The sequence below is a fragment of the Polyodon spathula genome, chromosome 24 (assembly GCF_017654505.1).
Source record: "Polyodon spathula isolate WHYD16114869_AA chromosome 24, ASM1765450v1, whole genome shotgun sequence".
Lineage (NCBI taxonomy): Eukaryota > Metazoa > Chordata > Actinopteri > Acipenseriformes > Polyodontidae > Polyodon > Polyodon spathula.
This window is the reverse complement of record NC_054557.1, coordinates 17221075-17348589: the sequence shown is the minus strand read 5'-3', so window position 1 is coordinate 17348589 and position 127515 is coordinate 17221075. Positions and strand designations below refer to the sequence as shown.

The 127515-nt window shown below is 45.5% G+C and overlaps 3 protein-coding genes across 10 annotated transcripts in view; 2 read left to right on the top strand and 1 right to left on the bottom strand.

Moving 5' to 3' along the window:
* Nucleotides 1-9032: 9032 nt before the first annotated feature.
* On the top strand, nt 9033-41037 carry LOC121299034 (kelch-like protein 25). 4 transcript variants are annotated; one of them, XM_041226497.1, is made up of 4 exons: nt 9033-9133; nt 9325-10643; nt 12709-14564; nt 19915-21162. In XM_041226497.1, the coding sequence occupies exon 3, from the start codon at nt 12752-12754 to the stop codon at nt 14519-14521; it is 1770 nt and encodes a 589-aa protein (XP_041082431.1). In that variant the 5' UTR covers nt 9033-9133; nt 9325-10643; nt 12709-12751; the 3' UTR covers nt 14522-14564; nt 19915-21162. The 4 variants fall into 4 exon arrangements, with proteins under 4 accessions (XP_041082431.1, XP_041082430.1, XP_041082432.1 ...); XM_041226496.1 differs by lacking the exon at nt 9325-10643; XM_041226498.1 differs by lacking the exons at nt 9033-9133; nt 9325-10643 and adding an exon at nt 10973-11054.
* Nucleotides 33979-109415, bottom strand: LOC121299033 (A-kinase anchor protein 13-like). Of its 4 annotated transcripts, XM_041226490.1 has the most exons (38): nt 109155-109415; nt 91232-91275; nt 86663-86816; nt 84464-84763; nt 79865-80048; nt 78887-79082; nt 75128-78347; nt 73388-73449; nt 65385-65472; nt 62766-62905; nt 59848-60113; nt 57939-57989; nt 57277-57339; nt 55250-55424; nt 55053-55152; nt 53080-53122; nt 52777-52900; nt 51209-51371; nt 45990-46057; nt 45597-45672; nt 45228-45375; nt 44732-44844; nt 44151-44297; nt 43400-43662; nt 43025-43150; nt 42792-42909; nt 42362-42610; nt 42172-42248; nt 40991-41172; nt 40637-40722; nt 40174-40362; nt 38918-39079; nt 38591-38661; nt 37933-37977; nt 37744-37794; nt 36994-37431; nt 36431-36740; nt 33979-36181 (listed from the first exon to the last, which is right to left on the bottom strand). In XM_041226490.1, the coding sequence occupies exons 2-38, from the start codon at nt 91262-91264 to the stop codon at nt 36120-36122; spliced, it is 8343 nt and encodes a 2780-aa protein (XP_041082424.1). In that variant the 5' UTR covers nt 91265-91275; nt 109155-109415; the 3' UTR covers nt 33979-36119. The 4 variants fall into 4 exon arrangements, with proteins under 4 accessions (XP_041082424.1, XP_041082425.1, XP_041082426.1 ...); XM_041226491.1 differs by lacking the exon at nt 57277-57339; XM_041226492.1 differs by lacking the exons at nt 57277-57339; nt 57939-57989.
* A 4422-nt stretch (nt 109416-113837) lies between these two features.
* Nucleotides 113838-127515, top strand: part of LOC121299357 (synaptic vesicle glycoprotein 2B-like) — a 38392-nt gene continuing 24714 nt past the window's right edge. Inside the window, exon 1 of one of the 2 annotated variants that reach the window (XM_041227071.1) lies at nt 113838-114040. The gene's annotated coding sequence lies outside the window, so the exon portion shown is untranslated. Of the gene's footprint in view, nt 114041-121661; nt 121903-127515 lie in introns of those variants that run through there. The other variant, XM_041227070.1, reaches the window with a different exon arrangement.

Genomic DNA, 127515 nt, shown 5'->3' with positions numbered 1-127515 from the left:
AGTTACAGGCTTGCTCCTTGTGCTTCAGACCTCCAATCCCAGCTCAGTTACAGGCTTGCTCAGTGTGCTTCAGACCTCCAATCCCAGCTCAGTTACAGGCTTGCTCCTTGTGCTTCAGACCTCCAATCCCAGCTCAGTTACAGGCTTGCTCCTTGTGCTTCAGACCTCCAATCCCAGCTCAGTTACAGGCTTGCTCCTTGTGCTTCAGACCTCCAATCCCAGCTCAGTTACAGGCTTGCTCCTTGTGCTTCAGACCTCCAATCCCAGCTCAGTTACAGGCTTGCTCCTTGTGCTTCAGACCTCCAATCCCAGCTCAGTTACAGGCTTGCTCATTGTGCTTCAGACCTCCAATCCCAGCTCAGTTACAGGCTTGCTCCTTGTGCTTCAGACCTCCAATCCCAGCTCAGTTACAGGCTTGCTCAGTGTGCTTCAGACCTCCAATCCCAGCTCAGTTACAGGCTTGCTCCTTGTGCTTCAGACCTCCAATCCCAGCTCAGTTACAGGCTTGCTCCTTGTGCTTCAGACCTCCAACACTTACAACGTGCTTCAGACCTCCAACACTTACAACGCTTCAACGTGGGGAGGAATAACAGTTAACACCATGGGGCATTTTATTTGAGCTTTCTAGCAAAGGGAGATTAATTCGAAGAAAACAAGAACCTCCACTAATGAACGGTTATTTTTGTAAAAGATCGATAGTGACACTCCATTAACAGGTTTTTTTATTAACTGCAGGGATGTATGTCTGCTATTAAATACACAGTTAGTGTCTGCAAGCAGAGGAAATGCAAGAGGCAGTGCAGAGAGCATGTGTAATTGCATTGAAGCCTTTGCACTTTGATACCAAGGTCATGAATGTATACATTTATTTGTACAGATTTTTGCACATTTGTTTCCTGCAATAGACTTCCATTCATTTTAAATGGCTGTATTGTCCAGTTACAGGCATGTATTACATTTTCTATGCCTTGCTGTTTTACTTCTCTAAGCAAGACCTTCAGAAACGCTTCCCTTTATTTTAACCGTCACATTAGCCTTGCTAACTCCAAACAGCTTGGTGATGCCCTGAGGCTACAAACACCAAATACATGTTTTCAGTACTTTATAACCAACGGAAAGCTTGTTGTTTTTTTAATGTATTTCTTTGTCTGAAAGCAGTTAACCAAGCTTTGATCCAGACCTTAATTATCAAAGATTCAAGCTCATTCTTTCTTTGGGTGAAAGAGCCAGCGCTGTGCATGCCAGCTGTGAAATCTTCACATTGTGTGTGAGTGCTGTGAGATGACCTGGAAACTCGGGAGTCTTGATTATTAACCTTACTCAAGTATCTCCTACACGGCTCCTGTATGTGTGTGTGTGTGTGTGTGTTGAAATAAACACATCTATGCCACGATCACCACTATGCAATGGGTAAGGTGTGGGTTACAATCGCCTGAAAAAACACAGCTAATCCCTCCAGAGCTGCTGGCCCAAAGCTGAAACAGAAGGCCCTCTTCTGAATGCAACGCAGCTGTGTTGACAGTCGTCTCATGATGCCGCACTGTGGATTTAGCGCAGTCAGAGCTGCCTCTGTGTAGGATGGAGACGCAAGACAGGAGAGGCTGCTGGGATGACAGACAGGGATCACACAGCTGACCCACGCAGCACCCACTTCTATCAACTGTCTTCCTTGGGTTTCAATCGTAAGCCTTTCAGCCCTGCAAAGATGTGAGAATGCAGGAGAGAGTGGAGAGAGCAGCGTTCCTGGGGAACCTGAGCCTGGCTAGAAGTGCCGGCGGAGACCTGCTCATTTTCCACTGTAGAATACAACCCTGCAAGTGGAGCAGCAGGCATGTCTGTCATCCGGGGCTGTAACTGGAGCTGTCAGTTTAGCAAAGGGCTTGGCGTGCTGGGGATGGCTGAAATAGCATTTTCCATAAGCCCCGGGGAGAGACCCATGAGAACAAGACTCTCGCTCTGCAGACAACCCCCACCGCCTCCAGTGCGGTTCAGACACAGAGCTCCGGCTCTCCTGCAGTTACAGAATGCCCTCCTGCTGCTGCTGCTGCTGCTGCTTGAGAGGAAGAGTCCAGTGCCTTTGTGCGGAGATACGGCAGTTAGATTCGGAAGGGCTCAGTCAGTGTATGGGGTGCATTTGTTATATCCTCAGATTGAAATACTGCTGTGTGTATGTATAGTATCTGTGCCCATCTTGAAGGTTTTCAGATGGTCTTTTAAGGTGGCAAATAATCAGTATTTCCCAAGTAGTTTTTTAAGTGTACAAAATAATGAACCCAGATCTCTATGATCTTGTATAAAATATTGCCTTATGATTCAGCAGCGGATTGACATGGATGCCCTTTGAACTGGGACTCTGACAGGACCCACTGTGAGTTTGATAAACGCACCGGTGCCTCTGATGGAGGACGTGACATGTCAAGCACCCTCGTGTAAACTGCACACAGCACACAGCACACTGCACACTGCACACTACGCACTGCACACAGCACACTGCACACAGCACACAGCACACTGCACACTACACACTGCACACTGCACACAGCACACAGCACACAGCACACTGCACACAGCACACACTGCACACTGCACACAGCACACTGCACACTGCACACTGCACACAGCACACTGCACACTGCACACTGCACACTGCACACTGCACACTGCACACTGCACACTGCACACAGCACACAGCACACTGCACACAGCACACAGCACACAGCACACTGCACACTGCACACAGCACACTGCACACAGCACACAGCACACTGCACACTGCACACAGCACACTGCACACAGAGCACTGCACACAGCATACAGCACACTGCACACTGCACATTGCACACTGCACACAGCACACAGCACACAGCACACTGCACACAGCACACTGCACACTGCACACAGCACACTGCACACAGCAGGATCAGTGTGTGTGCTTGTTTTACTGAACACACAGCATATTGTACCAGGTGCTGCCGCAGCTTATCTAATACCAGACTGCTGCTTTGATACAATTGATAAAAAATGACTAAAGTCCTCATTATTCCAATCCATGAAAAATGACATTGAAAAGTATTTAGTATTTTAGTGAGTTGTCACCTCCACCTAGTGGCCGAGGTGGCTGGTAAACCATTTCCACAGCCAGGGAAATCTTACAGAGTTCTGTTCTGTGAAATGACCAGTACTGCGCTGATAGCTAATTAAACTAATGACATCCTGAACCTGAAACAAACCAGTATTTTACTGACAAACCGCGTTTATTCAAACAATTTGTACTAAATACAGGGCATTTTATTATAATATTAATATTAACCAAAAACTAAACTGTTGATTGTAGTCCCTGCTGTCAGTACACTTTAGGGATACTATTCTCCAAACTCTAAACCACTTTTAAAATACCTTCCATGCATTAGATTAGTATGACTATAAATACGTACTATTTGGGAGATCGCATTTCCCTAGCCCTGTCATCAAGTGTATTAGTTGTATTATTGACATACTTTCCAGTTTCATAGCAACACTAGGTATATAGAAGAGATCACTGTGAGGTCAAGAACTCAGGCTGTGTGACCTTATTAAACTTGAACTTCATTACAAGCGAGAGATAAACTACCCTCCCTGCATGGAAACCAGGAGATAGTACCTCCTGGACAAATGAATCACCAAAGCATGTGTGCTTGTCTGTATGTGTATAATAAGCATGTGCCTGCTGACAGACTGACTGACTGACTGACTCGCGCACACTCACACTCACACTCACACTCACACTCACACGCACACTCACACGCACACTATGTTTGGATTAGGTGTATTTGTACTGCTGTTCAGCTGTTTTATATGATGATATTGTTTCAGTTTTACATCTGGACTGGATAAGCAAAAGCTCTGTATGTGCTGCGCCGGCCATCTTTGTCAACACACCCCTGAAACAGTGAGTATCTGGAAAGTGCTTCTGATCAAATAAAGACATGGAGACTTGACATTTATTCTATTATACATGGCATTGCTGAAATCCTCCCCATTCTCCAGGAGTGCCATGTCTAATAGAATCCTCCCCAATTCAGGAATGTCATGTCTAATAGAATCCTCCCCAATTCAGGAATGTCATGTCTAATAGAATCCTTCCCAATTCAGGAATGTCATGTCTAATAGAATCCTCCTCAATTCAGGAATGTCATGTCTAATAGAATCCTTCCCAATTCAGGAATGTCATGTCTAATAGAATCCTCCCCAATTCAGGAATGTCATGTCTAATAGAATCCTCCCCAATTCAGGAATGTCATGTCTAATAGAATCCTCCCCAATTCAGGAATGCCATGTCTAATAGAATCCTCCACAATTCAGGAATGTCATGTCTAATAGAATCCTCCTCAATTCAGGGATGTCATGTCTAATAGAATCCTCCTCAATTCAGGAATGCCATATCTAATAGAATCCTCCTCAATTCAGGAATGCCATGTCTAACAGAATCCTCCTCAATTCAGGAATGCCATGTCTAATAGAATCCTCCTCAATTCAGGAATGCCATGTCTAATAGAATCCTCCTCAATTCAGGAATGTCATGTCTAATAGAATCCTCCTCAATTCAGGAATGCCATGTCTAATAGAATCCTCCTCAATTCAGGAATGCCATGTCTAACAGAATCCTCCTCAATTCAGGAATGCCATGTCTAATAGAATCCTCCTCAATTCAGGAATGCCATGTCTAATAGAATCCTCCTCAATTCAGGAATGCCATGTCTAATAGAATCCTCCCCAATTCAGGAATGTCATGTCTAATAGAATCCTCCTCAATTCAGGAATGTCATGTCTAATAGAATCCTCCTCAATTCAGGAATGCCATGTCTAATAGAATCCTCCCCAATTCAGGAATGTCATGTCTAATAGAATCCTCCTCAATTCAGGAATGCCATGTCTAATAGAATCCTCCTCAATTCAGGAATGTCATGTCTAATAGAATCCTCCTCAATTCAGGAATGTCATGTCTAATAGAATCCTCCTCAATTCAGGAATGTCATGTCTAATAGAATCCTCCTCAATTCAGGAATGCCATGTCTAATAGAATCCTTCTCAATTCAGGAATGTCATGTCTAATAGAATCCTCCTCAATTCAGGAATGCCATGTCTAATAGAATCCTTCTCAATTCAGGAATGCCATGTCTAATAGAATCCTCCTCAATTCAGGAATGTCATGTCTAATAGAATCCTCCTCAATTCAGGAATGCCATGTCTAATAGAATCCTCCTCAATTCAGGAATGTCATGTCTAATAGAATCCTCCTCAATTCAGGAATGCCATGTCTAATAGAATCCTTCCCATTCTCAGGCTGCACTTACAACTGATTCTAACAACCCTACCAAGGGAGGGAAGGGCATTGCAAGAATAACCACATTACCACACATTGTCCATCATTGTATTCATATCTATAGAGACACATTTTCACATCACTGTATTCATATATATATATATATATATATATATATATATATATATATATATATATATATATAGAGAGAGAGAGAGAGAGAGAGAGAGAGAGAGAGAGAGAGAGAGAGAGAGAGAGAGAGAGAGAGAGAGAGATTTTCACATCATTGCATTCATATACTGTATATATATATAGAGAGAGACACATTTTCACATCATTGTATCATCTCAATAATCAGGTAACGCTGAAGCATATTAGAATTACCATCAATGAGTGGCTACACAGTACATGTGTTTTGCACATAGATGCATGGTCAAGATTCACTGCTCAATTTCAAATCTTTTTTTTTTTCCACTGGTGGATGCCATCTTTGTGAAACTGACTACTCAATTCTCCTAAGAATCCCTTTCACCACCTCAGCTCTCCCCTTCTTTAATGGATTATATGACAGGTGGTTTGATACTCAATACAAGCTGCAATTCAAGCTCCCTTTTGCAACATCCACAAACCACACACGCCACGTTCTCCTGCATTCAGAGTTGGTAAGAATGTTGTCTCTCTTTGGAACAGCTTCCAATGCAGTAATGAATCTCCCCCTAAAGGCTGATGAGTGAATAACAGTGACATCAGTGTAAAACACTCACAGTGCGTCCTTCTCCACTACAGAGCTGGCTGTCCAGTTGAATGACAAGAAGCTGGTTTTTGAAGCATATGGTTTGCGATTGCCATTCAGCCCTTGCCTCTCGATTCAGTTGAATGGGCCGAGATGCCAGCTCATTACATTGTGATGAAGCAGAAGTGCACTATATCTGCACAAAGCAGTGCAGAGTCATTATCCTGGGATTGTATGCAAAGTGTTCATCATGGAAACGGACTGTGCTCTGTTGATGAGGTCTGAGGCAGGCTATCAGGGAGTGGGAACAGTTTATTTTGAAATGGACTGTGCTCTGTTGATGAGGTCTGAGGCAGGCTGTCAGGGAGTGGGAACACTTTATTTAGAAATGGACTGTGCTCTGTTGATGAGGTCTGTTGATGAGGTCTGAGAGGTCTGAGGCAGGCTGTCAGGGAGTGGGAACACTTTATTTTGAAATGGACTGTGCTCTGTTGATGAGGTCTGAGGCAGGCTGTCAGGGAGTGGGAACACTTTATTCAGCCAGCAGCTTGCAAGTGCTCCAGCCATTGACATAACATTAAAAGGATCTTAAAATCATGCAATCAATGAAGCTGCCACCTGTCTGCGAGTCTCCATGTGTATTTAAAGCCCCTCTTTCATATGAGAGGCTCTCAGAATGGCGCCAAGCTAGCTTGAATCACTGCCTGCCCTCAACACATTATTTAATTTCATTGCTTGGGATCAACGTTTCTAAATCTAGGACGGAAAAGCACAGTTTGTGCCGGCCAGCCGTGCATCTACACTATTTATCTTTTATCTTCGCTGTGAAGTATTCTTAGTCAGCATCTCTGAGATAACCCAATCCCTGCTCAGGGAACTGTGTAAGAGATACTCGTCTGGGTCAAATGTGACCCACACTGGGGTTTGAGCCCAGGCAGGGAGTGAGTGGCTTTGACTTGGGATCAAAGTTAGTATGTGGGTGATATGAGATCTGGTACCATTATACATGAACAAAAGCATACCTTACTCATGTAATCTGATATCATTGCACTGCCTTGGTCCTGTCATCTGGAAAGAAACCCCTCAACAGTCTCAGCACCTTTTCTTTCCTGTAATTAGCCAATCATCTGCTTCCTCTAAGGACTGACATGCTTTGCAATCAGAAGGCATTGCTGGTGTGAACAGACTACCTAGAAGCACTTTTTTTAAAGTAAATAAAACATGTGCTTCATTCAAAAGTGTCAATTTGAGTCCACATAGCAATACTTATAGTTTATGGAACTATTTCAATAGCTAGATCTACCTTAAGTAGAAGTGATTTCAGCCAAGTCACTTATTAAAGGCCAACTGCTTTATGCATTTACAGCTAGCTGACCAAACAACACTCACACTTTTTAAAAGGCTGCTGCTGCTGCCGGTGATTACCATGCGTTACAAACCTTCTCTGGTTTCTTTACCGCAAAACATGCAGCAACAGAGAAGCACGGCAAGATAACCCTCCTCTGCCCTCTAGTGGATCACTAAGGAATATTCAGCTGGTCTGGAGAATCTCTCCCCAGCAGGTCCGTCACACACATCAAAAGAAACCACGTATCCAAGTTATAGAACTTGCTTCAGACATTCTTCAGCACAGTTATTGAGAGCATCAGTATATGGAAGATTCATATATGAAGGTACCTGTCCACTACTGATTCCTGCTTCTCTTCTGTACTATGTGGATCCATTGTGAACATGCAGTACAGCCTGGTGGCAACAGATCGGAATAGCAGGGTCTGTAGGCTATGACATACAGTCTATTATGCTGTGCTTGCTGGAGTTCCTCCCAGTATAATACATTTTAAAAGCCATGCTACTGTATTAGACACAGCACTCATATGACATATCAAAATCATGCTACTGTATTAGACACAGCACTCTCAAGCTGCCACTTCAGACTCCAGTACTGTGCACCGAACCGCTGTGTTTGCGTTGTGCAGTGATTGTGAGTGCGGCGGCAGTACAGCGCTGTTCTGCGGGACTGGGGATGGGCCCCGGCTCCCGGTATAGAATACCTTGATAACCTTACTATCACAGTAGATTCACTACTCTTTTAAAAACTTTTTTTAATTCAATCAAAATTTTTAAACTTCAAAGAACCCTAAAGCTGTACAACATGTTTAAGATTCTTTTTTCTTTGCTAGGAGATTTTAAATTAAGTACTTGCAATCAGTTTAGGCTGAGTACTGGGTATTTTACGCTGAAAGGAAAATCTGTTAGTACAATTTACGAAATGCAATTAAACCAGCGGTGAGCGATTACGAAATTTGTCACGTCTGTTTCAAATAAAGATTAAGCGAAACAGAATCAGGCTCAGTGAAGATATGAAGGTAAAACAAGTGACGTTGTTTTTTTTAGTTAACAGCTTTTTCTGGTTTCAATTAGGAAACAGAATCGGCTTAAAGGGACGTTATGTGATCAAAACTAAAACCGAAAACGCAAGCATACCTGTAAATCATTTTCTGACCACTACGGGGCAGCAAGCACTCATAAAGTCAACGTTAAACTACTTGCACACTGCAATGCAAAAAGCGTATATTTGCTGTATATATATAAAAATACACTTTTTATTGACACGTCTTAATGAAAGCAAGATTCAGCTACCAAGGTAATGACTTTACATTGTTTTAAAGGCAGAACCCGGATGTGTGGCATTTCTCGTTACATCGTACCGTACTTTCTTAACTAACTGTCCAGCCCAATCTAGGCGTTTGCTTTGTTTCCATCATTCATAAAAAAAGAACACACTAGAATCACCATCTCACGCTCTGATTGGTGTGCTCGTTTCAAACAAACTCTCTGCCCTACGTCAGGAACTCGATTTCCATTGGTCACATTTAAACGTAACACGAAAAGATGTGTTTCGGTTGGTTCACGACAGTGCCACAACCCTAGCCCCGCCCCGACAGTATTTTCGCTGTGTGGCAGCTGACGCGCAACTCAATTGGGTTGAGATAGAAAGTAAAGCGACAAGCAAAGAAAGTCAAAAGTAAGCGATGAAGCGCCCTGCGGTCCAGGGGCTGTTATCGACTGCGCTGTGTGTGTAGCGCCGGCTTTGCTCTGTAAGTATGCTGAACGTAGTCTTGCAGCGTGTTTACTTCATGAGTTTAGTGTAGCTATTTCGGTTTTAATTAGGAAAGTTGTTGCAAGAGTTATGCACGTTAAGATGTAGTTTAGAAGCATGAAAAACTTACAACCTATGAAGTTATTTTTGTGTGTGTTCTTCTAGTTTGTTTTTGTTTTGATTTTTAAGGATTTGTGTGAACTGTAGTACATCACAGACTGGGACGGGAGTTATAACGTACAGATGAAAGAGGAGGTTCTGTCGAACCAGTGGACTCGTGTATTGTATTTTAATTTGCACTTTTTTGTCTTTCTTTCGTACACTGACTTATTTTGGCACAGTAGCTACCATAATAGTTTGAAGTATTCCAGTATTATATTGACAGTGTAGCACTCAGTGAACCGTGCCTCGTATATCTCAATGTTGCCCGCCTTACACACTCTCAGATGCAGTACAGGGTGCCGTGAGTACAGCTAGCAAACGGGAGCATTTCAAGAGCCTTTGATACCGGTCTCCTGTGGGGGTTTAGACAAGAAAACACGCCTGTAAATCGTATTCGAGTCTGCAGTTCACGTTCTTCAGGTCAGCAACATATCCTTACTTGATTACCTTCGTTTTAGGGGAAGGGGTAGGGGTTGTAATAGCAGGTGACTTTTAAAATGTATTTTCAAGGTAATTTCAAAGATTCTTAATTTCTCAAAGCCTAGGCTAGCTCTTGGAGATTAATCTAATGCAGTGGGTCCATTAACTGCTCCAGCTGTTTGTGTTCCTGTCGTTGAAGTGGGGAAGCAGCGTTGTATTTCACGTTTACTGTAATCAGAATTGGGTACAATTGAAGCGAGTATCGTCCGGAGCATTTTATCATCTAGAAACTGAAGCACGATGACGTGGCCTCATTGTAGAAAACACAGTGTGTTATTGTGGGTGCAGCCTGGTGTGTGACTTTTATTGTGATTTTAGTCTTTTGCTTCTGGTGATGTTATCCAGTACCCAATAGCTTACTGTTGTGTGTTTTGATAAAATGCTTTACGTTTCTGCTTTATTTCTACATGCTGGAGGCTTGCTTGGATCTAGAATGACTAGCGTGCCAGGTGGTAACATGGTGAAGTTCAAAGCCAGGCATAACCTTTAGGGTTAGAAGCAGGTTCTTGTCTGTGGCACCCACCCCCTCACACGATGATCTGTGAACTCTTGCTAGACTTGCACCCCTCTTCCCATTGACAGCCAGCCAGCTTGTTTAACACTTGTGTAAAGTGGCTGAGTCAAGCCCTCTGTCGCAAAGACACCTCCAGCACCCGCTTGCCAGTCCGCTACTTCCAGGAGATTGAGGGAAGCACTTATTTATTCAGCCAGATGGTGATTCGTTCAGCACCACAAACTGGTAGAAAGCGGCCAGTGTTCTTCGTCAGTCCTGGAGAAGAAGGGATGAAAAGCTGAACGCTGGAGGAAGGACTCGCAAGAATACCAATACCTCTCATGAAAGGAGGTTTCTCAGCTGCTCTGGAAAGGTGAGACAAGGTGTTTACTCAAAATAAGACAGAGAGCTGAAGTAACTTAAACGACCATTGCCTCAGTGTTACTGAGAAACTGCAATTAATAAATAGGTGTCATCAGAGTGCACATAAAAGAAGGAAGATTTTGGTATGCTGTGTGCATGCATGCCTGTTTGTGCACTGCTGGCAAGCAATACAGTTGTCTGGTTCTATCCAGAGGCAGAAGCTGAACACTTTTTTGCCAGTAAATTTTGTTTTTGTCATTCATAAAAAAAGAACACACTAGACTCACCATCTCACGCTCTGATTGGTGTGCTCGTTTCAAACAAACTCTGCCCTATGAGGTGGCAGGACGGGAGCAGATGCAGGCTCCCCCACAGCTCTTCACTGTCAACGCCTGCCCCTGGGTCAGCAGTTTCTGCCGACGTAAGTGATGCAGGGTATTCATTTCCCCAATCCCAACCTGCCTTTACCATCACAATATACCTTTTGTGCTGGATCCCTGCATTGTAACCCCTGAGCAATGTTTGCCCTCTGTCATTCTTCCTGCTGACGGTTTGCACGCCAGCCTCCCACATTGCAATCCCAAACTAAAATGCATTGAGCTACTCTAACTGAAGGGCACATGAAGTTCAGCACAAATCCAATGGCTTCTGCAAAGTAAAGTCTTGTCTGCTGTCTTGCTGCTAAAGGCTTTACTCAAAACCATATATCATTCATATTCAAATCTAGCATTCTGTGTTATCCTTGTACACTTAAGTACTTGCACCTCACCCAGCCCCCTTCATTTGTGTTCTCCAGGCTCGATTCCCACACCCTGCATGCATCACCAAGTGTCTTTTTCTGTGTTTGGCATGATTCAGTGCAGTTCAGTTTATGGTGTGCTGCTTTGTTGCAAACTGTCAGTATTTTTAACAGCCAGCAATGTGCCAACAAGGCTAATGCGCTGCGGTTATTGTAGGCAAGCAGGGCCACAAATTGCCAGGAATACTGATTTTATAGCAGGCTGTTCCTCTTCTAAGAAAAAAATCACTAATTAAACATTACAGTAGTGCAAGGCATGCAAAGGCTCTGTAGTATAATACAGGAAAGCAAATGCAGCCTACAGAGCAGAGAATCTCCATGTGTTTGTGAAAGCACAGGAAGAGGATACGTGCATAAAAATTGCTTTACAAAGTATCAACCAGGGCTAGAGTGCATGGCAACACTACCCATGCAAACTGCTTTATAAAGTATCGACCAGGGCTAAAGTGCATGGCAACACTACCCATGCAAACTGCTTTATAAAGTATCGACCAGGGCTAAAGTGCATGGCAACACTACCCATGCAAACTGCTTTATAAAGTATCGACCAGGGCTAGAGTGCATGGCAATGCTTAAGCATTTTGCATTTGTTTATGTGTTTTTCAGCGTAAGCAATATTGCATTTGAACTTTTAAAATCAGTGTTTCAACATTTGTAAGCTTAGCGGTAATCATCTATGAGAGAGATCTGATTGGCTCTGATCATTGCTGTTTTAACCCGGTCCCCCAGTTGGAGCACCGTGAATGATGTTTGAGAGTCACGGTTCAGCCCCACAGTGGATTGGACTGTATAAGCAATGGTGTGCTTCTTTTTGAGACACTCTTTCTCTTGTGCAGCAAACGGCTGTTCAACCTGAGATTACTTGTTTCCATTTAAAGGTCTTTGTTCTGCAGTGTGATATCAGGCCTGCTATCAAGCTGCACTGGGCAGTACTCTGCTGACTCATTATTTGATTGAACTGAAGTAATTGTTTTCACCTGTGTTCTCCTGGGTGTTTGTATAGATCTGCCCAAATGCATTTGAACAGTAAATGTGGGGCAGAGAGGCACCAACTGCTCTTAAATTAAAGAGAAAAAAGTCCTTAATGGAAAAGAGAGTGGAATCAATTTATATCTGTTTGGCGTTTTGTGTTTTTTTTTTTTTCCCTTCAGTTTGAGGCTTAAGCAGATCTATGTCTACAAAATCTCAGTATAATAAAAATCCTTGGATTGGAAAATATTGGGTTCAAAGAAACTAAAATATATTTTAATTCTTTTTTTCTTCTTTTTTTTTTCAGTTAGTCAGATAGAGAATAGGCAGTCCACGGAGGGACTGGAACCATGTCTGTCAGTGTGCACGAGAACCGCAAGTCCCGCTCCAGCACGGGCTCTATGAACATCTCCCTGTTCCACAAGCCCTCGCACCCGGACAGCGTGCTCACCCACCTCAACACCCTGCGCAAGCAGTGCATGTTCACTGACGTCACCCTGTGGGCGGGCGAGCGCTCCTTCTCCTGCCACCGCGCCGTGCTGGCTGCCTGCAGCCGCTACTTCGAGGCCATGTTCAGCGGGGGCCTGCGCGAGAGCCTGGACAGCGAGGTGAACTTCCACGACAGCGTGCACCCCGAGGTGCTGGAGCTGCTGCTGGACTTCGCCTACTCCTCGCGGGTCGTCATCAACGAGGAGAATGCAGAGTCCCTGCTGGAGGCTGGGGACATGCTCCAGTTCCACGACATCCGGGACGCAGCGGCCGAGTTCCTGGAGAAGAACCTGCACTCCTCCAACTGCCTTGGCATGTTGCTGCTCTCGGATGCCCACCAGTGCAAGCGCCTCTATGAGCTCTCCTGGAGGATGTGCCTTGTAAACTTCGAGGCTGTGAAGGACACAGAGGACTTCTATGGACTCTCCAAGGACAAGCTGTTGGATCTTATCCTCAGTGACGAGCTGGCGATCGAGGATGAGCAGATAGTCTACCATGCCATCATCCGCTGGGTCCGCTGCGACTTGGACAGCAGGAAGAACCACCTCCCAGAACTCCTTAGTGGGATCCGCCTGGCCCTGCTGCCTTCTGAGTACCTGATCGAGACGGTGGCCTGCGAGGAGCTGGTGCTGTCAGACAAGAGGAGCCGGCAGATTGTAGAGGAGGCTGTCCAGTGCAAGAAGAAGATCCTTCAGAACGATGGAGTGGTCACCAGCACCTGCGCCCGCCCCCGCATGGCTGGACACACCCTGCTCATCCTGGGGGGCCAGACCTTCATGTGCGACAAGATCTACCAGGTGGACCACAAGGCCAAGGAGATCATCCCCAAGTCAGACCTGCCCAGCCCCAGGAAGGAGTTCAGTGCCTGTGCCATTGGGTGCAAAGTGTACATAACAGGAGGGCGGGGGTCTGAGAATGGCGTCTCCAAGGATGTTTGGGTTTATGACACAATTCATGAAGAGTGGTCTAAAGGCGCCCCTATGTTGATCGCTCGCTTTGGCCACGGCTCTGCTGAACTGGAGAACTGCTTGTACGTCGTTGGTGGACACACAGCCATAGCGGGTGTATTCCCTGCCTCCCCTTCCGTCTCTCTAAAGCAGGTGGAGAGGTACGACCCCCTCACCAATAAATGGATAATGATGGCGCCCCTGAGGGACGGAGTGAGCAACGCGGCCGTGGTCAGCGCTAAACTGAAACTGTTTGTCTTCGGCGGCACCACCATCCACCGGGACAAAGCCTCCAAGGTCCAGTGCTACGACCCTGTGGAAAACCGCTGGGCCATTGCAGCCGAGTGCCCCCAGCCCTGGCGATACACAGCCGCTGCGGTCTTAGGCAGCCAGATCTTCATCATGGGCGGCGACACCGAATTTACTGCCGTCTCTGCCTACCGCTTCGACTGTGAGACCAATCAGTGGACACGAGTCGGGGACATGACCTCCAAACGCATGAGCTGCCACGCTGTGGCTTCCGGCAACAAGCTCTACGTGGTGGGAGGCTACTTTGGCACCCAGCGCTGTAAGACGTTAGACTGCTACGACCCTACCTCTGACAGCTGGAATAGTATAACCACTGTGCCTTACTCCCTCATTCCTACTGCGTTTGTCAGCACCTGGAAGCACCTGCCTGCCTGAGACGGGAGCTTCACCAAGGAGCTCAACATTCAACCAAATTAAGGTAAATTCAGTTTGTCTTACGTCAGTTACTGTTATTTATTTATTGATTGTATTTCAAAAAGTATATCATGCATTTATATGAACGTACTAACTTAATATCATTTATATTTTATTCAATACAGTATATTCTATTATCTACACTTTCCACTATTTTAATTCTATAATAACATTGATTTTCACTGAGTCCACTGAATTTCCTGTCTATGCGTCCCTTTTGAAGCTGAAGCTTGTAATGCTCCATGCTTCATTAATAATGCAATGCTGTAATGTTTGCATACGATTATCAGGAGATCCCTGAGTGGTTATAAAAACATGGTCCATTTTAGGTTAATGCCTGCTACAGGATGACAACATTGTTTTTGTCTTTTGGGATATAGCTGTGGTGCTCGGTTACACCCCCCAGGAACCACAGACACGCTGCTTGTTAGGCACTGTGGATCCAGACAGGATGACATGTTGAGGGATTGTTGTGTGGTCATTAGGACTGTGGCAGACCTGATGCTTCGCAGTACCCTCAGCCAGGAATCATTATTGACAGGGCTAGACATTGATTAGCAATCTGCGTTACAGGGGTTTTCACCTGGTTTAGCTATTAGCTGGCAAGCTGAGTAGCACTGGGCAGTCATGTTTCATACAGACCCAGTTTGTTACACAGGGGGTCTGATGTGAACATACTGCTGGCTTCTGTCCTGCTCTCGGCTACTGTAGATAAGAATATACAGAGCTTTAAGAAGACTTGCTTATGTTTCACTGTCGAGAAAGTATTCTGCTCTGTTTCTCAATTACTCCCTAGAGATCCGCCCACAAAGTTCTTGTATTTCATACTGATTATATGTGCTTCTCATGAACAGTCAGTCAGCAGAGGCAGGTTGTTAACATCAGGAAACCCTAGTGAGGATCAGACTCCTTGCAGAAACTGATACCATCTCATCGTTCCAATTAAGACTGACAGTTTCGCAGTGCAGCAGGTGGCTGAGCCAGTCTCTGGGTTATAATGAACCCCCAAGGACAGGTACAGTCTCAGAGTTGATTAGGGCTGCTTGGTGTAGACTGGCATCAGTTATTACAATTGAGAACAGCTTAGCTGCCCTTGGAGAAACCAGATCCAGAAGCTGCAGCTGAGGACAGAGTGCTGCATTAATCTGTCTGGTCTTGAAACAGTGCATTAGGAGAATCTGCTGCAGTATTTCCATAGCCTGGGTGATACAGGTTACACACACACACACACACACACACACACACACACACACACACATGCTGAATTCTACACACAGGTGCAAGCTACAGAAAAGGAAACAAACAAGCAAAACAAAAAAAGTGCATGTTTGTTTTAAAGCTTAGCAGAGAACAGGCGAGAGAGGTTTTAACAAAAAGCACAGAGGCTTTAATGAACCCTGAACCTTTGTCTAGTTTTGTAATATTAACAACAGATTGCCGTAAAAAAAAAAATATATATGCAAAATTACGTTCAACCATAACCTTCCAGTTCGGGCACTTTGTTTATACGTTACCCTGCCCCCCAGCACCACACCTGTCAGCTTTTCTGTACGTATGAACTTTCTCAAAGCAATCAAACACAGGGTTTTGTCCCCAGCTGACTCCTGTTTTTCGCTGTTTGTTGAAAACAGCATTGCGGAGTCCAGGTTCTGGTAGAGCGATTCTGCTGGCATGGAGTTCTGTTGCCTTGGCAGTAAAGCTGTGCAGTTGGAAGACTGACAGACACAGTAACTTGTCCCAACTCTGCTTGCTGCACGCACTCTCTCGCTTCATGATCATGACATTTCAGCTCGTATCATTGCATTACTCAGAGACGCTGGACACAGGAGTCATTGGCTTAGTCCTGCTGTTTGGGAAACTTTTGTTTGTGCTCATGCAGACTTGGCAGCACTGGAGGCCAGAGTCCTCTCTGAGTTCACCCTGGTACACGGCTGCTATCAGGGACACAGTGAAAGACAGCTTGCTCTGGAGGGATCATGTTTATGGGGGCAAATTTTTTTGTGAGGTTTTGTGACTTGCCATTTCAGTGGTGAGCCAAGTTAGAATTAAAATGCAGATACTGCCTCCAGAGGTGCAAGGCGATTGCATTAAAGGAGTGTTAACCAAAGTTTTAAAATCCACTTGCATTATGACTATCTCGCAGGCTGCTTCTGAGCAGTGATGTAGACTCCCGTAGACTTTTCCGCATGCTGTTCTGGGGTTAATTCTCTTCTTGCACAGCCATGAATTGGGCTGTTCCATTGCACTAATCCTGCTAATCATCTACCTTTGATTTGGGCTTCTAATTCCAGACATACATTTCCAGAAATGATACAAAGTGGTCTGGCATTGTGCGCAATTGAGCCAGGCAATTTGGTCCCAGAATGAACTGTAAATAGCTTGCAATGCTGTGCTCTTATTGATATTTGTAAATAACTTGCAATGCTGTGCTCATATAGTGATCTTTGTAAATAGCTTGCAATGCTGTGCTCGTATAGTGATCTTTGTAAAAAGCTTGCAATGCTGTGCTCGTATAGTGATCTTTGTAAATAGCTTGCAATGCTGTGCTCGTATAGTGATCTTTGTAAATAGTTTGCAATGCTGTGCTCGTATAGTGATATTTGTAAATAACTTGCAATGCTGTGCTCTTATTGATCTTTGTAAATAGCTTGCAATGCTGTGCTCGTATAGTGATCTTTGTAAATAGCTTGCAATGCTGTGCTCGTATAGTGATCTTTGTAAATAGCTTGCAATGCTGTGCTCGTATAGTGATCTTTGTAAATAGTTTGCAATGCTGTGCTCTTATTGATATTTGTAAATAACTTGCAATGCTGTGCTCATATAGTGATCTTTGTAAATAGCTTGCAATGCTATGCTCGTATAGTGATCTTTGTAAATAGCTTGCAATGCTGTGCTCGTACAGTGATCTTTGTAAATAGCTTGCAATGCTGTGCTCGTACAGTGATCTTTGTAAATAGCTTGCAATGCTGTGCTCGTACAGTGATCTTTGTAAATAGCTTGCAATGCTGTGCTCGTACAGTGATCTTTGTAAATAGCTTGCAATGCTGTGCTCTTATTGATCTTTGTAAATAGCTTGCAATGCTGTGCTCGTATAGTGATCTTTGTAAATAGCTTGCAATGCTGTGCTCGTATAGTGATCTTTGTAAATAGCTTGCAATGCTGTGCTCGTACAGTGATCTTTGTAAATAGCTTGCAATGCTGTGCTCGTACAGTGATATTTGTAAATAGCTTGCAATGCTGTGCTCTTATTGATCTTTGTAAATAGCTTGCAATGCTGTGCTCGTATAGTGATCTTTGTAAATAGCTTGCAATGCTGTGCTCGTATAGTGATCTTTGTAAATAGCTTGCAATGCTGTGCTCGTATAGTGATCTTTGTAAATAGTTTGCAATGCTGTGCTCGTATAGTGATATTTGTAAATAACTTGCAATGCTGTGCTCTTATAGTGATCTTTGTAAATAGCTTGCAATGCTATGCTCGTATAGTGATCTTTGTAAATAGCTTGCAATGCTGTGCTCGTACAGTGATCTTTGTAAATAGCTTGCAATGCTGTGCTCGTACAGTGATCTTTGTAAATAGCTTGCAATGCTGTGCTCGTACAGTGATCTTTGTAAATAGCTTGCAATGCTGTGCTCGTACAGTGATCTTTGTAAATAACTTGCAATGCTGTGCTCTTATTGATCTTTGTAAATAGCTTGCAATGCTGTGCTCGTACAGTGATCTTTGTAAATAGCTTGCAATGCTGTGCTCGTATAGTGATCTTTGTAAATAGCTTACAATGCTGTGCTTGTACAGTGATCTTTGTAAATAGCTTCCAATGCTGTGATCTTAATGATCTTTGTAAATAGCTTGCAATGCTGTGCTCGTATAGTGATCTTTGTAAATAGCTTCCAATGCTGTGCTTGTACAGTGATCTTTGTAAATAGCTTGCAATGCTGTGCTTGTACAGTGATCTTTGTAAATAGCTTGCAATGCTGTGCTTGTACAGTGATCTTTGTAAATAGCTTCCAATGCTGTGCTCTTAGTGATCTTTGTAAATAGCTTGCAATGCTGTGCTCGTACAGTGATCTTGGCTATGTGCTCCACTCAGTTCTTGTTAATTGTACCCTGTCAAACATGCCCTGTATGCTATAGCTGTTTGGAATTAGGAGCAATCCCCTGTATACTGTAGCTGTCTGGAATTAGGAGCATGTTGCTTGATTGGTATTTGTTGCTTTAGCTCTTCAAGGAGTTTAGCTGCGCACTATTTCTAGTACAGTAAACTGTCATCTAAATGATTGCTAGTACAATTGTACTGCACTTTCAGATCAGTTTGTCATATGGGCGCCATTCCATGAAAATCTGTAAGATCATCAATATCAATCTACTTGCTGGCAATACCAAGACTTACTGTTTTTTTATTCTGAAACTTATGTGCATTAGCATAGACTCCTCGCCTCAAAAAACTCATCTATTATACATTTCAATTAATGTATACATTCAAGCTGTATCAGTGCATAAGAAACCCTAGAGCACCTCTGCATGCTTCTGGTCGTGAATGCTCAAGACACACACGCGCCTGTGTCATATTGTTCAGAAAGCAGTCTGACCACTTTCCCGTCATCATCCCTCAAAGAACTGCTCCCCCACCTAGTCACCTGAAACTGTCATTACTGCTCTAGCACACAAGAGCCATTGTGTGCCACTTGCTGCAGAATAACTGTTTACTGAGACAAATAATACAGTGCATGGAATACCTGAGCTTTTAATACAGTGACAAATTATACAGTGCATGGCATGCCTGAGCTTTTAATACAGTGACAAATAATACAGTGCATGGAATACCTGAGCTTTTAATACAGTGTCAAATAATACAGTGCATGGAATACCTGAACTTTTGAAAAACATGTGAAGTTCAGACAAAGAAGAGAGTAAAAGGCAGGCTGGTGCTGATCTATAAAGCCTGATCACAGTAACCAGCGCTGATCCATAAAGCCTTGATCACAGTAATCAGCCCTGATCTATAAAGCCCTGATCACAGTAACTAGCTGTACACTGCACAGGGTTTGTACTCTGTGCCAGCCTGCTAGTAAGCCTCTAATTTGTTTTATAGCTGTTGTGTAATCCTTTGGTAATTACGCCTGTGTTGGGTCTTATTGATTAAGTAATAAGAAGGTGTAATTCCAGTTGCTGACTTGGTTCAGCTCTCTCATACTGTACCTTGAGATTTTGGGTTACATGTTTACTGCCTGGTGCTTTTAATTGTCCAGTTTGCTGGGAGTTTATTCGATGAGAAACGGCAGAGAGAAGCCTGATGGAAATAGCGAGACACCAATTCTTGACAATGCACTGAGATGTTGTTCTGTTCCATTCGCAGGTGCCATGGTTTTGCTCACAGCATCCTTCCAACCCCAGGGCTGGGATAGGAACTCCTGATTGGGTGACTGGGCAGTGGCTGGACAGTCTGTTTTTTTTTTTTTAAACAGCCTTCTGATTACCTGACAGGAGTGGAGCAGAACTGGAGGAAGTCTGGTCTCCATGGCAACAATGGAAGAGGCTCCTGGGATTGTCTCCGTCCCCTGATTTCTGTGGAGGCTCTTTAGCCACATTGCTGATGAGCTGGTATACTAACCGAGATGCATTTGTTTCTCAAACTTTTAACACGTTCTGTTTTTTACAGACTAGACTAGATTAACATAAACAAATGCCACAACCCAAACCTGGAACACATTGAATTGACATCTTTGTCCTCCTTTCTTCACAGATTCTGTCAGGGCTTGGAATTATTTAAAAATGTTGGTTCAAATGTTGGTTCCTTTCGCTTCCAGAAGGTCATGTGATTTTACCAAGGTCAGTGCCCAAGACCCACGGCCGGGTCGACGGGGCTTCATGCAAGCACTGACCCGGCCGGGTCGATGGGACTCGACACAAGCGCTGACCAGGGTCGACAGGACTCAACTCAACTTCGTACACTGTTTAGAGCAGCATTATTAACTCCTATATGAATGGGTTGCTTCTGCACATTGGCATCAGCTGAATCTGGTCCTTTTCAAAAGACTGTATTGCCTTTTTGTAGGTGTTGATTTGCTGGTTCCCAATCAGTAGACGGCACAGTTTGCTGTGTACATATTTGAATAATGTCTTCCAGATAAACTCAAAATAACACAGCTGTGAAAACCTATTATTGATCCAGATTCATAAAGTGCATGGATTAACTACATGACATGGCTCCTTTTATGGTTAGAGGGATAGAAATATTATCTAGCCTGTGATAACCGGTCCTGTACAGTACGCTTGCTGGTAGAGACATGGGCTCCTCGGAACTCAAATTCTGAGCAGCCGTCTCTCCTGCTGTAATGAACTGGATTCTATTGCGTTGTTTTTAGAAACTTCAGTACTGGACATGATGCGATGAACGAGTTTCTTTGATAAAACCTGCACTGGATGAAGCCTCTTCTGTTTCAAGGAAGTCGCCTCAGGGCTTCAGAAAAGGTTACTGAGGTACTAAGTAAAATTTAGATTTTAATTTTCCAGGAGACACACTACTGTACATCAGAGGTAGAAACTAGAAAGTCTGTTTGATTACAGTTTTTAAAACATGCACACTAGTTATCAAAAACCAATGGGAAGGGGGGGGGGGGGGGTAAGGGCTATGAGATATTTTATTAAAAACTGCCTGTTCGTTTGAAGATTTGTTTCCAGTCTATTTCTTTTTATTTCACATTCAGAAACAAGTGTGTGGAGTGATAGAGTAATATCCATTTGATACTGGTGCACGGTAAGAAATAAAAAGATACGTTTCTATATTGATATCCAATAGTAGAAGTCTAAGCGCTTTGTGGTCCACTATGAAAGGCACTATATAAAATAGATTGATTAATTGATAAATGTAACATGCAGTAAAACACTTTTCTGGTGAGCAAGAAATAAACCAGACTATGCATGAGCAGCATTGCTCCTCAGTGTGGCCCTGAGCTCAGACTATGCATGAGCAGCATTGATCCTCAGTGTAGCCCTGAGCTCAGACTATGCATGAGCAGCATTGCTCCTCAGTGTAGCCCTGAGCTCAGACTATGCATGAGCAGCATTGCTCCTCAGTGTAGCCCTGAGCTCAGACTATGCATCAGCAGCATTGATCCTCAGTGTAGCCCTGAGCTCAGACTATGCATGAGCAGCATTGCTCCTCAGTGTAGCCCTGAGCTCAGACTATGCATGAGCAGCATTGCTCCTCAGTGTAGCCCTGAGCTCAGACTATGCATGAGCAGCATTGCTCCTCAGTGTAGCCCTGAGCTCAGACTATGCAGAGCAGCATTGCTCCTCAGTGTAGCCCTGAGCTCAGACTATGCATGAGCAGCATTGCTCCTCAGTGTAGCCCTGAGCTCAGACTATGCATGAGCAGCATTGATCCTCAGTGTAGCCCTGAGCTCAGACTATGCATGAGCAGCATTGATCCTCAGTGTAGCCCTGAGCTCAGACTATGCATGAGCAGCATTGCTCCTCAGTGTAGCCCTGAGCTCAGACTATGCAGAGCAGCATTGATCCTCAGTGTAGCCCTGAGCTCAGACTATGCAGAGCAGCATTGCTCCTCAGTGTAGCCCTGAGCTCAGACTATGCAGAGCAGCATTGCTCCTCAGTGTAGCCCTGAGCTCAGACTATGCAGAGCAGCATTGCTCCTCAGTGTAGCCCTGAGCTCAGACTATGCAGAGCAGCATTGCTCCTCAGTGTAGGCCCTGAGCTCAGACTATGCATGAGCAGCATTGCTCCTCAGTGTAGCCCTGAGCTCAGACTATGCATGAGCAGCATTGCTCCTCAGTGTAGCCCTGAGCTCAGACTATGCAGAGCAGCATTGATCCTCAGTGTAGCCCTGAGCTCAGACTATGCAGAGCAGCATTGCTCCTCAGTGTAGCCCTGAGCTCAGACTATGCATGAGCAGCATTGCTCCTCAGTGTAGCCCTGAGCTCAGACTATGCATGAGCAGCACTGCTCCTCAGTGTAGCCCTGAGCTCAGACTATGCATGAGCAGCATTGCTCCTCAGTGTAGGCCTGAGCTCAGACTATGCATGAGCAGCACTGCTCCTCAGTGGAGCCCTGAGCTCAGACTATGCAGAGCAGCATTGCAGTCCGTTGTAGTTGTCAATGTCCTCCCAAGGCAAGCCATTGAGCATTAGGAAACATGGTGAAGAAAAGATGCAGTTTTTTTTCCATGTACTTTCACTCTCAGTTTGTTGTACCTTCGCATCATAGCAGAGCTGCTGCGCATGACTGATTTAACGTTTTGTACTGGACCAAGTGGAACTGCATCTCTGACGTTGTATCCCTCCAGACCAATTTAAAAATTGTGCAGAGCGGTGGCCTGCACCCTATTGACTCTGTCTATTCTCCTGTCACTACACTACGTGCAGGAGAGGGGGTGCCACAAGCAGTATATTAATTTCGTTTGTCACAGAAGCAAGCTGTTTCTATTATGATTATTCATTTTACTGTTTTGAAAATGACAGCATGCAAGATAGAAAGCACATCCATAAAAATAACTCTTTAATCGACCTTTTTTTCATAGTTAAAAAACAAGTATGTTTAGTTTACTCTAACAGTAATGTTTAAAATGCCAGATAACACATTCTGTGTTCTGTTAGGTTAAAGATGAATCTAAGATCCAAAGCCTTTATCTGGGAGTCTGAGCTGTTGTTGGTGATTACAGTGCAGTGCAATCCAGTTAATGGCTAGGTGCCATAAGGAGTTTAATATTTTGTCTACCCTGATGAGTCAGTTAACAGTTCAGCTGAACTTGTGTGTGTTGAATTTTTACTCAACCTTAGCTGTGATATGGGAACTGTTTGGTTTTTGTTGCACTTGTATTGTTACATTTAGCAGCCGTTATTGTGCTACTCTTCCAGTGAATCGCAGCATTATAATCTGGCAGTGCAGCAGCTCTGTTCGACTTCAGAAAGAATTTTAATAAAAGGACTTAAAAGTACAACCAAGTCTGTACCGACTGGCAGCTTGCCAAAAAAAAAAAAAAAACAGTCAAAGACAAACACGCTTGGAACAATGTCAGGGGATAGATTGGCAGCTCTCCACCAACTGTCATCCATCAGGTGTGTTTTTCCATACTGGACTTCAAGTAATCTGCACTTGCGAATGCAATTTGTAATTATTTTAGTTGTGATTCTGCTGTCGTTCCCCCACCCCCCCCCCCCCTTATCTGGTGTGCCATGGCAGCCTGCCAAGAAACGGCAAAGGAGGGAGATGGGAGACGGACAACGATGGGCTGGCTGAAACTTCCTAACAGGAGGGTCCGAGAAGGATTCATGTGGGACTGTTAGGAATATAATAAATAGGTAGACAGATAGACAGCAGGTGGGGTTGACTTGACAACATCCATAATTATACTATCAATTGGTTCCTTTTATACTGTCTACAAATAAAATGATATTAATGCAAATTTTAACGCCATGAAATGAGGAAATTGCAGTACAGCACACTCATGTTGTGATGCCCTCTATACTACATGGTAGTTTCCAGCAAGCTTCAGCTTTATTTCAGCTGTAAAATGAGGCTGAAATAAAACCAGGACAGGTACACGTGACCCTTTGTGCACCCGAAAATGAGGTCATTTTACCAGAGCAATAACAGAGCACTGTTGAATGAATACCGTCTCTGTTTAACATCCAAAATCAAACGAAGCTCTTGTTTTATTTAAAGTTAAGCAGAACTCTGCTTCTGAGCTCATGGCCATGTTCATGCAAGTGAGTTCTTCAGCTCAAGTGCTGTTTCTGAATATTTCTTAGTGGACTAATTGTCTGTGAAGTATTTGCTTAGTGGATTATTAGAGGTTAGTAGAGTCCCCAGTGCTTCACAAATCCAATGTGCATGAAGAGTAAAATAAACGCAGGCCGATGACAATGCTGTAAAGTGGGCTGGGAACACGAACCTCAGTCCTGCAGTGCACTTCGTTTCAGGGTCAGGATCTAGTGTTGAGGAGAGAGATCTGCCATTCAATTCAATTAAATGTCTGACAGCAGACGTGGTTCTATTATTAAATAGCCGTGGTGTCGGTAGCTGAGTCCCTATTTAAAAGGGTCGTTAACAAAGAGACTTTATTGAATGTAGTGCAAATGGATTCCCCAGAGCCTAATTCAATTTCCTCATGTAACTTCACGTTCTGACCGGCTAATTGAATCCTAACACTAATTGCAGTCTGCACGCAGTCTGCACTTATTTGGTAATTGGGCTTCTTTCAACCCTGACCCTGTACTTCCAAACTCCTTGTATCACTCCTTCCTTGTATTACATTGTCCTGCTTTATTCAGCTGAGAGAGTTCCAACGCCTCCACCAGTGAGGCAGGTATGTTTACTTGTCATATTATCTGTCCCTTTTTACATACATTGCCTGCGCATTTATGTAGACTAGACGAGATTGAGTTCCATAGAACTCCTGTAGAGTCATCGGAGGATGGGAGGAAACATTGTTGAATGATGTTGGAACAGTTTAAGAAAATGTTATCCTTATCCCTATAAGTACTGTATTAAAAACAAACTACAGCATGGAGACGCTGATCAAGGCTTTCTCCTTCTTAGCACTTGCATTTACCTGTCAGACGGGCCACCATTGTGCTCAAGGAAAGAAAATGAAATGTCCCATGAAAAGCAGTGCAGTATCCTCCAATCCTATTGTACCAGGACATCCATAACTATAAAACCTTCAACAGGGATCGATTTATAAGTACTGTAAATCAGTTGGAAACGGTATTGAGTGCATTAGTATTTCTATACTGGTTAACTGTACAGCGGGGTGTAAGAGTGAGTGCAGTTTTCTGTGGGATTGTGATAGTTGTTCTAGGTATAGAAGAAAGGTAATGTGTGGGGGTAAAAGTTTCACTGAGTTTTTCAGGTGGCAATGTGTCTATAACTTCAAGCAGAGGATACTTCACCTCTTGCCAGAACCTCCACAGAGTGCTGTGTGGATGAGGGGTTTTATTGCTTCCAAGTCAATCCAGGGTTACAGTATTGAGATCTCGTACTGTATTGTTGTGAGGAGCGTGATTTCATTGTAGTTGCTGTAGAGCGGGATGCCGTTATGGAATATGGAATCAATGGAATGCCCTGGGAAGACATTGTAAATTACAGTCATCATAAATAATGGATCCTATAAAATATTAACAAAGCATAGCACAGTTCTATAGTAAGAGTTAATGCAGTTGCAATCCCTGCTGATTTTATTGAAGCACATAAAGAATGAGGTACAGTTTTTTTTGTGTATTTGCTTCAGGTCAAGAGGATGCCCTGCGTTAGTAAGAAATGAAATAAAAAATAAATAAACCAATTAAAGGAAGTGTCCCCACAGACAGGTAAGACTTTTTGGCTACTTTTGTAATGAAAATTCAAACCTGTACGAAAAGGCACTGAAAGCTTGGTGCTGATCCAGGGCAGGCTCGCAGTTTAAGATCATATTGAAATGCAAACCAGATTCTTGCTTGTTTGAAGCTGTTATCGATGACACAGTCATGTTGTCAACCAGAAAGTCTTCTGGATAGCCAGGCTTTAGCATATAGTAAGTCGGTTATTAACTTTAGCATGCAATCCTAAAGCAGGAGTGTCTTTTGGTATTTTGGGACCACTGGAATACATCTGCCTGAAATTAATTTGCTCGACAGACTTCCAGGGGATCCAGGCTTAACAATACAATTTAAAGTCTGTCTCAAAGCCGCAAGTCTGGGCTTGAAAGTGCACAGCTCGTGTAGATCTCTGATATTAATGTGAGAGATGTTTCCATCTGCAACGACCACCTGCCTCAAAATAATAATCCATTCTTCTCATCTCATCCCTGTCATTATCCAGTCCCACGTCTGTAGCTTTACTGCAGGCACATGTATCTTTCTAAACAACACAATCGCGTTCCTTCGTTGAGCACACCCTCACTCTAAAGTCCATAAGCACAACATAGCTTTGCAAAGTAGGTAGAAAAATAACTGGATAAAAAAAAATGCAATGACTTGCTCATGAACATAGGTTTGCTATGGGAAAAAGACGGTAAGCTGTCAGTACAGTATGACAAGCAATACATAAAACCGATAATCCTGGGAGTAACATTTCTCATGTATTTTTGAAATTGCCTGTTTCGAAATACACCAGCCCCAAGAATTGGAAACCGAGTGTGCTGAGAGGCAGCGTGTTCCCAGGGAGATAGGGACAGAATGAGTTCAGACTAGTCTGGCTTTCAGCCACAGGGCAGATAAGCAGGACAAGAAAGTCTGAAATAAGACAGCCTTGCTCTGAAATGTACTTCCCCTTGAGCGGCCTTTTATCTACTGAGTGCCTTGTCTTTACAACACACACTGCCGTGGAACAAACCTGCAGGGAAACCCATTACTTTGCCTCTGAAAGCAGAACAAAAATAATCAATGACATGTTGCAAAGAGCTTCCGGCAGCTGAAAATCGACAGTTTATTTCATAGTTATTCATTGTTTTTGGGGGTCACAGGACTAAATCCCTGGGACTGTTTTAAGAAGGAGCTGGAGAAGATGCAGGTCACTTCTGTAAATGTGGCTTGGTGGTTTTCTGAATGCTGAACCAGTTCTTTGAAAAAAAGATTCCAGCCTCATTTACTGAATTATCACACTTGCACCACTTGGCTTCATGCGAGAGTCTAGCATTGCATATGAGATCTTATATCAGCCTCTTTCTGTTATTATTATTTGTATGTAAGACCAGTGTGACACCTTGTACTGTTTTGTAAAACCGAGACTTAAAAAGGTCAAAGTCTTTGAAAATGAAAGGAAAACACGTGCCCCTAACATGCTCTACCAACAGAGCTAGCCAGCCACTCTCTGGTTACATGAAATACATTATAAAATGTAATGTTGTAAACCTGGGGCTAAGTTGATATTTTCAACTTGGTTCCATTTGTGAATTGAACTAGATTTAAAGCCAAACCTTATCGGTCTAATGTGTCTAATGTTTTTGAAAATAAGGATTCAAGCTGTTACTTAATAATAGCTTTAAATCTGTGTAATGAATACTGTAAGTTGCTGATCAAGAGGCATCTTTCTAACCCTGCCACCTTTGCAATCTGGTTTTTAATAGAGGCCCTGGATCATGAAGCTAAAGCCCTTCATTTATCCTGGGGCAGCAATCAATCAATCAATCAGTCCCACCCCCGTCCCTCTATAGTGTAGAAACGAAGCGCGTCGTGCAGAGCTCTGCTAAATACTTCATTAGGGACAGGCACTTTGCATCTTTGCCTTGTCGTGATTAATTGTCATCCTTCCTTTTAAAGTGACTGTTCTTACAGTAGATTAGTCTTTGGCTCTGTAGCAGGACTCTTGTGCGTCAAAGCTGTTGAAAATCTAGCAGTGTAGCCTTCTTCGAGGAGAGAAACTGAATCGAGCCCGGGTACTGAAGTTTGTGCTGAAGCTGTGATAGAACCCGAATCGAGCCCGGGTACTGAAGTGTGTGCTGAAGCTGTGATAGAACCCGAATCGAGCCCGGGTGCTGAAGCTGTGATAGAACCCGAATCGAGCCCAGGTGCTGAAGTGTGTGCTGAAGCTGTGATAGAACCCGAATCGAGCCCGGGTGCTGAAGTTTGTGCTGAAGCTGTGATAGAACCCGAATCGAGCCCGGGTGCTGAAGTGTGTGCTGAAGCTGTGATAGAACCCGAATCGAGCCCGGGTGCTGAAGTGTGTGCTGAAGCTGTGATAGAACCCGAATCGAGCCCGGGTACTGAAGTGTGTGCTGAAGGTGTAATAGAAGCATGATAGAAAGGGAGAAGCATGGCAAGTAGAAAGGAATTGAGTTAAGAAGAGGTACTAGACAGCGTGAAAGAAAGAGACCAAGGGCTGCAGGAGGGCTGTTTCTTCAGTCAGTTGAAGGCTCCCAATTCTAACAGTGCAGTGCAGTGGAGGGGCTGTTCACTGCTGCTTCTCTCTGGGCTGTCTGTCCCCAGGCCAGGTGCTCTACAGATCTGAAGGCTGCTCCCCTCTGATGTAATGTTTACCAGAGACTCTGTGCCAGCAGGAGATAGGAACTATGTTAAAAATGTTGCCTTTCATTTGAGGTGGCCCAGTGGAGCTCTGCTGGAACATGCATTTCTTGCCATGTAAAAGCCTGGGTTATGATCACAGCAAGGCTTGTTGGACTGCTTGCTTTTAGTAGTATAAAAACATGTTCACATTACTGGAGAATCCATCCCCCATTTTATTCTACAATCATTTTTTTAAATACAGAATTTTATTATTCCACATTTTTGAAAACATACTAATATATGATTGCTATAGAAGCAGCTTAGATATGTTTATGCATTTAATTTCAAAATATTTGATTATTTCAAAAGCAACAATCTCATAATTACTAACCCAGTATCAAGGCTAATTACATAAACTGGTGCGTAATCTTTGCAGGAGATATGAGTCAAGCTACATTAGATTACAGATCAGAAGATGTAGATTAAAAGGGCAGAATTACTCAGAACTCTGTCTGCATACCTGACTTGTGAACCGGCACACATGATATCAGTTGTCTGAAGCCAGGTAGAGTCGGGCAGTCTAGCAGATCAGGGGAAGAGACTTTGCAGTGCACCCTGAACAAAGCGAACCACAGCCTGGTCAGGAAGGAGAGTTGTAGCCCTGGCCCAAACGAGCTTCAGACTAGAAGTGGTGTTGTAACAGTGTACAGTGTTATTGTGAAGACACTGTACCGATGATACTGTTAAAAAATCTTTATTTATGGCTTGGTTAGGTACTTTTGTGAAAGTATGTGCCATGAGACTTCAAACACACACGAGTCCTGCTGCACCTGGTTCTGAGTCTCAGAACTGCCCTCAGTTAGGTCAGGACTGATCCTGGGTCTTATAACTACTGCAGTGTAGTCACAGATTGAAGTGCTATTATAATACAATTTAATCTGCAGTACTACTGCACTGTAGCCACAGTTCACTCAAACTGCACATTGCTGTCGTTGACTATTTACTTTGTTATAAACAGGCAATAGCGCCTAAGAACAGACAACCATGGGAGCAAAGTGTAAATACGGCACAGTTTCTATTTCAAAGGGCTGTTCTGTGCCTCTCTAGAATTCCATGCAATAATTAAAATCAAACGGCCGCAGTAGACTGTAAAAATCAGGATGAAAGCGTTTCAGGAAAAACACCTGCACGCTGTCTGCCAAACCCCTGCAATCCCAGACACTGCCCTGCTCCACATCACCCCTGCAATGTAAGCATTGAGTGTTTCTGCAACAGTTATTAGCAGAAAGAAAGAAAGGGAGGAGGGGGGTTGAGTCACACATGACAAGCATGCAGCCCCTTGTGTGGAGGAGTGGAGTCCGGAATGTGTAAACAGCAGAGGCACTTTGTTCCATTCCGCTTGCTAGGCACTGGAGTGTAAATAGAACATTGCAGCTCCCAGCTGAAAGGAAAACAAAGAACAAGCGGAGCGGGGCAGGAGCTGCAGCCAGTAGTCATGGAAACACGCCTCAGTGGAACAGTGTTTCATTAAGTTAGAGAAACATAGTGGTGGGTTCTTTGGTTGGGTTTATTGTCCTTCATTGTTTCTCTGTAAGGTTTTTTGTTCCTGTTTTCTCTCTTATCCTCCATTGAGATCACTGAAGCAACACCCGCTCGGATTGAATGGGTGGGTGCAGGTGAGCTCAAAAGAGAATTATTGGGGCTCTTTCATAGTTGTGTATGCATGGCCTTTGAAGAGTTTACCAGAGAAAAGGGTCAGAGTTGAGGTAGTAAAGCACAGTGAAAACAAGTATAGGTAAGCATTGTAAAGCCCAGAGAGGTATGGTTATTATAAGTTATGCAAGCCACGGTACATTGTGGTATTTTGTCATTAGAGACCCCTGTGCTCCACACAAGTTCTCAGCGCCCCTTCAGACAGGCCTGATAGCAGCCAGGGACACTAACAGCAAAGGAGCAAACATTGTTCTTTTGAAAGTCAATTTGATAAAATGACCTGATTGATGGTTTCTGTTAGGACAAGCTGGGGATTAATGGACAGTTGCAAGTCGCTTTGGGGAAACGACACTGTGAGAGAGAAGGGACATCAGATGATTTATCTTGATCAAACAGAAGATCATCATGTCATCTGAGCCTAATTTGCGTTCTGCAGATTGCATGGTTTAGCACTTGGCTGTAAAGGCTTAGAGAGAGGGAAGTGTGTGTTTGTGTTAGTATGGGTCTGAGTCTGTGTTTTTTATCTGTATGTTTGTGTTGTGTCAGTGTTTTAGTTTTGTGTCTGTGTCTGTTTTATGTTTGTGTCAGTGTGTGTTTGTTTTGTGTCCTGTTGCACATAAAAGTATTTCTGTAACTGTAACTCATCCTGGGTAAGGCCGTCTGCTAGAAATAAATAATAACAACAACAATAATCATAATAATAATAATAAAGGATCAGACAATTGTGGGATAGCCCAAGAAATTCATCACCTCAGGAAAGTGGATAATGGGTCAGGTTGTGTGGTGTACCAGTTCTTTAATGCAAATGCAAATGGGACAGCACTGTAATCACAGCTGAGGTGGTGTGAGTCCGTGGGTTCACACTGTGGTTTAACCAGCAGACACACTCCACTGAGATGCATTAACCAGGGCACTCACTGCAGTGCATTCAGCTGATCAGAATACAGCAGGGATGTGAACCAGGACTCTCAGAGCTTTGTAATGATAGGACTGATCTACTCTGCATCTGGCCTTGCTTTGAGACACTTTGAAGGTTTTGCTTGTTTGACTCTCCCCATCAGGTAATAATTAATTGAGTCTGGCATAAGTTTGAATTGCTGATCCTAAAGCTGCTTTTCATGACATGTTAAGCTCTCCAGGGGTTAAACCGAGATCTGTCCCCAAACGTGGCACATTCCTGTCAGAAATGTGAAAGGGCTGCACAGACCCGACCCCTTGAAGCGCATTGATTAAAGCTGCTGGGGTTTAAAATGATATGAAGATCTCGCAACATCAGAACAGAATCAAGCCAGATCCATGCCTGTTCCTTTCAGGCACATGATCCACTAACACTTCAACACTGGGCCTTTTCAAAGAGGCTTTAAAGAGCTGCCAGCCCCTGTGCAGATCTGAGTCGGTGCTTTCTATGCACAGCCCAATTCTCACAAACATTAGCATCTGAAAAGAGGTGTGGGGCTGAGCCCTGGAAATGGAAGGGACCGTCGGGGGAGGCTGGTGAGAAGAAGAGTTTGAATTCACAGCCAAACTATTATCTTTGCAGTGCCTTGGAGGGGCTCTGAAAAGGGCTCTTTGTCAAGCCTGCTTCACAGTGCCATCCCCAGTGATCCAAGACCTGCCTTCCACAACCCAATAGCTTATTTTCAATCTTAGTTTACTTGGGTATTTTTTGCAATTTGAAACTGGATTTTTTTCAGTCAGACCGTAGACCAAATTTAAAAAAAACCCACCAAACTTTGAATATAGCGTAATAAATAAACAGCACAGTCCATAATCATGTATTTTGCTAACGACAGGATCAAGTTGAAGGGTATTAAGAAGCCGAAAGTGATTTGTTCGGAAGCGTCAAAAGTTATGCTCCAGTTAGAACTTAACTGCATTTGGCATCTTTTTACCATTGTTGTAGTTGCTGCTGTTGTGTTTTTTAAACAGCATTGATTAAAATTTCTGCTTAGTCACCAGCTGCTGACAAGTTTCTATACAGTGCCAGCAGGCCTGGATCAAATGAAACTGCATGGAATCAGCGGAGAACTTTCCACAGCTGTGAAGGGCCGCTGGGCTCCAGGCACACTGAAGGGCTGCTGTTGACAGCAGTAACAGCAAAACTATTTCATTCCACTGACTGCGGGTGGGTCCGTGAAGCGGGATACATAGTGCACAGCACTCCTGCTTCCTGGAATCAAACAGAAAGGGCTCCAGGTTGGGTTTACAGTGTCTGCAGTACGCAGGAGGAAACCTGGGTTCAGCTTCCCTGTACTCTGGAGTGTTAGTACAGCACTTTGAAAAGCAGCACAGCGTTTACAGTTAGAGATAGCCACAGCACAGCACTTTGAAAATGAGCAGTGTTTACAGTTAAATAGCCACAGCACTTTGAAAAGGAGCACAATGTTTAAAAAGTTAGACATAGCCACAGCACTGTACAGCACAGCACTTTAACTTTAAACACTGTGCTCATTTTCAGAGACAGCCATGAGGTGCACTTGGTGGGAAAATAACCTTCCCAGACAGAATTTAAAGAGCAGCTCCTGTTAGGGTTACAACTCTATTTAAAACGTACAAGAAGCATCACTCTTCTTGTGAACAGGACAGTGAAATCCAGCTCAGGTATGAAGGTCCTGGAGCAGACACTGAGACCATGCATTTTCCCCTTCATTGAAATCGTACAGACCCCACAGTTCTCACTCCACACCATGGAAGAGTAACTCTACCATTATCATCAATCTGGAAAAGAAAAGCTGCCATGACTAAGAGCTGCTAATCCCTGCTTCCTTTACCTCTCCGTGGAGATCGATAAACCTTAATGTGATGATTTGTGAGGAACAGTAAGGATCTCATACTGCCTCATTCAGCAGGACAGAGAAGCAGAGAGAGGGCATCAGCTAAGATGAAAACAAGCTGAAAGAAACACGCTAATCAGATTGCAGCAGTGAGTGTGAGTGTGCTTGACAAGGGGAGGTGAAATACCCCAGGCAGAGCAAGGAGATCACAAGGGACAGCGAGGCTGAATTCTGGATCCGAGTGGCTGCCTCATCCCCAAGTCCCCAGGGCCCATATCGACCATCCTGTATCCCGGAGCCTAATGGAAATGAAAAATACTTCCCTATGGATCACCGTGTGTTCAATATCTCAGGGCAGTGATTGAATTCATAATGCATGAAGGTGACGGGGTAATAGAAAACAAACAGCTTTCTCTACACAGCACCCAGGGGCCTCACTGGAGAGCTCTGGTGTTGACTTGTATTATTCTTCACATTGTTTTAGCTGTGGAAACCTCTTTAATAATACAACAGCTATGCAAGACTTGCCTGACATGTGGCTCTACCCAATATGTGTTAGAAATCTAAAAAAAGTCTGTACTGCTTCACAGGGATCTGTATCGTGGTACTGTACTGTAAACGTGTCTGCTCATACGGTGGGGAATATAGAATCGCTTAAAGGGGATTCTCTGATGGGTGGGACACTGCAAGCACATTGCAAACACCTGAAAACATTTCAGTGATCACAAACTGATCAATTGATTCAACCTGTTCCATTTAATAACTTGTGTGGAAAGTGTGTCTGAGCCTTTTTGTCTGTCTCGCATCAAGGGTACTAACCCTCAAAGTAAATCTATAGACTTGAATGCAAGAGGCTTCTTGCAGTCGGAGGGTGTTACTCCTAGTCTAAAGTGCAATGTTATTGATCTGGGTATGGGCTCTCATAGGGATACCATTGACCAAGAGACAGAAAACCTGCCCAGTCTCAATCTTAATAACAGAAAGAAAATGCTCTTACAATAACAGTTATTTATTATGAGAAACAAGTTGAATTTCCATCTTTTTATACACCATAAAAATGCAGATAAATACTCATTACAAAAAGCTGAACTGATTCACGAAACAAAATGATGCAGACTTTTACATTTTTACATTAATTACATTTACATAAGTTGTCTTTTGCCCTTTTTTATTTTACAGAATTCAGCAAGAAAAATATAACTGTACCTGAAGTACAAGCAATTGTTTGTTTTCGTTCAGATCAGAGGTGTGACACTTGTTATGAAAGCCCCTGAGAAGATGTTTGAGAATACGCTGGTGCAATTCATCATTAGCACAAGAGTCTCCACGAAGCTAAACGTCAGCTGGGCTCGCTTTCACCCCCCCATCCGAGCTTTATACTCTAGCAGGTGAAAGGGACAGGGATGGGTGGACAGCAAGGAAAGATCCCTGGGGTTGTGGGGAATGCTGCTGGACAAAAAGCAGATCAGAATTCATCATTTTTGTGCAAAGATGGGATTCATTTTTTCTATTGTATTTGTTTGGCTTTTTTTGCATGCTTAAGAAGCACAAGTCAATCTGGTGGACTGAATGCATACTACGCCCTCTGGTGAACTAAATTAGGTGGTGCAGCCTGTTCCTAATACACATTGCGCCCTCTGGTGAATTCAATAAGGTACTGCAGCCCTATTGGCTGAAGTGCTGCACACCTTTAACTTCCTTCTGGGCAGCATTACATAAAACAGGCAGTTTGCTCGATCTGACGATCACACCAGTGTCAGCTTTGTGCTTGTGGACAAGGGAGCTGGCTGTCAACACCCAGGTCATCAGACATTGTACAGCATCTACAGCAAGTGCAAAGAGAATGAAATGAAACGTCCCTGTCGTTTGTGCGGCGCGCTCAGGGCCCTTCCTGTTGGTTAACGTTGCAAACGCTTGTTTAGTTACCAGTACTTTTCAATGTTGTTCTTTATTAACTGCGCAAAATCCAAAAACCTGACCAGCAGGTCATTTGTTTTGTTTGTTTTTTTTCTTCTCTGAGTTTTGATTAGCATAGAATGTTACCTATTGTTTTTAGCCCCTCAGTGGGAAAACAAATAAGCGTGAAAAGGCAGGAAGAACCAAAAATAAATGTTTTTTAAAAAAAAAAAATCTATAAAATTGCAAGCTTGGGGGATGGGAGGTTGTGGAATACAGTACTGAACTTTCAGATTATTCTAGTACCATATTGTGATTGGGGACTCGACTAATTGACACTGCAGTCTCTACACTCTAACATTCACAATTCAGACACACTGGAATGAACAGAAAGCAATACATTGAAGTACGCAGGCTCCCTCCAGTGGTACATGCGCTGTATTACAGTAGACAGCTGGCAGCACCCTGGCGATTGCTTACAGTACTGCTTGGCAAACCCTAGTGAACGTGATCAAATACAAGTCCACTCTCCTGGTCTTTAAAAGTCGGTCCTAAAAAAGAAGTAATAAAAAAATAAAAACGAAGAGATCTGATTGTCCTTTTATGTTTTAAAGCAAGTAGTAGCTTACCTTGTAATAGAGTGTCATTTTAAAGTGCTCTGCGGCATCAAACCATGTTAAATTTGATTGAGATGATTGCTAAAAAAACAAGAAACTTAAACTTTGTATGTGTTACTACACAAGTTAACCTGCAAGTACAACTCCACGGTTCTCTGCCCTCAGAGACTTAGTTTTCAATTCCTGTGCTTTTTTTTTTTTTTTTAAATTGCACACCAAAAGAAACCACATGGCTTTATATTAGAATTATAAAACAGAACAAAAGTAAATAAGCAACATCTCAAGTTGTCCGGTATCTGCCTCGTGCGAGACGCAAGGCATGCTTTCAAGTTTCTAATTGCACTTACTGCACTGCACAGTGACACCTGTTTTCAAATCTTAAACATGTGGAAAAACAGCCCTGATTAAAAGATGCATCGGTGCCCTTTCTGAACTACGGGATCGTCTCTGTGGTTTCTCCAGTGTGGTGTACGGTTGGGAAGCTGGCACAGTTGTATCATGCTGGAGAGAGTGTCCTGTGAGACTGGCAGGAGGGCCGAGCTGCTTTGGCTGGCAGAGGCCCTGGATGTGCAGACAACCTGAAGAGAAGAGCACCATGGGATAGTGGAGGACAAAGTGCCATCAGCAGAAGTAGATCTCCTCTCCCTCAGCCGGAGCTTCGGAGACGGGAGGGTGCTGGGGAGCTAGAGAGACAGAGAGAGAGTCACTTGACAATCCTTATCTGTTTTATGTAACTCCAAGCAATAAGGAGCAGTAATGACCCATCTGTCTACCTATTCACACACTTTTCTTATGTCTGATCTATCTTTCCAGTATATTATCACCTGCATATACACTGTACTCCATTTTGCCATTGCTCCCCAAACGTTTAAACTGGCCTCATTAGGGAGTGTGGTTTCAGATGCAGTTTAAAAGAGCGTGTTTGTCTGTACCTGCCAGCTGGCTGGGCTGCCCTTTGCCACCCTTCTTTTTCTTCTCCTTCTTCTCCTTGCACTTGGCGAGCTGTAGCAAGCGATTGGGGATCTGGTTCTGCCCGTCACCCCCTTGTGATTTGTGACTCTGGTTAAAGGTAAAGGGGTTCAAGCTCTTCCCTTTCTGTTTGGAGTCTGTCCTCCCCAGCTGCTCCTTCTTGGGAGACGAGGACAGTTCCGTCTCAGACGAGACCCGCTCCAGAGAAGTGGTGCTGTGAAACTTCCTGGAGTCCTCCGAGGCACTAGAGGGCGACCTGTGCTGTCCCATTTCCTAGGATTGAATAACACTAAAGGTTTACGGAAGGTTTATGGGAACTCTGGTTAGGACACATCAGTATCTACTCAGGACTACAGAGTGCACATGAAATACGTGAAAACGACACGAAAAATTGGTATCGCAAGGCAGGCCTATCAGTCGCTGAAAACAAACTTTTCTGTTACAAAATGTGTCTGACGCTTTGTTCTCCCACCTGGCTTTACTCTTTCAACCTGCACTGAGCTGGCTCTCTGTGGTTTGCACTCACCTTGTCCTGCTTGATCTGCTCTATCCTCTCTAACTCCCTGCGGATCTGCTCGCGCTCCCTCTCGAGCTGGCGCTGGCCAAGCAGCAGCCTCTCCAGGTCCTTCTGGTACTCCTCTTTCCTGCAGCGCAGTTCCTCCTTCTCCCGCTCCACTTCCCCTCGCCCTCGCTGCGTCTCCTCCTCTCTCTGGCTGAGCTGTGCCTCCCTCTGCTCCAGCTCCCTCTCCAACGCCTCCCTCTCCCTGTCCCGGCGCCGCCGCTCCTCTGCGTGTGCTGCCTGCTGCCGCTGCAGGTTGGCCAGCTCCTGCCGCTGCTTCTCCAAGCTGCGCTGCTTCTCCTGCTCGATCAAGGAGTTGGGCCGGGAGGAGGGGCGGGGGGCTGATCGCTCGCTCAGAGCCAGGCGCTGGTCCTCGATGACAGTGTCTTGCTGCACCACCACGGCCTGCACAGCACAGACACAGAGAGAGCAGAGTCACAGTGTGTTTCAATGTACACACACACAGAGAGCAGAGTCAGTGTGTTTCAATGTACACACACGCAGAGAGCAGAGTCACAGTGTGTTTCAATGTACACACACACAGAGAGCAGAGTCACAGTGTGTTTCAATGTACACACACGCAGAGAGCAGAGTCACAGTGTGTTTCAATGTACAAACCTTTAATAAACCATAACAGGACTTCTCCATTGTTCTATAAACGCAACAGTTAAAACGCATACATGTTTAGGCAAATTGGAATCGCTTTGTGTCTCATACCTGTAAAGTGCAGAGCAGTTCATGGAGGTGTTTAACGCTATGGAGGACTTGCTGGAAGAGAAAAGAGACAAAGACGGCGCTCAGTTTCCATGCGACTATCAAAGCAGCGCCATGTTCACTGATATTGAGAGCGGCTCGGTGCATTAGCAGAGGGTCTGCCCTCCTCAGCACTCCTCTCTAACTACCCACCTCTGTGTTTCTGTTGAGCAGCAGCTGCAGGTTGGCATTCCCCCCCTGCGAGACACAAACAAAGCAGAGCCGAAGGGTTATTGACGTTGGGTTAGAGGATCGCAGCCAACAGACAGCCAGAACATTCGATCCCACCAGCTGGAAACAAACCTTCCAGCTGGAAATCAAGAGCATTCAGCTACATGCCTTGAGCACATCCAGGGCTGGCAGTCACTAATGGATGGTTATTCTTTATTTACTTCACATACTACAACTACCCTGCAACAGTTTACACGTGTCTTTCTCCCAAATTTTAACTGGCAACAGATTAAAAAACACAACATAATAAACAAACAGCAAACTTGATAAAAAAAGGAAAACAAGGAGATACACGGACACACCAGAGGCTCACTGACACTGCAGGATAAAGCAGGACAGGTGTGACTAAAGGAACACTTGGAAGTGTTTAAAAACGCTGATCCAATCGCAACTCTGTTTACTGTGACAGCCGACATAAATCACTGTACAGGGAGCGTTTCTAGCTTAAAACAGACTCACTAAACTGTGGTTTAGTGGAGAACAAACAGAACAGAGGACACACAGCGGGCATTCTCTAGAACTGAAAATCACAAGATCCCACAAGAGGACCCCCAAACATCCTAAAGGAGACAGCCCTCACCTTCTTCAAAACACTGTCGGACTCCGTTCTGCGCAGATCTGGAGATTCCTCCCCCTCGTCTTTCTCTCCGCCTGCAACAAACACATAGCTCGGTGCTCAGAACAGAGAAACATCCACAGATACACCAAGCAGACAAAACATGTTTACAGGGTCCCCAGAGAGAGAAAATGGCTTCCAGCACAATACTTGATATCAGGGTACAATACATGAATATTCCAATATAAAGAGTACATACAGAGAGGATGGGAGAGCTCCGGTATTATGTGTGAATATTCTACTATAAAGAATACATACAGAGAGGGTGGGAGAGCTCCAGTATCATCTTACCTTTGGAAGCGTTCATCTGGTGACTGTCGAAGCCCCCGAATGTCTCTGCTCTTCTGGGTAGAGAGATGGGTCCCACAATGCACTCTGCTTCCACACTGCTGGAGACCTGCTGCCCCACAGTGCCCCCTAGACTCCCATTCACCAGTGTCTGCAACATCTCCACTGGAGCAAACACAGAGCAGGCATTGGGCAAAAAACAAACACACAATCAGTACGACTGCATTTCAGCTAGACTGCAACAGCACTTTTCTACGAGGACTCTGTGTTTCAACCTCGTATAGAGCTTTACAACAACGGCAGCTCTTTTAAACTGATGTTTTGGATTTGAATGCCATGACTTCTGTTTCGGACAGAGTGAAAACAAATGTGTTAGACAGCAGCATCGGTGGCTGCAGATGAGAAAACCTGCTTGAGGCATTACAGACGATCCAGCTCCCCTCCTAACACGTGCGCTCTCGAGGCATTACAGACGATCCAGCTCCCCTCCTAACACGTGCGCTCTCGAGGCATTACAGAAGATCCAGCTCCCCTCCTAACACGTGCGCTCTCGAGGCATTACAGACGATCCAGCTCCCCTCCTAACACGTGCGCTCTCGAGGCATTACAGACGATCCAGCTCCCCTCCTAACACGTGCGCTCTCGAGGCATTACAGAAGATCCAGCTCCCCTCCTAACACGTGCGCTCTCGAGGCATTACAGACGATCCAGCTCCCCTCCTAACACGTGCGCTCTCGAGGCATTACAGAAGATCCAGCTCCCCTCCTAACACGTGCGCTCTCGAGGCATTACAGACGATCCAGCTCCCCTCCTAACACGTGCGCTCTCGAGGCATTACAGACGATCCAGCTCCCCTCCTAACACGTGCGCTCTCGAGGCATTACAGAAGATCCAGCTCCCCTCCTAACACGTGCGCTCTCGAGGCATTACAGACGATCCAGCTCCCCTCCTAACACGTGCGCTCTCGAGGCATTACAGACGATCCAGCTCCCCTCCTAACACGTGCGCTCTCGAGGCATTACAGAAGATCCAGCTCCCCTCCTAACACGTGCGCTGTCGAGGCATTACAGACGATCCAGCTCCCCTCCTAACACGTGCGCTCTCGAGGCATTACAGAAGATCCAGCTCCCCTCCTAACACGTGCGCTCTCGAGGCATTACAGAAGATCCAGCTCCCCTCCTAACACGTGCGCTCTCGAGGCATTACAGAAGATCCAGCTCCCCTCCTAAGACGTGCGCTCTTGTCCATCAGGCACTAACCTTCCTTCAGCGCATCCTTCATGACCAGCTCCCCCTTGGCCACGTCGTCAGGGCTGGCTCTGAAGAGAGTCTTTGTCAGCATGCTGGGGGCTCCCTCGTCCGGCCCCCCGCAGTCACACATCTCCTTGAACAGCTTCCCCTTCTCCTCCAGCAGGGCAGCGATTTGCTGGTCTTTCTGCTGCAGTTGCTCTGCAAAGACGGAGGGATGAGGACATTAGCACACCAGGGGGGGAACGGGAAGCCTGGCTGCACCACACTGCCTGGCAGCATCACACTGCCTCTCTCACTGTGCTGCAGCCTGCTGCACCACACTGCTAACATGAATGGGTCAGCTAACATGAATGGAACAGGCTGTTAATGAAAGCAACAGGAAACTAAACACATTGACTTCTTCCATAATAGCCACAGATGGAGCGGGCTGTGTGTTCAAACACGTTACTTTGAAAAGTTTGTTTTTCCTCACCTCTCATCTCCCGTGCTTTTGTCTCCAAGACTCTCTTGTCCTCTTCTGATTCGCTGGGGATCCCCTCATCATCATCATCCTTCTCCCTGCACACACACACACACACAGTCACAACACAATTCACTGTCATCCTTCTCATTGCACAAGGAGGAGAGAGCGGTTTTACTGCTCTGTGGTATCAGAGTGACTATTCAGACTACACACACAGTCACAAAACAAAAAGGGATGGCTATCACAAATATTCATGTGCAAAACAAATTGCAACAATGATTTTTATCCTCTGGGTGGCACCAGATAGACAGGAGTTCAGAGGGATGTGTTTGTCTTTTTTCACAGCTCTCAATATCTGCTCACATGGAGAGCATGGTGCCCTGAATCAGCTGCATCCAGGTGTTGCGCTCCTCTTTGGAGCTGGCGTAGACCTCCACCATCTCTGGCTTCTCGATGCCTGCTGTGATCAGGAACAGGCCCTTCTCCTCGTTCGCCACCTCTCGGAGGATCAGCTTCTGCAGCGAGATCACTGTGGAGCGCTGGTCCTAGAACACAGAGAGAGTGCAAGAGAGCGTGAGAGAGAGACAGCTAGAGAGAGACAGTGAGATCACTGTGGAGCACTGATCCTAGAACACAGAGAGAGAGCTACAGAGAGACAGCTAGAGAGAGACAGCAAGATCACTGTGGAGCGCTGATCCTAGAACACAGAGAGAGTGCAAGAGAGCATGAGAGAGAGACAGCTAGAGAGAGACAGCGAGATCACTGTGGAGCGCTGGTCCTAGAACACAGAGAGAGAGCTAGAGAGCGTGAGAGAGAGACAGCTAGAGAGACAGCGAGATCACTGTGGAGCACTGATCCTAGAACACAGAGAGAGAGCTAGAGAGAGTGAGAGAGAGACAGCGAGATCACTGTGGAGCACTGATCCTAGAACACAGAGAGAGAGCTAGAGTGAGAGAGAGAGAGAGAGAGAGAGAGAGAGACAGAAAGAGAGAGAAAGAGACATCAGGAGAGCGCAAGAGAAAGAGACAGCAAGAGAGAGAGAGAGAGGCACAGAGGCATGAAGAGGGAGCAACTTCATAGTACATGCTCTTTGCTTAGACATGCACCCAGTACTGCTGTGTATGCAAGTGTGGGTGCAGGAATATAGCACCCACATTCTGATTCAGATTTATCATGCAGCAGGAAAACGACTGAAAACGAACAACTCTCACATTGTAGCTTTACTTGGAGAATGAATAGAATTCAATTCTCATGTCTTCATGTGAACCTTGGATCTTTCAAGCAGTCAGAGAAAATGAGGCTGTTTTCACAATTATTATTTTATAATAATTGTGATTTTGTATGCCACTGTCTTAGTCTGGTTTAGTAAAAGCTTAAGTAAAAAGTGTATGTATAGAGCCAGGAGCCAAAGAGCCAGGATTTTGAAAAAATATCATAGATTTTTTATTTTTTTTCCAAAATCCTGGCCAATGTTGTATTTGTGTAGGCTGAAGAATAAAAACAAACACGCACCTAAATTAATAAACATTTAGAGAGGGACCTACCAATGAAGCAAAGACGAATTTCTGATCCTTTTCTTGAAGGAAAACAAAGACATCAGAAAGGAGCAATGCCTGGACATCTGAGAGAGAGAGAGAGAGAGAGAGAGAGATACAGCACCTGCATTTAAATACAAGACTAGGTATCCACAGTGTCCCGCACTCCCTGCACACCCAGCCCAGGCCCCGTTCTTACCCTTGAGTCTTCCGGCTGAGTTCTTGAGCTGCAGAGGCCCGTCGTGCAGCAGCTTCCTGCGCTTCAGGTCCTCCCGGGCGAACATCTGTCCGCTCTTCATCCTCATGATGGACTTGCTGTCGCAGCGGCTGTAGATCTCATTGAGCTTCCTCTTCTTCTCGTACTCATTCACTTTGTTGTCCACGGCAGAGATCACCTCCTTCACCAGCACCAGGGCCTGCGTCAGGGCTCTGTGGTCCTCCTCGCTTTCTGCACCGGCACAGGGAGAGAACGGAGGGGTGGGTCAGCACAGTTACTGTGACACAACTAGAGTGCGGATCTACCACTGAGGATGTCTGCGCGGGTCAGCCAGGAGAAGGAATGAAGCAGGGCCCACTTTCAAATGCACTGTGCACATTAAACAAGGCCTTGTGTTTCAGGGTCTTCTTACCTTTGGTGTGCTGTAGTATCCTCTGCAGTAGGACGGGGTACTTGGTTATTCGCTGTGTCACTAGTAATATACATTCAGGAATGCCTAGCCGTCTGACTATTGTGCTGCTCATTTTTTTCTGAAATTAAAAAAAAAAAAAAAAAAAAAAAAGTAGACGGAAATTACTATACTATAGTGAAACCAAAAAAACAACATTGAAATAACCAATCCAGAGATGAAAAGCAAAGAGCTACCCTGATGAATGCCTGGAAGCGTTTCTCTTTGGCATACAGCTCCTTGTAATAGTTCACAGCCTCGCTATGCCGGCCACAGAACTTGCCGTAAACTTTCTTCATGCGCTCAGCACTGGAGCCCGAGAACTGCAGAACAAACACACACATACAGAGTGATTTTATAGAACATAATGAAGACAGTGTTTTGTGTGCGATCCTGCACATTTATAATGCTTTGACTTTCAGGCAATGTTTGTTTGAATATTCAAACTCCAGTATCCGCACTAGAGAGCTGCAAAATGGCTCAAGGCTAATCAGGTTGAACTGCAGCCTCACCTGGCTGCTCCGCCTGCCCGGCAGCCTCACCTGGCTGCTCCGCCTGCCCGGCAGCCTCACCTGGTTGACGAGGATGTCTCCAATCCTCCGGATAACGAAGCCCCATTCCCTGCCCTCGGCCCCCAGCTCCTGTCGAGACTGTTTCTTCCTCTCCAGGAGGCTGCTGAAGAGCTGTGTGTGTAAGTCCAGGAGGTCGTCGAGCACAGGGAACATCCGCTCCACGGTCTGTGCTTCCATCTGCAGCTCCTTCAGCAGCCCCTTGCTGTACACATCAGCCATGATCTTCAGAGTGCGCACGTGGTGCATCTCTGTCTGCATCAGCTCTGCAGGAGGGGAGGAGAGTGACAGCACAGGATCTGTGAGCACAGACAGCACCTTGAATCATTCCTGCATTTATATCACGAGATCTGTGAGCACAGACAGCACCTTGACTCACTCCTGCATTTATATCACAAGATCTGTGAGCACAGACAGCACCTTGAATCATTCCTGCATTTATATCACAAGATCTGTGAGCACAGACAGCACCTTGTCCTGCATTTATGTCACACAGGTTCAAGAATGGCTCCCATTCCTACCCAGCCTATTCTTGTGATGTAGAAAATGGTTTGTCTTTGGTTTACTCCAAAAGGAGATAGACCAAGGCACAAGGGGGATAAAATGAATCTGAAACAACCATCAGAGTCCCAGCTTAGAAAATGAAGCTGGTGCCTGAGTGAACTATCCCTTAAATAAACATTAATAAGAGGACTAAATAGAAAGGATCCAGGCACTTCTTCACTCCCTCATTGTAAAAACACAAAGCCAGTACCGTAGATGACATCCTGTCGTTTGATCATGTCCTTCTTGAGCTGCTTCGCCAGCTTCTTGTCCACAGTCAGGCTCCAGGAGTCAGCCTCCAGCTCCCGGACATCCGCCTCAAACTCCCCCATCAGCTGACTGTCCATCATCTCTGTTCCTGCAGCACACGACAGCTTTACCGTCAGCAGTTACCCCCTGAATGGCAATTCAGGACTTGCCAACATGCTTTCATTACATATTGCAATAAAATGTAAAGGTTTATTGAATTTATATTGAAAATGTATATTAGTTTACTGAATGGCACCAATTTTTTTTTTTTTTTTTTTTTTTTTAAATAAAACTGGCATACCGTAAAACTTCAAATGCACCTGCTGTTTATTTACAGTATTTGTCAGCAGCCCCGGCACGTATTGGAGACAGGCGATTATTTGAGACCAGCAATTATTTGATGTTATACGGTATATAATTTATTGACTTAATTTCACTACCGAGCTGTAGTTCCTAAAAGCAATTTCAAGAATAGGAACTCTGTGGGCTCCTCCAAACATGCCATTGGAAGCAAGTGAAGCAGTACATGAAGCCTGTCCTTACCCTCGTCAGTGAGCGACTCTGTCGACTCATTGACCTGGTTGGGTTTGTGCAGCGAGTCGGTGGACTGAGACAGGTACCTCAACGCTTTCAGCGGGACCTCATCAAACATGGAGCTGAACAGAAAAGAGATTGAGAAACATGCAAATTAGAAAACTGCACAGATATCAGCTTCAACAATAAGGCATGAACAGGATGAATAAGACGATTGATAGGCAGTTCAGAATGGCATTATGGGTCGTCTTCATAACCGCACATGCTGGTGGCACCCCCTTGTGGGGACACTAGTTTGATTCCCATGCAGTTCAGATTCCTGACTAACATTTTCTTTGCAGTCACCCTTAGAATCTATTCACTTCCCCATCTCCCTGCAAGGCTTATTTGGAAATAAGAACGCTTGGTCACTGTTCCACCTCATGTTCACTTCCCCAGAGTAGCAAGGGAGAGAAGAGTCATGCCTCTTCCTCTATCCACCCCCCAGCCCCCCCCGGCCACCTACACGGCAATGTTGCTGATGGACATGCTCTTGGCGAGGTTGCTGGTGTTGAAGGCAGCGATCCCTGTGTGCCTCCTGCTGAAGGACAAGGAGGTGGAGTGGTCATTGTGGACCAGGACAGCCGAGCGAGGGCGCTCTTTGGGTAGGGTGGCTGGACAAAACAATATGAGAAAACAGTCAATGAGTGAAGTCAAAAGCAGGGTTTCTGAAGTGGAAAAAATATTGTCCAAAGTTACATTGAATATGTATTGACTGGAATCTGATCTCCCTTTAACTGTATATAAAAGACACAAAGCAGGGAGGGGAGGAAGGTAATACACCGAACAGCACACAATCCAAATGACAGCAAAGACGACCATCTGAAACACTTACACCTACTCCTCATTGTGACTGGCGGGAAGGGGGTGCTGTCAGGCACTGCAAACTGATGTTTTTGTTGCTGCGAAATCTAAAAAGAAAATGACATATTAAAATTTAAAATGAAATGTTCACACAATCCCATCCCAGCAATAACCATAAAACTATTTAACATTACCCTGAGTGACACTGTTTCAAGAACAAAAAACAAAACAAGCATTTGGCAAAACTTCGGTGTGCTCTGCTTGCTTCACCCCCCCCCCCCCCTTTCAATAACATCTAAAACAAAACAAAAACAAGACATATCATGAGACCAGCAGCGTGCTGTAAAACACACCCAATGAACTTTACACAGCCTCAAATGATTCCTGCTACGAAATCTGCGCTCCAGTAATTAAAAGGTCTTACCTTCATTTTGACCTTGGCACAGGCAGGAAGGCTGTCTCTGCACCCCTTGTGAACACATGCACTGCAACCTGAAGAGGAGAGAACAAAGCAGAGACAGTGTGAATAAACATGCAGCACAGCCCGCTGCAGCCCCACTGCCCTGCCTGAACAAACATGCAGCACAGAACGCTGCAGCCCCACTGCCCTGCCTGAACAAACATGCAGCACAGCCCGCTGCAGCCCCACTGCCCTGTCTGAACAAACATGCAGCACAGCCCGCTGCAGCCCCACTGCCCTGCCTGAACAAACATGCAACACAGAACGCTGCAGCCCCACTGCCCTGTCTGAACAAACATGCAGCACAGCGTGCCCTTATCAGTCCATGCACAGTGCAAAACTGGAAAGAGAAAAGAGTGAGCCTGCAGTCGTTCAGCCTTAACTGTGACACATGCATTCAAAGCAATCAGCTTTTATTTTGTTACATCTGTTTAACCATCAAAACCTCGGCAAGATCAATATCCCCAAAACACAGTTCCAAGAGACAGCATATATATAAAATGTCATACAGCCCGCTGGCCGTAAAGGTTAACAGTAACCAAACATTTACTCCAATGAGCTCCATTGAAAGTTCTCCCCTGTTGAACTGTGACAGCAGTGTGAGCCATTGCACCCAACATGGTGGCGTTTTGCATAATGTGGTGTTGAAACAAAACAGGGTGGAGTTACAGCAGCAATCGAATCAGCCGTTTCCTTGAATCAGATCCCTATTCCAGTTAGCTTTAGTCTTATCATCATGATTTGAAATGGTACTTAGCAGCACTTCCGCTAATCTAAACTCAATGCCTCAAAAATCAAGAATTATTAATGAAGCACTGTGCTGCATCAACAGATTGATAGGTAATAAACAAACTGAATCAAAACAATGCAATGGCCCACTTGACCAAATGTAACTATTGAAACCTCCAGAAGTGATAGTGTTGCAAAGCACAACAAAGCCAATCCACACATTGTGTCAATACCTCCACATACAGGATCTCACACACACACAAACATGCACTGAGACCCAGACTTCATTCAATACCTCCACACATAGGATCACACACACACACACACACACACACACAGATCCAGACTTCATTCAATACCTCCACATACAGGATCTCACACACACACACACACACAGATCCAGACTTCATTCAATAGATCTCACACACTGAGACCCAGACTTCTTTCTACTCTTCATTTTCAGAGTGTCATTAACCTGGCCCACCCATAAATTTGTCAACAAGCCGTTAAACGATGCTGTTTTAGTTTCAATATAGTCACTTGATGGAGTTGCTGTTGTATTTGATACAGTCTATTACCCATTCTGCAGCTTGCTATTATTGCACCTCTCAAACCAGTGTCTTCAGTCTCATAGTCTCACTCACCTTTCAGAGGTTCTCCTTTTGAATAGCCTTCAACCAAAACACTCAGCCTTACTAGCTGTATACAGAACACCTCTGAACAGACATGCCCAGTTAAAGTGACACAGCCCACTGTACTGCACTCTGCAGCACACAGCTACATTTCTATAGGGCTGCAAGCATCTCTCTTTTCTGTTCTATTATATTTGTATTGCCCAAAGAAGCAACCCCCTAAGCAAACAGAGACAACCTGGATCTTGTAGGTTACTCTTAAAATGCACAAACTTGTTTTTACTTGTTTTACTGCAAAGTGGCACATACCTTTAAACAAGTAGCTATTCTCTAACCCAGCATACAAAAACAGACTGTGAACTACCTTCCCACAGTAAATACACACAAACGCACACGCTCCCTGGTGTTCTGCTCTGACCCTGCACACAGCAAGGATTTTCATTGGCTCCCTTCCTCTTCTACAGTTTGGAGGAAAGAATGGGTTTTCCCAAACGCTTGGCTGCACTCACAACTAAACCATTTCCTCCTTCTCCGCATTACAAGGACACAGGCAGCCAGTCCTGCACTGCGGAAGGCACGGAGGGAACGGAGCGATACCATTCCTTCAGAGAGCTGGGAGTCCAGGGTGCTTCCGAGTCAGGGAGCAGCGCACCCTGGTGAGCAGACAGCAGTCACACACTCCCTGAACACTGTCAGCTGCACTGAGTGCGGGGGCTTTGTTCTGGGGCGCCTACCAGCACTCAGATCCACACAGCATACCTGGGGAGTCAAGTTTTCAACTTCCTGTAGTTTAAAAGGGCTATTCTAGGCAAGGGACCAAACCTAAATTACAGTGCCAGTACTCCACACCACACCTCCCCTCCTTCCCTTCCCTTCCCTTCAACTCTCAAACCAGTGTGTGGTTTTTTCTGCTGGAATCCATCCACATGCTTTTATTTGGAAAGTAAAGCCACAGCTAACAGCACCTCATTTCTATTTCTCTAGCACTCGCCTCCTTTGTACTCCAGCCCAGTTTCCAAAATAAACCTGCACTGTATATATAGAGTTACCCCTCCAAATATAGCCTGGCCTAGCTGCATCTTTATATTCAATGAAGCCCTTTTCATTTTTCCTCATTTACCTTGTGGGCAAAGAGAGAAAGCAGATCCACATTGAGGTGGGCGACAAGGTCATTGACACTGTAGTGCCACTTTGGAAACTCCTCCAAAACAGAAAAGACAAATGTAAAAAAAAAAAACATAAGATCCCAGATCAGAGTGCATTAGCTTGAGTGATAACAGCTCTGGAGGCTTTGCAGCAAACAGCGTGTCACAGTGAACCTGGATCTGTGTGCTATCAAGGGCTTTGAAACAGAACTCTCACCCTCAAAGACTGCAAAGACCCTGTGCTGAAGAATCTGTGTGCATCATCACAATACAAATGTAACTGAATATAGCAAAATGTAGATGCATTTGGGAGCTTCACTCTTCAGCAGAATGTCTGTGCGAATCCTAATAGTTAAACTGAAGAATGCAGTTCATTTTGACTGAGCCATGTATCTGATCATAAGCCCCTTTGTTATACAAAGGGGGGCTGCAGTATTTAAGAAAGTGGGTGTGGGTCTATGTCACTGCTTTCCCACTCGCAGTACACTGCGTGAGTCAGAGAGATGAGAGGAGAAATCTGTGTGGCCAGTGGAAAAGTGGGCCTCTTTCACTGTGTCTACCGAAGAAGACTGAAGGAAAATTAAATAACTAGAAAAACAAAGAGTGGAGCAGCTTGGTGGACTCAGGGTGATGCAACAGGTTATTAAAAACAGCTCAGCTGGGCTGGTTTAAACACTGAATACTGTACAAAACAAAGACTCTCCACACTCACTCCGAGCAGACACGAGCCAGGCTGGGCCTCTCCACACTCACTCCGAGCAGACACGAGCCAGGCTGGGCCTCTCCACACTCACTCCGAGCAGACACGAGCCAGGCTGGGCCTCTCCACACTCACTCCGAGCAGACACGAGCCAGGCTGGGCCTCTCCACACTCACTCCGAGCAGACACGAGCCAGGCTGGGCCTCTCCACACTCACTCCGAGCAGACACGAGCCAGGCTGGGCCTCTCCACACTCACTCCGAGCAGACACGAGCCAGGCTGGGCCTCTCCACACTCACTCCGAGCAGACACGAGCCAGGCTGGGCCTCTCCACACTCACTCCGAGCAGACACGAGCCAGGCTGGGCCTCTCCACACTCACTCCGAGCAGACACGAGCCAGGCTGGGCCTCTCCACACTCACTCCGAGCAGACACGAGCCAGGCTGGGCCTCTCCACACTCACTCCGAGCAGACACGAGCCAGGCTGGGCCTCTCCACACTCACTCCGAGCAGACACGAGCCAGGCTGGGCCTCTCCACACTCACTCCGAGCAGACACGAGCCAGGCTGGGCCTCTTCACACTGGCCCTCACTCTGAGCAGACATGAGCCAGACAAGGACAGGTCTATAGCCAGTCTGGCATCATAATGCCTTTTAATTTAAAAAGGTAGCAATTATATGATTTCATTTCTGCCTATCCTCCAGGCACTCCCTCACAAAGTGTAAAAACAGACAGTATCCTGGGCGTTACTTGTAAAATCAATGTTTAAATGTTTCACTGCTCCTCCTCCAGCACCTTTCAGTACTATCCACAACAACTGCAAGGTAGTAATCGAATCAGATACTGCAGGGCAGACCCTCATCTCTAATCGCCATTGCAAATTCAGCTCCTTGCAAATTTACACACTCTGTTTGTTTTCTCTCCAATAGGCAATCTTAAAAGTTTAGCATTTTACCTGCATCTGTCTAAGTAGGCAACATTCCTGCCCCTCCCACAGGAGCCTGTGACAGGAAGCTCAGGGGTGGGTGACACACATCCTGTTGTGAGGACACCCCTGTGTATCTCTACTCCAGAACAGAGCACCTGTACAGCACTGAGGCAAGTCTTTACTGTCAGCTGGCACAGCTGCTCCTAACCCAATATGCACACCAGTGGTACAATGCGATGGACTTTTGAAACCACCATTCACTGTGATGCAAACCTGAGGAAATGATCTGTCACCATGTTCAGCTGAAGTTGTGAAAGCGATCCTGTATAAAAACATACCCTTCTGCTCAAAGCATCCCCCGTTATCAGCACTCAGCTCTGAATCTGCACTTTACCTGCATTCTGTTCATTTCTCCTGTGTCTTGGTAGGGGTGTTGTTGCATTACCTTGGCTTATTTTTAATTCTTTTAAAATTGCTACACTGTTTGGAAGCCAGCCGAGCTCTCACGTAGGAATGCAAAGGGGAAGTTGCCTTGTCTGCATTTCCAAACAGCAACACCAAGCAGCGTGTGAATGAAACTCGACGGGACTGTGACTCACCACAGACCGCACCGAACGTCTAGGAAAACGACCACGCAAATTGCTATTTAGCAGGGCTGGGCCAGGCTGGTTCGCCGCGCACCTCCGATGGTGTCGTTTGATTTCAGCCCATGTTAGCAGTGTAGCAGGATGCTGCAGTACATCACACCATTTCCCTGGCTGTGCAGTGCCTGCTCTGTGGATAAACACAGGGCTCTGATCTGCAGCTCCCCCAGTGCCCACCCCGGCAGCATGCTGCAGTACATCACACCGTTTCCCTGGCTGTGCAGTGCTGCTCTGTGGATAAACACAGGGCTCTGATCTTCAGCTCCCCCAGTGCCCACCCTGGCAGCATGCTGCAGTACATCACACCGTTTCCCTGGCTGTGCAGTGCCTGCTCTGTGGATAAACACAGGGCTCTGATCTTCAGCTCTCCCAGTGCCCACCCCGGCAGCATGCTGCAGTACTCACTGGTGCACAGGTAGGCTTCCTTGGCGTTCACTGCTTTACTACACTGGTAGCACTGGGCAGAGGGGCCAGAGGCTGCATTGCTGAACATGTGTCCATTCAGGGCTTTCTTGTCTTTGTCTTTCTCTTTGCTGTCCTTCTCTTTTGTCTTCTCTTTATCCTTTTCCTGTTCCACAAAAGAAAATTAGAAAACAAATTAGAAAAATAAAAAAATACAAAGAGTTGCAATTGCTGAATTTGAAAGGCTCTTCAACCTGTATGCTGGACAGTCATCCTATTGTTAAACTCAAGTGAAAACCAACATGAACATAATTTAACATCATGTAAATCAAATAAACTACACAAACGATATCGCAAAAGTTTACCAGAAGCCACAATAGTAGTACGGTATTTCATGTTAGATTTCGAAAATGTCACATATTTCAAATTTGTCAGCTTTTTGCTAAGTATATGGAAAACTACAAAGCTGCATGCAATTCAATATGTTAACATAACAATATTCACCAGGTTTCAATCAACTTTATGAAGCAAAATAAGTTTGTTCTACAGGGTGATGCAAAGCTTTTGGCCGTAGCTGTAGAGTTTGATTTAGTATGGCACAGACCAACTGCGCAGCTGTGTGCAAAGAAAGAGCCTGAACTGGCTTCACTTCTCCTCTAAACAGGAAACCGAAGGCCTGCCAGAGTAGGAGAGCCAGGCTCATTAAACAAAACTACCTCAAAAGAAAAAGGCCTTCTGAAAAACACAAGGACTTGAGCAACACATAAGACACGCACAGATAAGATACACACAGACAAAACAAGCAAACCACACACAAGACACACAACACCCCACCTCCACAGTGCGGACTCCCATCTTCTTCACTGTCCGGGACGGCACACTGTAAAACTTCTCCCACAACATAACTAGCAAGGCTGCTGGTCTGAAGCCAGACCTCTACCTGCTGCAGCTACACAGCGAGACACGAGTTCCCATGACGGTCAAAACCAGCAGAGGAAGTTAGGGATGTAGGGGCTGCTGTGTTTGCTTCTCTCTCTCTCTCTCCCCCCTTTCTCAATCGTTCTTAAAGACACAGTGTGCCCAAGTGAGGCTTTTACTACGCTGTGTTTCTTTCCTAACTTTAAGAAGTACTGCACAAAACAAGCTAAAAGAAAATCTACCAGCAATGTGTTGATTTATAACCACTAGCACAACCCACACCCAGAGCCCTATAACCACAAGCACACAGAATATATATTCTTCAATACTTATAGAAACGCTGGCCCTTTAAGCAAACAGCCATAGCAAGCCAAGTGCACCGCAAGACAGATCATCCTGTTGCACTTCCCCTCAGATCAGCTCTAAGTTTGCACTCTGTCTATCTATGAGGGCTCTGCACAGATAACATCTTCATTACAACAAGCAATGTCCTCAACTTCCATTTACACAAAGCAGGGCAACAACGTGCAGTTTCTTGAAGTACAGCGAAGCTGACTAACATGTACTGGAAAGCAGTGCATATTTGTAAACACACGGCGGCTAACGGCAGCTCTGCTGCAAGGCCCAGTCTGGCCCCGGCTCCTCACACTCACCCGGCTCTTCTTGCTGGTGTACATCTTGCTCTTGAGGAAGCTGAAGGTGCGACTGACTTTCGTTCCACTCTTACCATCCGAGTCTTTTCTCAAGGGGCCGGGGGGGAGGTCTTCTTCACAGATGCTTCAAATGGAAAAAACAAGAAATAAATCAAAAGACCTTTCTAAAAACTCTTAGGATAAAAGCCCCCAATAAATGACTGTATTTTGTGGGGCTCAACGCTACACAAACCCCTCCTGTGTTCCTTAAGGCAGGCATGCTGCACAGCGCTGGACACAGCTGGTTCCTGTGGAGGGTCTTACCTGTGTGCGAGGGAGTTGGAGGTGCGGCTGGAGGCTCTCGAACCTGGAGGAGGACAGCAGTGTTAGTCAATTCTCAGGAACACAGAACAGCACAAGCAGCTGCCACATGGTGCATTCCAGACAGAACAATGGGAATCTGGTATTAGAGGCAGGAACACATGGAAAGGGCTTATTAGGGGGACACATCTTCGTTCGAACTAGGACATAAGCTGAAGAGCCAAGTCATTTCTGCTCTATGGGAACAGAAAACCTACATTGACAGCGAGTCAGTGTGAAAATGGCATTCTGGTTTCACCCCCCCCATGTGACTAATCAAGCAGGGTATTCCCTTGCCCCCACATCACTCCCATGTGTCTGTCTGTCACACTCACGCAACCTTCTTACGGGAAGAGGATTGCATTCTCACATTTAACAGCAAACTCTGCAAAGAATGTGCAGCATGGAAGGGACTGAGGAACTGCTTTTAAAACCCCCACCTTCTCTTTTAATACTTGACAGACAGACTAACCTGGTACAGCTTAATGAACATTTTCAGGGTATTAACAGACACACATTAGCATTCCACATGTATCTAATGAATGCTGTTCATTCCTAGCCCTGTATACAGTACAGCTCTGCGGTGTTGAAGGAGTCACAGTGTAGCCTGCAGGGACATGGTCTTGTGGAACTCTAGTTTATTATTTTCACGGTAACCAAGTAAAAACAAAAAACAGCAGCAACCTGAGGCGCAGCTGGTGCTGCTGTGGGTGTGTGCTCTAAAGCACAGCTACAGAGGACAAGCAATGCCCTGCAAATGAAAGCTGCATTCACTCAGGGGCTGGGCCAGACACAACGCATGGATATTCCAGATGTAGGACTGGATTGTTGTCATGGTCTTGTTATCCTTCTATCCTTTTTAAAGAGACAGGCTGTAGGTTATTCAACAGCACTCAGTGCTGCCTGAACTTCCCAACAGCCTCTCTAAGAGAGGGTTGACAGGTAAGGGTCATAGCCTTGGTCTGCCTGGTCAATGCTGCCCTTCTCCACTCACTGTGGGAAACATCCGCTCAGACTTAGAACTAGAGAACCGCACTGAGCATTGAAAGAGTCCGCTCTCTCCGAGTAGAACTAGAGAACCGCTCTGAGCATTGAAAGAGTCCGCTCTCTCAGAGTAGAACTAGAGAACCGCTCTGAGCATTGAAAGAGTCCGCTCTCTCTTCTTGCACCGTTTAGCACAGTGGTAAACGTATTTTAGTTCTTATTAAATTGTCAAAAAACTAAAGCAAAAAATATGTACTGAAAGCAGCAAAAACAAATACTCCTCCAAGCTCCATCGCTCTCATAGCAATAGGATCCATTTGTGACTGGGCACCCCAAAACACTCCTCCAAGCTCCATCGCTCTTATTATAGCAATAGGATCCATTTGGGACTGGGCACCCCACATTATGAGAGATGTTGAAGGAGAAGGAGATGATTCATCTCTTTGGTTGAGTCAGTCCCTGGGCTGGAGATTCCAGTAAAGAGCACGGGCTCATTAAAAAAGGGCAAGGTGCTAGCAATCCACACCTTGCCGCATGTGCAAAGACACCACTACGGTGAACCAGACTGACGGATTAAACCCTTTAACACTAGCAATGCGGAGTAACTCCATGAGCAGAGCCCCTCTCCCGATCCCTGGTGTGCACCAGCGGTGGTGAAGGGCTTGCAGACGTGTGGCTAACCCTGCAGAGCCCCTCTCCCGATCCCTGGTGTGCACCAGCGGTGGTGAAGGGCTTGCAGACGTGTGGCTAACCCTGCAGAGCCCCTCTCCCGATCCCTGGTGTGCACCAGCGGTGGTGAAGGGCTTGCAGACGTGTGGCTAACCCTGCAGAGCCCCTCTCCCGATCCCTGGTGTGCACCAGCGGTGGTGAAGGGCTTGCAGATGTGTGGCTAACCCTGCAGAGCCCCTCTCCCAATCCCTGGTGTGCTTGCAGGCATGTGCGGGGATACTCACTGTCCAGTCCAGACTGGTTGATGGTCAGCAGAGACACAGATTTAGTGAGAGGGTGAGAAGCAGAGTAACTGCACACCAGTGGAGGACGGAGATCAGATTTCTGGGGAAAACAAACAATTAGACATTAATAAATATACCTGGCAGTCTTAACCTCTTTAGCCTAGATTTTCCTTGTCATTAATTATTGTAATAATGACCTGGCTGTCGGAAATACTGCCGTCCACCAGGTCAGACTCTTGTTCTTCCTCAGTCAGAGACACCAGGGACCCCCCCTCCCCGCTCTCCACTAGGGGGACACTGCAGGGGACCCTGCCCAGCGTTGGGGAGTTCTTCTCCGGGTCACTCTCCGCCGCCAGACCCTCCAGACTGTAACTGAACCCAAACCAACACCAAAAGATTAAGAACATGGGAAACACAAGGAGAGAGAAAAGGTGCAGACACATCAGTGCAGGCTTGGGACAAAACCCTGCATGCTATCACTGCTGTCTCGTCTAACTAGATATCTACCTGCTACACTGGCTTTACCAAAAAATCAAGAGTACAGTATGGGGAATTGCATCAAAGTTTCCTTTAAGAAGATGAATACTGCAAATGCTTTCCAGTGTTGTCCAAAAGCTGCACAGCAAGCATGCAAAGGTGGGTTTAAAACACCAGTCAGCTGCACTGGGTTCATGCGCAAACACTAATATATTCAATCATCTTTTCTAATACTGTGGAAAGCTTGCAGCATAGGTTGACAACTTAAGGGTCTTCACATTGGGAATCCACAAAAGAAACCAAATGGTTATTACATTATAAACACACACAAAGACAAAACCAAGACTTTGCACCAGCAATACAGTGCCAGAGTGTCAGGCTTCTTACAGAATGAAAACCCATTGAACAGACAGTGTGTGCTGGGACTAACGACAGAACAAGCAAGCAAGCACAGCCCATCAGAAGCAGGGAGGCACAGGGAGACACACTGCTGAGCCCGGGGCTGGAGCAGCAGCAGCGACAGACCGATGCCATGAGCCAGCAGCACTTCCTTTAGCAGGTTTTTTTTATTATTTAATTTTTTTTGTTAAGTGCCTGAAAATGACAGCAGTTACCCGGCAAAGCAGCTCTATGATTTCCAATTGACTGCAAGAAGCCAGCTGAAGAAATATTAAATAAATATTTATATGCAGGTCCTTTGAGGGACCACAGGCTTAATTTCAGTGTCTACAAAAAGTCCAGATATTATTAAAATGTAACATTAACACTACTAAAAACTCACCTTGTGTCATCCTGAGTAACACAGATGTATATGTGAGTCATTTTAATATTCCAAAAATGCTCACTTCATCTTGTTAAAACCCGACACCCATCCCTCACCACAGAAACAAACTGTGATCTCTGTCTTTCTGTCACAGCAGAATGACTGCAGGAACAAGAAGACTTCCTTTTTACTGACTTCAAATCCTCAAGCTAGACCCAATCAAACAAGCAAAGCTTTCAAACAGGTTTTCTGTAAGGCTGTGGTAGAGTTTGACAAAGTAAAAAAAACTCTGCACAGGCCTGGTAAATCACTGATGTATTTTGCACAGCGTATAACTAACAGCAGTAGGTAAATACTTGCATCAGTAAATATAACTTGCATAACTTATTATACGCACAGCACATTCTTAATGATTCTTTCTAATTTTTTCTGCAGATTAGATGGACTGAAAGACAAAGGGAAAGCGTACGAATGAGCAGCATGGGAGCAGAGCTCTGCACATGCCAGCTCACACACACGGGAGCAGAGCTCTGCACATGCCAGCTCACACACACACAGGAGCAGAGCTCTGCACATGCCAGCTCACACACACGGGAGCAGAGCTATGCTCATGCCAGCTTACACACACAGGAGCAGAGCTATGCACATGCCAGCTCACACACACGGGAGCAGAGCTATGCTCATGCCAGCTCACACACACGGGAGCAGAGCTATGCTCATGCCAGCTCACACACACGGGAGCAGAGCTATGCACATGCCAGCTCACACACACGGGAGCAGAGCTATGCTCATGCCAACTCACACACACAGGAGCAGAGCTATGCACATGCCAGCTCACTCACATGCCAGCTCACACACACGGGAGCAGAGCTCTGCACATGCCAGCTCACACACACGGGAGCAGAGCTCTGCACATGCCAGCTCACATGCAGCGCGGGTCTCAACCTGGGTAGGGAGCAGTGCTTTATTTCTATTACACTCTACCTTCTGTGACTAATGTCATCGGAGACAGGAATGAATGGGGCGTCGGAGGGACACCAGCTCATACTGGCAGAGTGGAGAGAGAGAGAGAGAGAGAGAGAGAGAGAGAGAGAGAGAGAGAGAGAGAGAGAGAGAGAGGCTGTGAGGGTTTATGGGTTGTCATGAATGCAGAGTGATTGATGGACAGTAGAGACCAACTGAAACTTGGCATGGTTCTTATTCTTGGAGAGGTTTAGGCTACTTCATGTACGCTAGAAGGGGTTTTTAAACCAGAAGCACATCCTGTATTGGGACTGACATGAAGACATGACTGTCAGTAATGTATCATAATCACTTCCAACTTGTTTCCATCCTCTCTCAAATACTGCAGTAAAAAAAGCACTTTGCTATTTACTGATTTATTTATTTGTGTATTCATTTCTCTCTATGCGTCCTATAGGATTTCCAATATGCCAAACTGCCATTCCTGATACTGTGGGTGTTAGAATCTGACTATTTATGCCTGCTTTGCCTTTCCTGCACTTCACACATGACAGGACCTGACCAACCACGAGGCTCCCAAGAAATGAATTCTCACTGAAAAGCAACCCTCTCCCTCACTCAGAAACGTTTGCACTCAGCAGTTGGATATTATTTCAGTAGAAATGGAAATATCTTGGTAATACCTTCTCCTATGAATTGGTGACTTCTTTACAACATCGCCCCCAACTCGCACGCTGAAAATGAATGATGGAGAATGATCAGAGGTTACACTTAAAGATGCAGTGCACTGTAGCCATTAGCAATGCCAGACACACGAACCCTACAATGCACAACACAGCAATGCCAGACTCATGCACAACACAATGCACAACACAGCAATGCCATACTCATGCACAACACAATGCACGACTCACGAACCCTACAATGCACAACACAGCAATGCCAGACTCACAAACCCTACAATGCACAACACAGCAATGCCAGACTCACAAACCCTACAATGCACAACACAGCAATGCCAGACTCATGCACAACACAATGCACAACACAGCAATGCCAGACTCATCAACCCTACAATGCACAACACAGCAATGCCAGGCTCACGCACAACACAATGCACAACACAGCAATGCCAGACTCACGAACCCTACAATGCACAACACAGCAATGCCAGACTCACGAACCCTACAATGCACAACACAGCAATGCCAGACTCATCAACCCTACAATGCACAACACAGCAATGCCAGGCTCACGCACAACACAATGCACAACATAGCAATGCCAGACTCACGAACCCTACAATGCACAACACAGCAATGCCAGACTCATGCACAACACAGCAATGCCAGACTCACAAACACCACAATGCACAACACAGCAATGCCAGACTGACGAACCCTACAATGCACAACACAGCAATGCCAGACTGACGAACCCTACAATGCACAACACAGCAATGCCAGACTCACAAACCCTACAATGCACAACACAGCAATGCCAGACTCACAAACCCTACAATGCACAACACAGCAATGCCATTGGCAAATCTCCAACAGTACGGATTAGTCTGCTGATACCAGGCTGTTGTATCCTGAATTACTAGGGGTTTTAAACCTAGAGATTCATCTTTTAACACTGTACTGAATTACTTGATTTAAAATGACTGTCTATCACGGACATGCATGTTTTTTTAATGTATTGCATCTTTAGATTGCTACTTTGTTAAATCAGTTGGAATTTGCTGTTAAACTCGGATTAACTCGGATTGCAGTCATTAATCTGTACCGACCTGCAGCTTTCACAACGGCACACAGTTACGAAGTTCAAGTGAAGTGTTACTGATCATGATGTTAGCAGAATAATAAAAGAAAACGTTATGTTCCCTCTTGAACAGAGAATGACGAGAGCATGAGAAACGCGAGGCGTTAAGCAATGATTGGACCTGGTTCCACTGACAGCGTGGGTGGATTCACATCCTTCTCTAAAAGAGTTCCCTGCCCAATGGGAACCAACAGCTGTTTACAGCAGAAACATAAATCAAGCTGCTTACTAGAACTGAATACAGTTAAAGGACCAAGTCCTCTTGGTGCGGGGCTCTGTGCAGAAACAGGAGCAATCGAACAGTACAGATAGAAGAGTGAAGAGAGCCTTCAAAATCAGCGGTGATCAGAGCAATTCACACTGAAATAGATTGAGCTGGCCCATTTTACACACACACACACACACAACATGGAGTCGATTCAGATCGAGGATGCAATTGTAATGTAATGTTGCCTGCATGTGATACAGTGTACTGCAGCAGGATCAGTAATGTATCATTATTAGTAAGAGCTACAGAGATTGGTGTTTGCACTCATGGCTCCTTTCCCAGTCGCTGCGCTGTTCCCACACTCATGTTCTTTTCCCTCAACACGAGGGACTTCAATTTCTGAACCTTCACTGCTCCCTCAGCTGCTGTATCCATACACTCCCCCAACAAAGGCTCTTGGGAATTGTAGTTTCAGACAGTGGGGTAACGAAGGGTAAAGCGGAGAGGAACTCTGAGCAGCACAGCAATGGAAAGGGGCTGCTTTTTGTAGCCACACGCACCTGCGCTGGTTCATCTCGCTCTCAGCCCCTGCGTTCTTGCCAGGGCCCCAGCTGTGCCGGCGGAATGGAGAGAGCGAGCGGATGGAGGAGCGCACAGGCACTTCGGTGAGCCGGTCCTCCTCCTCCTCCTCCTCCTCCTCTTCCTCGCTCTCGCACCGGCGCTCTGGGGTGGAGGTGGGCGGGCCCGGGGTCAGGGGCTCGTCTGTCGAGGAGCATGACAGGGACACCTCACTGGTGCTGTCTGCTGCCAGGATCTCATCCCCCTGCTGGAAGAGGAATACAGCATGAGAGGGGATCACACACAGCTCAGGAAGACAAAATAATAATAAATAAAAACCCAGCGGAATCTGGGCTGTGAAACTAGACCTTGTTAAGCACCCAAAATAAACAGCTTTGACGTTCAATGAATTCTGGTTTGTCCAGTCGCCAGTGGCATTGAAGGGCTAGCAAGACACTGTAAGAACTCGCCCAATTAAAAGCACAGTAATTAAAAGTGATTTTAGTTGGTTTGTTAAAATATTGCAGCAGCCCTTCAGCTTTTCCCATCAACTCTGCAGCTATTACTACATCCTAATCTAACAAAAACATGCTGAAGTAATCTGCACTACCCAAGGATGTTACATAACACACAGAATGCATGCATTGTGAAATTTTAGAAGGAAACAAGACTACAGCTCTTCATTAAAGTGCATTAGCTTGCCCCAGACAGTCATCATGCCAAATTTTACAAGGATGGATGGAAAGAGCACGTCCAGAGCACATGACTCAGTATGAGATCATATGAAAAACAGAACATTTCACAGCAAACTGCAGCCACTGCATTAACATTGGAAAGCGGTGCCCATGTTGCAAATCAACACATCCATAGTGTTCCATTGTCCAGTCAAGTGTTAAAACAATGCTTTCTCCAGGGTCCTCTATTGCTCAGTGTTAAAACAATGCTTTCTCCGGGGTCCTCTATTGCTCAGTATTAAAGCAATGCTTTCTCCGGGGTCCTCTATTGCTCAGTGTTAAAGCAATGCTTTCTCCGGGGTCCTCTATTGCTCAGTGTTAAAGCAATGCTTTCTCCAGGGTCCTCTATTGCTCAGTGTTAAAGCAATGCTTTCTCCGGGGTCCTCTATTGCTCAGTGTTAAAGCAATGCTTTCTCCGGGGTCCTCTATTGCTCAGTGTTAAAGCAATGCTTTCTCTCTATTGCTCAGTGTTAAAGCAATGCTTTCTCCAGGGTCCTCTATTGCTCAGTGTTAAAGCAATGCTTTCTCCGGGGTCCTCTATTGCTCAGTGTTAAAGCAATGCTTTCTCCGGGGTCCTCTATTGCTCAGTGTTAAAGCAATGCTTTCTCCGGGGTCCTCTATTGCTCAGTGTTAAAGCAATGCTTTCTCCGGGGTCCTCTATTGCTCAGTGTTAAAGCAATGCTTTCTCCGGGGTCCTCTATTGCTCAGTGTTAAAGCAATGCTTTCTCCGGGGTCCTCTATTGCTCAGTGTTAAAGCAATGCTTTCTCCGGGGTCCTCTATTGCTCAGTGTTAAAGCAATGCTTTCTCCGGGGTCCTCTATTGCTCAGTGTTAAAGCAATGCTTTCTCCGGGGTCCTCTATTGCTCAGTGTTAAAGCAATGCTTTCTCCGGGGTCCTCTATTGCTCAGTGTTAAAGCAATGCTTTCTCCGGGGTCCTCTATTGCTCAGTGTTAAAGCAATGCTTTCTCCAGGGTCCTCTATTGCTCAGTGTTAAAGCAATGCTTTCTCCAGGGTCCTCTATTGCTCAAAGTGTTAGAGCAATGCGTTATCTGATTAAATAGGTCATGCAAAGCTGAGATCATGAGGTAGTATTAAACTTTACAGATAAAACAACATGTCATAAGAAAGGCAGAAGCAGGTTATTGAGACAGAAAACCAGGGATTAGATTAATATGGAAAATCCTATTCTGTTTATACCACTTCTAGGTGACCTCTGCAATGCACAGATGTGTTCTCCCAGACCCAAACAAAGTGCTTTTAACATAACTCCAGGTTGAGTAAAGTATGAATTTCATATACATAGGCCTTATACCGGGTATGCGCCTATAGGGTTAGTACTAAACCCAGCCACAAGCTAGAAACGGGGTTATTTACTTCATCTAACAGGATGTGGCTGAGCGCAGCAGCCAGTGGAGCTCAGGGGAAGCTGTGTGGTCTACACTTCTAATAAGCCTGCTTCTGTGTCTGTTAGCAGCTTGTGAGATCACTGTTGGTTTGGTTGAGAACATTACAGTTAATAAGTAGCGAGCGAAAATGGAAACACGATGATGTCACAGCACACAGTTCTTAACTCTTCCCTCGCCTGGTAGTCAACAGCGGACCACAAAGAGAAGCTTGGCAAACTATTGGGACTGAAATGAGAAGAGTACCCGTTGAAATCAGTGCTTCATTTCTAAAAAGGGCAGCACCAAGCCATTCTGCAGCAGGAATCTCTCTGTCTGATAGACACGTGTGTGATTCAGTGCTGAGCTCAGATAGGAACACACCTCAGCCTCTGCCTGCGAGTGGAACTCTACCCCGGGAGTCCTTACAGTGCAGTGTAGCTGCAGTAGCTGGAGCTCACAAGATGCACTGACACGCACACAGAGGGGTTTGCTCTGGGATGAAAGCCCCGTATTCAAGTGTTCCAGGAAAGACTCCTGTTAAAGAGGACACTGTCACACAGCTTGCCCAGGGCCCCACCAGGAAATGCTATTGTGACACGGCCTGAATTTCTATCGCATGAGCTCAACAATGGAGAGACACATTCCTGCTCCTGCTCCGACAAGCAGGTCAGTAAAACCTTGCCTCGTGCGAATTCCTCACTGCCTTGTTTCTTCCACTAACCGCGTGAGGACCAAGCAGGGAAACTGTGACAAATCAACACCCTGCCCAGCAGTGAAGACCATACCTGCTCCAGAGCTTACCTTGCTGAAGACATGGTCACCCCCAGAGTCTGCGCCATCAAACACGTCCACATCGCTGCCCAGCTCCCTGCGGACCGGAGACACCCCAGGGGACGAGGTACTGTCCACAGACAGCTGGTCCTGGGAGGACTGGCAGCATTCTAGAAAACATAACAGACCAGGAAATCAAATTAGACAGACAGCCCCAGTGATACAATCAACAGAACCCCTGGGTTTGAGGAGGAGGGTACAGTCACAAGCTACTTCACATGCTGAGTTTTTACTGGAGGTTTTATTTTCTCTTTTTTCAAGGAATGGAAACTATTTATTTTCTCCTCAAATATGTTATTTTCCGCCTCCAAACACAGTACAGCAGCAGTATTGTTCATTCTGGCACCAAAACATCTGAAGAAAAGCAGTAACAGACAACAGCACGCGATCCCTCAATCAACAGCCTCAAGGGAACGGAGGATGACACATGTTGCAGGTTAACCACTACCCTGCGGGGACCTGAATCAGATAAAAACACACTGAGAGCCAGCTCAGATCTGGAATCAAAACCAACAACATGCCCAAAACACATGGAGAAAACATTACTGCCCCTCCAAACTGAACTATCCCATGCTGACTCGTCAGTCTCGAAAGTGAACGGCCGTGCAGATACCACCACACCCGTTACCAACGTGCCAACTGCACACAGGTTTGTTCAAGCAGTGCTTTAATTAGCAGGACACCTTGAGAATGAAGGAGAAACACAGGCCCTCAGTCAGGCACTGCTGAGTAACGCCCAGGCTGCAAAACTCACAGGACAGTGCAAGGTTGAACACCTATCCCAGAGTGCACAGCAACAACAGAAACAACATCTTCACAGCAATGCTGTGAACAGCAGCTTCAGAACACAGCACTTCAAGAGGCAGCTGGCTTAAAGCACAATAACACATTCTCAGCACATTTCGAGATATGAGAGAGCTTTTTCTGGTGCTTGTTTGGGTTTAGTTTAGTTTATTTTGCATGTGAAGCAGATATGGTTACAATAAAAAAAAAAGCCACCACTTTACTCAGACGGCACACATGATAATATCCCTCGCTCCCTATCACATCCTAACATCTTATTTTTGTGTTAATTCCAACTAAGTACAGAGAACAAGAAATATCTGTAGGAGATGCCTTGCAAACACAGTAAGTAAAGCACCACACTTTCATGATTATAGTATACGAAGAAAGACCAAGTGATAATACAGAACAATATAAAAAACACAGGGCAGCAGCTCTTCTACAGCTCATTAACACCTGAAGAACAATTCTTCATCAGGCAACGGCAAGTCGAAGTGCAGCGATTTCTCTAGCAGAAGAGAGGGGGCTCCAGCTTCACAATCTTCATTCTGCCGTTTGAGGAACCCCTAACCAGGGCCTTCCCAGATTCCATTAATAAACCCACTGCGTTATCTGCTTCTGCTTTATCAAGGCTACTTCCGCATGCTCGGGACAGAGCTGCTCCGGCCCTCTTGCCTTACAAAAGTAGCTTTGTTTTGCTCTCTCGCTTTCCTCAGCTTGCAAACAGAAACAGTAAATAAATTAACTTGTTTCATCGCGCTGCATAAAGGATCTGAAAGGCAGCTCTCTCTAGGGCGGGAGTATCTTGCTGTATGGAGGGTCTTTTCAAAGTCAGAAGGGCCCATGGACACACTAGTGTGTGCGTCTGGCAAGGCAGAGAAGTCTTTATTCTAATACCACGTTTCCATGAACCACATGACCCGGGTATGTGCTCCAGCTGCCCCTCCACACCCCCGGTTCCATGAACCACATGACCCGGGTACGTGCTCCAGCTGCCCCCCCACACCCTCAGTTCCATGTTTTTAAATTACTCAAGTTGGCTCCCAAATCAGGCAGGAGCACCAATTCTCTGGTCCGATTTCACTCCTTGGGCTGGCCCGAACTGCAAAGTCTAAATTCAGGCTGGGAGGAAATTACAGACTTTCTAACAAGTCTGGCATAAACAATTTTGACAATAAAAAAATAAAAGAACAGTCCTCCTACAGTAGCAGGCGCCGTTTACAGTTCTCTCAGGGTTTCTGATCACATCCAGATTTTTTAAATCCTTTGATAGAAATGTTTTCAAGCAGATTAGCATCGTCACTACCATTCTCATATCCACTTTGACATCTCACACATTATTTCCCTTGTCCAGTGTTTCTTTAAACTGTTCTGCATACCAGTCTGCCAGAGGCATATGTACTGCATGAAAACAAATGCGTTACAATATCTAGACTGATTTATCTTTTAAAATCAGTGACAGAGAATGTACGTCTTACCTTTAACTCGCAAGTATTTCATGCCCTACTCACGTGATAACTCGGGTAACTCGGAAAAGCACGGAAACACTTCCTTTATCATCAATTTGAGTTCTGGGCAAATTCAGAGCAATTGGAGCGCACTCAAGTCGACTCGAGTCGGCTGTCCATGGAAATGAGGTGTAAGAGCCCTCCCGTTCCCACTAAGATACTGGGCTAAGTGATACGGTAGCATAGAAGCTAAAACGAAACACCCTGTTGAAACTCGTCTCGCTAAGATAAGACATTTCTTTAGCTTTGATTTAAAGTTCTAGTGAAATAGGGGATCAGAGGTGCTTTTTCTCCTCACCTGCAGAATCTGAACTCTGCTTCTCCTCCAGGAGACCAGGTACTGTGCACGAATCAATGGGGTACAAGTTCTCTTTCTCCCTGTGAATCTGCAATGAAACAAACAGATGCAAAGGTAAGGCACACATGCACAGCACACAGCTTCTAATCCCATTAAAATGACTGCTTGCTCATGCAGCCCAGGAACAAAAGAGCAAGTTTTTAATCAAAAAGCAGGAACCTCAAAAAATCCATGCAAAAGATTTCTGGATTGATTCAGCATATCCAATACATCATTTTCAGAACGCCGCTGTACACAGAAGGAGCCATCCATCTGAACATGTGGTACTGAGAACAGACTGGGATCTCTGTTAGTGTGTTAACACAGGGACAAGCAACCGGTCAACATTCAGGACAGAGCTCAGAGTCTAGCTGCAGAGAACAAGTAAATAAATACTGAGGGGGCTAAAGAAAGAGAGGCAGGTTGTGTCTTCTCTGTTTGATCTAGGACCCACCCTTCCAATATCAAAGAGCCATTACACCCACAGCCAGATCACTGCTCATATGACCGGGCTGGTTTAGCAATACCCCACCCACGCTGACCAGCACACACGACAGCTGCTCCATCAAGAGCTCATCATGATGCAGCCCTCAGACTCCTGAGAACCAGGCCCTGCCCCAGAGGCTGGAGTCCACACACAGACTGAAGCCCATTGCAGAGAGATACCAAGCATACCAACCCCATGCGTACCTACAGAAGACCTATAGCACGCACTGGAATGTACATAGAGGGCATCCAACCTCTGCATTGGATCGGTCCTCTATTTACCAGGCTAATGGAGATGCTGCCGATTTTAAAATGTGCATGCAAACAAGAAAGATGAACGCATACAGGCCTGCATGAATTCAGCACAATAGAATAAGGCCTGTTCATGAAGATCCTCATTTCCGGAAGGGTTGTGGCCACAGACACATGCACTTACTAACTGCCTTGCAATTAAACCTGTCAACACTGACCAGAAACACCAAGACTCGCTTCCACTCCAATTGCACAACAATTTCACCAGGTCCTGTAAACATGCAACACCACCTCAGGCCCAAGAGGTCTCTTTACCCTTGGCATAGCTTAATGATATGTTTAAATAATAACAAGAGAGCGTTAGACTTGACAGGCTATTCTTATACATCAGCTGTTCCATCCCCTTTTCTTTGTCTGAAAATCTTGGATTGCACAGCTATTTCACTGGCAGGAAGTGAGGCGATTCTAACCCGCTCCAGGCTCCACAGCAAGTGCACTCTGTAGTATTGATAAGCGTTCAGCCACAATGTAATAAACAGCTGCACTGCTGGAGCCCTCCAAGAACTCAACCCCCAGCAATGTCATTCGCTTGGAGGTTAAACTTCTCAAACCTTTCCTGTCTTTGTATCCCCCTTAGCCTCCCAAATTTGCATTACCATTATGGCAACACTTGTTATCACAAAGTAAATTTTATGTAGAAACTGAACCAGACTACAGCTAAAAGGGAATATTTCTGCATTTCTGGGATGGCACTGTACAGCCTCAGTTACCCGTCTCTGGGCACAGCCAGGGAGGTTTTTAATGAAGGTACAATTCCAACCTTACATTACATTTTCTAAAACATTTGTAAATGTTTTTCCTACAGTTTCTAACTTGCTCTATAATGCATTTATAATACATTTTCAAGGATGGAAAGATGACTCCCATTGCACAGCTGGTTGATCCACTCCTGATTTTATTTTGAGTTTAATACACACTGTGGCTAATCAAGCTCACATTAAAACCTGGAAAACTGCTATGCAGCAGTAGTTGTATTTCCATCCCCGCATTTCACATAATTTATTATTCATTGTAGGATGCTAAGGGAGTATTTATAAAGAATGCCCTGGTAATGGTGTTGCTAGTTTGCTGTTTACTGGGCTCAGGATAGAGATGCAGAATGCAGTTCTCATGGGTGAATTACAAAAAAAAAACAACAACAATTAGACATGAGAGAATTAAATCATCAGCGAGACTCCGCCCACTCAGAATCAACATCTCCTTTCCACTGGGGAGCCTCTTCCAGAGTTCAGAACAAGGAGATCATGTCACCTGCCCTTGATGAGCAACACACAGGCACACTGTGCTGTATTTAAATGAGCACAAAACTACAGTGCAAGGCACTTTGTTGAGGTGGTGCGGCTTCCCTTTCCACCGCCCTGGGTGTGGAAGAGTTCATTTCCCCTGGCCTGTGGTTAATTGTCTAAAAGTCCCTAGGGGGTACAGCACAGGGCCCTGCACTGTTTAAAGCAATTCACAGCACTTAGGCCTTCCCCCTGTCTGACTGCACTGCCTCAGACTGCCACGGCATGCGGGACAGGAACACTGCACTGTTATCAGCACCCAGGCCTTGGGTCCAACCCCTAGTGTGGGCAAGAGCCAACGGCACTGGAACAAACACAGCCAGCTCTGCAGACATTCCCAGCCAAGAGCAGACAGCACTGGAGCAAAACACAGCCAGCTCTGCCCAGCCAACCAAATAATCTACACAGCCACCCCAATACAAGGTTCAATATCACCAGCAGTTTAGGGTAATAAGACTGTATTCATAAGAAAACAGCACGTCAGACTGCAATGCTCTTCCTGCTATACTAATGCTTCATCAATGTGCCCCGTGTGGAAAGGTGTGTGCAATAAGTAAAGGCAATGGAAACACTTCCTCCAAAGCGGAGAGGAAGGGAGGGAAGGGGGGGAGTTCAACTAGCTGACTAGAGGAATTCATTCTTACCCCATCATTTTGCACATCAGCCAAAAAGAAGCAACAACTTGCCTATATAATATATATATATATATATATTATATATGTTGTGACCTTTTTAGCATTTGAAAGTTGTATCTGATAACTTCTTTCCCAGGATCTGGCTTTGTAGGTTTTATCATTTTAAAGTTTCATGCATAATAACAGCTGACTGATACAAATACAGAACATTGATGGATAGACATCAAGCACAGGAGATGGGCTGACATTAATACACAAACAGAAAGACAGACAGACGGATATAAAGAATGGCAGTTTCCCTGGGAATGTTATAGTTGCTAGGGCCCTAGAAACCATTTCAGAAATGTCTGTTTTCTTGGCTAAAACAACGCTGCAGAAACTGGACTCTGGTAAAAAGTGTGAGAATCAGTATTTCAAAGGCGTGCTGCGTTATGAAGTCACTTGGCTCGCTGCCCATTTCCATCACACAGCCCAGGCAAGGAGCCAGGGGAAACCGTTAAGGATGGACTACCAGACTGCCACCTAACTGATCTACACTCCCACCCACTACCACACTAATAACTCCGATCGGGCCAAGGGACTCCCAAACATGGGCGCCATCCGAACCAACACACACACACACAAAATCAGGACCAACAACAACAACAACAACGACGAGGAGAGGAGAGGAGCCCCCTGCCTTAAACAGCAAGGTCAACCCTTTTCTTGTTGCCCAGTTTACAGAGCTGTCACTTTGTTTAATTGCAGTTTTAAGATGTTCACAGTGGGCAGAGTGTGGAGCCACTTGAGAGGGGAAAGGGTCTGATGAGCAGAGACATGAGAGAGAGAGAGAAAAGAAAGAAAGAAAGAAAGAAAGAAAGAAAGAAAGAAAGAAAGAACAGCTCACTGCTGTGCACATGCATTAGCAAACTGGAACGGATTCGAATTTCCTTACAGACCGCTTCGTGGTATTGTTTTGAATACAGACAAAGATCTCAGATTATGAGAACATTCAAATTCTAAACAACTTGTATCATCACCTCCAGTTTCCAGCCCCTGTTCAGCATTTCAACACCACACTAAACCCAATGAAGAAAACAACAAAAAACAAGGAGTTGTACTGTAAGAGCTATAGTTCATTTTAATAAATAAACTCCAAACAGCTTAATTAACTCCTCTGAGACCGAACAAGGTCTTGTGCAAGTCTTTTGCCGACTGAACAAATCTGTGCGCAAACAACATTATTATAATCATCATCATCCAAGCACCTGGTGTCAGAATTCTGCCTCTCGACTGAACAGAATACAAAAGAAAGGCGTCCGGATTGATCTGTTATTCCGGATGACTATCCGCCCTTCTTCCAAGGCTGTCTGAAAAGAAGGGAACTAGCCCTTCAAACATAAACAATCCCCACCCTCATCATCCAGTCCTCTATCAGAGCAATGAGACAATGCTGTGTCTGGGAATCAAAAGCATTGTGAGGAAAGTTTCCGAGAAATCATCACCCACTTCAAGGGTGTAGAAAGTGCTCTGCGACATACAGAATTCCACCAGGTCAGAAGCAAGTGCCGTGTAGGACTCAAGGCATTTACTGAACTGGACCAGCTTTAAAAGAAACAGGAAAGGGTCCGTACCTTCAGCAGCACCACGTCCACAGCCCTGTCCTCCTTGGAAATGTCACACAGGCTGTACCTCCGCTTGTATCGCTCATACATGTTCTCTCAATGGGGAATAAAAAGGCAGCCAATCCCAACATGAAGTCTAGACTAATAGAAGAGTCCCAAGTAAAGCAGTGCAGCAGCTCACAGTCTCACATCTGTGTGGAAAATCAGCCCTCTGTCTCTGTATGTCACACACACACTCCCCCCTCTCTCTGTCTGTCTGTCTCTCTCTCTCTCGCTCACTCACTCTCTCTTGCTCTCTCTCTCTGAATCACTGCTCTGAGCTCAGTTCCTGGGCAGCAGATTCATCTTCTGCGACAGTCTGATGACGCAGCACTGGCATGGAACAGGTCCTCTTCCAACGCTTGCGGAATGACAGCGTTCCCTCAGTGCACTTCAGGGAGCCCTAGCAGAGCAGGAAGCTCTGCTACAGAACAGATTTTCAGTTCCACACCAAGGACTGCACATTTAATGCAGATTTCTCAGTTTACTTATTTGTTGGCTTTCACAGGCTTTTGGGATGAAAGCATTTTTGGATCTGTGATTAAGAACAGATTGTCCGGTCCTGGGTTGATCCTCCAGGTTTAGTTCACTGCCAGCACTGAAAGGTTTCATTTCCTCAGACCAGACTGCTCCTCCACAGCAGGCTCACAAACCTGCAAGCAGGCTCAGAAAGCCATCTGCAATTCGGAAAAAAATACATCTTTGAGATTATACGAGGAAGGTTCCCTCAAATCAGAGTCTGAAGGCAGCGAATGGAAGGCTTCGGAAATCCAAGCCACATTGAATTTGGCCCGTTAAATATAAAAAAAATAAAAAAGTTCTGGCTTTCTGACCAAAGTAGCTTTTTTTCTGGGTTATTCAAACATCTGAGGTCTGTGAAAAAATGTTTTCCACTTGCACAGAATTTTAAAAAAAAATTTAAAAATACCCCCCCTCCCCCTCCAGTGACTTAAATGTTAACTTTTAAACCAACTGGTGAGGCCAAAGTAAAAGCTCTGCTTTACATCATGAAGCTGAATCCAACAACCCAAATCACAGCTTGAGGTTTGCTGCATTGCTGAAGTGTTTTATTATATTTAAATAAGTTAATAAATATGAAAACATTTCACTTAAAAGCAGCCAGTTTTCCCAAACACAAACCATTTACAAAGCGCACCATCGGGAGCGTGATGCTGTGAACTGGAGAAATGCTCTCTTTCACATCGCTCACACACACTCTGCCACGTGGTTTCCTGTTTTGAGAAGAGCGTCCAAGCCCCCTCCCCCCAGCCTGACCTCTCCCAGGATAAACAGTTCCATGTTTCCTCGCTATGACAATGAAGCCATTTCTATTCTCAGAAAGTGAATATTCAGAGGGTGTTCTAAAATAAAAATACCACTACTCCCAAAATAAAATTTCAAATATAAAATGTACACATATATACACACACACACACACACACACACATATATATATGTATATGTAGGATTATTGCAACGATATACAAAGCTGGCAAGGACATGCAACCCTCGAAGAGTCAACGGTTTCACTGTCGCACTTCACCACTTGATGGCAAAGTGCACTTGCAGCGAATGAAAAACACTGGGGGGACACGACACACCACAGAAATAAAACACATTCGATCCTCTTCTGCCAGATTTGTATTATAAAAGGAGTCGTCATGGAAACCGATTAGAAGCAACCACTGCAATTAAACCAAACTGCACGGGGGGGGGGGTTACCATTAATGAACAAACGAATGGCTGGCTGCAGGGGCCCCCTTTGACAGCAGTAAATGATATGCAGTAAAGGCTAGAAGCATGGGCTCAGTGTGTGCCTTCTGGGAAGCAATCGCTGCAGATTAACTGAGGAAGCGATCGTTGCAGGCAAATTAAATGCAAGTTTTGAAGTGAAGAGCAGCTAACATACAGGCACCAGTCAGGAGGGTTCAGGAGTGTGATATGAAGCAGGCTGCACCCAGCACTGCTTACCCATTAGCCAGACCCATGCTTAACAAGGGGAGACGCTCTCCAGCAACTACAGTGTAGGAGAAGCCCTGCAGCCAACACTGGAGCAGCACTGCGTAAGCAATACATGGTGTGGTGTTACAAGACTGACACCAGGGGGCACCCATGATTTGCATGCATGAGGAATAGTCTATGAAGGGAAAAACAGCAACCAAAAGCAAGCCCACAATCTAGATGCATAGCCACCATAACAACAACACTACATGACCAGTGCAGGGAGCCAAGACATTTTCCTAACAGGAGGTTCTGGCTGCCTGCCAGGAGCAAAGGTATAATCAGGAATGAAAATGCAGTTTAAAAATAAAACCAAGCCAGCCTGGCCTGCCAGCAGATGCACTGCACCCTCTGCTGGTAGCTCAGAGCATGTCTATCACTGGTGTCACACAGCAGCAGGTACTGCACATGCTTTCCCTAGCAAGTCTGGCTCAATGGCAAGGTAACAATACGCAATGGTTTCCCCTTCTTTATGCCCCACATTCTAGCTCCTCCAGTTTCAATGTGGATCACTCCCTGCTTTGTCCTCGAGTGTTGCTCATATGAGTGCACACCAGGTCAGGGCCAGTGAAACAGGTTTGTCAGCTCACCTAAAGGGAAACCTCAATAACAATCGCAGCTCAGCAACAGGGAGTTGCTGTTAACCCTTCCCCTTAGCAACAAACACAGGTTTCTAATTGAGTTACCAGCTGCACACAACTGTGTTCACAGCAAACAGCTAGACCGGTGCCCAAGAGCCAGGACTACCTGGATTCCCATTCAAAGCTAGCCGGTAAGGCTACATTTCCATCTGCTGAACTGCACGTCTCTCTTGAGTACTCAAGACAGGGAACACAGAGATTTTCAGCTTCAGACACTGTACAGTAATACAGGTCATCAGTGAACCTGGTATCAAAGAGGGAGAGCAAAGAGGGAGGGGGAACAGAAGCACCTCCTGGGTGTGAACAAAAAGCATGCAAGTGTAAAATAAATGATGCATGTGTTGACTGAGCAGGTAGGAGGTGGCACAGAAGGGAGAGTTTTGGGACTCTTCTTTCCAAGTGTCCCAGGATCAGCAAATTAAACAATCTGCAACCCCAATCATCCTCTCTCACAGATCACAACAATAGCAACATTAACCTATTGCAATGACAACAGAGGATCCAAAGAAAGATGTATTCTGGTCTTCAAGCTGCAAGAACAAACAGAAACCCAAAGAAGCCTGACATCGGGCTGCTCATGGATCCCACACCTCCACATGCAGCTTGCAAGGCAGCTGCTTCTCTGACCTGTGTGTCACTCCGTCTGGTGGGTTCTAAATGAATTGGGTTCTAAAATTAAAAACATCTAGAGCTGAGCAAAAAAATAATGGGTGTGTTAAACTAAAGAATCAACTGCCATTTAAGAATGCACCAGCCAGCTCCTGGTTTTAAAACCAGGTAGCACCCCCAAGGAACGCTCAAGGAAATTAAGAAAGAATACAAAGAGCAATCCAATTACATGCTATTCAGCGCATGTGTAGCAACCTTTGCCCTTGAGGAACTATACTTGGTTGTTTCATCACTCAGCACGACTGTGAATAGCAGTGCTGGCTCCAGCAGTAAAGGAAGCAGGGCTGTACTCACCATTGTCCTGTCTCCTGTGTCCTCCTCCCCCGCTGTACTGAAATCCACTTGCCCTTCCGCTCCTGTGTGGAGAGAAGAATGCACAGTGAAGACCGACTCTGGTGCTCGGGGCAGCCAGGCTGATCCTGGGTCCGCATTACTAAGTGCTAGAAACTGACCGGTCAACAATCGGGTTCAGGGGACTCGTTATCCTATGGGAGAGCTTTAGAGATTTAAGCGAGGCTGGGAGAACACAACCCAGACAGACATGGGAAAATGTTGAGAGACGTGCACAACAGGCTTGTATCAAGGCATTTTTATTGACTTGCACATTTTTTTTTTTTCTTTCTTTCCGCATTTGCAAAAGAATACAAACAAATGTAAAACAATAGCCTTCTCAGCTGGCATTCTTGCTAGGTAATTGAAAGTTTTCATAGGAATCACCTAAAATCTAATTCAATCTATAATATTACTGTTATTGTAACCAAATCAATTTATTGTGAAGCGGTCTTTACACAAGACAGAAATCAAGCAAACAAACACACACAAACTGCTTTCTTGACATTTGTTGTTCTCACTTTGGGTTCCTATTCCCACCAATAGAGGGCAAGCTGTTCCGGTTAACCCTGAGGAGGACAGCACCTGTAGGGTTTGCTTGTGACACATAGGGGTGTACACCCGCTTGTACATCTTTATATCTCAGCTTCCCAGCCCAGGTGCAGGCAAGGGCGCTTGAACTAGGGGTGCTGGGGCTGCAGCAGCACCTCCTTGGCTTTGCATGGCTTCCATCGTATACAGGGGTTACAGTTTTGTTCAATGGCTTTCAGCACCCCCACTTTAAAAATCGTTCCAGAGCCACTGGGTGCAGGTGTAGAGCACTCTCAAACAGACAAGGGTAGAGCTGAGGAAATGAACCCTGACCCTTCTCTTCCCTGCTATTTAAAGCAGAACTGTGGGATGCTCTGGCATCCAGACAGCACAAGAAGTCTGGGTGTTTCTGTTTCTCACGCTCACACCACAGGACACACCAGGAACAATTTTCATTGCAGATGACCTGCCTGCACTTCAAGTTCCCTGTATATCTGGTGAGATCACCAGTAACCAGGATACAAACTGTAAACATGCACTCACACTGGAGACTGGAAGACATCCTAGCAGAACATTGAACAGAGGGAGTAAGAAGCAACATCCAAACACTGAAGGGAAGTCACCATGACACACACATCTAGAAACATCAGCATCTTTGAATTGAGCCATATTTAAAAAAACAGAAGTGCCTTCTCTCAAATGGAAAACAGGAACAGATTTCTGTGAAATAAGCAGTCAGGACTGTTTATAATGCTAGCCAGAACGAGGCACTATTACTTTAAACATCCAAGAGAATATCTAACTGAAGCATGAAGAGTGCTCTACAGCAGTGTTACCCGACTGCGTCCTGGAGCATGAAGAGTGCTCTACAGCAGTGTTACCCGACTGTGTACTGGAGCATGAAGAGTGCTCTACAGCAGTGTTACCCGACTGTGTACTGGAGCATGAAGAGTGCTCTACAGCAGTGTTACCCGACTGCGTCCTGGAGCATGAAGAGTGCTCTACAGCAGTGTTACCCGACTGAGTACTGTTAACTTGATTTGTGGAAGGAACTTTACCTTTTAAGGTTTAATGTTTTCTAAAAAGAAGCTATCATGCATAGCAGAGACTAGCATTTTAAAACATCAAAATAATCACATGGTACATTAACTATATGAATATGGTGTCACTTACTTGTCACAACAGCCTCCTCACTCTCCCGGCCCAGGCTCGGCTCAGTCAGGTCAGAGGCATCCTTTCCTCCAGTCTCCACACTCACATCTCCAGCACTTCCAGAAAGGCCAGCTGGATCACTAACCCTCCCCACAGAGGAGGTGCTCTCCTGGGCTAGGGTGGGATTACAGTCCTTGCTCTCTGGACCCTGTTTTGAAATCGTAGGTTCCAGAGCTGCTCCTTTATCAGAAGTGATATCTGCGGTCTGTCCCAGTTCTATAGAGGCTCCACCTGCAGGCTCTTTGTCGATGTGGGTACCACTGCCAACAGGGGTTTCACCACAGCTCAAATGTCCATCAGTCAGCGCCCCTGCTTCTCTAGCCTCTGGTTCACAAGGCAAGGGCTCTCCAATTCCCTGGTCTGAGGAAGGAACTTTATCACTGCTCACAGCTCCACTGTCATCATTTTCAATGGATGGAGCTCCATCAATGCCCCCTGCTCTACTTTCAAATGGTGGAGCTTTATCACTGCTCTCAGTTCCACTGCCATCACTTTCAAATGGTGGAGCTCCATCACTGCACACAGCTCCACTGTCATCATTTTCAATGGATGGAGCTCCATCAATGCCCCCTGCTCCACTTTCAAATGGTGGAGCTTTATCACTGCTCACAGCTCCACTGCCATCACTTTCTAATGGTGGAGCTCCATCACTGCTCACAGCTCCACTGCCATCACTTTCTAATGGTGGAGCTCCATCACTGCTCACAGCTCCACTGCCATCACTTTCTAATGGTGGAGCTCCATCACTGCTCACAGCTCCACTGCCATCACTTTCTAATGGTGGAGCTCCATCACTGCTCACAGCTCCACTGCCATCACTTTCTAATGGTGGAGCTCCATCACTGCTCACAGCTCCACTGCCATCACTTTCTAATGGTGGAGCTCCATCACTGCTCACAGCTCCACTGCCATCACTTTCTAATGGTGGAGCTCCATCACTGCTCACAGCTCCACTGCCACCACTTTCAACCACTGCTGCTGGTTCATCTGATTCAGGTGCTTCAAGCACCTCCCCTTCCTGGACTGCAGAAGAGGTGGCCAATGATTCTGCTGCTCCTGTAGCCTCACAGGTTTTACTGGTGGCTTCCTGTAGGGATTCTGCTTCCCAGTTGTGTTCGGCTCCATCCGACTCTTCCCTGGGGATATCCTTCAGGGAGGCCACTGGTTCACCTGGTCCTCCTTCTGGCAGCGTTGAAAATTCACCCTCCACCAGCCTTCTGCTTGAACTGGAGGGAGATGGTGCTGGGGCCTGTGTGCCACTCTGCTCTGGCCCCTCAGACACTTCCCGGGTGCTTGCTTGTTTGTGGAGCTCCCTGCTATCAGAGTCTCCTTCTGACTCTGCGCAGGGCGGTTGCTGGCTTTGCATCAGTGTGCTGCACTCACAGGATCCAGCAGAACTCTCTGATTCTCTATCTGTCCAGGTATGCATCCCTTCACAACAGTCTCCAGGGTCTAGATCTGAACCCCTTTCATTCACAGCACAATCGCAGGGCACGCCCTCCTCGGTGCCTGTAAAAGACATGGACTCCACAGTTGCAATCCCTGGGTCCAATTCATGATCTGTTGTTTCCGAAGGCAGTGGTGTTGATTCCTCATTGCTGTCCTCCTCTTTCAGGGGTAACATCATATTTTCAGTAGGCTCTTGGCCCAGCAGTGGCAAACTTTCTACAACCGAGCAATCTGTATGCGGCAACACCACTTCTTCCAAAACAGGCAGCATGCACTCGGCTTTTTGCTTTCCATCAGGCACTTCTCCCACAGTCTGTGACTCAGCCTCCAATGCTACTTCAACATCCTGAAACAAAGAGGAAGCAGCTTCTATAAGAGTGGGCTGCGGTTCTTCCAATATTACTGTGAGATGCTGGCCAAGTCCATCTGTCTGATCACTTAATGCCACTTCCAGAGGACTGTCCCATGTATCAGCCTTGTCTGACGGCAGATCCTGCTCCTTCAGGCTGACCTGCTCATTGATTTCTGGTACAAACTCTGATGAACTGTAACCCCCGGTGCCGCTGTCATCCAGTGTTTGGCCGTCACATTCCTTCGGACACAACACTTCTGGAAGCACAGCGGTGTGGGAGACTAAGCTGCCTGTCGAGTCTCTGCTCCTGCTGTGGGCCTGGCAAGGACTTCCCAGCTCGGTCTCAGGGTTCACAAACAGGCTGCTGCTATTTGTGTCTCTTTCAGACTCAGACGTCTCATTATTCACCTCACTAGCAGCAGAAACTTTTTCTTTAGAATAATCCAACCCAGCTGTTTCCTCCTTTTGACCAGCACAGTGCATCTCAGATTTACACTCCCCCTCTCCTTCTCCATCACCTGGACAGCTCACTACAACACATGAGCACGTGCCCTCGATTTCAGCCTTGTCCTCCCAAGCCCTGCCAAGCTCTTTCAGAGATTCTCTAATGATTGCCTCGCTTTCCTTCTCTCCGAAAACAACAACCACATCCCTCACATCCACACAGTTGTCAGGCCCTTTCGGTTGAACCAGCACCTCCCCCTTCAGTGGGCCAGTACTCATCCCTGCAGTGACCGACGTGTCTCTGTGATCCTGGGACTGTGTCTGCCCCATATCCCTGTCTACAGAATCCCTCCCTTCTACATGTTCAGTGTTATCTGCAGCCTCGGCCTCAGCTCTGCTCTGCCTGGCTTGCTCCCCTTCCTGCTTGTCGTTGTCAGCCTTGCCTGGGCTCTCCTGTCCCGCTCTGATTGCGGCTGGTGCAGTATCAGTTTCCTCCTGAAGTTTTCCGCAGGGCAGCCCGCTGACAGACAGGCTCTCTGTATCAGCCTGGCCCTGCTCAGAGTCGCTTTTATATGCAGGATTCCCAGAGTCTGCCACAGCTGCAGTCCCCACCTCAACCTCTTCCCCTCTCTCTGTGCTTATGTTGTTTTCATAGGGACACACCCTGTCCTCTGTATTGCCATTGCTCAGAGTAGAATCCAAGGATTCAGGATTTTGTGCTGGATCTCTCCCCCTTTCACAGGCGACTGTGCTGAAGACCTGCTTGGTTTCTTCACTGGCTTTCAGCTGCTCTGATTCCTGCCCATTCAGCACAGAGGGCTCCTGGGTCAAGCCTTCAGGCAGGCACTGTTCAGTCACTATTTCTGCAGTCCCAGTGTGTGTATCACTGCACTCCCTGGCAGGATTCAGCAGTTGAAATGGTGCTTGAGGTGTGTCCTAGAAAAAAAAACAAAGAAGCCATCAAGAAAGCAAACATGAGATCATAACCCCTTTAAAAAACATACATTTCACAGGAGCACTTTACACTTAATCTTTTTAAACAAACAAATACAATGACACTGATTTTCTTTAGAAAAGGATGCCAAAATTAAGGATTTTGATAAAGCAAAGCAAACAGACAAGCCCTTCTTTCAATTGCTGTGACACAACTATGACTATATTACATTGCTAGGGAGGGGTGTTTCAAAGCACAAGCCAGAAGGACAACATTTTTGCTGCTCTTATTAGCCTCTATTCTTTTATTAGCCTGATTTCAACGCCATCCGTTTCAATCAGATCGCTGGTTATTTTGCATGGAAGACAACATTTAGATTGAAATATCTACACAACCGGGAGAGGCCTCGGGATCTTCCTGCGGGGTCTGATAGCCAGCACTCCGAGGGCACTGCACACTGCTATAGCTGAGCTCCTATTCATTCACATTCACACCCCTGTATCAGTGCAAGGGGACCTCGCTGCCAAGCTATGGTGCTCACCTTCTCTTTCGAATGCCGCTGCATGAACCCGCGCAGCTCCTCGATGTGGCGCTCCACGTCACTGGGCTGGCTCCCGGGCTTCGTGACCACGGTGAGCGTGTAGGTGTTGAGCCGTGGGTGGTGCTTCACCAGGCAGTCCCCCGAGAAGATCGGCCTCGATGCGTCCATCCAGGGCTCCAGATCTGCACCCTCCTCCCTGAGACAAACGACAAAGAAACACGGATGAGAAAGTGGCTGCTAGCAGACAGCGGCTTGGAACAATTTCACCTGCACCACCCTTCCCACTGTATACACCAAAGAATCACTTTCAATACTACAATGTTCCTTTTATTCCATTTTCATATTTCACGAGCCCTGAATGGGGTGGTTTAGTTGATACAAACAGTGGATTCCAACACAGAGTGGAAAATGCAGCCCTGAGAGTTTCCAGGTGTGTCAGCCACTCTTGCTGTGGTCAATCGGGACTCATAGTGTTTGTTAGAAGGAGATTCTGCGTGCCCATCTTTCTGTGCCCAGCACACCCTGAAATCGAGTCAGTCTCTGCTCTCCAGCGCTTGTTTATTTGACGGTGTGTATTGAAACAGAACCTTTAGCTATAGTAACAGCAAGCACACGGGCAGCGCACCCCACCTTGTTTCCATCACGATTATCGGTTAGGAGTGTGGGTGGTGCTGTGGAAGCAATCCTTGCTCAGGACACTGTTCCTAACAGCTGGTTCACAGCTCCAGCAGGATATCATGGAAACTGAACCAGGGCGACAGCCGGGCAACACACGGACAGCCTCCTGAACTTGCAGCAAGAGCAGGCAATATAGTGCCCACTACATTATTATATACCATGTGAAATCCACTTCTTCAAGCAGTATGTTAGCATTAGCATGTGTGATGAATATTAAAAGATGATAATGATTTAAAGACGGCGCCCACATTAAGAAATTATTGTAAAGTTTGTGATTGCCAATGTCTGCCGGCTACTCACTGTGAGAACAGCTGTTGCAGCTGGCTGTAGCCTCTATCGTGCGCCAGGCTGCCAGGGGTGGCGCCCTCTGTGTTGGGGAGGGAGAGTGCCGCTCTGCCTCCCGGCTGCTGCAGGAAGAACCAGGCCAGCCTGTGCAGCCCTCGCCTGGCTGTGAAGTGCAGCAGAGTCTCCCGGGGGGGCATCGCTGCAAGAGGAGGGAAAAAGAGGGTCAGTCAGACACACAAATCACAGAGGAGAGAACGTATAGGAGGGGGCAGTCACACACATCAGAGGAGAGAACGGACAGGAGGAGGCGCCCACTCTTCACATAACCTCTACAAGGAAGAGGACTGTACCGACACATCCTAGCAATGGCACCCTTTGGCATCTCTATCAATCAGCTTTCAAACACAGCAGTGAGCGGCTCTGCCGAGCTATTGCTAGGCATCTCTAAACAGCTATTGTTTCCAAGGAGGGCCCTTGGCAGCAGTTTTATCAGGAGAAGTGATAAGAGGTACTGTATTTGTATATACACCAACGGACAGCATGTCCACACCTGCTGGCACACACTTACTGTGCACGCACGTACACACGCGCACACACACACACACACACACACACACACATGGGTGTGCTGCTATACCAACCTCCCCCACAAAAAGAGAAAGCTGCAATAATCTTTAAACATAATCTCCAGGATGTCCAGCCTCCACACCCACGTGCTGGAAAACCCACCCCTCCGGCCCACGCCCTCCCCATCCCAGAGGAAGGCACACTGCCACACACAAGAGAATGCTCAGGAGGAATCACTGCAATCACACTGCAGGTCCCACACACGAGAGAGAGTGTGCCCGGGAGGAATCACTGCAACCACACTGCAGGTCCCACACACGAGAGAGAGTGCCCGGGAGGAATCACTGCAACCACACTGCAGGTCCCACACACACGAGAGAGAGTGCCCGGGAGGAATCACTGCAACCACACTGCAGGTCCCACACACGAGAGAGAGTGCCCGGGAGGAATCACTGCAACCACACTGCAGGTCCCACACACGAGAGAGAGTGCCCGGGAGGAATCACTGCAACCACACTGCAGGTCCCACACACGAGAGAGAGTGCCCGGGAGGAATCACTGCAACCACACTGCAGGTCCCACACACGAGAGAGAGTGCCCGGGAGGAATCACTGCAACCACACTGCAGGTCCCACACACGAGAGAGAGTGCCCGGGAGGAATCACTGCAATCACACTGCAGGTCCCACACACGAGAGAGAGTGCCCGGGAGGAATCACTGCAACCACACTGCAGGTCCCACACACGAGAGAGAGTGCCCGGGAGGAATCACTGCAACCACACTGCAGGTCCCACACACGAGAGAGAGTGCCCGGGAGGAATCACTGCAACCACACTGCAGGTCCCACACACGAGAGAGAGTGCCCGGGAGGAATCACTGCAACCACACTGCAGGTCCCACACACGAGAGAGAGTGCCCGGGAGGAATACAAAGTGGCGAGCACTGCTTCAGCGGACAGTACCTGCACACCAGAGTGAGCCACAACAAAACTCTTACTGTAGTTTAAACTATACAAATCTCAGCCTCAACTGTCTGTGTGTTGAATATCAAATCCATTCATTCATTAAAAACACACACACACACACCACCACTGTCATTGGATAAAAGAGGTCTCTGCTGGACTGGAGCAAAATCTGAACTCCACATTATCAGCAAATTCTGCCCGACAAAAAAACCCACGCATTTCACATGCCCAAGTTCCACCCCAGGGGTCATCCATATAAAGACGTGATCCTGGATGGACAAAAACGACTATGAAATATGAAACGGTTTTGAGTACAGCATCAGAGTCTAGGTCTGCGTATAAACATCAGTCTGGAATTTCAACTGCTGGCCAAAAAGCCACATACATTATTCCCTAAATTTAGTCACATTTTATTTTACAAAATTTCACAGTCAACACCTCTCTCTTGCCCACAACTTGTTCAGAGTAAAATAAATAAATAAATAAATACACTTGATGAAATAGCTGACAACAAAGTAACTTTTTGTGTCTTCAACCAAGCAAAATAACCAAACCATTAAGCCTGGATCTGTGTCAAACATTTGTTATTTAGTGTCTGAAGTTATGGATATAAAACTGGCACATTAAAACAAAAACCACAAAGAAATCCCTAAAGACTTATCCAATTACACTGAAGCAATTAGCTTTGACTGCTAAACCAGATAGCATTGTACTTGTAATGCTGTTGGCTTGCTGAGACTGCATTTACAGTATCAGATGCAATCATCATTCCAATGAAATTTCAAAAACAAGGCGGCTTAATGCAGTGATTAAGGGTGTCTGGGTCTGGTATCCGCATGGCATCCTTCTGTGCATTATTCAAAAAAGAAATCTTTTGAACGCTGGATATATTGTCCCTTTTATTTCCATGAGCAATAACAAATGATCCACTCTCTGTGACTGAAATGCTGTAAAAATGACACCTCATTGTCTGAATAATAACTAGCAAGCCCTCCCCTTGCCCAGTGCTCATGTTCTGCAGTCTCCTGTAACATGCCCTCCCCTTGCCCGGTGCTCATGTTCTGCAGTCTCCTGTAACGTGCCCTCCCCTTGCCCGATGCTCATGTTCTGCAGTCTCCTGTAACGTGCCCTCCCCTTGCCCGATGCTCATGTTCTGCAGTCTCCTGTAACGTGCCCTCCCCTTGCCCGGTCCTCATGTTCTGCAGTCTCCTGTAATGTGTGCTTCACGAGGCTCAGCTCTCTGCCCGCTGGGGCTTTGTTCTGCTGGTCCTGTTTATTTCCAGTAGGAATTGCTTAATGGTTTTGATTGTGGTTGTGAATAGCCTGGACCCCCTCCCTCCTCTCCCACAGCCACAGGTTCTAAAACCCTTTAAATGGGATTAGTGAACACAAACACACTGCAGATAACTAAATGCATTAGAGAGAGTGTGAGCATCTAGATAAGGGAAGACAGGTGGGGAAAAAATTAAATAAAACATGCAAGCTCCAATTACTGTCTAGTGTATATTCTAAACAATACTCAGAATGGCCCAAACTACATCCAGGGTCTTGCTCCCAATTTTACAGTCCAATTTTATAGAAAACAAAGAGAACCCTTGAGTAGGCGCTGCTCACTTGTAAATTTGAGACTTGATGTAGCTCAATAGTTACTACAGCTTTGAAACTTGTTGCAGTGACTTCTAACCTGCACACAGATTACAATGGCAGAGCAAGCTCGGAGGAAAACCTTGGCTGTGCTATCCTGAATCAGAGACCTGTGACCTGTGTTAAGCCGATTCATTCACTGTAAGGAACCTGTGTCACGTCTCCACATGCATCCTGCAAATCAATGAGCAATCAGTGTGGCTACATTTCAACATCACTGCACTTCACATGGGCAATGTGCTTCTTCTGAGGCCAAACCAAAGTGAACTCTTAATTGGGGTGGGAATGTTTGTTTTAGTGTATCCAACATTGCAATCTAGACCCGTAATATAATGGTGACCGAACCGAGAGCAGAAGGGAAAAACAGCTCAACACAGAGCCAAAACAAACTGGGTGTCTGTGTTCCTTTAACATGTGCGTGAACTGGCAGCATCAGGCCCCTTGAGATCAGTGAAGAAATGGCATTGCAGGGTTTCACTTTACATACAGGGCTTCCAGCACTGAGACCCGCGTTCCAATCCCGCCCCTGTAACATCAAGAACTAGAAATCACTTGATGGGTCTCCGCCACAGAGCCCACAGACACTGCCATCAACGGGTTTTAAACATAGTGCACACACTGCCGCCTGGTGGAAAAATGCAGAATTCAATCAGAATTATCTGTACAGCCATTGGATTAATAATTGTCGATGGTAATTAATACAGTGCACCACAAGGCAAGTATTAACATGTTTTGATGCAAGCGGTCAAGCAGAGCCCTCAAATGACCAACAGGGTTAACAATGTCATGGCTAGCTTTGCAGGACATGAGTTCCATACAAAGTTTCAAAACGGTTCAATTTAAAAGGAAAGGGTTAAAAGACACAGTGCAGACAAGCACCAGCTTTTACTCACCCTGACTAAACCCAATGCCACACATCACTTTACTCCATTACCATTGCTCATTATTTATCATCTCCCAGATAATAATCTTTCAAAGCGAGAGGGGCTGATCTAACCCTGCTCATCCTAGCTGTAAAAACCTCCTCATATAAATTCAGCAGACACTAATCATGTATCTGTCACTGTTTGTGCTGTACAGTAGAGCTCTTTCTAACCCAAGCTGCAGATCAAACACACTGTCACAGTGGAATCCATTAGAAACGGCTACAACAGAGCAGCTTTGCTCCAGCAAAGACATTCTGCCAAGCTGTCGGGGGCACCTCACTCCATCCCCACTCTGCAGCAAATTCAGACGTCATGGGCACATTTTTATTCTTGCAATTATTGAAAGTCCTCCCCAACATTAAAATAAAAAATGCTAAAGAGGGCAGCCAAAATGATAAGCATATAGTAAATATTAAACCTTTTTGCCTTTTTCCCCCCTATTGTTTAGCATCGTAGTGACCATTCCCTTCAGCAGTATGTCCAGTGTCCACTCAAACACACGCACACACTCACCATGGTGGGAGCCCCCCTCTGGACCCAGCACACTCCAGCCCTCGGGCAGGGGCAGGTGTTGCAATGCCAGGGTCACTCTGTCGTCCAGCCTCTCTTGCTCCTCAGCAGGGATCCGGAACTCATCCAGCAGCCTGGCGCTGTCCAGAACGTCTGTGCAGCCCGCGGAGTTCACCAGGACCTGCGCCACTTCGAAGGCCACGTCCTGAACAAAGTGGAAGCCCTGCTCCGCCACGCAGCCCACAGGCCGGCCCGGAGTGGAGGAGCAGAGGGTGACTGTCACCTCCTCACAGCAGTCATGGGCTGCAGGGAGAGTTTACAAGCAACATGGGTACAAAGAGATCTCAAAGTGTACAGTACGGAAATGCAGGACAGTCCATTACAAAAAGCTCTTTGAAAATCATTGCACAAGGACTGTATAAACACACAGAGCAGACGAGGAGGAATTGCTTACATGAAGACGTTTTTTTTTAATGGAAATATTTAGATTTAATATCCAAGAGCAGGTGAAAGTGCATGTTAACACCCTGCTGGCTGAGAGATCGGTCTTCCCTTTTAATCACTGCTGCTTGTTTTAGAGCACCCTCCAGAATCTACTATAGCTCCTCTGGTAGCTAAGAAACAGGCATCACACTAAACATCATGTCATCTCTGTTAATACTTAACACACCAGAACTGGCAGCTCTGCAGGAAGTGGGTTATTATTTAAAAAGGTAGTGTTCTGCTTTAGCAAGGTCAGTAGATAAACCAGGCGTTCCCTATTTAAAGAAAAAAGTCCACAAGCAAGAAACAACCACATAGCCTGCAGAACTGGTCAGAGCGGCGGTTAGAGGAAATCCAATATATGCGACAGCCAGGGACATTTCCTTGGTTAACCTACACCCAAGTGATCCAAGCCAGACTGCAATGACCATCGCTGGGGAAGCCTGGCACTTCCATCTGCTTGTTCCAGGCAACCAGGTGCAGAGTTTTACTGCTGTAGCAGGTATGGGGCAGGTAGCTGAAGCAGTGCCTTATCCTTGCCTGGGATAGTAACCCCACTACAGGCTCATCTCAATTCACTCCTGTTCACACACTACAGTACGTTTCTCCAGTCTCCTGTCAGCCCTTACTTGCAGTAATAAATGAAAGTGGCTCAGTGTTCAGGAGCTTCGGAAATGCTCCTGTAGCTGAACGCAGCCCAGGTATTGAAGCTGCTACAGCATTCCTGGCCAGGAGAAAGCTCAGCATTAACATTGCAGAGAAAACTGAAATACAGTGAAGACAACAAACTCCTCTGAGGTTTCCACATCATCCCAAGCATCCCCAGAAAGACCCAGCGCTGTTCTTGCACTTCTACTTGCAACGATGCTTACGCAGCACAGCTGTCTGCTTTCTGAGCTTCGGGAATGGTATGTGCAAACGGAGCAGAGGATACCAACACAAGGACATCTTGTGCTCCATTATGTGAATTCCAGCGAGCTGCACAGTATCTACAAAGGGATTTCAAGACACTTGAGACTTTCAAAAGGAGCCCCAGACCATTGTTTGGAAAGCGGCGCTCCACACACTCACTGCCCAGTGTATAAAAATAGCAATGTTTTATTCCTGTTGATAAAGACAACTTAGCAACCTCAAATACTTTCCTAAAACGAGCATTGGGTTCACTGCAGTGGGATTCGAAAAGGAGGCAGACTCTTTCGTGAACAATGATGGCCTGATAGAAAAACAAAAGCTCTCGTTTGTGAGGGTTCTATTCCTAGTCAGTGCATTCAAGTGTTCCAGGCGGAATGCTGCAGATTCATGCAGGAACAGCAGAGGCAGCGCACAGAAGAATAAATGGTGCTACAGACTGGAATCTCAGCTCTACAGCTTTCTCATTGCAGAAATAACCACTTCTGTACTTTTCTTTGACTGACCCTGAACTCCAAGCAGCTTACTTATTAACACAAACTAAACAGGGATTGAACAGGCTCACGCATACAGGCAGCTTTCGCTTTGTTTTTTCGTTTACTGAAGAACCCAATGATGAGTTATGACCTGTACCATATCTATTATACAGCATGAATGCTTCTTACTCACATTCAGCAGAGAGAGTACAGTCAGAGCCCCACAGTTTCTGTGACTCACGTCACATTAAGGGTGGTGTGGACTGCACTGCCATGTAATCTACTCAGTAAAGGACCTGTAATAACTGGATGAGTCTGATGCAGTAAAGCTTACCAGGACAGATGGCTTGGAGAGTGTCGGGGTTAACCCTGTGTGTGCTGGTGAGGTGCCTCTGAGCAGTGCCAGCGAACAGCAGGTAAAACTCCAAGCCATCCTCGTCCTCAAAGTGGTCTTCATCACACAGCTGCACCGTGAGGAGACATTCGCCCTGCAGAGAAGGAAAAAAGAGCAGGCTGGATCAGCATGGCTTATTGAACAGAGCAGGCAAGGGTCAGGCTATGCAAAGCTGGGTCAGCTGAGACCAGGAGCAGAATGGTCTGTTTCCATCAGATTCCCAATCCACTTTCATCTTGGCAGCACAATCAGGGGAAGAAAATTTAGTGTAAACACTTCAGTGGAGTGTTCAGATAAACCCTCAAAATATAAATCAAAAAGGTCATTTCAGAAGGTGATGGGGATGCAGCATTCATCTGCTGTTAACATCAAATCAATCTGACCAATACAAAATACAATAAAGCAATACAAAATACAGCCTAATCTGAACTGCAAGTTCAAAATGATCCTGGTTAACTGGTGTTTTTATTTTTTAATCAGTCACTTCACATGAAGCAAACCAGAACTCAATGCATTGTAATAATGTAGCCTGCAAGGAAACAGATAAGACAGGGGACAGCTATGTTTCCTTTGTTTGTCACACTTATTTATAGGCTTATTTATTTAAAAGTGGGACCACAATACAAATCTGTGACTAAAATAATTGTTGCCTAATCAGATTGTACAGGCCTTGAGAACCACCAGGTGCTGAGTCCTGTCAAAACTCCTGCCAAGAAACATCCCGTCTCGACTCAGACAGGGGCCAGGGCCCCTCTGTAAACACGCCGCTCACAGAAACACTGAATTCACACGAGGCACACAAGCTTACTGCACATCACACGAGCACAGAATTATCAATGACAAACTGACACGACAGGGTGGGAGAAAAAAAAACTCCTATTGCATAGCTGTGTCACCCATGCCAGATTTTACTACGAACTTGATTAGCCACAGTGCATAGGTAACAAGCACAGGTGTGCCTTTTTAAACTCACACAGTACACCCAGAAATTGATCAAACTGCCATGCAATGCAAGTCTTACATCCACCTCTATCAACATGGTCACCACCTGTCCCTGCAGTGGCTCAAGACACAACTAGATATTGTTGAACCTTTTCAAAAAGGTTAGCAGCAGCATCAATAAATCATATAGTGGCCGGCACAACATCCATGCAATAGAGGCTTGATAAACCTTCAAACACACATGGAATCAAGGATTCTCACATTCACCAGATTCAGCAGAAAAGAAAAAAACTGAAATCTACAAAATCAGCTATAACATGGTGCAACCAGCACTGTATTTCACACAATGCCACACTGCCCCCACACATTCCAAGCATCACACCGCTGTACAGAGTTACAGCAGGCCTTGTCCTGCAGTCAGGACATCACGCAAGGCTGGCTTTGCTCTCCCTGCAGGTCTTATTGTCCTGGTTACTGTATATCCAGTCTGCTAATAACAGGGCGCTGGCATCCATGATCCTGAGCAGGGCAGGCTCAGGAGACTTCACAGCTGTTGCCACGGACACAAGACGGCTGTGGGTAGAAATGCTGATGGGAGAGTATGGTACAAGGCTAAGAGAGGCCACTTCACTTGTTGCTGCTTGCCAGACTGGTCAGCTTTACAGAACAAACAGTGCTGCTCTGCTCTCAAGGTGAGGGGCACTCAGGCTTCCCAAATGGGTCTCGATCTACCTTAAAGCTTCAACAGATCCAGCCCAAATTAATTGGTGCTAAAATTTTAGTTTTACAAAAGACAGGTTTGTTTTTTGTTAAGTTTTGTTTTGAGAAATGAGCTCCTGGAGCTGTGAATTGTGCCAGCAGAGGGAAAGCTCAGATGCAGACAGACAGAGGGGTAATGGTGTGGAGCCTGCTCCCAATCACAGAGCAGCTGCACTCACTCACTCGCTCACACAGCAAGGCCAGATCCAAGGGCACACTAAAGAACACACACACACACACACACACACTGTGGATTGCACAATGGCAGTCTTGCAGATGTTCTCAAAAGGAAACTGCTACTCAAGCAACGGAAATGAATCATTTTAAGGGGTTAAAGGTTCATATGAATTTACGACATGAATGGCTACGAGATCCAGCTAACTGTGTTTATCGAAAGTGCACAGTGGGGTGACTCTGGTGTCCAACGAATCCCTTGCTCCCTTCCTTGAGTCCTCATCTCTTGCATACAATATGGAATGAATGAAGCAGTGCAGCCTGGAAAGGAGACCCGCCCTCTGGCTCTCATTGCAACGTGACAAAGAACTTCATGAAATCACAGCGAAAGAGGCAGTGGATTGCTTGAGAAGAAATTGCAGCATGAGAGAACTGAAACCAGAGACACCACACCCCCTTCCCTCTTTCAAAAGGGTGCTGACACTTCATGCCTCCAATAGCTGCTTGACTTGAAGCCTATTTTAATATTTTCCCCAAGGTTCCCAGTGGGGGGGGGGGGGGGGGGGGGGGGGGGGGTTGGGGGGGGGGGGGGGGGGGGGGGGGGGGGGGGGGGGGGGGGGGGGGGGGGGGGGGGGGGGGGGGTGGGGGGGTCACACTTATTCAAGTTGGTAGAGCACTCACATGGAACTTGCAGTCTAAACACACACACACACACACACACACACACACACACACACACACACACACAGTTCAAAAGCCACAAGCAATAAAACAAGTAAAAATACAGATTCTCATTTCTTCTTCCATCATATGTCAAGTCACAGAATCAGTCCCTCTTCTATTCCTTCATCTAAAACTTAGGCAATCACCCTGCTGTAATAATGATGCAGCAGACAGGCTAGCTGAGGTGCCTACTCCCCCCATTCATTTTAATAGACAGGTGGGACATGTGCAGAGTTGCTGCTGACAATGTGAAGCACATGAAATACTGCAGTTGCACAGGCAGAGAATAAAACAGCCAGGATACTTCACCTACATGCTGAATCAGAGACGCGGTTTGAAGCTCAATGAGCCCTGATTAAATCAAATACAGGTTCCAGACTTTCATTTTAAACTTTGGACCCCCACCAGCTTCGAAACACTTTAAATCACTTCTGCATTTCCCATGCAGCATCCTGCTCTTGCTACAAATAATTAGGCCCTCCCTCCTTCCCCTCTATGTGTGCCTTGTGTAAATGTTCTCAGCAATGACCTTTGCTGTGTTGTTTTTCTAGGAGGGGGAGGGTGTGTGCGTGTTTGAATTTCGCACTCACTAAAAGGTGAGGATTGATACAGACTCGTTAATGTATTTCTGTTTTGGAGGAATGTTAGAGCAGCAGGGAGGACCTCTATTTCAATGATTTAAACAGCCAGTCTTTATACGTGTCGACCATTGGATCAACTCGATAACCTCTTCAAAATACGGAAACCCATCATTAAACAGGCTGTTGGTCTTCATTACCACATGGTAATGAAGACCAACAGTCTGTTTAATGATGGGTTTAGTGAGGAACAGAATGAGATAATGAACTGCTTGGAGACCAGCATGGTTAGAAAGGGGACCTGGCCTGGTTAGCTTGGTTTTCTGTAAGATTTCAACCAGGACAGCCAATATAAAACACCCCACCAATAAAGCTGCAATATATAAACTGACTCACAGCAATGAATCAAACCATAAATACAGTGTATACAAAAGGACAAGCTTTGAGAGTCAGCTGCTGGGAGGGGATGAAGGTTTCATGTGACACAGATTGGTTTTGATTATAGAAATTTCTCAGGTCTAGCAATATTTCTAAAATACTGAAATATAAAATCACCAGAAATTGAATACAGAGCTAGTTCACCATCAGAATCTGTCCTAGTCAAGGTACAATTGATAAATTAATCATCATCTATAAAGAGAATACAAAAAGCTAGACGACCATCCTCTACTGTCTGGCACAATGGCACAGATGCACATGGCAAATTGTGATAATGACCTCAATTCATTCAATAACTCCCACAGCCCTGGAGATAAGATTAAAACACACACACACACTCCAAAGACAAGCAGCTCAAACACTGACACTGTCTCCTCTTGAATGGATGCAGCCAGCCCAGCTCCTCAAAGACGACACAAGAGTGGGTGTGTGTAAATCACACAGCAAAACACTAGGAAACACAGCCCTGTGTTTCTGATAATTTACAGCCGTGAATCTGTACAAGGATTGCCTACAGCGATGGCACGTCCCTCTCCTTCTCAGAGTCAGGGCCCTGCCTTGCCAAAGGACATTTCTCAGTGAGCAACACCCTTTCTGTTTGAGCATGTTCTCAAATTACGACCGAATCTATCTCCTGAATATCTCCTTTGTCTGCCCAGTCAGTCTGAGATTACAACGGCTTCCTGTGCAACTTAAATTGGAGAATTTGAACGGAATAAATGAGTTAAGGGAATTACTACATCATTTACTAGTCTTATTAGCAAAGTCCTATATAAACAAGACATGACTGCAGCAGCTCAGACCTAGAAAACAGAGACCAGATCAATATGTGCATGTCAAAAATCAACAAGTAAATAATGGATGTGAACTTTAGGCAGAAATTCAATGCACTTACATATAGAGGAGCTTGCTGTGGATTCAGTTTCATGACACTGGACACTGCAAAACAAAAAGGAAACAAACGATTATATTTAAGAATATAAAAAGGTATGCAGGAGATCAGACAGTTAGAAAGTGAACCAGCTAATCGTATTCCCTATATTGTAAACTTGCAGCCATACACCCCACACACACACACACACACACACATCTTGTACTCTCCTCCTCAGAGCTGGGATATACAGCATGCTGTAAGTCTCCATGGGTCTGTGCTGTCCACTGTACTGCAACTCAAAACCCGAGGTAGTCAAGGAAACAGGCATTAATTTGACATGGAAAGGCTCATCTGTGTTCTAATGCAGATAGAAGTTCAAACACATCTATATCAGGGACACTGCTTTTTGAATGATGTCAGGGAGTGAAGAGCGTTTCGAGATTGATTAGAAAGCTCGTAACAAAACAGTACCAGTGTAAAGCACAGGTTTCACAGACTCCCCAGAGCGTCAGGTTACAGTGACAGGAAGTGCAATGGCATGCCTGGCCTCACCTCCTCTTCAGAGAGAACTCCCCTTGTTTAGCAGCACCAGTCAATGTTCAACTGTAGAAGAGATTTCCATTTACTGGCTAAAAATACTGCACCACCTGACTTGCTCTTAAATACACCAAGATGACAAAACAATACTAACTATCATCAACAATCATGTCTTCACTGCCAACACAAGGGTACTCTCCAGACAGGATTCACCTTGCAGTCAAAATAAGGGCTATAAACTGAAGACTTGAAGGAGAGCAGGCGTTGCAGGACAGGATGTTTAAGGTAGCTGGTTTGGAAGCAAGGACGTTTCCTTCCACAATACTTTGTTACAAAAATACAAAAAAGAAGCCAAAACAAAAAAGATTAAAAAAAAAAACAGGCTTCGGCGATCTTTAAAGTGTAAAGTGTATAGGCACAGTGACCCTGGAGTACTGTTCCTTCACTGGGAAATGCAAGCTGCAATCCCATGCTGACCCTCAACACCTAGCCTCAAATTACTTGGACTGCACAGACTATTGCTGGGTTCAGGACATGCAGCTGTTTTGAAGGCTTCTACAATAAAAGGAGCCATTAAACAATGATCTCTGAAAAGCAGATTACACCTCCAGCATTTCAGCTTCAGAAGGAGAGTCTAAACAGTGTGCAAAGGCATTGCCCAGCCCTGTATTATAAAAGGCACCAGCCCAACAAGTTTACACTGCAACGCATTATATAACTGCATGAGCACCCATGTGCATCACACTATATAACTGCATGTGTACAAACAACTTTGTCCCGTGCATTCTTGCACTTGTAGTGTGAATATACAGTAGTTGCACTGATGAAGGCTCTAGCCAATCGATTGAGTGTCTTTGAAGTTGACTGTACAGTTGTACATTTGTGGCAGGCTTGTGTGTTATTGGAAGTGCACTGCTCCTGTGTTATTACATGCAGGGGAGTATTGTGCAGATCCCTTGTTCTTGTGCACGTGCCTGGTCATGATCACGGAAGCTGGGGTTAAGTAATCAGGTTCATATCACTCTGAAGGGACTGGAGCCCAAAACACTGAGCTGAACCAAAACCAACAAGCAGCTCCACTAACTCGCATTCAACAGCTACTGGTTACAAGAAATGCACACACAGGGGTGGTTATTCCATTTCTGTTCGGGTTTGTTTTCTTCCCAGGGCAGCTTGTCCATCTGTGGTTTTCAGAAGCAGTGTTATAAATGCCGGCTGTCATCTACACATGTTGCTGTTGGGCTACTGACAAGGACCCCTTCCAAGACTCAGCAGAGCAATTACAGAGACAAAAAAATAAAAGAAACCATTAGCTCCCAAATCCCAGCACTTAACGATTAACTTGTGATGGATTTTCAACAGCACCTTTTATTTTAACAAGACATCCCAGACAAAAACTACAGCAATGGTTAGAAGAGAGCTTTCTACCTGCTTATTTCTCTACTACTGAGAGCAGTCAATTGCACTGTGGGGTATGCCTTGTTTGCACATATACTGCATTTAGAGTTTTAATGTCATTTGCACATATTGGTACACAAACAACTTAAGCGTTGTAGTATTTCATGGTTAGCCAGACACCTGATGTGAGTGAAGCAGTTTGACCTTTCTGGTGCTCTTTGAACAGGACTGAGAGCAGAGCAAGGTGCATGCTGTGGAGAGAGTGCTCTCTGAACAGGACTGAGAGTAGAGCAAGGTGCATGCTGTGGAGACAGAGCTCTTTGAACAGGACTGAGAGCAGAGCAAGGTGCATGCTGTGGAGAGAGTGCTCTCTGAACAGGACTGAGAGTAGAGCAAGGTGCATGCTGTGGAGAGAGTGCTCTTTGAACAGGGCTGAGAGTTGACAGCCAGCTGCATCCTGTCAGGCACTTTCACCCAGCACAATACATCTGTGGAGGTTTATTTTTAAAATGGCAGATAAAGGGCAGCGAGACATTTCAGTTCTGCATCAACTGACATCAGCTGCAGCCAGGTCCACAATGTGAGCTTAGACATGCAATATCTTAAAGAGGCACACATCTATTCTGGAAACGTAAACTGCACAGGAAATATAAGTGTAGAAGTGAAGTTGTTCACGCAAGTATTGCAAATAATACTTCAACCCTAACCCTAACTCCAACCCTAACCTACCTAGTCCTTCAATATTTCCAAGTACAGGCTTAAGTACAACACTGAAACGATGCAAGACATCTGTGAGCTTGCTACAGCATGACTCATCATAATAGATGTCCATTTTGCTGCAACAGAAAAGGGTTACTACTTATTCAGCATCAGACTGAAACCAGATACACAGAAGACAGGACCAAGGAGAGAACAAAAACAACGAGCAACACATTTAAAACGAAGTAGCAACCTGGTCATTTCATTTACCTGGTAAATTCAACAGGACGACGAGCTGTCCAGAGTAAAACCCCCTCTTCGAATGTTTAATAACACTAAAACAAATACAGATCATAACACCGTTCTTGATTTAATTCCAGTGGCCATGGTTTGGCACAATAATTCCAAGACAGCACTGCAGGGTATGAAGAGGCCATTACTGGCAAAATGGACAGGGAGACCTGAAGTCCAGTCACACACGTGGGGGTGTCATGGCAAATAGGAAGACAGGCAAACACAACGCAAAAGGAGAAACAGCCCGCCCAGGGGCTGGACATCAGTACCTATTCAAATTACCTTGGACATAAAAAGTGTTCATCTATAAAATCTGCACTCGCTGATGCAAAGCGTGTAAAGTGTCTGATTCTTTCAAATTCCCATCACATGCCATCAGTGCCATGCATGCTGTCCATGGGGGGCATGTACTGGACCCCCTACTGTAGACAGAGTTTCCAATCTTTTGTCCTGACCCTGTAATTGCCAGCAATGAGTTTCCCTGTACTTAGTGAAGTCGCATCCCATAGACAGCCCTTTGTCCAGAAGCTGCTGTGACATCAAAGCAGAGCAGCTGCCTGCGGCTCCAGTAACAGTCCTCACAGCTCATGCCATGCGAGGAGTCTGGACAAGGCACATGGAAGGGGCTGTGATAATCAGGCCAGGATGCTGGTGAAGAGGATGGAAGACACTAGTGTGCGCACCAACAGTCAAAGCACCAGCTCTCCATGTGAAGAGCCAGTACGGTTGAATGCTAAACTACCAGGTTATTAAAAACAACAACTGTGCACTCTGTGGCTATGTTATGCTATAAATCTTTCTTTCTTATCTTCAGTGCTACTTCAGTACGTTTCAGCTCTTCATGCAAAGAGTCTGTCACTGCTTAACCAACAGGCCTGACTGTGAGCAAACAGGAAGTGTGCAGGTTTGTGTTATCGCATTGCTGCAGCAGCAGATGAAAGAGCACAATGGAACGTTCTGGTTAACGTACATATTTAGGGCAACTCTAAACAGAGTATGCTGCGGTCCAGGATTTCAGAGACACAATTTCGAGGGGCAAGACTTCCTTGGAATGTTTTTTTTTCTGATAATTTAGTCATTTGTGAGAATTCCTGCTAAGAGTGCTGGGACTGCCTGTCTGTACTGTACTGTGCTTCCTATTACTGACTGGGGCAGCATGCAGACTACCTGTCTATACTGTGTGGTTCTTCCTATTACTGACTGGGACTGAGGCAGCATGCAGACTGCCTGTCTGTACTGTACCGTGCTTCCCATTACTGACTGGGACTGGGGCAGCATGCAGACTGCCTGTCTGTACTGTACCGTGCTTCCTATTACTGACTGGGACTGGGGCAGCATGCAGACTGCCTGTCTGTACTGTACTGTGCTTCCTATTACTGACTGGGACTGGGGCAGCATGCAGACTGCCTGTCTGTACTGTACTGTGCTTCCTATTACTGACTGGGGCAGCATGCAGACTACCTGTCTATACGGTGTGGTTCTTCCTATTACTGACTGGGACTGAGGCAGCATGCAGACTGCCTGTCTGTACTGTACCATGCTTCCCATTACTGACTGGGACTGGGGCAGCATGCAGACTGCCTGTCTGTACTGTACCGTGCTTCCCATTACTGACTGGGACTGGGGCAGCATGCAGACTGCCTGTCTGTACTGTACCGTGCTTCCCATTACTGACTGGGACTGGGGCAGCATGCAGACTGCCTGTCTGTACTGTACCGTGCTTCCCATTACTGACTGGGACTGGGGCAGCATGCAGACTGCCTGTCTGTACTGTACCGTGCTTCCCATTACTGACTGGGACTGGGGCAGCATGCAGACTGCCTGTCTGTACTGTACCGTGCTTCCCATTACTGACTGGGACTGGGGCAGCATGCAGACTGCCTGTCTGTACTGTACCGTGCTTCCTATTACTGACTGGGACTGGGGCAGCATGCAGACTGCCTGTCTGTACTGTACCGTGCTTCCTATTACTGACTGGGACTGGGTCAGCATGCAGACTGCCTGTCTGTACTGTACCGTGCTTCCTATTACTGACTGGGACTGGGGCAGCATGCAGACTGCCTGTCTGTACTGTACCGTGCTTCCTATTACTGACTGGGACTGGGTCAGCATGCAGACTGCCTGTCTGTACTGTACCGTGCTTCCTATTACTGACTGGGACTGGGTCAGCATGCAGACTGCCTGTCTGTACTGTACCGTGCTTCCTATTACTGACTGGGACTGGGGCAGCATGCAGACTGCCTGTCTGTACTGTACTGTGCTTCCTATTACTGACACAGTACAGCACAGCATTCACACATTGTTGAATTATAAATGAAACGAGCACACTGCGACAGCAACACCATGCAGTCTTCAGCACATGGCCATCTCTGCAGTACAGATGAAACTCTAAACGACCTGCAAATTTGGTTGACTGAAAAACCCATAAACCTGACAAAGCCTTCTATTTAAAACAAAGTAAAGAAAAAGAACTGGCAGTTAAATGATGCATTCATGTGCTGAACTCCGAAGCACAGATCAGCAAAAGGCAAGGGGGCAGGATTGGGACAACTAATGGTGCTCTCGATTCTTAGTACAAGCTCCTTGTTCTTTCCACAATACATAGGGTACTGTTAGCGTCAGGAAGAATGAGGTAAAAGGATTAAATCAGCTGTCTAATTCTACCCATTGATCTCATGCTCTTGTCATAAACCCTCTGTCCTGCAGTCCCCATTCCAGTGCTTTAACTCACAGCCCTGCGCAGGGTTGGTACACACTGACCCGCCGAGTGCAATCAGAGCTCCTCTCTGCAGAGAACAGCAGGGACACACTGACCCGCCGAGTGCAATCAGAGCTCCTCTCTGCAGAGAACAGCAGGGACACACTGACCCGCCGAGTGCAATCAGAGCTCCTCTCTGCAGAGAACAGCAGGGACACACTGACCCGCCGAGTGCAATCAGAGCTCCTCTCTGCAGAGAACAGCAGGGACACACTGACCCGCCGAGTGCAATCAGAGCTCCTCTCTGCAGAGAACAGCAGGGACACACTGACCCGCCGAGTGCAATCAGAGCTCCTCTCTGCAGAGAACAGCAGGGACACACTGACCCGCCGAGTGCAATCAGAGCTCCTCTCTGCAGAGAACAGCAGGGACACACTGACCCGCCGAGTGCAATCAGAGCTCCTCTCTACAGAGAACAGCAGGGACACACTGACCCGCCGAGTGCAATCAGAGCTCCTCTCTACAGAGAACAGCAGGGACACACTGACCCGCCGAGTGCAATCAGAGCTCCTCTCTGCAGAGAACAGCAGGGACACACTGACCCGCCGAGTGCAATCAGAGCTCCTCTCTGCAGAGAACAGCAGGGACACACTGACCCGCCGAGTGCAATCAGAGCTCCTCTCTGCAGAGAACAGCAGGGACACACTGACCCGCCGAGTGCAATCAGAGCTCCTCTCTACAGAGAACAGCAGGGACACACTGACCCGCCCAGTGCAATCAGAGCTCCTCTCTACAGAGAACAGCAGGGACACACTGACCCGCCGAGTGCAATCAGAGCTCCTCTCTACAGAGAACAGCAGGGACACACTGACCCGCCGAGTGCAATCAGAGCTCCTCTCTACAGAGAACAGCAGGGACACACTGACCCGCCCAGTGCAATCAGAGCACCTCTCTACAGAGAACAGCAGGGACACACTGACCCGCCGAGTGCAATCAGAGCTCCTCTCTACAGAGAACAGCAGGGACACACTGACCCGCCGAGTGCAATCAGAGCTCCTCTCTACAGAGAACAGCAGGGACACACTGACCCGCCCAGTGCAATCAGAGCTCCTCTCTACAGAGAACAGCAGGGATGCAGCCGGGCACTGGAACTCAATCACTCAACAGCAAGGCTCAATCACTCAACAGAGGGCCTGGGTGTCGAAGTGAAAACACTTTCAGGATTCTGTAAACTTCTAAAGAATGCTACAAAACTGGGTGTGCTGCTCTCGGCTCTTACCTCCAAGCACTGCAATTGGTTCCTGTCCAGTAGCTGTAACCTCCACTGGGTGGATGGAAGGGTAAGGGTTTGTAAAACGCATGTGAAGAGAGTTCTGAGGGACTCAGCCCTGTACAAATCCTCTGCACCCAGAACATAAGGTGGCTTGCTTGTCTCTCTCTCGAGATGAGGAGTGCAGTGAACAGTGCCAGAGCTCATTACTGAAGGACACTGAGCCACAGGGGATCTTTCTATGGCTTTTAAACTGCAGCATTTTCAATAGTGTGCAAATCGTCCACTTTAAGGTGGTTTAAAGTCCTGTAATGTTTTTTTTTTCTCTCACCAACATCAGCGGTTTATGTTGATCTAGCTGCTGCCCCTAATTGTCACTAGTCATACCCAGTTTCGAGTAGGGCCCATGCTTGACCAAAAGGGCTAACCAGTGTGGTCAACAGCCGCAAGTTCGGATGCAAGCATTTCAGAAAAGTCTCTCTTCTGCAAATCTCAAAACGAGATGAAAAAACCATAAGAAACTGCTGGGTTTTTAAATCTCCACAACCCACGTGTTGGCAGTGCACCACCACACCAGAGCTGGCGATACTGTACTGTAGCTGTGGGTGATATCACAAGACCTCTGTGGGCACTGCACTGCACTGCTGGCTGCACACAAAGCCTGACTGTGGTGGGGAGTAATGTGAACACCAGCCACAGGCAGCGATAAAACAACAGCAAGCGAACAGGACTGCCAGCCCAGAACTGCAGGAAAATAAGCTGTGTATGTGAAGGCATGCAAGCTACAAATACAGCTTCAACTAACACCAGCCACAGCATACGCGGGAGCGGACTGCACTGCACTGCACTGGGGCTGGCACAGGCTTCACAAGAGACACAACACATGAAAAAACAATGTCTGTTAAATAAGGTTGGAACGGAATAGAGCAAAAAAATCAGTACAGGATGTGAGGTCACTGCCAGATTCTAATCACAGGACATGAGGTCACTGCCAGATTCGAATCGCAGGCTCCTGTGTTTTTAAACACCCCCTGCGGATTCTTTTTTCAGTTCATGTTTATAACAAGTAACGGATATACTGGAAGGAATTGAATACCTTTAGAACTAGAAACCAACAACAGTCGTCCAGTTGTAAATGTTAAATAGCATTGTCCTGGGCATTCTCCAGTGGTTCAAGGGCTGTGAGAAACATGCCACATATTTACTATACCTGTCATGTACTGTCTGCATTCAGAGCTAGACCAACACTCAGCATCATGTACTGTGTGCACTGTGCATTCAGAGCAGACTGGACCAACACTCAGCATCATGTACTATGTGCACTGTGCATTCAGAGCAGACTGGACCAACACTCAGCATCATGTACTGTGTGCACTGTGCATTCAGAGCAGACTGGACCAACACTCAGCATCATGTACTGTGTGCACTGTGCATTCAGAGCAGACTGGACCAACACTCAGCATCATGTACTGTGTGCACTGTGCATTCAGAGCAGACTGGACCAACACTCAGCATCATGTACTGTCTGCACTGTGCATTCAGAGCTGGGCTCACTCTCAACATCATGCTGGTGACAATGACATCTGAAAGAGATTTAGGTCTCCACCACTTCTGCGTACGCACACCCTGGGCTGCTGCTCATCTTTCATATAATAAAATACAAAAAACTGCTTCACAGCAACAAAAGGTTTTTATTACAAAGCTAAACCTAATCTCATTCTTGGACTAATTCTTCTTGAACCCCTGGACTCAGCAGCTGTTGAGACTTGAAGCTGTGACACTTCTTGCACACACATTCAAAAAGAAGACTGTGCTGCAGCACTGAGCAGTGAGATAGCCCATGCCAGAGAGAAATGGCTCACAGTGAGCAGTCTGTTTCAGACAGGCCAGCTGATTCTATTGTAGGAAGACTTCTGCAGGGTGGAGCTCTACAATGCAATACATTCACATTGTGGAAAAGTTGTTTAAGTTATGATTGTACAGTACATGCTTCAGCTTTACCCAACCCAACATGGTTCTGAGTGAGAGAGTGAGTGAGTGAGCGAGTGAGTGGTTGTCTGTTTTTCACTCTCCCATCAGTAATATCAGACAACACGCGCCCCTGCCCTGTCTGTATTGATGCGTTTCAGGTGTTGGCTCCCTTTCAAACCGGAACAATAGAAACTGCAGGGGAGGGACCTGGACAGGCTTGTCATTGCTCTGCTACCCCCAGAGTAACTCTAGGAGCCCGCATTAATCCCTCTCCTCACACTCTTTCCAGGCATATCCGAGCGTGTGTGAGTGAGTGTGTGCGAGTGCAAGTCTTGTTTTTCTCTACTCCTACATTAACCCCCCTCCTCACACTCTCTCACTCTGCTCTTTCCAGGCATATCTGTAGGAAGCAGATTGTTTCAGCTGCTTCACATCCTTGTGCACAACCTATCACCGCAGCGGCCCTCAGCTTTCAAAAAGCACCGTCTCCATAGCAACCAAACAAACAGCAGCTCAGGGATATCGCCATGGAGAGATCTTGAGTGCATCAACAACAAGGAGGCAATAACAAGAGGAGAGTCATTTCAGAGGAGTGCCCCGCACACAGCTAACAAACAGGCATCACATCCACCATGGGCAGTAGAGCTGGAATTCTGTTTTATTGTGTGACCCATCACAAAACAAAAAATAGCTGCAACTTAAAACAAGATCACTCCTAAAATAAGCAGCTATTTTGATACAGTCCAAACAGACACGGGTACCAGACCTCCTCACGATCCCATGAGAACCGTTTCGTTTGTTTAGCTCAGAGGGCAGCGCACATACATGTATTAGTTAACATGCTACAGATTCACCCCAGGGATTAGCAACAAAATTTCAAACCCACAGCACCAGCACTTTACACCACCCAGAGGTGGGGCATTGAATAACTGATCACTGCGAGGCAGTCTCTGCGTTCCAGCATGCAGTGTGGGCTAGTTAACGTATAGCTCGGTATAACCAGATTACCAGTACAGCTCCCCAGGTCACTGATAAATGATAAATGATTAACCTTCTACCAACAATCCCCACCCCTCCCCACTCACCACTGTGCACTACACAATTAGATTCACTAATCAGTTCTAAACACTCCCTTATAGTCCCTGATGAATGAATATGGAAAACATTTAAATACCCAGCTATATGGATCCTCTTACATTCAACGAAACACAGACACACAAAAACAGCCAAGTGCTGGAGAAAGCAGCACTGCGACAGAGCAAGCGGTTAGTAAACACAGCATGAAGGTCAAACAGCCCATTGCCGACAGGCTGCAAAAAACTACAAATCATTTACCCACAAGAGGAGATTCCAGGTACATGGTTTGGAGAAGCACTGTGAATAGACAACACACATGGGCCAATCCACAAAAGCCAGCAAGCCATCAAGCCATCTCAGAGAAGCCTGTCTGAAAAACTGCACAGATTCCAGTTTTCATCTCTGTGCTGGAGCATCAGAGGATCCACAGCCAGCAACACGTCCAGGCTTTTACAATGAGACGTTCAACTTGTTGAGAAAAACATTGGGAACAGTGAGAAATAGGTTACTATGGAGAGGAGGAAGAGAGAACTGTGTACGAGAATAATGTGGCAGATTTAGTCATCCTTTTCAGAATGATCTCCACCTCGAAGGGAGTATACGGCAGCACTACCCTTGCCACTGCAGGAACTCCCTGTTTCCAAGCACAGTAGAAGATAAAAATCAAGCAATTACTGTTAGACACAGTCACTGACTGGCTATGCACAATTACCAAGCCAAGGTGAAGTTCTTGTCAAGCATTGTTCTCATCCAAAGAGACTCACAGCACCAGGGAATCAGGCTTGAAAAGCAATCAGAATGCCTGCCACGTCACTCGTGCATGTTGCCGTTTAATAGAAGGAGCTTGTTGTATTCAATGCAAAATCATTTTTCCAGGAAAACAGGACTTGACATCTCTTTTACAAAGAGGGTCCAAAGAGAACGATTCTGGTGAATACAACTGGTGAAGTCAAAGATTCAAACCTCTGTCGGCACAAAGTTTCAAACACTTTGACCTTTCCGATAATGCCTGCTGCTGCTCTGAAATCACGAACAGGTTTAGTGCAGTCTACAGTATAAAGAAATACCGGTGTGTCAAACCAAGTCTCTGTGAGAGCGAGAGTCAGACTCTGAACTCACAATCCGATTGGCCACGCTGCTCGAGGAGGTTTATAAAATGCAGAATACTGAACATGTTACTGGAGCTCTTTGGATTCAAAACTGGGCCAGCAGCTGGTTCTGTATGGCAGTAGGCCAACACACAGGCCAAGATGGGCCTCACCCTCACTTTGTTCAGTGCAAGCGTTAACCCTTTCCCTGCACTGAACAGTGTATCTGGCTTTCACAAAAACCTTCAGTGACAAGAGAGTCAACCACTTAAAACATAGAGAAAAGTGGGTGAAAAATATCAGCATCTAATGGGTAAGGGGCAGTATGAGTGTGTTGATGATTTTCCACTGCATGGCTTCCTCTCCCAGTACACCACACACACCGTGCTTTCAGTTCACACTGCAGAGAAGCCCTACGCCTGTGCAGAGCACAGACCATTTCAAAACAACTGAGCACACAAGAGCAACACTTACATAACCAGCTGTGAAGGCTCCCATACACATGATTGAGATTTGAAAACACACCTCGGGTAAGACGTCCTGTTTGGGACGGTACCGGGGTGCAGTGCTTCCCGGCTCACTACGGGCCTCTTCGTTTGCCAGGTCCCATTAGTTAAACAAACCTGCTTGTTTATCTCCCTGAAAAGGGAACAATATTGAGCTTAAAGCACGGAAACCAGCCAAGAACTGCAGAGTCTGAAAAGCTGAGGAGAGCTGAATCCATAAGAAAGACAATGAGACAATGAGACATTAAAAACAATTTTAAAACAATCCAAAGAAGGTCTAAAGCTGAAATTAATGGAAGAAAGTGTTAAGCAAAAAACTTTTTAAAAGTGTTAAAAGATGTGGGGTTAAAACTTAAGCCTCAACCACATACAAAACTGCAAATCAAGCAATGCAACATTACACCCCCGCGATCTGTTAAACGAGCAATGCAACATTACACCCCCGCGATCTGATAAACGAGCAATGCAACATTACACCCCCGCGATCTGATAAACGAGCAATGCAACATTACACCCCCGCGATCTGATAAACGAGCAATGCAACATTACACCCCCGCGATCTGATAAACGAGCAATGCAACATTACACCCCCTCGATCTGATAAACAAGCAATGCAACATTACACCCCCGCGATCTGATAAACAAGCAATGCAACATTACACCCCCTCGATCTGATAAATGCTCCAGAGTGTCGTGGTTTGAGGTTTTGTTGTAAAAGCAGGTGATGTAAAAACTTGTGTTGTTTACAACCAGTTAGGCCCAAGCACTTATATGACTGGCTACAGAGAACAGAACTCCCATACACTGCAGGGATGGAAATGAGACTCACATTGCATAGCAGTTTGATCCATTCCTGGTTTACTTGAAGACGCACCCGATCTTGTTATCCATACACTGGCTAATCAAGCTCATGGTAAAACCTGGAATAGGTGAAAGCCCTATGCAATAGAAGTCTTGTTTCCATCCCAGCACTGGGTGCACATAATAAACCGTGGGTTCAGGAGAGCACTCCAGCACGAAGGGGGAATACACAGGGTGCACATAATAAACCGCGGGTTCAGGAGAGCACTCTAGCACGAAGGGGGAATACACAGGGTGGCAGCAGTGAAAACAGCACCAGCCAGAGAGTCGATGCAGCTGAGGGGAGGGTCAGGTTATGAAGACGGACGCATGTCATCTCGAGATGGGGAAACCAGCCAATATAAACAGAACACGCCAACAATGATCATCCTGTGAACATCAACAGAGAAGCAGGGAGAAAGACTCCGACAGCACTGCGCACAGGAAGCTGAAAGAAACTCCGACAGCACTGCGCACAGGAAGCTGAAAGAGACTCCGACAGCACTGCGCACAGGAAGCTGAAAGAGACTCCGACAGCACTGCGCACAGGAAGCTGAAAGAGACTCCGACAGCACTGCACACAGGAAGCTGAAAGAAACTCCGACAGCACTGCGCACAGGAAGCTGAAAGAGACTCCGACAGCACTGCGCACAGGAAGCTGAAAGAGACTCCGACAGCACTGCGCACAGGAAGCTGAAATAGACTCCGACAGCACTGTGCACAGGAAGCTGGCCAGACATGGTTACTGTAAAACTGCAGATGTAGAGAAACTGGAACCCATTAGCAGGAATGAGGAGACTTTCATTGAGCCATTGATGGCCCGTGTGTCCTGGGAGCAGTGGGGGGGGGGGGTCTAGCATTACCTTATGCTACTGCACAAACAGGACATGAAACAACACTGAATTGAAAAAGAGACTTGTGATCTGCTAGAGGGAGACCATCCTCCTAATACTGTCAATTAAATACAGTCAATTAAATACTGTGAATTAAATAATGAAACAGTACAAGGCTGTGGTCGTTTTCCCCCAAGAAATCTCTACCTAATTAGTCATCTGGTTAATTCTTTCCAATCCTGTATGGATGGGCCCTGTGTGTTGAATTCCAATGCATTTAAAAACACAAGATAAATTCCCGGAGAAAGGAGAAATGAGAACACAGTGTTAAGGGACTAGTCCTCTCTGTAGTTACTGGTAATGCATTACAACACTGACATACTGATCTCACTTTATCATCAAACTTCTTCTGTGGTGTCCTGATCCTCCTCAATTGAAATGCCTTTACAATATATAGCAGACCCTGGCATTAACACAAGGGTGCTGGAACTAGGGGTGCTGGGGGTGTGGGAGCACCCCCTTGGCTTTGCATGGCTTCCATCATATACAGGGGTTACAGTTTTGTTCAATGGCTTTCAGCACCCCCACTTTAAAAACTGTTCCAGTGCCACTGCACTGATGCGGTACAGCCAATATCTTATAACAGATTATTATTTACCAATACTTACATATTACTACAACATATATAGATTAGGGTCTGTGCAAGATGCAAGCTGACTTTCACTCACTCCAGGTCCGAGCCTGGAAACTGGAAATCTAGACGTACAAAACAGAGCACAAAGCCACTGAATCTGAGGAAGTAGGTAGAAGCAGAACCAGACCTCTCTCTTCAGAAAGGGAGGCCAGTACAGAACAGCTTACTCACACACACCAGATCTCCACTGCTCTACCTGCATCGTCCGGTCATGTGACTCACAAAATCCACTCTGATCACTGCTACAGTGAGTGAGGGATGCTGCAAGCTTACTCTTTATATATGAACAGCACACAGGTTTTACTACAGAGACACACTGTCAGAGAAACAGCCTCCCAAGATGCACAGACTCAAACACCTTCATGTGAAAATCCCAAGACCAACACTAAGAAAAAACAAGCATGTCCCATAGGCTTAGCTGGCTGCCAAATGCATTACAGGGCAACCGGCAGTTCAAGCAACATCCAAGCTTGCCATGTAAATACTGGGGTGTTTAAGGTTAACTGGAAAAAACATTTTTAGGATGGGGAGCGCTTCATTCTGAGACAGCAAGAGGGAAGACAGCTGTGTTTGCATCCAGGACACACAATAGCAGAGCACCACTGAAACTTTCACTGGGGAGCGATGCATCACAAGGAATGTGTTCTTCCTCTCCACCTAAATCGCAATTGTATCTATTAACAAGAGCATGCACTGTATTCCTACATTTGCCAGTTACAAGGAAATCATTTCTATATTTACGGTTCGGGGAAATGGGTGTCCTTGTGAATACATCTGATTGCGAGTTGCAATGCAAGTATAACAATCCATACGATGTATGGATGATCCTTAATGAAGAAAGATAATGACGTGCACTCACAGCATGAAAACTCAGAGCTACAGACTGCTCTTAGAACTAGAAGAGGTCAGGTTACCTGGGAGTAAAATCAACACATTTGGAACCCTCACCCTCATGGCCTTGGGGAGGAGGTTGGCATTCAACCGATCAGCTTCCCGGCAGGGACTACGCCAGTTGTTCAAGACAACGTGACACCTGCCCCCCCCCCCACTCTCACCAATTTAATTTGGTTGCAAAAATGTCTTAATTGTACAGTACTCAAATAAAACATGAATGAATAACACATTAACAAACAGTGACTCATGATCAGGTTGATGTAACGTATGCAGTGTAACAATGAAACACTTCAATTCCTCTTTAAACAGGAGGAGCAATTAACAACGATGCAGTGGAGACTTTAACCATTGTTTCTATGAACGCATGTAAACAGCCGTTCAACAGGTGCTGTTTGTGCTTCACAACACTTTGCTTTTGACAGTGTACTTTATGGGGACTCTAGAAGCCATTTCAGTTGGAATTTCAGTTTATTTTGATTTCTTTTTTGGCAGACACATTTTCTTCTCAGTATTTTCCTGATACAAGAGCAAGTTCTTCACAAAACTCCAAACAAGGAAACTAAGCTGGCCCTTTATCTTTCATGTCAAAACCTATTCCAATCACATTCTTTAAAGCTTAACTAGCCAACTGTTTACTGGCACTGCAGCTAAAGCAGCATGGATAGACAGACAGACAGACAAACACAGACTGGGTTAGATATTAGCTAGTTACAGCAACACAAGGAATGTGTAGATCACTGGGTTCATCACACAGTACATAGCCACACAGCCAGTGACATGTGGACAAGCCCACCCCCCAGCTCTGCTCTCCTCTCCTCTCCTCTCCTCTCCTCTCCTTTTTATGGGCTGTTTTGCCAAGTTATGCAGGTTCTCCTTGTTGCAATGACCTGTACAAGGCTCATGTTGTAACGGATTCTGATTTCTGTATTGTATTGCATGCTGTAAATTAAGCACAGTACAGCACTAGTTCTGGAAACCCTGGAGGGCTGAACACACATTCAGACTGCATATTGTGTGTGTTTCAAAGTGTTCATTGGCTGCCTCACTCTTCACTGTGTCAGCCTGCAAGCAAAGAGAGTTGGGTCCAAAATACAGACAGTCCAAGAAAAAATACACTCAGCTTTTTAGAGGTAGCCATGCAACACTGATAAACATATCATCGAATCAAAATAAAAACCAGACAAGCGAATATGAATGTGTTGAATCGGTTTATGGAGCTTCGGGTGTGGCTGAAAAGTTAGAAATGCCTGAGCTCCACTCTGGGAAATTCCCAGTGAAGTTACTGCTAAAAGGTACCAATGGGAAGTGTCTAGTATACAGTATATAGAGAGCGCACAGGACACTAAAGACCACTCAGTCAGCACTAGCGCGGGTCTGGAGCAGCCTGCAGGCCAGCAGCATTAACAGAGCTGGAGGTTCAGATTCGCTGCTTGACCTTGCAAACCAGGCCGCTGGGAAAAAGAGCAAAGAGGTATTAAAAGCTGTCTGCCAGCAACAATGATTCTATAAAGCTGTCACTTTGTAAAGCCAGGGTGCTGTGCGTGACGTTAGCCTGCATGTCCAGAAGCACACGGGAGAAATGCTTCACTTCAATTGGAATTGAGAAACAAAAACGAATAGGTCAGATCTAACCCGTTAGTTCTGGTGGTCTGAGTGTTTTATCATGCAGTCAGTGATTCTGTAGGAGAGTCGAGCTGGGTGGTTACAGCTGTATCACTGTGTGTTACACTGTACACTGTGCAGCACTGTGTCTAGACTTGGACAAGTGGACTGGGAAACCTTTTAACAATTTCGACTGAATTCCACCTCGTGTTTAACTGCTTGACCCTGCAGAATGAAAGCATGTTTTCCTCACATTGTTAGAAGTAACATCGGGTTGCCATAAGAATTTATGGGGCTAAGCCCAGTAGAAAACAAAGCGTTACAGACAGTGCCCTGCTTCCTAACAACTAGAACCACCTGGCCGGACTCCAGAACCCAAACTGGGGCAGAATGGCCTACAGACAACAATCATTATGCAGCATATTTTGAACGTTACGGGAGGGATCAGAGAGACTGTACGATATCCAGGATCAATTATACAAAATAAAAAGTATTTTCCACTTGCTTTCAATCTAAACCTCTGTGTTTGGAAACGCTCTCAGTTTGCAAATAGCCGTAGTTTACTATGTGCTATCTCGGGGGGGTCTCTAAAGTATTGCTGGAATTCTCTCGCACGGTCAAACCAAGGACCTCACAGTGCAGCTATAAACAGAGCCAGCCTGCCATTCAACATGGCTGCAGGGATTGTACACTTCAGAGACCTGCGTTCGCCCGCCGGCTGGTCATAAAGGCTTCATTTCATTCAACGCGAAGTGCATCTTGGTTTTAATCGCCTGTCAATATCTCAACAAAAAATTAATAACTGAGAAGCATCTCAAGAAAATTACATATACAACGTCAATAACTCAATACTGCAGTCTGTATCTTGGGGGTGGAGAGCATGTGTTTTTAATAATTAATATACAGCATCACGCCTAGCCTCTTACATAGAAAAAGACGTCTTCAACTCACTACAAAAATAAACAAATACATAAATATAAAAGACTACTTCAATTTAAAACAATTGCTAAATGACTTACAAAGTGCACAAGTTCCAATGAATTAATATATATAATATATATCCATATATATATAGATATATATATAATATATATCAATATGTGTGTGTGTGTGTGTGTTTAAACCAGTTTACAACAATGCCTTTTTGGACTGTTTAAAAATACAACGAAATGACGTAATTTATACATAAACTTGTATTTTGTGAATGTTTAAACTAAGGCTTGATCCTGACGCTAATAGAAGCTTATAATCACTGAGGAGTCTACTTGCTGTCTTCTCGATTGCAGCAATTATTACCAGTACAACTGCTCTTTAAAACAAAACAAAAACTTAACGAGAAGGTAACTAATCAGTACGGTACTCGCCAATTGTTTCAATTGCAGTCGTACCCGTACCCGTACCCGTACCCGTACCCATTCGCTTGCAGCCTGTCGCTTGTCCTCTAATTGTTTGCATGGGACTTACTCGATTACATGGATACTATGCAAATCACCCTGCATTACAGTCTCGTCCCGAGTACAAATAAACTAAAAAGACCACTAACCTGAACACTCCGGATCTCTACGCGATTGTCTCTTTAAGTTGTAAGTACCATCGCCACAACTGTATTACAAGTTAGAAAAGCATAAGCCAACATCTGTAATTCAAAAAATACTTCTGTTCCCGAAAAACACACTCCAGAAATTCAAAACCAATCCTTTGAAGCGCTGCCTCGCAGTTACATTCAATTGTTCATTCGAGGATTCAGGCTCAAAATGTTGCCCCAGTTTCTCGTTTTAAAGGGATAGGGTCCACTTGTTGCAATCTACAGCAACTTCTATTCTTCTGGGACGCGCTCGACGGAGCATGCCTGGATGGGCGGAGCTTGGTGTCTGCGGAGTGGACCCGGAGAGTTCCTGTATGTTCACATGGAGTTCCTCATTGGTTACTCTAGCTATCAGTCAGAGTCATCTCGTATATTATTGGCGCACCAGAGTACTGGGTTTCATTCTTGGCCTGGGGATCTGTGTTGTAAGATTTAGAAGGGGGCTGAATGCAGCTCTGCTGAGGTCTTGCACGCTGCTGGTGTGATCCCCTGAAGGGCTGCTGGGGGGGGGGAGCAAGTCACTGAACCTTGTGCTCTGTCTTTTGGGTGAGATGTTGTTGTAACTGACTCTGCAGCTGATGCATAGTTCACACACCCTAGTCTCGTATCTTGTAAAGCACTTTGTGATGGTTGTCCACTATGAAAGGCACTATATTAAGATTATTGTTATATTATTGTGGGTGCTGATCGAGACCTTTCCGGGCTCCTCTGCAGTGGCTGGCTTCCCCTGTCTCCTCTGGTCGTGACAGGGCACAGCGCTTCTTTATTACCTAGTGTCAGGATAGGGGTGTCCTAATCTCATGCTGCTTTCAAAATAAAATCCATTCAATACACAACTAATTACAGTTATGTAATGAACCACTATCAGAGCTTGCAACAGAGAGCGATATTATCACACTGACACGGATTACCAGCGATATTTTGTTCCAGGGCCTGGTTTAAGAGATTATTTGGAATGTATAATACCATCCCATCTACAATAGAACAAGATGACTAATTACTTTAAAGAGAAACACTGACTCTCTGTGAGCAGTGATGAAAGTATACAGGTGTGTTTGTGAATGGATAGTCTCTCACAATGCAACATGAAAACGAGCAGCCTCCCATGTGGCAATCCCCTCCAGTGTGTGTGGGGGGTTTATTTCACTCTGAATGTAATATTGCACATGTCATCACACACCGTCCTGGGATTGCATGCAATGAAAATGCATGAAGGATAAACACAACAGGGCAGACCTGGTGTATAATGGGTACAGCAGTGACCTCTAGTGGAAAAAATAGTAATGTTTGATTTATGTTTTAACTACATCATGCCACTGCACAGTATGTGTACCAATGTACACTTCTATTTAATTGAAGCTGGTTAAAAAGGAACAGAACCATATCAAACACATTCCATCTGCATGTGGGATGTGTTTCTGCATTCCTAATACACAGTAGAAACAGAGCTCTTTCTCACTCAGCGTGAACCACGACCTAAACTTTACTAAACTATATTGGTATATACTATACCAATATCCACACTGCTAAAGGATGAACCGGACCTCACACATTTCACAAAGGGCTTTTTATAGGTTTTGTATTCATTGCCGTAGATACACAGTTCTTTGGCAGAGCTGCCCACCAGCAGAGAAGCTGAGGGCATGTGAAGCTGTCAGAGCAGTAGGGGGCGTGGCTGCTGCTCTCCACTGATTAAGAGACACCACATGAAATGTATGTGTGTCCTTCTTGAATGATCCTGTGTGTTTCCTGTACCCGAGGGATGCGATACTGGGCTGGGGGCTCTGTAATCTGGTCATGGAACCAGCTGCTCGCTCCAGGCTCATGCGTTCAGGGGAAACATGAAGGGAATTTCAACATCTCACCTGAGGCTGATACTGCATCAGCATGGGCCAAAGATATTGACAGTTAGCCAGAGATACTGGAAGAGAGAAGCCTCATGTAAAAATGCACAATGAAGTTTCCAAGGTCATTTCTATACAGTTCAATGATATATTCTAAACACATATAGTACAACTCTATAAATATTATGAGGACAGAACCAAACAAACACCAAAGTGTTCGTTCTCTGATCGGAACCGGATCACAGCATTAGTGCGTTTCCTTTTTCAAGGAAGTGCAAAAGACAAAAAGTTTCAAAAACAATTGGGAGTGTTTTTATACAAGTTGTTCGGGGTGTCCTGGGCAGCTTCCTGCCAGCGCAGTGCTGTTAAAAATGAATGGATTTCCTCTCTGACTCCAAACGGGACCCTTTGTTTGCTTTCCACTGAATAAGAAATCTGTCCTGGGTATGGTTCTCGTTGTCTTCACTCTTACTGAGCTCAGTGTATATCTGCACTGTCTGGAGCCTACAGCCTTGGAGGGAGTGTGAGAGCAGCAGGGCAGCGGAGCGGGAGGGAAGGAATGGCACTGACACGCCGGCTATGTCCCAGCACCCCTGCCAAGAGCAACAGGCAGTAACGGCAGCTGCTGACAGAAAGAAATGCCAGGGAGCTATATTTAACCACAGAGTTATTAATATAACCCCAGGTGGGTTTACAATAGGTCTGTACAGAACAGGGAGCTGCTGCACACCCATGTAGTCTGCTAGTTTAAAAGATGTGTGCAAAGGTCTGCAGTGCAACTTTGAATTTGAACTGTCTGAAAAAATATTTTCTTTTTGTTTTGGAAGGGAATGGGGCACTTGGGTGAGTATTTGCTACACAATAGTGAATAAGAAAAGAGAATGCAGCTATGAACATATACTAGTGTACTACTATTGTGTTATTTGTATTTACTGTACATACAATAAATATAATACAAATAGAATACAGGCCACGCCTGGCAGTCTGCCTATCAGTGCTCCAGTGCTCTGCACTCTGTTACAAGGGCCTGCCGGGGCTGGGTTATGTGTCTGTGGGTTACATGGAGCTGAAGCCATCACCGCCCTTTTCAAACAGCTGCTGGAGAGCTACTTGCTGCGATGCGTTAGCCTACATAATCAGAAATTCCCGTCTGAAACAAACCGCAGCGTTAATCGGGTCTGTTGAATCTGAAGGAAGTGGATTAGTCCTGCGCAGAGTGCGTGCAACAGAACGCATACCGTTAGTCCACTGGGCCAGTGTCATCGTGCAGCTGGTGTGTAACGCAAGGGAGAACACAGTGCGATCATTAAATTGATGCAGATCATTCCCATGTGAAATCACACGGTGCAGCCCTATGCTTCAACCGTGACATTAAACAACAAAACACTGTAATAAACTCCTTCACTTACAGACTACATCAGGTTAAATGCGCATCTCTTAATGCAGGGAAACACACACACACACATGTTCACGTTAAATGCAGTGTTCTACTAGACCTAAAAATATAAATGACTTTATACATATTGTATCTAAAATTATATTTAAAAGGATACTAATTCTAGTAGCATCAGTGCGACAGGACTATAGCTGGACAGAGTGCGAAATAACTGCATGACTCTGCCCTCTAGTGGCAAGAAGGGTCGATTTACTCTTACAAAGTTGTGTGTGTGTGTGTGTGTGTGTGTGTGTTGACTTTGAATGAACAACTTGTATGCAAACACAGATTATATCAAGTTAAAGAAGCCTTTGAAATGCATAGCCTTGCATTTGTTTATATATGAAACTGTCATAATGCTTTTATCAGCTTTACCTTATCAGATCAAACACGCTGGCACAGCATAAGACCTCGCAATAATCAAAGCGATGGACTTAGAGCCCCGATTTACACGCTTCATAACAAGCGTCATACATTAGCTATTATTACATAAAAACACAGCTGTCAATTCCGAATGCAAACTAAAACATTTCTGATTGTGACGAAGGGAGGCTGAACTGTGTCTGTGTATCGATATATAAAAACGTGCACCTTTTGATGGGCTCATGGAAAACTATCATCTCCGTTCAAACTGCTTGCCCGCTGCAGTCATGCTAGTGCTGTGCCGCTGATGACCGCCAGGTGTCACTGTCAGATCTGTACAGTACCACAGTGCTGAGGATCACAACAGCAGCATCACATCTAAAGATCTGCTTTGAAAGGAAGTGCAGCAGCAGCGAGCTGATTGGTCATCATTGTCAGGCCATTGCACACCAGCAACAACTTCATTTCTCATCTTAAAAGTAACAAAGCATGTTCGCCGGCTAAAGTTACCAAGATCTATCCATTTATCACGCAGACTTCAAAATGATGTGGTCGACATATTTCAAATACAGTGTTATCTTAGGTAATCCTTATGAATGGTTACCCTAGTAAAAGCAAAGTATGATGACACTCGGTGAAAGCATGGAAAAGCATCAGTAAGCATTGTAAAGATTAGAGAGGTATGATAAAGCATATTAATAAGCATGGCAAGCCTGGACACCTATGGTGAATGCAGAGTAGAGCCTTGTGAAAAACAAGATAAAACTGCAGCAATACCATGTGAAAACACTGTGCTAAACCTTTATAAGGGCAGCTATTCCAAGAGCAGCTTGTTCTGTGAAAGCAGCCGTGTGTGTGTGAAACTAGGCATATACAGTAGCTGTCCTGCCTTGTGTGTTTTGTGCAAGCTGATGGTGCCCCTGCAGAGAGCAGTATGTGAGGAGGCTGCCGCATGCTGCAGAGAGGAGAGAGCCCCCGGTCTTGTACATTCAGGGAGTGTGTGGGTGAATCGAGACTGACAGCAAGACGTATGGATGGAATCAGCGCTCCTCGCTGTACAGGGAAGCCATTCAGTGTCTCATTAACATTCACTGCCTGCCCAGACTGCATCACTGCTTCAAGAAACTCTCACAAAAACACAGGACCCCTGCTGAAACCCAGCAGGAGACTCTGCGAAGTGTTGCTGTAGCCTGCATGCCAAGGTAAGGCAGATTGCACGTTCTGCATACTGGGGAAGGGAGTAAGAATCACTCATCACTGAATGCTTTGGAAATTCTGGAGTAATAGCAGTATTTGAGCCGATTTGCATTTGCGTTTAAACATGTACACAGCCAGGATTCACACCAGTGATAGGGCAAGGAGGCTGGACAGCAGCTATCCTCTCTAAACAGCTGGAATCCATGGAAAGAAAGCATTGCAAACACACATTGTGTTGTGGTGGTGACTCTAATGTAGTGTTATAAACCAGTACATCAATAAATAAATCAATACATTAGAGTTTACTGAACTGGGAGCTGCTATCACTGTCCTTAGACTTGTTGGGATATTCGTTTAAGGATAACAACGACAATGCCGTCTTGGTTTTTGAAGAAACAGTTTAACTGTTTAACTGTGCGTGTGTTTGGAGCCACAGTTGGTAAAATGATGTTCTGACAAACATCCCAAACTATTATCACAATTATTGTGAAGGCCTCATTATATACTGTGTTTGTATACTTCGTTTAACAATCTTATCAATTAGGGTGTCTTCAGCATGCCTCCCCCTTTGTGCTGATTCACATGAAGCTGGGGAGGCGAATCCTGCCAGGCTCCTCAATATGCAGCACAGTGTTGGTACAGTACTGTACTAATTAAAGGCTAATGGATGGTTACAATAATAAGACTACAGTGCACAGTAATTACCTGACTAGCTTAATATAACCCTCTTACTGAATGCTTAATAAGAACAAAGCAAGGAGGGAGGAAAATAATGTGACATGATGTTTTCTTTATAAGACACTGTGATTTGATTGAGTTGCACAGGAGCCAAGGATTCTCTGAATCCTCACTTTTCAGCCCTAGCTTTGTGTGCATCAGGTGTGAGACAGTGTGTAGGATGTAATGCCATAATGAAAGATTACAGCACAGGCACATGGTTATCATTGCTCTCTGCCAAGGAGTTTGAAAAACCCTTTGAACAGTATTGGTACAGCAGGTGAGTTCCTTTCTCGCTGCGATGATGAAGAGGTGAGAGGTGCTACTCCTGCACTGGTCATTAAGAGTCCATGGAAGTCATGATTTACTTTCGTTACACTTTATTTAACCCAACTACCTGTATGTGGCGCATGAACTCAACTGCAGTCACTAAGAAGAAGATACAATGTGATTGTTGTCATGAACTCAACTGCAGTCACTAAGATACAATGTGATTGTTGTCAGGAATTGAAGTGACGGTGTAAATTGACCATGTTGAACTGTTATAAAGCCTGTTTATTATATTACTCAGTGTTTGTACCTGAGTGTTAATATGGCAAAAGCAGTCCAGTTTAGTCCCCTCCCCTCCCCTCCCCTTCGCGTCAGGCTGATGTGTGTATGTTCCAGGGTCTGAGGTACCTGACTGGGTTTTTTATGATATGCCTCCCCCAGCTTGTGCTGCACCTGGCTGGGTTTGCCCAGAGCTGCAATATAATGTGAGCTGAGCTGGAGCCAGCTGTGCAAAGAGAGGGACAAAGAGGGGAATCACGCCAGCACTCCCTGGCTGCCAGGCTCCTTTGTATTGACTGTTCACTGAGCGTTTGTTCTGTTTCCTCTCTATCGTTGTGCCTGGCTGAATGTTGTGTTTTGTGTGTGGACAGACAGTGCATTATTTTTATAGGAGTATCATTCTCTTATCTAGGGCCTGAGAATTGAGTTTGTTTAGGAAAACAAATCAAACTAGCCCACAGGGAAAAGGCATTCAAAAGGCTAATGTCTGTAATAAATACTTAGAAGAAAGCAGTCAGTTAAATGTGGCACATGTCTGGTGTAGAATTAAAAATATACAAAAGAATTTAAAACCTCCTGGAGCTCTTTATTCAAGATGTATAGAAGAGAGAGGGGCTTTCTGTTGAGGTCTGTGTTGTGCATTTATAGAAGACACAGGCTTTCTGATGGGCTCTGTATTGTACAGGTATAGAAGGTTCGAAGGCTTTTTGTATTCTAGATGTATAGCAGGTTTGAAGGCTTCAGTACAAGTCTCAAACCTCTGATGAGGATGTGACTTGGCAGACCCTCCCCCCTCCCCGATTAGATTTGAATGAGAATTTGTGTCGGTGCAGATCAGCTGTGAGGAGGGAGACGGGCTGGTGATTAATGAGACAGGAATGTTCCTCTACTCTGCCAGGGGATTTACTGGGGGGGGGGTTACAGCAGTGTCCCTTCACCTTGTCAGGTATTACAGCCCAGCTGAGAGGATTACAGCAAATGAGAAAGAAAGAATGAAATGAAGGCAGCTAAGCAGCTTGTAGCTTGGCATTGTGGTGTATGATAACCTAGAAATAATATTAGAACAGGAGGAGGGGTATCCACAGATACATGAGGAAACACAGATGTGATGATGTCACGGCTCACACAGCAAAGGCTTAGCAGGTATTCCTATTGCCTTTACCTGCTTGGTGTGAATGAACGCAGCACCACCTTGCACCCCAGTACTGCCCAATACTTGCATAGTACCATTATAATACACAATACATCCTGTATATGTGTGTTTTACATGGGGAACCAGTTTGTAGCTGAACTGCAGTAAACAGCAGTGAACTGCAGTGTTGCAGTGAAATCAGTTTGCAGCTGAACTGCAGTAAAAGAGCAGTGAACTGCAGTGTTGCAGTGATATCAGTTTGCAGCTGAACTGCAGTAAAAGAGCAGTGAACTGCAGTGTTGCAGTGATATCAGTTTGTAGCTGAACTGCAGTAAACAGCAGTGAACTGCAGTGTTGCAGTGATATCAGTTTGTAGCTGAACTGCAGTAAAAGAGCAGTGAACTGCAATGTTGCAGTGATATCAGTTTGCAGCTGAACTGCAGTAAAAGAGTAGTGAACTGCAGTATTGCAGTGATATCAGTTTGCAGCTGAACTGCAGTAAAAGAGCAGTGAACTGCAGTGTTGCAGTGATATCAGTTTGCAGCTGAACTGCAGTAAAAGAGCAGTGAACTGCAGTGTTGCAGTGATATCAGTTTGCAGCTGAACTGCAGTAAAAGAGCAGTGAACTGCAGTGTTGCAGTGATATCAGTTTGCAGCTGAACTGCAGTAAAGAGCAGTGAACTGCAGTGTTGCAGTGATATCAGTTTGCAGCTGAACTGCAGTAAAAGAGCAGTGAACTGCAGTATTGCAGTGATATCAGTTTGCAGCTGAACTGCAGTAAAGAGCAGTGAACTGCAGTGTTGCAGTGATATCAGTTTGCAGCTGAACGGCAGTAAAAGAGCAGTGAACTGCAGTGTTGCAGTGATATCAGTTTGCAGCTGAACTGCATTCTAACTATGGTGCTGCAGGTTGGGCATAACAGAGATCTGCAGTTTTTAGAAACAACTGCTGCTGTGCATGTGCCAGACAACAACTGCTGTGCATGTGCCATACAAACTTGCTTTGATCAGAGATTTAAACAAACAAAGGTTGGAGCCGATGCAATTTGGAGGTCATTCCAAGCAAAGGCTGCTCCGTGCCTAAAAGAGAGAGTACTCAGTCTAGTGCTGTGATGTCGATACATGAGAGCATAATAGATAAGATACACTGATGTTCTATAGATTGCAAGTGGCAGTCTCATTAGTTACACTGGTTCACAGGTAACGGTGTGATAGATCACAAACACGCTGGTGCTATTGGAAATAAAGAATCGCAGAGATAAAGGAGCTGTCATACCAGCAAGGGAGGCAACCACCTGTTAGTCAAACAGCATTCTCCCAGACTACTGTGCAAACTCTCACCGCTTATAAATCCGCGCTGGACGAGAGGGAGCCTGTGTTTGTGACGTGGCGGATGAGGCTACATTGTGAAGCTATTTTTAAAAACAACCTTTGATATAAAAGGCAAATCAATTAAAAAAAAGACTGAGAGAAACAACTTTGCAAGCCCTGCGCTGTGTACCTTCAGCCTTTACTGGGATGAATAAGCTGTTCAGAGATATTGAAACCAGTTTAACCAGCTACCTTGTCAAGCGTGGATGTCAATTAGCCCTGTTCATTTCCTTCCTGTCCTGTTTGGCAAGGACCTGGGTTTATAAAATATTCACAGTTGACATTCGAGTGAGCCAGAGCCTGGCAGGGCTGCTTGAGGGGGGTGGGGGTGGCTGGAGATGGAGAGATGGCTTGTCTGGAAGTTGAGCGGGGAGTCTGTGGTCTATATTTAGGCTTTGCTGGGGTGGAGCTAATACTCTTTGCACTGGAATTATCTGGCCTCGGGATTAGGGAGCTTTACCTCTACTCTCCATAATGATATATTGGACTGGGACAAACTAAGCCAGTGTGGTGGGCAGGGGGCAGGGGTGTTGTGTGCGTCACCTGGTGCATTGCGCAGTGAATTCTGCCGCATCGTCTCAGGGGGTGGACCCAGCTAGAAGCACCCATCTGCTCCTCAGCTACCTGTATAACATGTGAGGGTTTACTGCTGTTCTGACAAATATATCCCGGAATAGCAAATGTTACTTATTAAGGGAAAACAAGGACCGCCCAATTACAGAAAACAGAAACGGCAATCTTAAAACACCATCAGGGCCATCACACAGTACTGTCCACAGCTGAAGAACACCAAGTCAAACTGGAATGCACTCATTAACTATCAGTGCTGTCTTTTCACTATCGTCACAACTGTTTTCATATTTTGTTATTGTTCTGGGTCAACACCTTGCTGCTGATGGCGGTGTATCCAAATAATCTCCCCCTCTTCTTTAAAAGCAGCTGTGTATGTTTTGCTCGCCGTGTGGACATGCTCAGCGTGGTTGTAAGGGACAGGTTTTATTCGGTTGCACCTCTTGTTATGGTCTGTCCGGCTGCATGACTCCAGTGAATATGATACGTTGTTCTGTAGCCTTTTCATCACTGGGGAGCAGCGTCTTGAGAAGGTAACCAGATTCCCTGCTGAAATACGAGGACACTCCCATTTTGAAAAAACACTGCATAAGAGTACTGAGTGCTTTAGACTCATCGCTCACTTGTAATTTTGAACAGTGAATTGTCTACCAGTCACTCAGCACTGTTGATTTCATTGCAGTCTCCTGGGACGGACATTTCAGCACCTGGGGGTTACTGGGACCAGGCCATTCTGAACTCCTGCAGTGTTATCAGTGGCGTCATATATTTCTTGTCGGAACCCTGACTGCAGCAAAGTGATATACAGTTCAATTAGGCTTTGGGAAAAGGTCTATATATTTTGTGATCGTTTGTTATATCTCTCCCAGCCTGATAGCTTTGCAGCTTTTCGTTCTCAAAATGTTGCTGCTCTAAACACAATTAAAATAATTGGAAAGCATCGGGAATAAACAACAAAACTAACTGTCACCCGAAACTCCTGACAATGCAGACAGACTTGGCTGGACCTGGCCTTGACACATTAGCTGATTGGATGAAAACTGGCCTTCTCCAAGCAAAAAGAACAACAAAGTGCCTCCGAGGCTTTTAAAGGGTCGTTGAGGCTGGGAAAGCACTTGCACACTGACAATGGTCACAGAGCTCACTCACATGAAACACAGCTGTGGCTGAAGCACCACTGAACACCACCAGGATTCTTTTACAGATACTCTTTTATATTCTGCTGAAAACTGCAATCATCCTGATGTGGTCAACACTGGGGCATGAACCACATTGTTATCTAATCCCACGTCACATACAGTCCGGTTATGTAGAGTTATCCATGAAATAAGCAGCAAGCCTTCGTGTGATGGAGGCTCCCATCATGCCAGGTCAGTGTGACGGAGCCTCAGTGAGGATGCTAGTGCAGTCAGAAGCTCGTCCAGGGAACAAGGTAAATAGATCTTGGTTGAGAGCAATCCTTACTGGGAGGGTGGTTAGTTAATTGGTCCCACAGTGATCCTGAAGTGAAGTGATGAATCAGTAGGTGCAAGCAGCATTATACAGCCATTTTAGTGAGAAGGAAGTAAAACACCCACACATTCAATACTAAGCTAGGGCATATGAAGAAGACCTAGCTTTATAGGTTTTTAGTTCATGTTTTTTTTTTTGCATGTGTTAACAACAAAAGCAATGAGCAGAAGTATCTGCTAAGTGATCGGAATGCAGACAAAGTGTTTCTATTGTTCTTAAAGGACACCACCAGCGTTCTATTTGGAATCAATATCCCTATAGGTATTGAAGAGATGGGATGATCCGCTCTCACCAGAGAGTGGAAGAATATGAAAACAATAAAATCTTCCAAATCGTTTCACAACACACATGAAATTGTAGTGAGTTGTGAGGTTGTGTTTTTTTGCTGTACGTTATCAAGTTGGAACCACACACACATTTTTGTGAGCAGAAGCAGTTTTGGATTCTGATTTGATCAGTGGAAATCAATGCAAAGTGAACTAGAGCTCAGTGAAGAGGTTCCCATGGGATCCCATTACAGCACACTGGCACTGGTGAGGTACTATGGCACTGCAATGGATCACCAGTCCATATCGCTACATGCTGTTGCAGTTGCAATGGTATGCTGTGGTATACCAGCGGCAGCCTCATACCACTGACCAGCCCCTTGATGCTATCGTCAGCCCTCAGTATAGACCCATTGCCACTGCCTTGCCGTTGAAGACCTTTGGGGTAGGGAATCCCATGTACTTTTTATTTATTTTTATTTAAAGCAAACCTTCCTGTAGTATTTTGTACAAAAACTTTTTTTGAATGTGATTTGAATGTGCAACACAGCGCAAAAATCTGGCCTCAAATATATATATATATATATATATATATATATATATATATATATATATATATATTAGATTTTTTTTTTTTTTTTCTACCTGACGGCTGTATATACACACATTTTTGTGTGAATCCATTATATATATAATATTGGATTCTTTTTTTTTTTGTGAAAAACGTCGTGGGAGGTAATAAAGGGTTAACTACCAATATAAGTGTGGAACTACGATCGCAGTTATATTACGATATATTATATTATATATATACCATTTTTTTCTACCCCCTGTTGATGACATGCCGACATGACCAGGGTCCCGTCCGCCCTGGACGAACTGGGTAAATTGTACACCAGGAGTTCCGTCACCGTCAAAGTGCGGGATCACTAACTCGTTTGGACACCCATTTAGACGTATGGCCCCACGACCCCGTGACTAGATATTTTTTAGGAGGAACGATAATTCACTAGGTAAAATATCAGAAACACATCGAGTGTAGTAGATAAAGCCCGATAAACCCTTAGACACTTGTGTAGACAGCATAATCCGTCTTTTGTCGGGGGAGGTCTCCCTACGAAGACAAAAAGGGGAGACCCATGTTCTAAAGAAATACAGACCACACCAAACCCACCCAAGACCAAACAAAAGAACAACCCACGAGTAGAACTTTTCTAGGAGACTGCTGGTGTTTACCTGGAGTGATGAGAAGCCTGTGGGTTTCAACTCCCTGGGCAAAAAACAGCAGTCATCCGCAGCAGCACCCAATCGCTGCATCCTCCTTGCTACAAAGGTGAGCCATTGTCTCGTCTTTTGTGTTCAGCATCATCTATTTCCTATTTAACTGCAAAGTCAACACATCTGTCGTATTAGGCAGAACCCTACCCCCCTCCCATCTGCTGTTGTCTCCCTTCGTGTCCCCCCCCCCCCCCCCTCCCCCCTTCCTCTCTCTCACTTGCTGTCACGCACACTCCAGGAGCTTGTTGCTAGTGAGCTCGGACGGACTCTACCATTTCTGCTGGCAGAGGCTGAGAGTGCTTCTCCTGGGATGAGCTCAGAGGATCTAAAGGTTCCATCCTAATCTCCTGTTTTACAGCTTGGCTGGCTGCTCGAGCGATTCGAGGGGCTAACTCTCTCTGGATCTTGTTTTGCATCCTTTTATATTCGGAGAAGAGAGAAAGCTAGTGCCAGGGGAATGCCAATTTCTTCTGGTAAGAGATCTTTATTTATGGTATGTTTGGTTGGTTGTTTCTTGTGTGTTTATTTGAGAAAGATATTCTCTTTTGAAAGCAGGCTTCCTCAGGCACTGAATCGCAAAGTTTTTAAATATTAAAAAGACGTCAACCAGAAAACTCTCTCTAAGGGGTTTCTCAAAAGAATATTGTGGGGTGGATTTTTTTTTAATAAAGCATAAATATTTTTTTTGTAATTAATAAAAAAAAAAGTTCCAAAGAGATCACAAATACATTAGACATAATTACAATCATTTCTGATGTTTAAATATCTGACTCATTTTATAGCAGTGTCTGGAGATAATACATTGTCAAAGTAAAAGAAGGCGTTTCAATTCTAAAATTCTAAAAAAATGGGCATTGCAGAGAAACTGGGGGCTGGGGGCAATGAGCAACATCTGCAGTCCAAATTGAACACCGAGATCATGCATTGTTTAGTGCCATAAATAAATGCATCTTTTGCTTCTCCGCTTGTTTTTATTCTTTCATCTGTGATATTCACATATATCCAATGTGCACACCAAAGATCTAGCGTCGCTGCTTCTCTGTTAATCACTGACTGTGCTGCAGTTCCAACTCTCGCTAATGGCCTGACTGCAGTAATGTGCAGTTGTTTTTTATTTGTCTAAATCATTATATATAAAACTAAAATCAAAAATGATTAAGAATGAAAAAAAAGATGTTCTGTAGCATAATGGGGGGGGGGGGGGGGTATGAAATGGTTTGAAATGGTTATCAACCCTGTAATGGATGAAATTCAATATCCAACGTTGGGTTTGCTTTTATGGGTTCATCCTTTTTATTCAGTAAACAGTGGGCAGGCTCACATTGACGTTTTAAGTCTCTGATCCTTTTTTAAGCACAAGAGCCTCCCTTGAAAATAAAGCAAACACTTATTAAATGAAACACCTCCAGAGACACACTGCCGCTCAACACGAACAGCATAGATTTGTTATGACAGTTTGGCACTGGAGGTGTGATATCACTTCCTATTGAATTGCTATTGAAATTAAGTAAAAAAAAAATCTTCTTGATAAATTCCACACTTGTTCATAAGTGAAAACAGATGCAGACCACGGTACAACAAACTGCCCATACTGTCAGTGTTAAACCGAATGTAAAGAAGATTCAAACATCTCGTGCTTTTCTATTTATTTTTGTCTGCACTTCTGTGAATTTCCATTCATTGTGCAGTACAGTGGGTTATTAGCAGTGCCCAGTTTTGGTTCTGAAAGCAGAGTTTCTCTTTGTGGTTTTGCTGAGCCAGTCCCTGTTTATTAAATGTTAATGTGATGTACGTTCAAAGTGGCTGCTGCTCTTTCTTCTCTGCTGTTTGCTGCCTCTCTGTGTGCTCTGTACTGCTGGGTCTGGCTTAATTGTGTTTGTATATGCTTTTTAAACATCTTGCTTAATGCACACAGAGAGCACTGTTCGGTTTCTTGAGGAGTACTTCATTAAATGCATTGCACCTGTGTTTCACCCACATTGCCCCAATTGTTTTCCCACTGCACCCACAACATTCCACTGCTTCTTCTGAGTCCATTACCATTGTACACGGGGCTTGGGAAAATCTCTGAGTCCATTACCTTTGTACATGGGGCTTGGGCAGATCTCTGAGTCCATTACCATTGTACATGGGGCTTGGGCAGATCTCTGAGTCCATTACCATTGAACATGGGGCTTGGGCAGATCTCTGAGTCCATTACCATTGAACATGGGGCTTGGGCAGATCTCTGAGTCCATTACCATTGTACATGGGGCTTGGGCAGATCTCTGAGTCCATTACCATTGTACATGGGGCTTGGGCAGATCTCTGAGTCCATTACCATTGAACATGGGGCTTGGGCAGATCTCTGAGTCCATTACCATTGTACATGGGGCTTGGGCAGATCTCTGAGTCCATTACCATTGTACATGGGGCTTGGGCAGATCTCTGAGTCCATTACCATTGTACATGGGGCTTGGGCAAATCTCTGAGTCCATTACCATTGTACATGGGGCTTGGGCAGATCTCTGAGTCCATCGACTTTTACTTTCTGTAGAAGAGGTTACCATGTTGAATCCAGCCTGGCTTTTAATATTTCATAATGCATTACAAAGGCACAGTGCATTATCCCTGAACTCATGCTGTAGTAGTCATTAGAAAATATAATCTCACAATAGCTTCCTGTTCTGAATAAAAAGGCTTTCATTCTTCATTTCTGTAGTCAGGTCCTTACTAAAGCTGACACATTGCATTATTTATTTAGGAACAAATAGCATGGAAAGCTATGCAATCCTGTTTTCTAGGATGAAAAATAAATGTGCTTGGAGAGTACCTAACAGAGTTAATGATTGGTTTATGAGCAGCAAGCGCTTCTGCAGTGTAGATTAGTCAGCTGGAAGCAGCTGTCATTGGTTTGTGGCGTGCACATTAAACTGAATTGCTAACTTTAAAATGCCCAACGCCCTGAAGATAAGAGCAGACAGTGGAAGATATATCCAGAAAGGGAACAGCATTTCAGCACAGGTGGTGTTTTGTGTTCACGCTCTGGCCTGGCATGACAGATCGGGGTTCAGATCACATCAGTATTTGTTTAGTACAGTGGAGTGCAGTAAATGCCCCTATTGTTTGAAGTAGCAGTTCTCATGAGTGGTTTGCAGAAATACTCACAGAGTTGGACATGGATACATGGGCATGGGGTCTGAGTTGCTCTCTCACTATTCAGGGAGGCTTGAGGCTGCACAGTGTAAACACAGATTTAGTTGTCAGAGCGTTTTTCTAGGATTAGTCTGCATTGTACCCATCTCCATTCCTGCTGTAGCATCACAGACCATCACCATCTCCATTCCTGCTGTAACATCACAGACCATCACCATCTCCATTCCTGCTGTAGCATCACAGACCATCACCATCTCCATTCCTGCTGTAGCATCACAGACCATCACCATCTCCATTCCTGCTGTAGCATCACAGACCATCACCATCTCCATTCCTGCTGTAACATCACAGACCATCACCATCTCCATTCCTGCTGTAACATCCAGACCATCACCATCTCCATTCCTGCTGTAGCATCACAGACCATCACCATCTCCATTCCTGCTGTAACATCACAGACCATCACCATCTCCATTCCTGCTGTAGTATCACAGACCATCACCATCTCCATTCCTGCTGTAGCATCACAGACCATCACCATCTCCATTCCTGCTGTAGTATCACAGACCATCACCATCTCCATTCCTGCTGTAGCATCACAGACCATCACCATCTCCATTCCTGCTGTAGCATCACAGACCATCACCTTCTCCATTCCTGCTGTAGTATCACAGACCATCACCATCTCCATTCCTGCTGTAACATCACAGACCATCACCATCTCCATTCCTGCTGTAACATCACAGACCATCACCATCTCCATTCCTGCTGTAACATCACAGACTATCACCATCTCCATTCCTGCTGTAACATCACAGACCATCACCATCTCCATTCCTGCTGTAGTATCACAGACCATCACCATCTCCATTCCTGCTGTAGTATCACAGACTATCACCCAGCACCTCCGTTACATCTTGAAGAAGCTGTAACCCAGCGTGGGTCCCGTTTTAACTTGATTACACACACATTTTCTTTAGATAAGCTAAACTTGTTTATTATTATACCATTTTCTGAAAACTGAAGTATTATCTGTTTAAAATTTCTCCAGAATATAATTTCTGAGGAGCTGAATCTGAAATTGTCAAGATATCAAGTTTTTCTAGGACACTTTTTCAATGCAGAAATAAATTAATCATGGATTTCACACATCTTCCTCTAAATAGGACTTTTGTCTGCAGCTGTTGTACATGTGTTATACAGAGTTAAATAAATCTCTTACTGACAATGTGTGTTACTCAATACCCTGTAATCACACATTAATATCAAAGGTTCATGTGCAGCCCCTTAACTGAAGTGTTACCTTTCCCTTTACTGTGTTGTTCTGCAGTAATAAATTAATCAGGATCCTGGTGCCCTGGCTGAATTTAAACCAGAGGAGTTCACAGTGAAAAGGTAGCGTCCTCTAAAACAAGGACAATCTCACTGTGCCAAGAGGATATACTGCGCAGTGCCTGCCAAATAAAGGACTACAGTATATGAAAACTAACCATGACACTGCAGTATTTATTATACCCCCGTCCTGAGAGGGACGTCGTGGGTCTACATTCTTAACCCTGACACTGCAGTATTTATTATACCCCCGTCATGCGAGGGACATCATGGGTCTGCATTCTTAACCGTGACACTGCAGTATTTATTATACCCCTGTCATGCCAGGGATGTCTTGGGTCTGCATTCTTAATCATGACACTGCAGTATTTACTATACCCCCGTCATGCGAGGGACGTCATGGGTCTACATTCTTAATCATGACACTGCAGTATTTATTATACCCCTGTCATGCGAGGGGGGTATAATAAACCAACAGCAGCTAATTCAGAATGCCGCTGCCAGGATCCTTACCAGATGTAAAAACCAGCAAGGCTGCAGTGAGAGGACATCCTGCTGTTGATTCTTTTCGTTTTTTCTAATCTAAAGCTTTGGGCAGGGGACAGAATGAAATGTCCGCAGTCATAAGCAGGATTAAACCCCGGCTCTCATCTGTCAGGACTGGGGATTTCAATACATTTCTACTCACTCACACTGTGTTTCATCTCTCTCGTGATCTCTCCCCTCTTTTCCCTTCTCTCTTCTCTCTGAAGTGGAGTACATTTCATGCAATAGATTTTTTTTATAGCAGCAAAGAAAGAGGCTGTAAAGAAGTGACATTTACACCTCCAGCTCCAGACATACAGTAAATCCCACAGAGAGACTGGAGGGAATGAGTGCTGGAGGCTCCACAGGCTTTGAGGAGTGTGTGGATGAGGCTTAGCCCCACAGGGCTGCCATGATTATTATTAATACTGCCATTATGATTAATGTAGCCTGGGTGTAGTTATGTATTTATACTGGGAAACCTTTCTGAGATTGTATAATACAGCACTCGCTGGAATGATGAAGAAATCCAAAAAGGCTGGTGCTACGGACACATGATTGCTAATTCAGAATTCAATAGAGATGCTTCATAGCCCTTTACAATGCTAATCTGTGCCCACACGGCACTACATGTTGCACAATACTACCACGTAGTGTAGCATACAGTCTGTTTAAAGTCAAGGTCCTACACTGGGCTGAGCGCAGAGGCTACTGATTGCCCAGCCATTGGGCATTTGGTTTGGAAAATGAACTCAAGGACAGAAATGGTGGGAAGTGCAAATTCAAAAACCCTAAAAGCAATTTAATAAATCCAATGAGAAACGTAGAGCATTAACAGTGAGGTGTGAGTGCTGGAGATCAGAGTGAAGCCGTGCACAGTACCCTTCTCTCACTGGGTTAATGCAGCCAGCCTGCCTGTGAGGGGGGTGTGTAGTGGATTATCCCTGCAAGACAGGACCAGATGACAGCTCAACAAAGCAGACGAATTGGGAGTGATAAGAGTGAAAAAGTGCCATGCTGGCTGCAGCAGGCGATGTCTGGCTTTTCCGTGCTGCCAGCTCAGGGTTACAAAGAAACCCACACCAAGGAGCAGC

Coding starts and splice junctions, on each gene's coding strand:
- LOC121299034 (XM_041226494.1), top strand. CDS start 12,752: ATGTCTGTCAGTGTGCACGAGAACCGCAAGTCCCGCTCCAGCACGGGC.
- LOC121299033 (XM_041226490.1), bottom strand. CDS start 91,264: ATGAAACTGAATCCACAGCAAGCTCCTCTATAT. Junction 51,372..52,776: donor ACACCAGCAAGAAGAGCCGG/GTGAGTGTGAGG, acceptor TTTGTGGAACAG/GAAAAGGATAAAGAGAAGAC. Junction 37,432..37,743: donor AACTGCTCTGCACTTTACAG/GTATGAGACACA, acceptor TGTGCTGTGCAG/GCCGTGGTGGTGCAGCAAGA.